Source organism: Scyliorhinus canicula, chromosome 16 (genome assembly GCF_902713615.1).
Source record: "Scyliorhinus canicula chromosome 16, sScyCan1.1, whole genome shotgun sequence".
NCBI classification, from domain to species: domain Eukaryota; kingdom Metazoa; phylum Chordata; class Chondrichthyes; order Carcharhiniformes; family Scyliorhinidae; genus Scyliorhinus; species Scyliorhinus canicula.
Window position 1 is genome coordinate 78,585,861 of NC_052161.1, and position 144,179 is coordinate 78,730,039.

The following is a 144,179-nucleotide window of genomic DNA, read 5'->3' on the forward strand; positions in this document are numbered from 1 at the left end:
TGCACTTTTCGCTTTACCACTCATCTTAGTGTCATCTGCAAACTTGGACACATTGTCCTTGGTCCCCAACTCCAAATCATCTATGTAAATTGTGAACAATTGTGGGCCCAACACGGATCCCTGAGGGACACCACTAGCTACTGATTGCCAACCAGAGAAACAGCCATTAATCCCCACTCATTGCTTTCTATTAATTAACCAATCCTCTATCCATGCTACTACTTTACCCTTAATGGCATGCATCTTTATCTTATGCAGCAACCTTTTGTGTGGCACCTTGTCAAAGGCTTTCTGGAAATCCAGATATACCACATCCATTGGCTCCCCGTTACCTACTGCACTGGTAATGTCCTCAAAAAATTCCACTAAATTAGTTAGGCATGACCTGCCCTTTATGAACCCATGCTGCGTCTGCCCAATGGGACAATTTCTATCCAGATGCTTCGCTATTTCTTCCTTGATGATAGATTCCAGCATCTTCTCTGCTACCGAAGTTAAGCTCACTGGCCTATAATTTCCTGCTCTCTGCCTACCTCCTTTTTTAAACAGTGGTGTCACGTTTGCTAATTTCTAATCCACCGGGACCACCCCAGAGTCTAGTGAATTTCGGTAAATTATCACTAGTGCATCTGCAATTTCCCTAGCCATCTCTTTTAGCACTCTGGGATGCATTCCATCAGGGCCAAGAGACCTGTCTACCTTTGACCCCATTAGCTTGCCCATCACTACCTCCTTAGTGATAACAATCCTCTCAAGGTCCTCGCCTGTCATAGCCTCATTTCTATCAGTCGCTGGCATGTTATTTGTGTCTTCCACTGTGAAGACCGACCCAAAAAACCTGTTCAGTTCCTCAGCCATTTCCTCATCTCCCATTATTAAAACTCCCTTCTCATCCCCTCTAAAGGACCAATATTTACCTTAGCCACTCTTTTTTGTTTTATATATTTGTAAAAACTTTTACTGTCTGTTTTTATATTCTGAGCAAGTTTACTCTCATACTCTACCTTATTCTTCTTTATAGCTTTTTTAGTAGCTTTCTGTTGCCCCTTAAAGATTTCCCAGTCCTCTAGTCTCCCACCAATCTTTGCCGCTTTATATGCGTTTTCCTTCAATTTGATACTCTCCCTTATTTCCTTAGATATCCACGGTCGATTTTTCCTCTGTCGACCGTCCTTCCTTTTTGCTGGTATAAACCTTTGCTGAGCACTGTGAAAAATCGCTTGGAAGGTTCTCCACTGTTCCTCAACTGTTCCACCATAAAGTCTTTGCTCCCAGTCTACCTTAGCTAGTTCTTCTCTCATCCCATTGTAATCTCCTTTGTTTAAACGCAAAACACTAGTATTTGATTTTACTTTCTCACCCTACATCTGTATTTTAAATTCCAGCATATTGTGATCGCTCCTTCCGAGAGGATCCCTAACTATGAGATCATGAATCAATCCTGTCTCATTACACAGGACAAGATATAGGACCGCTTGTTCCCTCGTAGGTTCCATTACATACTGTTCTAGGAAACTATCGCGGATACATTCTATAAACTCCTCCTCAAGGTTGCCTTGACCGACCTGGTTAAACCAATCGACATGTAGATTAAAATCCCCCATGATAACTGCTGTACCATTTCTACATGCATCAATTATTTCTTTGTTTATTGGCTGCCCCACCATAACGTTACTATTTGGTGGCCGATAGACTACTCCTATAAGTGACTTTTTCGCCTTACTATTCCTGATTTCCACCCAAATGGATTCAACCTTATCCTCCATAGCATCGATGTCATCCTTTACTATTGCCCGGTTGTCATCCTTAAATAACAGAGCAACACCACCTCCCTTACCATCCACTCTGTCCTTCCGAATAGTTTTATACCCTCGGATATTTAACTCCCAGTCGTGACCATCCTTTAACCATGTTTCAGTAATGGCCACTAAATCATAGTCATTCACAATGATTTGTGCCATCAACTCATTTACTTTATTCCGAATACTACGAGCATTCAGGTAAAGTACACTTATGTTGGTTTTTTTACCTCTGTTTTGAATCTTAACATCTCCAGTTTTATTCCTTTTAGTATTACTGGGCCTATTCACTGAGCTCCCCTCAGTCTCTGTACCTTGTACTGTCGCCCTTTTTGATTTTTGACTATGTTTTCTCTGCCTTGCACTTTCCCCCTTACTTCCTTTTGCTTCTGTCCCTGTTTTACTACCTTCCAACTTCCTGCATCGGTTCCCATCCCTCTGCCACATTAGTTTAAACCCTCCTCAACAGCTCTAGCAAACACCCCCCCATGGACATCGGTTCCTGTCCTGCCCAGGTGCAGGCCATCCAATTTGTACTGGTCCCACCTCCCCCAGAACCGGTCCCAATGCCCCAGGAATTTGAATTCCTCCCTCTTGCACCATCTCTCGAGCCACGCATTCATCCTATCTATCCTGACACTCCTACAGTGACTAGCTCGTGGCACTGGTAGCAATCCTGAGATTACTACCTTTGAGGTCCTACTTTTTAGTTTAAGTCCTAACTCCCTGAATTCCACTTGTAGTACCTCATCCCGTTTTTTACCTATATCGTTTTGATGGTTAGTAAGAGAGTGGCTTTTGCAGCGAGGAGTGTAATGGCCAACCCTGGGGGTAGGTATGTGATGGTAAGTGGGAGGCTGGAGGGGGTGTCCATTGTGCTGGTGAATATATGTGCCCCAAATTGGGATAAGTTAGAATTTATGAAGATGGTGTCGTGTTATGCTACTTCACGTTGCATAAGCTGCTTCTTTGATGTATTCTCTGAAAAAGGAAGGTTCAGACTTGGAGATAGGTTTAACACATTTATTGAACAGTTAACAATTCTCCTACTTGAGTTGACTCTCCTGCTAATCTTGCTATAGTAACTCAGTCTAACTAACCAGTCTGCTCTAAGCCTTGCGGTGGGTGTGACGCTTCTGATCTGCCCCTGTTCTTCTCTCTGAGTGTTGCCTGTGGAAAGAGAAAGAGCATGTGTAACCTGTCCTTTTATATGGGTTGCCCCCTTGTGGTAGTGTCACCTCTGGGTGTCTTGACTGCCCATTGGTCGTGTCCTATTCCATATGTTCATTAGCTGTATGTCTGCATGTCATGATGTCTCTGGTGCTCCCTCTAGTGTTTACTTAGTTGTAGTGTATTTACATTAACCCCTTGTGTATTTACAGTGATGCATATCACCACATCCCCCCTTTTTTCGTGTTACATATTTTCTGTACAATGTTAAAGAAAATTGAACAAAATAGGTAGATAAGTGATGACATGTACAAGTCATGATGATGATTATACAATACCAAATAATATGTATGAGACCAAAGTTCATGAATTAATATGGTCGAGTGGCTTTCTTGTTTTGTTATTGAAGTGTCGATGTTGATGCTGTCATTCCCTTGTGAACGCCATCAGTGTCCCTGTGCTTAAGGAACCAAGAAGTCATCAGGAGGTGTGTAAATGGTCACATCACTTTGTTCTCTGATTTGGACTCTTTTTTTCTATGCCTGTGGTAGCGATGCAGTATGTCATCTGTGTTGTCCCACCTGGACTGTTTCTTGTGATTGCGATATTGATGCAGTATTTCATCTGCCTTGAAAGATGGTTTGCTTGATTGTAGAGGAGCAAACTTGAATCAGTGAGATTTGCTGTCATGCCATGGTATGTCTCTACTCTTGCTAGTGTTAGGTGCTGTGCTGTTACATTGTCCTGCATGGGCAGAGTTGTACCATGTTGTACCAGTTGTTGTTCTATCATCGTAGTCATTGTTGTTATTGACGTGTTTGTTGTTTACGTTGGTGCCTGTGGTATGCTTCTTGTTGGTGTCAGTGTTGTTGATTTTGTAGGTTTTGTTGTTGTGTTTGTTGCGCTCAATGACCACAATGAGTGGAGAATTCGAGCCCTTCACAAAGTTATTGTGTCCTTTGTGGCATCTGCTGTTTCATTGAGAGTGCCGTCCCTGATTCCTCAGCGCTCTCCATCTGAAATCATGTCCGGTTCACTAGAATCATCTTTGGCTTGTCGATGCTCCCCGTCCCGAGTCATTTCAGGTTCACTTGAATCATCTGAGGTTTCTTGATGCTCCCCGTCCGAAGTCAAAACGTTCAGGAATGCATTTTCTTGTGGAGAGGCTTGAGTGGATGAGGTTTGAATTAACGTGGTATCACTGGAGTCACTAGTACCTCACTTTGATCATCGAATGCCTTTGTACATACTAGCTGAGGTCTGTTAGTCTCGCTGAGATGTCGCACATCTTGTATAGGAGTTGTGAAGCCTTTGTCACTTGTCGCACATACAGTGGGTAGACTTTCAGTGTCTTCTTGTCAGTTAGATGAGCTGGGTAGACTGTCATAGTCTTTTTGTTGTTCACCTGAGAGCGGTAGACTGTCATAGTCGTCTTGCTGTGCACTTGAGCATGGCAAACTTGCATTGTCTGCTGCTGGTTGCTCAGATAAGGTTTAGAATTTAGAATTTAGAACAGTACAGCACAGAACAGGCCCTTCAGCCCTCGATGTTGTGCCGAGCAATGGTCACCCTACTCAAACTCACGTATCCACCCTATACCCGTAACCCAACAACTCCCCCTTAACCTTACTTTTTAGGACACTACGGGCAATTTAGCATGGCCAATCCACCTAACCCCGCACATCTTTGGACTGTGGGAGGAAACCGGAGCACCCGGAGGAAACCCACGCACACACGGGGAGGACGTGCAGACTCCGCACAGACAGTGACCCAGCCGGGAACCGAACCTGGGACCCTGGAGCTGTGAAGCATTGATGCTAACCACTATGCTACCATGCTGCCCTTTGCTACCAGGTTGTTAGACCTTCATGGTCTTGTTCATGCAAGCACTGCGCTCTGGAGTCTTGCATTGCTTCCATCGTGGAGTCTGTCAACGAGCTCGCTGTGGAGGCTTGTACCGCTCTCTTTGTGGAGTCTGGCAACATTCCCTGTGTGGAGTCATGCAGTGGTCTCACTGTGGAGTCGATCTGTGCGCTCTCAACAGAGTCGTGCAGTGGTCTCTCTGTGGAGTCTTTCTGTGTTCTCTTTATGGAGACGTGCAGTGGTCTCGCTGTGGAGTCTTTCATCGCTCTCTGTGTGGAGTCAGGGACTCTTTGTGCTGCGTGGACCACTCTCTGTGTGGAGTCGGGGACCCTTCGTGGTGCGTGGACCACTCTCTGTGTGGAGTCGGGGACCCTTCGTGGTGCGTGGACCACTGGTTTGGCGTCAGGCCGCTCTCTGTTGGCTTGTACCGCTCTCTGTCTCTTGGCGTCAGTCCGCAGCAGAATCCTGTACTCACGGGTCGGGATGTCGTCTATGCTGGGCTGAGGATCCTCAAATCCGGAGAACTCATCCATGTCTGTGTCGGATTTTGTAATGTATAACACATCTCATTGCGGTTCGGATTTGGTACTGAGGTCGCCACGTCCAATGATGAAATCATGTTCTGAGTCGTAGTCTTCAAGGACTATACAGTAGTCCCCCTTTATAATGCGGGTGTTGGGGTCTAAGACAGCCATCCGCGTTGCATCCGAGCCGCGGATATCCACGATGGGGGTTTTAAATTTATTTTAAAATCTATGCATGCGCTTCCCATTGTGAGTCTACGGGGGGCGGGGGGAGAGGTCAGACCCCCGTAGACTCACAATGGGAAGCGCATGCATAGATTTTTAAATAAATTTAAAACCCCCATCGTGGATCTAATTAAAACAAGCACTGCTGCATTTTTAACAACTTAAAAGTTGGATTGGAGGGAGAGAGCAGCGGGCAGTGTCAATTTCAGCGGCCGGCTGATTGTTTCAGTGAGAGAGCAGCTTCCCTCTCCGGATCAAAGTGAGCCGGCTGCTGAAATTGACACTGCCAGCTGATTGGAGGGAGAGAGCAGCTGGCAGTGTCAATTTCAGCGGCCGCCTCACTTTGATCCGGAGAGGGAAGCTGACAGTTGGGGTCCATAAGCCCCCCCCCCCCCCCCCGCCGTATATCGCGAACCGCGGTATTGCGGAGCGCGGTATAACGGGGGACTACTGTATCATCACTTTTTGTGTCGGAGCTGTCATGGTGCTTGCTATGTCCAAGGAAGAAATCAACTTCTGAGTCATAGTCTTCAAGGACTAAATCATCTCTTAGGGCGGTACTAACTGCTTGTTGCAGGGTTCTGTGGAGGTTACTTTCAGCTACTGGTCGAAGTTCAGGCAGCGTGCTGTTGTTCCAGGTGAAAGAATTGTGTTTTCTGGCTTTAAATTTTTTTTCACCCCTTTAAGTGGGTGTGGTCCGGGGATTCTGACGTCATGACGCCTGTGATGTAGAGCGTAGGAATGGATTGCGCATGCGCAAATCGCTTTTCCTTACTTTGCGCAACTGCACATGCGCGGCTTCTCGCGCCTGCACAAAACACTGTTTTGCTGGTTCACGTCTTCTAGGGAACTGCGCATGTGTGGCTCCTTTCTCCAGGTGGCTGTCAATCAAAACTGCTGTTTTCCTCTGCTGCAAGCCTACCTGTGCCTCGTGGTGAGTTTAGGCGGCGGTTTTACCGATTTCTTTTGTGTTCACCTCGGAGTAGTTTTCAAACTTGTCCAGGACTATCTGGAAGTCTCTCTTGTCTTGCTCTTTGGAGTACCTGAAGGAGTTGAAGATTTTTGTTGCACTTTCACCCGCAATGGGGAGTAGAAGCTCTATCTTGTCAGCATTGGCCATGCCATCTTGGTCGGATGCTACCATGCAAATCTCAAATCTCTGTTTGAATGCACGCCAGTTGGCACTGAGATTGCCATGATACCTGAGCTGCTGAGGAACCGGAATCTCGATCATCTTGCCTGGGTGCTGTTGCTGGTAGTCTCGGATATGTTGAGTTGAACTATATAGATTCAACAGGCACTCACTGGTACCATGTTGTGTTATGCTTCTTCATGTAGCATAAGCTGCTTCCTTGATGTATGCTCTGACAAAGGAATGTTCAGACTTGGAAGTAGGTTTAACACATTTATTGAACAGTTAACAATTCTCCTACTTGAGTTTGACTCTCCTGCTAATCTTGCTATAGTAACTCAGTCTAACTAACCAGTCTGCTCTAAGCCATGCGGAGGGTGTGACGCTTCTGATCTGCCCCCGTCCTTCTCTCTGACTGTCGCCTGTGGAAAGAGAAACAGCATGTGTGCCCTGTCCTTTTACATGGGTTGCCCCCTTGTGGTCGTGTCACCTCTGGGTGTCTTGACTGCCCATTGGCCGTGTCCTATTCTATGTTTTCATTAGCTGTATGCCTGCATGTCATGATGTCTCTGTTGCTCCCTCTAGTGTTTACTTAGTTGTAGTGTATTTGCATTAACCCCTTGTGTATTTACAGTGATGCATATCACCACATCCCCCCTTTTTTCACCACAGAGGGTGCTGGCTAAGAGACCGGACTTGGACACACAATGGCTGATGATCGGGTGGGGGGGGGGGGGGACTGCTGTGATTTATGGATGGGTGAGAGGGGTGGACCTATGGCAGTTTGGGAGGCCAAGAGCGAAGGAATTCAAGGATGTCTCTGAACGAATGGCAGTAATCCTGAATGGGGAGGGTGAACAGCCAGAGGTCTCAGTACACATAGGTACTAACGGTCTCGGCAGGAAGAGCGATGATGTCCTGCAGAAGGAGTTCAGGTAGTTAGGCAGTAAGCTAAAAAGCAGGGCCTCTAGGATTGTAATCTCAGGATTACTCCCTGTGCCACGTGCCAGTTAGGCTAGAAATAGGAGGATAGTACAGCTAAATATGTGGTAGGAGGGAGGGTTTCAGATTTCTGGACCATTGGGATCTCTTCTGGGGCAGGTGGGATCTGTATAAGAAGAACGGGTTACATCTAAACTGGAGGGGCACCGATATCCTGGCTGGGAGGTTTGCTGGAGTCACTCGGGAGGATTTAAACTAGTATGGCAGGGGGGTGGAACCAGAATGTGAGCTCAGAAGGTGTAACAACTGACGGGGAAATAGAGAACAAAAATAAGAAACAACATCACCCTCAGGCAGAGCAAAAAAGGTAACAAGTGTGAGAAGGTCAATGCAGGACTGAATGTGTTGTACCTAAATGCATGCAGTATATGGAACAAGAGCTTGTTGTACACATTGAAATTGGCCGGTACGATGTTGTGGGCATCACAGAGACGTGGCTGCGAGGAGATCAGGGCTGAGATCTAAATATCCAAGGATATATGTCCTATTGAAAGGACAGACAGTTTTGCATTGTTAGTAAGGAATGAAGTTAAATCGATAGCAAGGAGTGATATAGGATCAGAAGGCATAGAATCTCGGTGGGTAGAGTTGAGGAATCGCAAAGGTAAAAAGATCCTGATGGGAGTTATGTACAGGGCGCGATCAGTAGTCAGGATGTGGGGCAGAAAATAAATCAGGAGATGGAAATGGCATGTAAAAAAGGCAATATTACAATAATCATGGGGGACTTCAATATGCAGCTGGACTGGGAAAATCAGGTTCGTAATGAATGGATCCCAAGAAAAGGAATTTGTGGCATGTCTAAGAGATGGCTTTTTGGAGACGTTTATAATAATAATAATCTTTATTGTCTCAAGTAGGCTTACATTAACACTGCAATGAAGTTACTGTGAAAAGCCCCTAGCCGACTCATTCCGGTACACAGAGGGAGTATTCAGGGAATGTCCAAATTATCTAATAGCACGTCTTTCAGGACTTGTGGGAGGAAACCAGAGCACCTGGAGGAAAGTCACTCAGACACAGGGAGAACGTGACCCAAGCCGGGAATTGAACCTGAGGCTGTGAAGCCATAGTTCTAACCACTATGCTACCATGCTGCTCACTTGTGACAGAGCCAACTAGGGAACAGGCAATTGTGGATTTAGTAATGTGTAATTAGACAGACTTGATTAGGGAACTTAAGGTGAGGGAACCCTTATGGAGCAGTGACCACAATACGATAGAATTTACCCTGCAGTTTGGGAGGGAGAAGCTGCAATCAGATGTAACGATATCACAATTAAATAATTGTAACTACAAAGACATGAGGGAGGGGCTGGCCAAAGTTGATTGTAAAAGGAGACGAGCAGGGAAGACAGTGGCACAGCAATGGTAGGAATTTTTGGGGGCTATTGGGAGGCACAACAGAAATTCATCCCCAGGAGGAGAAAACATGATGAGGAGAGGACAAGGCATCCATGGCTGACGTGGGATGTCAAGGATGGCATAAAAGCAAAAGAAAAAGCATACAAAGTGGCGAGGATTAGTGGGAAGCCAGAGGATTGGGAAGCCTTTAAAAGTGAGCAGAAGACAACCAAAAAAGCAATAAGGGGAGAGAAGATGAAATATGAGTGCAAGCTAGCTAGTAATATAATAGAAGATAGGAAGAGTTTTTTTCAATATATAAAAGGTAAGAGAGAGGCAAATATAGACATTGGACCACTGGGAAACATGGCTGGAGAAGTAATAATAAGAAACAAAGAAATGGCAGATGAACTGACTAGTTACTTTGCATCAGTCTTCACAGTGGAAGACACCAGTTGGATGCCAGAGCTCCAGGAGAATCAGGGGGCAGAGGTGAGTGCAGTGGCCATCACTAAGGAGAAGGTTCTGGGGAAACTGAAAGGTCTGAAGGTGGATAAGTCACCTGGACTGGATAGACGACACCCCAGGGTTCTAAAAGAGATAGCTGAGGAGATTGTGGAGGCATTGGTGATGATCTTTCGGGAATCACTGGAGGCAGGGAGGGTCCCAGCGGACTGGAAAGTGGTGAATGTAACACCACTGTTTAAGAAGGGAGGGAGGCAGAAGACGGGAAATTATAGGCCGGTTAGCTTGACTTCGGTTATTGGTAAGATTTTAGAGTCTGCTATTAAAGATTAAATCGCGGAGTACTTGGAAGTGCACGATAAAATAGGGCTGAGTCAGCACGGCTTCGTCAAGGGAGGTCATGTCTGACAAATCTGTCAGAGTACTTTGAGGAAGTAACATGGAAGTTAGAGAAAGGAGAACCAGTGGACATGATTTATTTAGATTTCCAGAAGGCCTGTGACAAGGTGCCGCATTGGAGACTGTTCAATAAGTTAAGAGCCCATGGTGTTCAGGGTAAGATCCTGGCATGGATAGAGGATTGGCTGACTGGCAGAAGGCAGAGAGCGGGGATAAAGGGGTCTTTTTTAGGTTGGTAACCGGTGACTAGTGGTGTGCCTCAGGGGTTGGTGCTGGGACCACAACTTTTCACAATATACATTAATGATCTGGAAGAAGGAACTAAAGGCACTGTTGCTAAGTTTGCAGATGATAAAAAATCTGTAGAGGGACAGGTAGTATTGAGGAAGCAAGGGGACTGCTGAAGGACTTGCACAGGCTAGGAGAGTAGGCAAAAAAATGGCAGATGGAATACAATGTGGAAAAGTGTGAGGTTATGCATTTTAAAAGATGGAATGGAGGCACAGACTATTTTCTAAATGGGAAAATTGTTCTTGAGTCGGTGGAAGTAAATCGAGTATTTGACGCCTATAACTGGAAATTCTGATACCTGGGAATATAAGTGGCACATGGTTAGTCTGTTACACAAGTTAAATCTGGCAAATCTGGTGGAAGGGATGATTTTAAGAGTAGGGACGTTCTGCTGTTATTGTTAGCTGGGAGGGCCCAGGCGGTAAAGATGACGGTGTTGCCGAAGTTTCTGTTTGTCTCCCAGAACCTCCCGATCTTTGTGCCCAAGTCTTTTTTCAGTGGAGTCAATAAAATGTTTTCAGAGTTCATATGGGGGGGTGAGGTACCTCAGACCAGGAGAGTGTTCCTGGAAAGCAATAGACGGGGGGGGGGGGGGTTAACTTTGCCGAGTCTGCTGAATTATTACTGGGCAGCGAAAGTCACAAAAGTCAGGAGGTGTGCAGTGGAGGAGAGGTTGGTGTCGGGTCGGATGGAGGAGGCCTCAGACAGAGGGTCGAATTTGAGGGCATTGTTGCTGGCATTCGTCCGTTCTCGACGACTAAGCACTCAACGAGGTCTGTAGTGGTGTCCGCACTGAGGTTGTGGAACCAATACTGACAGCATTTCAAGATGGAAGACGTGTTGCTGTGGGTGTCGATTTGTGACAATCAGAGGTGGAAACCCGTCGGATTAGCGTCTACAGCCGTGATTCTCCCTTCAGGGGACTAAGTCCCTACTCCGGTGTCAACAGCCCTGAAAGTAAGGAATTCTCCGGCTGAAGGGACGGCGCATGCGCGGAACGGCCGGCGTGTTCCCACGCATGCCTCCTCTTCTCCGTGCCGGTCAACGGGCAATATGGCGGAACCCTACAGGGGCCCGGCGCAGAGGAAAGAAGTCCCCCCACGGAACAGGCCCGCCCGCAGATCGGTGGGCCTTGATCGCGGGCCAGGCCACCGTGCCCCCCCCCCCCCCCCCCCCCCCCCGCATACTCAACTGCCAGGTCCCGCCATGCGTGACGTGAGTAATTCACGGCAGCAGGACTGACCAAAAATGGACGGCCACTCGCCCCATCGGGGCCTGCCGTCAATGGCCCCCAACTGGCGTGGCGGAAATCCCACCACCGCCCATAAAATGTCGCCGGAGAATCGGGCAGCCAGCGAGGGGGTCAGAAAATCCCGGCCTACATTTAGGGTGTGAGATTGGGTTGGAATAGAATGCTTCAGAGACCTGTTCATAGTTAGGGGAGTTGGAGGCTGGAGTACCAGCTGCCAAAGGAGAATGGGTTTCTGTTGAATCCACGAGAAGCAGGATGCTTAGGCAATAGTAGAAATTACGAAAAGGTTTATTTCAATACAATTCAAATACTCCGCCACTCCCCCATGGGTCTCCTTCCCTGACCTGCACCTAGGCCGGGGGTTTATACAGCGATGGCTCTCCTTGTTGAGGGGAAGCCCTGCCCCTTAATTGGGAAGTCATGCCAACAGCCCCTCCCCCGCTAACCCCCCCCCTCCCCCCCACCACCCCATTAAAGCGGAAGTTCATATTTTGGGGAGGTCAAGGGAAATCATATTGTCGTGATCCCGGGACCTCCATTGGGGTTACAACAGTTTTGATACCGACTTCCGGTTGCGGCTATGCGGAGCTAAGCCGCACGTTCGTCAGCTCCCGCTTTAAAAGGACTTGTGGGCTCTTTTAAGGGCCCCAAACGGCGCTGATTCGACGATTCCCGGTGGATAAAGGGGTCTGGAGCAAAACCCCCGGGATTTATGGTACGGACTCGAAGTGGGGCGAGGAGAAAAACGGCAGCAGCTCCCCTGGAAAAGCGAGGGAAGGTGGACAAAATGGCGGCCGGTGGAGCCCCTGAGGAGTGGAGGCAGTGGGCTGAGGAGCAGCAGGCGGCCCTACTGCGCTATTTCACGGAGCTGGAAGAAGAATTGTTGGAATCCCTGAAGGTAACGACAGGTAAGCTGCTGGAGAACCAGACAACCCAGGGTGCAGCGATACTCGAGTTGCAGCAGCAGGCCTCTGAGCGCGAGGAGGAGGTTTCGGCCCTTGTGGGGAAGGTGGAGATACACGAGGCACTTCATAAAAAGTGGCAAGATCGGTTTGAGGAGATGGAGCTTCGGTCACGGAGGAAGAACCTGCGGATCCTGGGCCTTGAGGAGGGGCTGGAGGGGTCGGACCTGCCGGCCTATGTGGCCGTGATGCTGAACTCCCTGGTGGGGGCAGGATCCTTCCATCTGCCCCTGGAGCTGGAGGGGGCCCATAGAGTACTGGCCAGGCGGCCGAAGGCGAATGAACCCCCGCGGGCGGTGCTGGTGCGGTTCCATCGGTTCAGCGACCGGGAGTGTATTCTCCGATGGGCCAAGAAGGTGAGGAGCAGTAAGTGGGAGAATTCGGTAGTGCGTATCTACCAGGACTGGAGTGCAGAGGTGGCCAAGCGGAGAGCCGGGTTTAACCGGAAGAAGGCGTCGCTCCATGGAAAGTAGGTGAAGTTCGGCATGTTGCCGCCTGCGCACCTGTGGGTCAACTACAAGGACCGACATTACTACTTTGAGTCCCCGGAGGAAGCGTGGGCCTTTGTGCAGGCTGAAAAGCTGGACTTGAACTAGAGATTGGGGGCTGTGGGAGTTTTTCTACTCTATTCATGTATCATTGTTTGTGCTGTAGCGGGTTATTCTGTTTATTTTTGTTTTTTCTCTCGCTTTCGGACGATATGGGTTATGGTTTCGTGTTCTAAGGGGGGTACTGGGGTTTGTGGTTGATCTGTGTCTTTGCTGGCATGAAGTTGGTGGTTGTGTTGGGACTGCGGTTTGGGAGCTGCGTTGGTAGGGTGGGGCAGTGTGAAAGCGCGGGTTTTCTCTGGTTTCCCGGGCTGCGGTCCGAGGGGGTGGAGCTGGTGGCGAGGGGCGTGGCTATTAGACCGGGTTTCCCGCGCTGAAGCGGTGCCCAGGAGCTGATGCAGGGGGGGAGGGGGGACCTCATATCGGGAGGGGTCGGAGTTAGAGCGGGAGCTGCTGGGGTCAGCAGACGTCAGCTGGCTCATGGGAGTACAGTGGAGGGAGAGTCGTGGCTAGAAGGGGTCCTAGCCTGGGGGGGAGGGGGGGGGGGGGTGCCCCCTGATCCGGCTGATTACGTGGAACGTAAGGGGGTTGAATGGGCCGGTTAAGCAGGCCCGGGTGTTTTCGCATCTGAAGGGGCGGAAGGCGGACGTGGCCATGCTCCAGGAGACCCACCTGAAGGTGGTGGACCAGGTCCGTCTGAGGAAGGGGTGGGTGGGGCAGGTTTTCCACTCAGGGCTCGACTCGAAGAACCAGGGGGGTGGCGATCCTGGTGGGGAAGAGGGTGGCGTTTGAGGCGTCTGAGGTTGTGGCTGATAGTGGTGGCAGATATGTGATGGTGAGCGGTAAGCTGCAGGGGGAGAGGGTGGTGTTGGTTAATGTGTACGCCCCAAATTGGGATGATGCTGGTTTCATGAGGCATATGTTGGGCTGCATTCCTGGCCTGGAGGTGGGGGGCTTGATCATGGGGGGGGACTTCAATACGGTGCTGGATCCCCTACTGGATCGTTCTAGTTCAAGGACAGGCAGGAGGCCAGCGGCGGCCAAGGTATTGAGGGGGTTTATGGACCAGATGGGAGGAGTGGATCCCTGGAGGTTCGGGAGGCCGAGGGCTCGGGAGTACTCCTTTTTCTCCCATGTGCACCGGGTTTATTCCCGCATCGATTTCTTTGTTCTGAGCAGGGGACTGGTCCCAAGGGTGGAGGAGGCCGAATATTCGGCTATCGCGATTTCGGACCATGCTTCGTATTGGGTGGATCTGGAGATGGGGGAGGCGCGGGACCAGCGCCCGCTTTGGCGTCTGGACGTGGGGTAGTTGGCTGATGAGGAGGTGTGTAGGAGAGTTCGGGGATGTATCGAGAGGTACCTCGAGGTCAATGATACTGGGGAGGTCCAGGTGGGGATGGTGTGTGAGGCTCTGAAGGCAGTGATTAGGGGGGAGCTGATCTCCATCCGAGCCCATAGGGAGAGGGGGGAGAGGAGGGAGAGGGAGAGACTGGTGGAGGTGCTGTTGAGTGTGGATAGGAGGTACGCGGAGGCCCCGGAGGAGGGATTGCTGGGGGAACGGCGTAGCTTGCAGGCCAAGTTTGATTTATTGACCACCAGAAAGGTGGAGACACAGTGGAGAAAGGCGCAGGGAGCGGTCTATGAGTATGGAGAGAAGGCGAGCAGGATGCTGGCGCATCAGCTTCGTAAGCGGGATGTGGCTAGAGAGATTGGTGGAGTGAAGGATAGAGATGGGAATGTGGTGCGGCAGGGGGGCAGAGGTCAATGAGGTCTTTAGGGACTTCTATAGGGAACTGTACCGGTTGGAGCCGCCGGTGGTGGTAGGGGGAATGGAGAATTTTTTGGACAGGCTCCGATTTCCAAGGGTGCAGGAGGAGCAGGTGGAGGGACTGGGGGCGCCGATCGAGCTGGAGGAGCTGGTCAGTGGGATTGGCCACATGCAGTCGGGGAAGGCACCGGGACCAGATGGGTTCCCGGTTGAATTTTATAAGAAATATGCGGACCTGCTGGGCCCCCTGTTGGTCAGGACCTTTAACGAGGCATGGGAGGGGGGTGTTCTGCCCACGACGATGTCTCGGGCACTAATCTCCCTGATCCTGAAGCGTGATAAGGACCCCTTGCAGTGCGGTTCATACAGGCCGATTTCACTGCTGAATGTAGACGCCAAGTTGCTGGCGAAGATCTTGGCCACTAGAATAGAGGACTGTGTGCCGGGGGTGATACATGAAGATCAGACGGGTTTTGTGAAGGGGAGGCAGCTGAACACTAACGTGCGAAGGCTGCTAAATGTGATAATGATGCCGGCAGCTGAAGGAGAGGCGGAGATTGTGGTGGCATTGGATGCGGAGAAGGCCTTTGACAGGGTTGAGTGGGGGTACTTGTGGGAGGTGTTGGAAAGGTTCGGGTTTGGGGTGGGGTTTATTAAATGGGTGAGGTTGCTGTACGAGGCCCCGATGGCGAGTGTAGCGACAAATGGGAGGAGGTCCGAGTACTTCAGGCTCCACCGTGGGATGAGGTAGGGGTGCCCCCTGTCCCCCTTGCTTTTTGCGATGACAATAGAGCCTCTTGCCATAGCTCTTAGGGAGTCGAGGAGGTGGAGGGGTTTGGTGCGAGGTGGGGAGGAGCACCGAGTGTCGCTGTATGCAGATGACTTGCTGCTGTATGTAGCAGACCCGGTGGGGGGAATGCCAGAGGTGATGGAGATTCTTGCTGAGTTCGGGAGTTTCTCGGGCTATAAATTGAACCTGGGCAAGAGTGAGCTGTTTGTTGTACACCCAGGAGATCAGGAGGAGGGGATTGGTAGGCTCCCGCTAAGGAGGGCAGTGAGGAGTTTTAGGTACCTGGGGGTTCAGGTGGCTAGGAGCTGGGGGACTCTGCACAAGCTCAATTTTACTAGGTTGGTGGAGCAGATGGAGAAGGAATTTAAAAGGTGGGACATGCTGCCGTTGTCGTTGGCGGGTAGAGTACAGTCCGTTAAAATGATGGTGCTCCCGAGGTTTTTGTTTTTGTTTCAGTGCCTCCCCATTTTTGTTCCGAGGGCCTTTTTTAGGAGGGTGAACAGCAGCATTCTGGGATTTGTTTGGGCGCACGGGACTCCGAGGTTAAGGAGGGTCTTTTCGGAGCGGGGCAGAGATAGAGGGGGGCTGGCGCTGCCCAACCTCTCTGGGTACTGTTGGGCAGCTAATGTTTCGATGGTACGCAAGTGGGTAATGGAGGGGGAGGGGGCAGCATGGAAAAGGATGGAGATGGCGTCCTGCGGAGGCACGAGCCTGAAGGCACTGGTAACAGCTCCGTTGCCGCTCCCTCCAACGAGGTACACCACGAGCTTGGTGGTGGCGGCTACCCTCAAAATTTGGGGGCAGTGGAGGTGACACGGGGGGGAAGTGGGGGGCTCGGTGGAGGCCCCGCTGTGGGGAACCACCGGTTTGTCCCGGGGAACAGGAATGGGGGATTTAGGGGGTGGCAAACGGTGGGCATCAGTAAATTGAGGGACCTGTTTATTGGCGGGAGGTTCACGAGCGTTGGTGAACTGGAGGAGAAGTTTGAGCTCCCCCCGGTACCTTCAGGTCAAGGCGTTTGCTAGGCGACAGGTGGAGGGGTTCCCTTCGCTGCCCCCACGGGGGGTAAGGTATAGGGTGCTTTCGGGGGTGTGGGTCGCGGATGGGAAGGTGTCTGACATCTACCAGGTAATGCAGGAGGTGGGGGAGGTGTCGGTAGAGGAGCTGAAGGCTAAGTGGGAGGTGGAGCTGGGGGAGCAGATTGAGGAGGGGACATGGGCGGACGCCCTGGAGAGGGTGAACTCCTCCTCTTCATGTGCGAGGCTTAGTCTCATCCAGTTCAAGGTGCTGCACCGGGCCCACATGTCCGGATCTAGGATGAGTAGGTTCTTTGGGGGCGAAGACAGGTGTGTCAGGTGCTCGGGGAGTCCAGCGAATCATGCCCATATGTTCTGGGCATGCCCGGCACTGGAGGAGTTCTGGAAGGGGGTGGCGGGGAACGGTGTCGAGGGTGGTGGGATCCAGGGTCAAACCAGGGTGGGGACTCGCAATTTTCGGAGTTGCGGTGGAGCAGGAGGCGAAAGAGGCCGGTGTTCTGGCCTTTGCGTCCCTAGTAGCCCGGCGGAGAATCTTGCTACAATGGAAGGATGCGAGGCCCCCAAGCGTGGAGACCTGGGTCAATGACATGGCGGGATTTATAAAGTTGGAAAGGGTTAAATTTGCCCTGAGAGGATCAATACAAGGGTTCTATGAACGATGGCAGCCTTTTCTGGACTTCCTGGCTCAAAGATAGGTATCTTGGTCAATAGCAGCAGCAACCCGGGGGGGGTTCCTAACTATAGTTTCTATATATTTTTTTTTCCCGCTAAGGTTATGTAACTTAACACTGGGTTAACTTAAGTTGTTGTTAATATGTTGGGTTGTTCATTGAGGAGGGGCGAAGATTTATAATTGTTGTTATTACTGTTATCGTTGGTATTTTAGTATGGTTTGATGTTGTTGTGTAAATTTAAAATTTTTCAATAAAAATTATTTTTTAAAAAAAGGAAGTTGACTTGGTTCCTGAAATTGCCACCTCCGCGCTACAAAATATGTTTGTGTCTGAGGGCGAGATAGGAGGGGGCAAGACCTCGGACATATATGGGGAACTGATGGAGAGAGAGAGAGATCCCCGGTGGAGGAAGTCAAGCAGAAATGGGAAGAGGAGCTGGAGGGGGGTGCAGTTGAAGCTGGGATCTGGAGTGAGGCTCTGGGAAGGGTTAACTCCAGGGTCACAAGTTCAATTCCAGGCTGGGTCACTGTCTGTGTGGAGTCTGCACGTTCTCCCCGTGTCTGGGGCAGCAGGGTAGCATGGTGGTTAGCATAAATGCTTCACAGCTCCAGGGTCCCAGGTTCGATTCCCAGCTGGGTCACTGTCTGTGTGGAGTCTGCACATCCTCCCCCTGTGTGCGTGGGTTTCCTCCGGGTGCTCCGGTTTCCTCCCACAGTCCAAAGATGTGCGGGTTAGGTGGATTGGCCATGCTAAATTGCCCGTAGTGTCCTACAAAAAGTAAGGTTAAGGGGGGGTTGTTGGGTTACGGGTATAGGGTGGATACGTGGTTTGAGTAGGGTGGTCATGGCTCGGCACAACATTGAGGGCTGAAGGGCCTGTTCTGTGCTGTACTGTTCTATGTTCTATGTTCTATGTCTGCGTATGTTTCCTCCGGGTGCTCTGGATTCTTCTCACAGTCCCAAGCTGTGCAGGTTAGGTGGATTGGCCACGCTAAATTGCCCTTTGTGTCCTAAGTGTCCTGAGGGGCTGGTTTAGCTCACTGGGCTAAATCGCTGGCTTTTAAAGAACACCAAGCAGGATAGCAGCACGGTTCGATTCCCCTACCAGCCTCCCCGAACAGGCGCCGGAAGGTGGCGACTAGGGGCTTTTCACAGTAACTTCATTGAAGCCTACTTGTGACAATAAAGCAATTCGAAAACATGTTAAGTGGGGGTTACTGGCATAGAGTAGATGCGTGGGCTTCAGTAGGGTGCTCTTTGTAAGGGCCGGTGCAGACTCGATGGGCCGAATGGCCTCCTTCTGCACTGTAAATTCTACAGTGGGGGGGGGGGGGCGGCGTGAATCCCGTCCTGCCACTCCGACACCACATGCCGTATTCTCCAGCCGCCGAAAAATCCTGCCGACGGGAATCGCAAGAATCGGCTCAACGTGATGGACCCTGCGGTCAGGCTGGCGTAAATTAAAGATGCTTTTTAACGGCGTCAACCAGTCGTGCTAGCTGACGTGGAGGCAGGTGTTGGCGTGGGGCGGTCACCGGAGAGGAGATGGCACCCCATGGCGAGGGGGCGGGATTTGCTGCTGCTGGTGGAGGATGCTACCCAGGGCTGGGGTTGCGTGCCGGTGATCCGAGTCGGTGCCAGGGGGGTGGGAGTGCCGGGGATGGGGTTGCCGGGATGGGGGTGCTGGAGGTGGAGTGGGGGTGCCGGGGATGGGGTGGGGAGTGCCGGGGATGGGGTTGGGGTGCCAGGGATTGGGGGGGTGCCGGGATTGGGGGGGGGGGGAATGCCGGGGATGGGGTGGGGGTGCCGGGGATGGGGGGGGGGAGTGCCGGGGATGGGGTGGGGGTGCCGGGGAAGGGGTGGGGGTGCCGGGGATGGGGTGGGGAGTGCCGGGGGCTGGGGTGCCAGGGATGGGGGTGCCGGGGATGGGGAGGGGCGTACCGGGCGTGGGGGTTGGAGTGCCGGGGGTGGGGTAGAGAATGCCGGGGATGGGCTGGGGAGTGCCGGGGATGAGGTGGGAATGCCGGGGATGAGGTGGGAGTGCCGGGATGGGGAGGGGAGTGCCGGGGATGGGGAGGGGAGTGCCAGGGATGGGGTGGGGAGTGCCGGGGATGGGGGGGGAGTGCCGGGGATGGGGAGGGGAGTGCCAGGGATGGGGAGGGGAGTGCCGGGGATGAGGTGGGAGTGCCGGGGATGGGGTGGGGAGTGCCGGGGATGGGGAGGGGAGTGCCGGGGATGGGGAGGGGAGTGCCGGGGATGGGGTGGGAGTGCCGGGGATGAGGTGGGAGTGCCGGGGATGGGGAGGGGAGTGCCGGGGATGGGGTGTGGTGGGGAGTGCCAGGGATGGGGAGGGGCGTGCCGGGGATGGGGAGGGGAATGCCTGGGATGGGGAGGGGAGTGCCGGGGATGGGGTGGGGAATGCCGGGGATGAGGTGGGAGTGCCGGGGATGGGGTGGGGAGTGCCGGGAATGGGGAGGGGAGTGCCGGGGATGGGGAGGGGAGTGCCAGGGATGGGGAGGGGAGTGCCGGGGATGGGGAGGGGTGTGCCAGGGATGGGGATGGGAGTGCCGGGGATGGGGAGGGATGTGCCGGGGATGGAGAGGGGAGTGCCGGGGTTGGTGGGGGGAAGTGCCGATAATGGGGATGGGAGTGCCGGGGATGGGAGTGCCGGGGATGGGAGTGCCGGGGATGGGGTGGGGAGTGCCAGGGGGGGTGGGGGGATGTGCCGAGGGTAGTGGGGGGGGAGTGCCGGGGGTGGGGTGGGAGTGCCGGGGATGGGGATGGGAGTGCCGGGGATATGGTGGGAGTGCCGGGGATGGGGAGGGGAGTGCCGGGCATGGGGTTGGAGTGCCGGTGATGGGGCGGGGAGTGCCGGGGATGGGGATGGGAGTGATGGGGATAGGAGTGCCGGGGGTGGGGAGGGGAGTGCCGGGGATGGGAGTACCGGGGATGGAGAGGGGAGTGCCGGGGATGGGGAGGGGAGTGCCGGGGATGGGGAGGGGAGTGCCGGGGATGGGGTGGGGAGTGCCGGGGATGGAGAGGGGAGTGCCGGGGTTGGGGAGGGGAGTGCCGGGGATGGGGAGGGGTGTGCCGGGGATGGAGAGCGGAGTGCCGGGGTTGGTGGGGGGAAGTGCCGAGGGTGGTGGGGGGGGAGTGCCGGGGATGGGGTGGGAGTGCCGGGGATGGGGATGGGAGTGCCAGGGATGGGTTGGGAGTGCCGGGGATGGGGTGGGAGTGCCGGTGATGGGGTGGGAGTGCCGGGGATGGGGAGGGGAGTGCCGGGGATGGGGAGGGGAGTGCCGGGGATGGGGAGGGGAGTGCCGGGGATGGGGAGGGGAGTGCCGGGGATGGGAGTGCCGGGGATGGAGAGGGGAGTGCCAGGGATGGGGTGGGAGTGCCGGGGATGGGGTGGGAGTGCCGGTGATGGGGTGGGAGTGCCGGGGATGGGGAGGGGAGTGCTGGGGATGGGGAGGGGAGTGCCGGGGATGGGGAGGGGAGTGCCAGGGATGGGAGTGCCGGGGATGGGGAGGGGAGTGCCGGGGATGGAGAGGGGAGTGCCAGGGATGGGGTGGGAGTGCCGGGGATGGGGTGGGAGTGCCGGTGATGGGGTGGGAGTGCCGGGGATGGGGAGGGGAGTGCCGATGATGGGGAGGGGAGTGCCGGGGATGGGGAGGGGCGTGCCGGGGATGGGGAGGGGAGTGCCGGGGGTGGTGGGGGGGAAGTGCCGAGGGTGGTTGGGGGGTGGGGGGGGGATGTGTCGGGGATGGAGAGGGGAGTGTCGGGGATGGAGAGGGGAGTGCCGGGGATTGGGTAGGAATGCCGTGGAATGGGGTGGGGGCAGTGCCGGGGATGGGGTTGGGAGTGCCGGGGATATGGTGGGAGTGCCGGGGATGAGGAGGGGAGTGCCGGGCATGGGGTGGGAGTGCCGGGGATGGGGTGGGAGTGCCGGGGATGGGGAGGGGAGTGCCGGTGATGGGGTGGGAGTGCCGGGGATGGGATGGGGAGTGCCGGGGATGGGGTGGGAGTGCCAGGGATGGGGTGGGAGTGCCGGGGGATGGGGAGGGGAGTGCCGGTGATGGGGTGGGAGTGCCGGGGATGGGGAGGGGAGTGCCGGGGATGGGGAGGGGAGTGCCGGGGATGGGGAGGGGAGTGCCGGGATGGGGAGGGGAGTGCTGGGGATGGGGAGGGGCGTGCCGGGGATGGGGATGGGTGTGCCGGGGATGGGGAGGGGCGTGTCGGGGATGGGGAGGGGAGTGCCAGGGGTGGTGGGGGGAGTGCCGGGGATGGGGAGGGGAGTGCCGGGGATGGGGAGGGGAGTGCTGGGGATGGGGAGTGGAGTGCCGGGGATGGGGAGGGGAGTGCCGGGGATGGGGAGGGGAGTGCCGGGGATGGGGAGGGGCGTGCCGGGGATGGGGAGGGGAGTGTCGGGGGTGGTGGGGGGAAGTGCCGGGGATGGGGTGGGAGTGCCGGGGATGGGGAGGGGTGTGCCAGGGATGGAGAGGGGAGCGCCGGGGATGGGGTGGGAGTGTCGGGGATGCGGTGGGAATGCCGTGGGATGGGGGGGGAGGAGTGCCGGGGATGGAGAGGGGAGTACCGAGGGATGGAGAATGCCAAGTAATGGGAGTTCCGGGGATGGGGTGGGGATTGGGCAGCACCCAGCAATGTTGGCCGCTGTAGCGTGAGCCGCCCTTCTATAAGTTGCCCTTTGTGCAGGGCCGGCTCAAGGCACCGGCAACTCGGGCAGTCGCCCAGGGCGCCATGTGCTAGGGGGCGCCAGACTCGGGTCCCGCGCATGCGCAGTTGGGCAGGTGCCAACCAGCGCATGCGCGGTGGCCGCCCTCCCCCAGGGCGGCCCCCCCTCGGCCGCCCCCCCCCCCCCCCGGCTCGGTCCACCCCCCCCCCCCCCCCCCCCCCCCCTCGGGTCCGCCCCCCCCCCTCGGGTCCGCCCCCCCCGCCCCCCCCCTCGGGTCCGCCCCCCCGCCCCCCCCCCCCCAGGTCCGCCCCCGCCCCCCCCCGCCCCCCCCCCTCCCCCCCCCCAAGGGCGCCGAAGTTCAGCTTGCCCGGGGCGCCAGCAACCCTAGGGCCGGCGCTGCCTTTGTGAGCCTGAGCAGGGACGTGCCAGGGAGGTGGCGGAGGTGCCCGATGGGGCCCCGTGTGTACCGGCGCCGCTCATTGTTCCAGGACGTCATGGACTGGGCATGCAGGTGGAGACTCCGGATGAGCCAGGAAACCAGCCATATCTGCCGCCTGATGTCACACTGGCATCTGGGACTGGGGGTGGACACCCTCTCCCCGTGGCCGTCAAGATGACGGTGGGCTTGAATATCTACACCGGGGTCGTTCCAGTCGCCAAGTGGGGACCTGTCCAGAGTCTCCCAGACATCGGTGCACAGGTGAATCGTGTAACGACCGACACCCTGTATGACATCGCGGACCAGTACATCCAGTTCCCTGTGGACCGCGCCCACCAGCATGCGCGGGTAGTGGGATTCGCAGCCGTGGCCAGGATGCCCATGGTCCAGGGGGCGATTGATGGGATGCAGGTCGCCGTGCGGCCACCAGTGGATAACAGGGCCGTGTTCACAAATAGGAAGGGGACCTACTCCATGAACATTCAGGTGGTCTGTGACCACTGGATGAAGATCCTGCACGTCTGCGTCGGGCAGCGTGCATGACTCGTTCATATTGGTGCAATCGTTCATCTCTGCCATGTTCGAGGGACACCCCCCCCCCCCCCCCGGCTGCGGGGCTTGTTGCTGGGCGACAAGGGTTACCCGTTGCAGTCATGACTGAGGTCGCCATAATAGAGGCCACAGACTGACACGAAGAACCACTACAATGATGTCCGTGCAGTCGAGAACTGCTGCGTGCTGCTAAAGATGCACTTCAGGTGCCTGGACCGCTCTGGAGGGACCCTCCAGTACCATTTGGAGAGGGTCGGCCGCATCGTTGTTGTCTGCTGCGTCTTCCACAATATAGCCCAGCAGAGGGGCGATGTGCTGGAGGCAGAGGAGGGAAAGGGGGACAGGAAGGAGCAACACGGCGAAGGGCAGAACCTCCCCAGATGAGGAGGATGGGGGCAATGTACGGGACAGACGGGCTGAACAGGAACGGGAGGCTGTCAACCGTCACCGGCTGGGCCAGCGGGCACGGGACGGGCTGATAGCCGCACCGTGCGCAGACTGGGGGGGTGGGAACCACAGTGTATCAGCACGGACAGCACAGTACGCTACCTCACCCACCACCCAGTACCCTCACCCCACCCACCACTGCATCACCCGCACGCACACCACCCCTCCATTGCACATCCACCTGCGGCACAATGGGCAGGGCTCACATGGTCGCCAGTGGAAGCGGGTCTATTGCAGGTCATGGAGGATGATGACAACCCGATCTGCGATGAACTCCGGGCTTTACATAGTTCGACACTGTCTGACTCATGACCATAGTAAGACCCTCCACCTGTCCCTGCATGCAGCCTGGACACTGCAGCGCACAAACCCCCGTCTGCCCGGGGGCAGGATGGCATGGGAGGCCCGGGGGTGGGGGGGGGGGGGGCTGCACACTCACCAGAGCTCAACATCCTATCGCCCCTCACACACACACTGGTGCCACCTCACACCCCACCTCGGGGTGCATCGGACAGAGCACAGAGGTAGCTTCTGTAGGTGTGAAAGTGATTTTAATAACAAACAGTCCATACACGTGCCCGGGCCCCTATGACTAATCTGTGCCCTGCACCCGTGCCAACTTACTCAGTGTCTATTGTTTGGCCTTATGGGCCCTTTGACGACGTCTCGGTGGTTCCCCAGACGGTACAGCAGCACTGGAGGTGGACGACTGTGATTCCTGCCCTGTGACTAGTGTTCTCTTTGGCGGCCGTTTCCTCGGGCGATCCAGCCTGGGTGGGCCAGGCTGTGGCTCGGGCGAGCGGGATGGCGTGGTGCCAGCCTGTTCTGCCCGTTGCCCACCTGATGCACCTGGGACGGAAGCGGGGGGAGTCCGAGGTGTCGCGGTGTTCTGGGACCTCCCCTGCAGGGGGACCACGGAACAGGCCTCAGCACCTCCTCCTCCCACGGGGTGTCCGATGGCCCCCCGGCTCTCCATGCAGCGGGGAGGCGAACGGGTCCAGCACCTGACACACCCCCGACACCTGGCACTTCCAGTCCTGGAGGCCCATCAACAAGGGTCTGCAGGTTTGCATCCATGGAGCACAGGGAGTTGGCCATCCCTGTCTGTGTCTGAGCGACGTTGGCCAGCACATGGGCAATGGCGCCGATGCCCTCAGCGATGGCCTGCTGAGACTGGGCCATGGCCTGCTGAGACTGGGCCATGGCCTGCTGGGACTGGGCCATGGCCTGCTGGGACTGGGCCATGGCCTGCTGAGACTGGGCCATGGCCTGCTGGGACTGGGCCACTGCCTGCTGAGACTGGGGCACTGCCTGCTGAGACTGGGCCATGGCCTGCAGAGACTGGGCCATGGCCTGCTGAGACTGGGCCACTGCCTGCTGAGACTGGGCCATGGCCTGCAGAGACTGGGCCACTGCCTGCTGAGACTGGGCCACTGCCTGCTGAGACTGGGCCACTGCCTGCTGAGACTGGGCCATGGCCTGCAGAGACTGGGCCATGGCCTGCAGAGACTGGGCCATGGCCTGCTGGGACTGGGCCATGGCCTGCTGAGACTGGGCCATGGCCTGCTGGGACTGGGCCATGGCCTGCTGAGACTGGGCCGTGGCCTGCTGGGACTGGGCCATGGCCTGCTGAGACTGGGCCATGGCCTGCTGGGACTGGGCCATGGCCTGCTGAGACTGGGCCATGGCCTGCTGAGACTGGGCCACTGCCTGCTGGGACTGGGCCACTGCCTGCTGGGACTGCGCCATGGCCTGCAGAGAGTGGGCCATTGCCTGCTGGGACTGGGCCATGTCCTGCTGGGACTGCGCCATGGCCTGCTGGGACTGCGCCATGGCCTGCTGAGACTGGGCCATGGCCTGCTGGGACTGCGCCATGGCCTGCAGAGAGTGGGCCATTGCCTGCTGGGACTGGGCCATGGCCTGCTGGGACTGCGCCATGGCCTGCAGACAGTGGGCCATTGCCTGCTGGGACTGGGCCATGGCCTGCTGGGACTGCGCCATGGCCTGCAGAGAGTGGGCCATTGCCTGCTGGGACTGGGCCATGGCCTGCTGGGACTGCGCCATGGCATTGTGTGTCTCTGCGATCTGCAGCGGCTTTGGCTCATGGCTTCCTGTGAGAGGGCAGCCATGTCCCGGGCCACGGACGCCGCCTTCACGGAAAGCCCCCGGTCTTGCATACTGCGACCCATATATGACACCTTCGCACCCATTGCCACATTGGTGTCGGCCTGGGTGGCACGCATGACCGGCACCACTTCCTGCTCCTGGACGCGGGTGGACTCCTGCACTTGCGTCTGCAGCTACTGCAAGCCGACCGTCACCCCCTTCGATCATCCCTTGGTCCGTGACTGTATTGGGTCTATGGGTGGGTGTGGTAACTGCAGGAACCCGGGACCTGTCTGGGTGGCAGCTGGTTGCTGGGGCCGGGCTACGCTCCGACCGTCCGGCCCCTCAGTTGCTCCTGCCAACACCTGCTATACCGGGAGCGCACAAGTTAGTGTACCAGAAGCCTCATCGCTAAAGTGCCCAACTGAGGTGAGTGCCTTTGCGATGGTGGAGGGTGTAAGTGATAGCAGTGGTATAATGTCAAGGTCCTCATCGGACCCGAAGTCCGGGGTCCCCTGTGGTGGCGTTTCCTGTCTGTCGTTGGGTGTCTTGTGTGGTTGAGTCCTGTGAGTAACTGTCCTGGGTGGGTGTGTCCTGGGTGGGTGTGTCCTGGGTGGGTGTGTCCTGGGTGGGTGTGTCCTGGGTGGGTGTGTCCTGGGTGGGTGTGCCCTGGGTGGGTGTGCCCTGGGTGGGTGTGTCCTGGGTGGGTGTGTCTTGTGAGTCACTGTCCTGGGTGGGTGTGTCCTGGGTGGGTGTGCCCTGGGTGGGTGTGTCCTGGGTGGGAGTGCCCTGGGTGGGTGTGCCATGGGTGGGAGTGCCCTGGGTGGGAGTGTCCTGGGTGGGAGTGTCCTGGGTGGGTGTGTCCTGGGTGGGAGTGCCCTGGGTGGGAGTGCCCTGGGTGGGTGTGCCATGGGTGGGAGTGCCCAGGGCGGGTGTGTCCTGGGTGGGAGTGCCCTGGGTGGGTGTGCCCTGGATGGGTGTGTCCTGGGTGGGTGTGTCCTGGGTGGGCGTGTCTTGTGAGTCACTGTCCTGGGTGGGTGTGTCCTGGGTGGGAGTGCCCTGGGTGGGTGTGTCCTGGGTGGGAGTGCCCTGGGTGGCACTGCCCTGGGTTGACTGGGACGGGGGCCTGTTGGTGTGGCTGCCCTCCCCGCTCCTGGGTGTGGCCCTACAGCATCGCCTCACTGGCACCAGATGGGGGCGGCGGACGCCTGACGGTCCGGGTCTATCTCTGTACCGTGGGTGCCCTGGCACTGGGTGGGGGGCGTCGTATTCCCGAGGGCCCAGGTCGGTCCCTGTCCCGTGGGCACCCCGGCACTGGGTGGGGGCATCGTATTCCTGACGGCCCTGGTCGTTCCCTGTCCTATGGTCACCCTGGCACATCCTGGGGACGGGCGGCATCCGCAGGGACGGGTGGGTCGACGTTTGGTCCTACAATACACAATACAGCGTGCATAGTTAGACATGCGGATGGGGGGCCAAAGGGGGGATGGGGGAATGGGGGGCATGGGGGGAATGGGGGACAGGGGAAGTGAGGAGAGAGGAGATGGGGGGAAGGGGGCAAGGGGAGATGGGAGGAAGGAGGAGATGGTGGAAGGGGGATGGGTAAGGGGACAAGGGGAGATGGGAGGAGGGAGGAGATGGGGGAAGAGGGGAGGGGAGGAGAGAGGAAATTGGGGAAGGGGGCGACGGGGAAGTGAGGAGAGGGGGGGAAGGGGGGATGGGAGGAGGGAGCAGATGGTGGAAGGGGGATGGGGGAAAGGGGGCAAGGGGAGACGGGAGGAGGGAGGAGATAAAAAATGAAATGAAATGAAATGAAAATCACGAGTAGGCTTCAATTACGTTACTGTGAAAAACCCCTAGTCGCCACATTCCGGTGCCTGTTCGGGGAGGCTGGTACAGGAATTGAACCCGCGCTGCTGGCCTGCCTTGGTCTGCTTTAAAAGCCAGCTATCTGGCCCAGTGTGCTAAACCAGCCCCTGACAGATGGGGGAAGGGGGAGGGGAGGAGAGAGGAGATGGGGGAAGGGTAGAGAGAGATGGGGGGGGGGGCAGGGGGAAGGTAGGAGAGAGGAGATGGGGAATGGGAGAGAGAGATGGGGAGGGGGACAGGGAGAAGGGAGGAGAGTGGAGATGGGGGAAGGGGAGAGAGGGATGGGGTGACAGGAAGAAGGGAGGAGAGAGGAGATGGGGAATGGGGGGAAGGGGACGGGGAATGGGGTAATGGGAGGAGGGAGGAGATGGGGAAGGGAGAAGGGACGGAGGAGGGAGGAGATGGGGAAGGGGAGATGGGGGAAAGGGGGACGGGAGAAGGGAGGAGATAGGGGAAGGGGGAGGAGAGAGGAGGTGGGGAAGGGGGGATGGGGAAGGGAGGAGGAAGGAGATGGGGAAAGGGGGATGGGGGAAAGGGGGACGAGAGAAGGGGGGAGATGGGGGAAGGGGGAGGGGATAGAGAGGAGGTGGGGAAGGGGGATGGGGACGGGAGGAGAGAGATGGGGAAGGGGGGATGGGAAGAGGGAGGAGATGGGGAAGGGGGATGTGGGGAAGGCAGTGGGGGGTCACACTTGGTGCTGCGCCCCCTGTTGTGTTATGTAATTTGGAATACCACAAGCTGCCACTTGATGCTGTTTTGAGTAAAAGATGCTCCAAACTTTGAAGTGAGTTCAACGTGTTCATTGAACTATTATCACAGTTCTCAATGAGTTCCACTCTCTGCTAATCTAAATTTAAGTCTAACTGAACCAGCCTTGCTCTAAGCCACATGCTGGGTGTGATGCTGAGGATACTGCCTGTCTCACTCGGTAGATGTTGGTCTGTGGAAAGAGGCGGGGTGTGAGTGCCTCATCCCTTTTATAGTGAGATACCACACCTGAGTGAACTGACTCCTCATTGGTCTTGTCCTATTCTGTGTATTCATTAGCTGCATGTTTGCATATCATGACACCCTCGACCTCGGCTTCTGCAACCTCCCGGTCCTCGGGTCCACCTGCAAGGTCCAGGGCCCTCTCCTCATGAATGGTGAGGGGGCGCAATTCAGGTGGACCCCCTCAGGTCCTCTCACGCTCCAAGTTGTTATGAGCGCACTCCTTCGGAGGGTGGGGGTAGAGTGGAGAGAGGTAACAGAGATAAAGAGCAATTGTGTTGGGCGGGCATATACTGGATGCAGCGTGTTGGTTTCAGCTAGGGCTGTGCCGCCCATCCTTGGGGGGGGGGGGGGTGTACTCACACTGGCTGCCCTGACTAGATCATTGACCTTCTTGTGGCACTGGTTGCCTGTCCTGGCTGACGGCCTCTGCCACCTCCCTCCACAGGCGCTGGTTGATGTGTGGTGCGACCCTGCGGCCGTATCCGGGGTACAGAGCTCTGTCCTCTGCCCCACTGCGCTCCTGGAACCTTTTTCTGAGTCTCTGGCGGTGGCGTCTTTTGTGCTGCGACACCGCGTGGCGTCAATGACAGCACGGGCATCTGTGACGGGTGATGCCGTAGCGAATGGCATCATGCCGCAGCTAGCACCTTCTAGGTCAGAGGTTTCCGGTACTTCCGGAACTTCCTGGCGCCGGCGTCAGGCCATCCCGGCGATTGCGGGAGAATCCCGCCCTATGATTCTATGAACTCAACTTCACCATGGACTGACCTCATTAACACTACACCCTGTATGCTTCATCCGATGCCAGTGCTTATGTAGTTACATTGTATACCTGGTGTCGCCCTATTATGTATTTTATTTTATTCCCTTTTCTTCCCATGTACTTAATGATCTGTTGAGCTGCTCGCAGAAAAATACTTTTCACTGTACCTTGGTACACGTGACAATAAACAAATCCAATCCAACCCATGATCGAGACTAAGTCTCATTCAGTTCAAAGTGGTGCAAAGGATACTGCCAGTTTTGAGGATGAGTTAGTTCTTTCCTGGGGGTAGAGGATCATAAGAACATAAGAACTAGGAGCAGGAGTAGATCATCTGGCCCCCCGAGCCTGCTCCGCCATTCAATGAGATCATGGCTTATCTTTTGTGGACTCAGCTCCACTTTCCGGCCCGAACACCATAACCCTTAATCCCTTTATTTTTCAAAAAACTATCTATCTTTACCTTAAAAACATTTAATGAAGGAGCCTCAACTGCTTCACTGGGCAAGGAATTCCATAGATTCACAACCCTTTGGGTGAAGAAGTTCCTCCTAAACTCAGTCCTAAATCTACTTCCCCTTATTTTGAGGCTATGTCCCCTAGTTCTGCTTTCACCCGCCAGTGGAAACAACCTGCCCGCATCTATCCTATCTATTCCCTTCATAATTTTATATGTTTCTATAAGATCCCCCCATATCCTTCTAAATTCCAACGAGTGCAGTCCCAGTCTATTCAACCTCTCCTCATAATCCAACCCCTTCAGATCTGGGATTAACCTAGTGAATCTCCTCTGCACACCCTCCAGTGCCAGTATGTCCTTTCTCAAGTAAGGAGACCAAAACGAAACACAATACTCCAGGTGTGGCCTCACTAACACCTTATACAAATGCAGCATAACCTCCCTAGTCTTAAACTCCATCCTTCTAGCAATGAAGGACAAAATTCCATTTGCCTTCTTAATCACCTGTTGCACCTGTAAACCAACTTTCTGTGACTCATACACTAGCACACCCAGGTCTCTCTGCACAACAGCATGCTTTAATATTTTATTGTTTAAATAGTAATCCCCTATCCATGCTACTACTTTACCCTTAATGCCATGCATCTTTATGTTATTCAGCAACCTTTTGTGTGGCACCTTGTCAAAGGCTTTCTGGAAATCCAGATATACCACATCCATTGGCTCCCCGTTATCTACTGCACTGGTAATGTCCTCAAAAAATTCCACTAAATTAGTTAGGCACGACCTGCCCTTTATGAACCCATGCTGCGTCTGCCCAATGGGACAATTTCTATCCAGATGCCTCGCTATTTCTTCCTTGATGATAGATTCCAGTATCTTCCCTACTACCGAAGTTAAGCTCACTGGCCTATAATTTCCTACTCTCTGCCTACCTCCTTTTTTAAACAGTGGTGTCACGTTTGCTCATTTCCAATCCACCGGGACCACCCCAGAGTCTAGTGAATTTTGGTAAATCATCATTAGTGCATCTGCAATTTCCCTAGCCATCTCTTTTAGCACTCTGGGGTGCATTCCATCAGGGTCAGGAGACTTGTCTACCTTTAACCCCATTAGCTTGCCCATCCTTAGTGATAACAATCCTCTCAAGGTCCTCACCTGTCATAGCCTCATTTCTATCAGTCGCTGGCATGTTATTTGTGTCTTCTACTGTGAAGACCGACCCAAAAAACCTGTTCAGTTCCTCAGCCATTTCCTCATCTCCCATTATTAAAACTCCCTTCTCATCCTTTAAAGCAGTGCTTCTCAAACTATCTGATGTGGGGAAACGGCAGTTTTTTTTCCAATGTGCCAGGGACCGGTGAGCTGCTATCTCTCATTCAGCTGTTATCATGTCTGAAACCAAAGGGAATCAATGTTTTCACTCTAAATATTCATTATCAAGATAGTGGAAAGTTGTGTGTGGAATCAGAGGAGATAGGGGAAGCGTTAAATGGATATTTTTCATCAGTGTTTACACTGGAGAAAGACAATGTTGTCGAGGAGAACACTCAGGTTCAGTCAACCAGGCTAGATGGAATTGAGGTTCAAAAGGAGGAGGTGTTAGCAATTTTGGAAAATGTCAAAATAGATAAGTCCCCTGGGCCAGATGGGATTTATCCTAGGATTCTCTGGGAAGCCAGGGAGGAGATTGCAGAGCTTTTGTCCTTGATCTTTATGTCGTCTTTGTCGACAGGAATAGTGCCGGAAGACTGGAGGATAGCAAATGTTGTCCCCTTGTTCAAGAAGGGGAGTAGAGACAACCCTGGTAATTATAGACCTGTGAGCCTTACTTCGGTTGTGGGTAAAATGTTGGAAAAGGTTATAAGAGATAGGGTTTATAATCATCTTGAAAAGAACAAGTTGATTAGCAATACTCAACACGGTTTTGTGAAGGGTAGGTCATGCCTCACAAACCTTATTGAGTTTTTTGAGAAGGTGACCAAACAGTTGGATCAGGGTAAAGCTGTTGATGTGGTGTATATGAATTTCAGTAAGGCGTTTGATAAGGTTCCCCACGGTAGGCTATTGCAGAAAATAAGGAAGTATGGAATTGAAGGTGATTTAGCGGTTTGGATCAGTAATTGGCTAGCTGAAAGAAGACAGAGGGTGGTGGTTGATGGCAAATGTTCATCCTGGAGTTCAGTTACTAGTGGTGTACCGCAAGGATCTGTTTTGGGGCCACTGCTGTTTGTCATTTTTATAAATGACCTGGAAGAGGGTGTAGAAGGATGGGTTAGTAAATTTGCAGATGACACGAAGGTCGGTGGAGTTGTGGATAGTGCTGAAGGATGTTATAGGATACAGAGGGACATAGATAAGCTGCAGAGCTGGGCTGAGAGGTGGCAGATGGAGTTTAATGCGGAAAAGTGTGAGGTGGTTCACTTTGGAAGGAGTAACAGGAATGCAGAGTACTGGGCTAATGGCAAGATTCTTGGTAGTGTAGATGAACAGAGAGATCTCGCCATCCAGGTACATAAATCCCTGAAAGTTGCCAAGTTGTTAAGAAGGTATATGGTGTGCTAGCCTTTATAAGCAGGGGGATTGAGTTTCGGAACCACAAGGTCATGCTGCAGCTGTACATAACTCTGGTGCGGCCGCACCTGGAGTACTGCGTGCAGTTCTGATCACCACATTATAGGAAGGATGTGGAAGCTTTGGAAAGGGTTCAGAGGAGATTTACTAGGATGTTGCCTGGTATGGAGGGAAGGTCTTACGAGGAAAGGCTCAGGGAATTGAGGTTGTTTTCGTTAGAGAGGAGAAGGCTGAGAGGTGACTTAATAGAGACATATAAGATAGTCAGAGGGTTAGATAGGGTGGACAGTGAGAGTCTTTTTCCTCGGATGGTGATGACCAACACGAGGGGACATAGCTTTAAATTGAGGGGTGATAGATATAGGACAGATGTCAGAGGCAGTTTCTTTACTCAGAGAGTAGTAGGGGTGTGGAACGCCCTGCCTGCAACAGTAGTAGACTCGCCAACTTTAAGGGCATTTAAGTGGTCACTGGATAGACATATGGATGAAAATGGAATAGTGTAGGTCAGATAGGCTTTAGATGGTTTCACAGGTCGGCGCAACATCGAGGGCCGAAGGGCCCGTACTGCGCTGTAGTGTTCTATGTTCTACGTTCTATAAACAAGTCACATTGTCAGTGCAGTTTTACCAGCTGAGATAATGTAATATTTCTTTCATTTTTATAGCTGTACATTTTCCAGTGGAAGAGGGATGGGTCAGTGAATTGAGATCACCCCCCCCCCCCCCGCTCAGCACGGCACGAGGAGGACGCAACCCCCCCCCCCCCCCCCCACTCAGCACGGCCCGAGGACGCAACCCCCCCTCAGCACGGCCTGAGGACGCAAACCCCCCTCAGCACGGCCCGAGGACGCAAACCCCCCTCAGCACGGCCCGAGGACGCAACCCCCCCTCAGCACGGCCCGAGCCCCCCTCAGCACGGCCCGAGGACGCAAACCCCCCTCAGCACGGCCCGAGGACGCAACCCCCCCTCAGCCCGGCCCGAGGACGCAACCCCCCCTCAGCACGGCCTGAGGAGGCAACCCCCCCATCAGCTCGGCCCGAGGACGCAACCCCCCCCTCAGCACGGCCCGAGGACGCAACCCCCCCTCAGCACGGCCCGAGAACGGAACCCCCCCCCCCCTCAGCACGGCCCGAGGACGCAACCCCCCCTCAGCACGGCCCGAGGACGCAAACCCCCCCCCAAGCACGGCCCGAGGACGCAACCCCCCTCAGCACGGCCCGAGGACGGAACCCCCCCCCCCAGCATGGCCTGAGGATGCAACCCCCCCTCAGCACGGCCCGAGGACTCAACCCCCCCCCTCAGCACGGCCCAAGGACGCAACCCCCCCTCAGCACGGCCCGAGAACGGAACCCCCCCCCCCCCTCAGCACGGCCCGAGGACGCAAACCGCCCCCCCCCCCCCCCTGCTCAGCACGAGGACGGAACCTTGGAACCCCCCCGCCCCAGCTCAGCACTCACCTTTGCGCTGTATCAAGTGTGAAAGTGTTTCTTTTCTGGGAGTACTCCACGTACCGGCAGACGACGGCTCGCGTACCGGCACCGGTACGCGTACCACACTTTGAGAAGCACTGCTCTAAAGGACCAATATTTACCTTAGCCACTCTTTTTTGTTTTATATATTTGTAAAAGCTTTTACTGTCCATTTTTATGTTCTGAGCAAGTTTACTCTCATACTCTATCTTACTCTTCTTTACAGCTTTTTAGCAGCTTTCTGTTGCCCCCTAAAGATTTCCCAGTCCTCTAGTCTCCCACCAATCTTTGCCACTTTATATGCTTTTTCCTTCAATTTGATACTCTCCTTTATATCCTTAGATATCCACAGTCGATTTTCCCTCTTGAAATGAAAAATGAAAAATCACTTATTGTCACGAGTAGGCTTCAATGAAGTTACTGTGAAAAGCCCCTAGTCGCCACATTCCGGCGCCTGTCCGGGGAGGCTGGTACGGGAATCGAACCGTGCTGCTGGCCTGCTTGGTCTGCTTTAAAAGCCAGCAATTTAGCCGAGTGAGCTAAACCATCCCCTTTCGACAGTCCTTCCTTTTTGTTGGTATAAACCTTTGCTGAGCACTGTGAAAAATCGCTTGGAAGGTTCTCCACTGTTCCTCAACTGTTCCACCAGAAAGTCTTGCTCCCAGCCTACCTTAGCTAGTTCTTCTCTCATTGTAATCTTCTTTGTTTAAACACAAAACACTAGTATTTGATTTTACTTTCTCACCACCATCTGTATTTTAAATTCCACCATATTGTGATCGCTCCTTCCGAGAGGATCCCTAACTCTGAGATCATGAATCAATCCTGTCTCATTACACAGGACAAGATCTAGGACCACTTGTTCCCTCATAGGTTCCATTACATACTGTTCTAGGAAACTATCGCGGATACATTCTATAAACTCCTCCTCAAACTCCTGCCTAAAATCCCCCATGATAACTGCTGTACCATTTCTACATGCATCAGTTATTTCTTTGTTTATTGCCTGCCCCACCATAATGTTACTATTTGGTGGCCGATAGACTACTTCTATCAGTGACTTTTTCGCCTTACTATTCCTGAATTCCACCCAAATGGATTCAACCTTATCCTCCGTAGCACCGATGGCATCCCTTACTATTGCCCAGATGTCATCCTTAAATAACAGAGCAACACCACCTCCCTTACCATCCACTCTGTCCTTCCGAATAGTTTGATACCCTCGGATATTTAACTCCCAGTCGTGACCATCCTTTAACCATGTTTCAGTAATGGCCACTAAATCATAGTCATTCACGATGATTTGTGCCATCAAGTCATTTACTTTATTCCGAATACTACGAGCATTCAGGTAAAGTACACTTATGTTGGTTTTTTTACCTCTGTTTTGAATTTTAACATCTCCAGTTTTATTCCTTTTAGTATTACTGGGCCTATTCACTGAGCTCCCCTCAGTCACTGTATCTTGTACTGTCGCCCTTTTTGATTTTTGACTATGTCTTCTCTGCCTTGCACTTTTCCCCTTACTTCCTTTTGCTTCTGTCCCTGTTTTACTACCTTCCAACTTCCTGCATCGGTTCCCATCCCCCTGCCATATTAGTTTAAACCCTCCCCAACAGCTCTAGCAAACACCCCCCTAGGACATCGGTTCCAGTCCTGCCCAGGTGCAGACCGTCCGGTTTGTACTGGTCCCACCTCCCCCAGAACCGATCCCAATGCCCCAGGAATTTGAATCCCTCCCTCTTGCACCATCTCTCAAGCCACGCATTCATCCTATCTATCCTGACATTCCTACTCTGACTAGCTCATGGCACTGGTAGCAATCCTGAGACTACTACCTTTGGGGTCCTACTTTTTAGTTTAACTCCTAACTCCCTGAATTCCGCTTGGGAATTTTTAACCTATATCGTTGGTGCCTATGTGGACCACGGCAGCTGGCTGATCACCCCCCCCCCCCCCCCCGAATGTCCTACAGCCGCTCCGAGACATCCTTGACCCTTGCACCAGGGAGGCAACATACCATCAGTGTGGGCAGAGTGCAAGGGGCTAGCGAACCCTGTCCACATGTTCTGGGAATGTCCAAAGTTGGAGGGCTTCTGGAAAGCTTTTGCAGAGACAATGGGTGCGATCTACCTGAATGGAGACAGGGTCCTGTTGTGTGCGATTGCACCGGCATTTCCTGCAACTCGGAGCACCAAGAAACACCTCGCTATCTATCACCTATCCAGGTAGATCGGGGGCTTCAGCAGGGAACGCACGGCCGAGGCCACATTCAGCCCCGTTCCCTGCACTGAGGAGCTCTGCTTGCCAGGTATACCTGAGCAACCTGGTGGAGTCTCTGCAACTAGAACAGATAACGTTTTCCATCAGAGGTGTGGACGAGGGGCTCGTCTCGAGGGGGAGGCTGTTCATCAACTTCTTTGAGGAGTGGTGAAACGTCTGTAGGGGGAGGGTGGGAGGGATTTATTATTATAATTAAAAGGGGGAGGGGATGAGGGCAGCATGGCTGCACAGTGGTTATCACTGCTGCCTCATTGCACCTGAGGAAGGAGCAGTGCTCCGAAAGCTAGTGTTTGAAACAAACATGTTGGACTTTAACTTGGTGTCGTAAGACTTCTTACTGGCCTCATTGCACTGAGAGCCCGGGTTCGATCCTAGCCCTGGGTCCGATCCTGGCTCACTGTCCGTGTGGAGTTTGCACATTCTCCCTGTGTCTGCGTGGGTCTCACCCCCACAACCCAAAGATGTGCAGGTTAGATGGATTGGTCACACTAAATTGCCCCTTAATTGGAAAAGGGGGGTGGGGGGAATGTGTGTTGGGAGTGGGCTAGGATGAAGAGATGGGCTAGGATGAAGAGATTGAGGTAGTCAGGGTGTGGTTACTGATGGATGATTGTTGCTTTCTCCTTTTTTTCTGTATATACTTGAAAATGCCTCTAATAAAAATATTTTTAAAAGGATATTGAAGCAGTTTTAATGGGCTGAATGGCCTCCTCATATTCCCATATTCCCTGTTTAAAAGAAGATTGAAACAAGACCCGGGAGCATCTGCATTTAAACCCTTGCCAGGGAGCTTTGGTGATGATTAATTAGCAGGACAACATGATCTATCGGATCAACAAGAATAAATGAATTTTGCAGGATACCTACTTGGAAGAGCTGACTTAACAATCCAGCTCTTGCACAAGGCTGTCATAAAAGCATTTGAGGAAATATTTAACTAACATCACATACCAGCCGCCTTGCCCTGATAGGAGTGCATTCCTGCCCAACTCTCTCAACGCTTGTTGCGTGTCCACTGGAGACAGTGCAATGGTTGAGAAGTTACTCATTATCTGAAATATTAAAAGATACAAGAAAGAGCTTTTAGTGTTTGCCAAGAATCTGGAGAGAGCCAGGGGCCTGAGTGGGAGAATTCCAGGACTGTTTCTCAATGCACCTGTTTGTGACAAAAGAGGAAAGCAAAAGATTGCGGGCTGACGAGTGGTTTTCAAACTTCCTCGCTCTTGAGTTCAGCGGTTTGCCACAATGAAAGAAGGAGCATTAATTTCTTTTGAAATTTACTAAATGACCACAAGTCTTCACCTTTCAACCCTCCCTCCCAGGCAGGGTTGTGAGTGGCTGCTCGATTCTGCCCAGTCCTGTTCCAGGATTGAGTTCTGATTAGCTGAGGTATTAGTAATCCCCTCCCTCCTCCCCACCCTTTCATATTATCAGCCAGGGAGCTCGTCTCTTCTTAAAGTGGTTGCTGGATGACTGCCTGTGGCAAGCTGCAGCCGGTGTTCCAGCTTTACTCACACCCAGTTTCCTTCCTTCCTTCGCTACAAACTTAATCCAGCCAGTCCATGATTGGAATATCTACTTCCAAAAATCCAAGGATATTTTTGGCAATCGTGGATTGCAGCCGAGGGGAGAACTGGAATCTGAGGCAATAGGCTCCCTGGGAGATGATGTTTGGAAAAAATGGCATCTTCGGAATAGGAAGTTCCTGGAAAAAAGGTAAGGATTGACAGAGATCCGCATTGTGAGGAACTGACTGTAACTGATCCAATCCGTTAGTTAAACAGGACTGCACTCTATTGCCTTTTAAACCTGCCATGACCAGCTGGTGGACTTCCCCTTTCCAATACCCCGACTGTGGGGCAGCACAGTGGTTAGCACTGCTGCCTCACAGTGCCAGGGACACAGGTTCAATTCCGAACGTGGGTCACTGTCTGTGTCACTGTGGAGTTTCCACGTTCTCCCCGTATCTGCGTAGGTTTCCTCCGGGTGCTCCGGTTTCCTCCCACAGTCGAAAGGTGTCCAGGTTAGGTGGATAGGCCATGATAAAATTGCCCCTTAGTGTCCAGGGATGTGTAAGTTAGGTTGTGGGGATAAGGGGGGGGAGGGGGGCCTGGGTACGGTGTTCTTTTGGACGGCTGGTACAGACTCAATGGGCTGAATGGCCTCATTCTGCACTGTAGCGATTCTATGATTCTACTCTGTGAAACTTTGGTGACAAGGGTCTGGGTCTGAAATCTGTTGACCTGTTTCATTGACACCTCTTTGTAAATGAGTCCAACAGCCCCTGCTCGGCAATAGAGATCCCGGCCTCGTTCTAAAGCACCAGTCAGCCAGGGGTCTGCTGAAGCCTGAACAGACTTTACTGGCTCTCTGGACACGGGCTGGGAAGTAGAAGGGGGTCAAATGATAGTGGAAGACTTCAGGAGGGAAGCCAGCTGTCTTCCTGCCCACCACCACACAATACTTCTAGAGGCAGAAAGGGCAGCGGACCGAGTGTGTGTCAACCAGAGACTGGCAGCCAATTTAACAGCCATTTTACTCCTATTTCGGCCTGGTCCTGCTGTGTGGGGTGACTACCAGCTACATTGATGTGGCTTCCCAGCAGCTTCCTGGCGAGGGGGAACTTTCCTTCTCTGAGGCTGCAGGGTTGCAGAGTGGTTAGCACTGCTGCCTCACAGAGCCAGGGACCTGGGCTAAATTGCAGCTTGGGTCACTGTGTGAAGTTTGCACTTTCTCCCCTTATCAGCGTGGGTTTCCTCCGGGTGCTCCGGTTTCCTCCCACCGTCCAAAGATGTGCAATTAGGTGGATTGGCCATGCTAAATTGCCCCTTGGTTTCCAAAAGATGGGCAGGTTAGATGGGGTTATGGGGATAGGGTGGGGGTGTGGGCCTGGGTAGAGCGTTCTTTCAGAGGGTTGGTGCAGATTCAATGGGCCAAATGTCTTCCTTCTGCACTGAAGAGACTCTATGGTTATATGATTTCCCTCAGAGGGACCCTCAGCAGCAATGGCCTGGCCACCCCTCACAGCTTCAACACCATCGTTGGAGGTTCACCCCATCTGATCAGTTGGGCCTGCCTGGTCTTGAAGTAATTCTCCTCAGTTCTTTGAGGATGCCTCAAAATGGAAGCATCCTCCGTGTCTCCTTCTCTCTCTCCAGGCTCATCTGCAGCTATTGTACACCCGGTGGCACCGCTGAGCCAACCAGAGTGCCGACCATCGGACTGGGTTGGCAACTGTCCTTAATGGGATCCCTCCACAACCCTGCATTTTGCTCAGCTCTCGGGTTTGATCCCAGTGGCAGCATGGTGTGCCAGTAAATATTATTCCGGCCCCTCATCTCAGGCCCTGAATCCACTGGTGCGTAAAGAAAGTGTGAATAAACAAAATGGTGAAATGAAAAGCAGTCCAGGAACAGAGACCCAAGGGCATCACGGTGGCGCAGTGGTTAGCATTGCTGTCGCATGGCACTTATGTCCCAGGTTCGATCCCGGCGCTGGATCATGGTCTGTGTGGAATTTGCACAATCTCCCCGCGTTTGTGTGGGTTTCACCCACACAACCCAAAGATGTGCAGGGTAGGTGGATTGGCCATGCTAAATTGCCCCTTAATTGGGAAAAAAAGAATTGGCTACTCTATATAAATTTTAAACACAAAAAACAAAAGGAACAGAGACCAGGAGTTTTGATAAAGGAATGATTTAAAAAGAGGAGGACAAGTAAATAACACTTAGTAGAATACGAGACCCTGGGTTCTGGGAAGCATGCGGAGTATTAAAGCAGAGAATTAATGCTTGCATGCAGTTAGATCACTGCATAAGCTGCAGTTCGAACATTGCATCCATGTTTTGATCAATTCCGTGTGCTTCTATTCAGGTTTGGCATGAATCTTGGCATTAAGTTAGCCGTTAGCCATTCCTGATTTCACCTCGCTTGCAAGAAACACTTGTAATCTGTGGGGTTATCAATCTGATCATGCACTCTTTTTAGATCATATGTAAGCATGAAATTGAAACGTGTTTTTCTTATAATTATATTTGTCTTTGGGTGGCATGGTGGCGCAGTGGTTAACACTGCTGCCTCATGGCACTGAGGACCTGGGTTCGATCCCGGTCCCAGGTCACTGCCCGCCTGGAGTTTGCACATTCTCCCCGTGTCTGCGTGGGTCTCATCCCCACAACCCAAAAATATGCTGGGTAGGTGGATTAACCATGCTAAATTGGCCCTTAATTGGGGGGGAAAAAAAGAATTGGGTACTCTAAATGTGTCTTTTAAGGGGTTTAAGGGGTTTCTCCCCTTCGCTTCCAGTGCACTCCTCTCCATCATAAAGTTTTATAAGAAAAATGTCACACCTGAGATTTTTGACCCCAAACATGTTTGTTGATCACACCCTCCATAGTAGAGGACAGGTCAAACCTTTCCCATTTGTAGCACTGGAGCCTTGTTGGTAGAAAAAGTCTTGCTGGTACCTGGCGTCAGAGTGAACGGTTAACAGTGATTGACATTAAGATCAGATTTTGAGCACCTTAGGCTTTCCAATCGCTGGGCCTTACCTGCTCTGACTCTCACTGTCTTGCCCCAGTAGAAGCAGTTAATTTACGGACAGGGCAGGGATTTTAAAATGTACGCACTGTGTTGGATCTGCCAGGTTAGATTGAGGAGGATTCCTGAGCCCCAATAAGAGGGCAGCGTGGGTTGGGAGTTGCAGAATGACCCAATGTGCTCCTGTCCAGAGAGTTGGTCTCCCTGCCTTTGATACTTTGACATTTCAACAAACTGATCATAGATAATGTTTCTGATTGGGAGGGTTTCAGAGTTGAACTGTCGAAGGGTTACTTTCATATATTTCACATTCCCCACTCTTTTGAGATTATTAAATAACTACAAATTATTTTTTTTGTTCGAAATTTATTGTCCACAATTCTTTTTTCCGATTAAGGGACAATTTAGTGTGTTCAATCCACCTACCCTGCACATCTTTGGTTGTGGGGGCGAAACCCCTGCAAACACGGGAAGAATGTGCAAACTCCACACGGTCGGTGACCCAGAGCCGGGATCGGACCTGGGATCTCGGCGCCGTGAGGCAGCAGTGCTAACCAACTGTGCCACCATGCTGCCCAATAACTACAAATTATACAGCAGGTCACTTGTGGGTAGAAATTCACTTTCTATAAAAATTCTGCAACAAAGGATTGCTTTCAAAATCCTGAAAAAATATGCAATCTCCTCGTATTCAGAACTTTCTTCGGGGCTAATTTTATTTCTGGTTCTTAAAAGGGACCATAAGACAAAGAAGCAGAATTAGGCCACTCGGCCCATTCAGTATGCTCCGCCATACAATCATAGAACATAGAACAGTACAGCACAGAACAGGCCCTTTGGCCCTCAATGTTGTGCCGAGCAATGATCACCCTACTCAAACCCACGCATCCACCCTATACCCGTAACCCAACAACCCCCCCCAACCTTACTTTTTAGGACACTACGGGCAATTTAGCATGGCCAATCCACCTAACCAGCACATCTTTGGACTGTGGGAGGAAACTGGAGCACCCGGAGGAAACCCACGCACACACGGGGAGGACGTGCAAACTCCGCACAGACAGTGACCCAGCCGGGAACCGACCCTGGAGCTGTGAAGCATTTATGCTGCCCACCATGCTACCGTGCTGCCCACCATGCTACCGTGCTGCCCACCATGCTACCGTGCTGCCCATGGTTGATATTTTTCTCATCCCCATTCTCCTGCTTTCTCCCCATAACAACTGATCCCCTTATTAATCAAGAACCTATCTATCTCTGTCTTAAAAAGGCACTCAGTGATTTGACCTCCATAGCCTTCTGCGGCAAAGTGTTCCACAGATTCACCACCCTCTAGCTGAAGAAAGTCCTGCTCATCTCTGTTTTAAAGGATAGTCCCCTTAGTCTGAGATTGTGTCCTCTCGTTCTAGTTTTTACCTCCCAAGTGGAAACATCCTCTCCATGTCCACTCTATTCAGGCCTCTCCGTATCCTGTAGGTTTCAATAAGATCCCCCTTTTATTCTTTTATTGTACTGTGAACAGAACTGGTACAACAGGAATATACATTATACTTTACTCTGTCCTCAAGTGTGTCAAACTTTGATACGGTTTCATATAAAAGGCCATTAGCAAAAAGTAAAAATGCACAGAAGTGGCGACATGGTGGCACAGTGGTTAGCGCTGCTGCCTCCCAGCACCAGGGGCCCGGGTTCAATTCCAGCCTTGGGTGACTGTCTGTCTGTAATGAGTTTGCACTTTCTCCCCGTGTCTGCGTGGGTTTCCTCCGAGTGCTCCGGTTTCCTCCCACAGTCCAAGATGTGCAGGTTAGGTGGATTGGCCATGCTAAATTGCCCCTTAGTGTCCAAAGATGTGCAAATAGGTGGGGTTACAGGGACAGAGTAGGGGAGTGGGCCTGGATCGGGTCACTCTTTCAGAGACTTGATGGGCCGAATGGCCTCCTTCTGCACTGTAGGAATTCTATGGTTCTAATTGGAGATAGTGAGTTGGAAATGGATTGTGAGGAAGAAGATGGGGATGGGGGTCTGCTCCCTGAGTGGCAGGATGTGATGAGTGGATGTTTCTGGGAGATTGCCACTCTCTCAGCTGTTAATCATGTATATTACTGTCTTGAATGAAGGAGAAGTAGAATTTGGCTCAATATTGCTGGTGATAGTACTGGGGAAACCAGTTGTGGTAAAACATGGAGTGGCTGCTCTGTCACCATCTTCCAGCGCAGCCCACGCGGTTCACTGTTGTGAAGGGCACTTCCTCAGAATCCCTGATATGTACCCTGGAATGAGAGCAGAGATCATCATGTCAGGCAGTGTACTAACATTGATCATTTTGGACCTTTCTGTTCTTCTTAACTCTCTCTTAAACCAGAGAGTAGTGGGGGCATGGAATGCACTGCCTGTGGAAGTAGTTGAGTCGGAAACATTAGGGACCTTCAAGCGGTTATTGGATAGATACATGGATTACGGTAGAATGATGTGGTGTAGATTAATTTGTTCTTAATCTAGGACAAAAGTTCGGCCGAAGGGCCTGTTCTGTGCTGTATTTTTCTATGTTCTAAACACTCACAGGTGAACATGATTGTCCAGGGGCCCCTCCTCCACCACCCTGCCCCTCAAAGCATTAATTAAAAATATAACTGGTGAACCGGGGAGGTGTTTTAGACTATTTGATGTTTCAGGAGTTAGTGGAAGTGCTGTACTGGAGGAGTTGGGAGAAATTGATAATGTCTGAAGGGAGGGGTGCTGGATATTTGGAAGGGGTTGTGTGTTTCTGTAAGATCTCTTTGACGGATCCCTTCCTCTCAATCAGGGTGTGTTTAGTAACAGTAAGAAATCTTAGACCAGGTTAAAGTCCAACGGGTTTGTTTCAAACACTAGCTTTCGGAGCACTGCTCCTTCCACATGTGGAGTTTGCACATTCGCCCTGTGTCTGCGTGGGTCTCACCCCACAACACAAAGATGTGCAGGTTAGGTGGATTGCTAAACGCTAAATTGCCCTTTAAGTAGAACAAAATAATTGGATCCTCTAAATTTATATTAAAAAATCAAAACAAATTGTGATTAAACGGGCTGATAAAGCACTCCAGCCCCCGACAGTGCCCGCATGGAACTGAATGCCTCGACCGTGCTGGCACCAGAGTGTGTGTGTGTGCGTACGTGTATGCTTTAAAGGTTGTATGAGTGGGCGGGGCAGTTGAAGGCTGGATAACCTGGCATCCCTACTCCACAGCTCAGTCAGCATCTGTGGAGAGAACAGAGAAGGTACCTTTTGTCAAAACAGTTCTGTTAAAGTGTTCATTCCCTGAAAAAGAGCTAATCTGCCCTCCCCACAGGTGCAGATTGAACATCCATCTCCTGGAACATTCAGACAAGTTAATTGCCCCCTGAGGTGTTAGAGATCGGAGTGCCAGGTGCGAGTCAGGTCAGCATTTCGGTCAAGTCTGAGTTGATACAAAGAACTTCTCAGATAATTGGTGACGATGTACTGAGGAACGGTACTAAGAAACATTTCTTTTAATTTTGCACATTGCAGATTTTTTCCAGTTTTAGCTGTGCCCTGAATGATCTGATATGTTACAGTGATGTCTCTTGTAAGATTGAGCTCACAGATTTAACAAGCATGTGTCTTTTCAAAGCTCATGATCCCTACATCAAACCATTTAAGATGCCCATCTAGCCTTATAATCCTGACCATGTGACTGAGGCTGAATGGTCAACACTGGCCTTTCTCTTGATAGCAAAACCTTTGACTTTTGAGTAATTACAAACTTAATGATATGTGGCTTTTTGCTTATAGTGGTGAGACAGGAATCATCCAAGAGGAAAGTGGTTCTGACCAAAGTGACCCTCCTGCAAAATGACTCGCAGTGTGAGGACATCCTGTCCGATCCAGCTAACAGCGATAACGGTATAGCCAAGACAGGAATTCCTGAGGACAACCCAGCACAGCAAACTAATAATTATACGGCACTAGCCAAGTCTGGATTCCGGAGCTCATTCTCTGAGTATGCTGCAGTTAATGAGCCACCAAACTGCATGCTGAAACTATATAAATCTGAATCGGAGGACTCTGGAGTTGAACTACCGAGTGGAGCAAACTCTCCCTCTACCCCTTCAGGATCCGAACAGAGTTTTGTTGTACATCGGAGAGAATCATCTTGCGACTCTGGGATGGCTATGAGCATTTTGTCTTCGTTTCCTGCTATCCAGCACTGCCCTTTTCCAGCCGACAGTCGAAACTTGGACAAGTGTTCAAAAATAGATGAAAAGGCTGAGGGGAATCGAGAGGCCCCGGTAAAGGTCAAGAAGTTACACTCGGCCTCTGCCAATTGGAAAAAGAACAGTAGCGCAAACAGAAATATTAATCAAAATCCTACCATTATAGACGAGGAAGTGACACAGCCCAGACGTGTATCACTTGTTGAAATAGTGATTGCTGACACCAATTCACAATTATTTGAGAGCGATACAGTGGATCATGGAAATGAAACTCAATTAGACCAAGAGACATTGAAAAGACGACCATCGAGTGACAGTCTAAACGACTACATGGAGGAATGTTGCAGATTAAGTCAGGTAAGAGACAGCTAAGTTTTTTTTTTTTTTTTTTTTTTTTTTTTTTTTTTTTTTTTTTTTTTTTTTTTTTTTTTTTTTTTTTTTTTTTTTTTTTTTTCATATACACCTTCCCCAAAGTTCACAAAGATTAGTTTCAGTAATGACTGAACAAGATGCACAAGGAGCAAGAACGTTGAAATGAATTGTTTTCACCATTTGAACCACCTGGGAAATTTAGGAAATCATGAGGCAATGAAATTGTAAAAGACGTAGAACTCAATGGTCGGAGGAGGGTGGGGGTGGAGTTGGGTGTAACAAATGAGGGGGTATAACCGGGGAGGGGGGTATAACAGGACGGTGGTATAACGGGGGTGGGGGGGGGGAAAGAGTATAACTGGTGAGGGGGGTGTATAACCGGCTAGGAAATATTAGATGGTGGATTACAGGGCAGCGTGGTAGCACAAGTGATGAGCAACGTGGTTTCACAGCACCAGGGTCCCAGGTTCGATTCCCTGCTGGGTCACTGTCTGTGCGGAGTCTGCACATTCTCCCTGTGTCTGCGTGGGTTTCCTCCTGGGTGCTCCGGTTCCCTCCCACAGTCCAAAGACGTGTAGGTTAGGTGGATTGGCCATGATAAATTGCCCTTTGTGACCAAAAAAGGTTATGAAGGGTTATTGGGTTACGGGGATGGGGTGGAAGTGAGGTCTTAAGTGGGTTGGTGCAGACTCGATGGGCTGAATGGCCTCCTTCTGCACTGTATGTTCTATGTAACGGGTGGTGGGTATAAAACACTTTGCACTGCAGTCTGAGATTTATTTCGACTCTGGTATATGGATGTTCCTTTGGGTCCTAATGGGTTGTTTTTCAATAACTCAGTTGGCTAACACAATGCAGGGACAGCTGGGACTTAATCTAGCTGTTCTGAGGTGAACATCAGGGCCCTCTGAGCACCCACCGGGAGGAGGGGGCACAGGGTGCCAACCCAGGAAACGCCTAGTCTCGCAGTCAGCAGCCCCATAGCCCCAGAGGACATCCGCCAGTGGTATCCAAGGCAACTGGACGTGGTAAACAACAGGCTGCCTCCACCTTGATGTGCATCCTGAGGCCACTCCTAGAGGCAGCGGTAGAGCAAGGAAAGCTAAGCACTTTGAGTATCACTGAGAGGGCACTGGGGGGGCAGGTGGGGGGGGAGGTACGTAGGGAGTATGGAGGGGAGTGTGCAATATGGGGGAGGGAGGGGAGAGTGGAGCAGTGGTATAGACTTGTTTTTTAGTATGCCACCTCTGGCTCTTTGCTCTTTGTTCTGTGAAGCGGACCAACCACCAATCCCATCCCCTGGACATGGGGTCCTGCCCCCCCGCCCCACCAAGGCACCCCCCTCCGTCCCCAGCACGCCCTTCCCATGCACATCCGGCTGCTAACCGGACCCTGCACCCCAGACACCCTGAACAGAATGTCGGCAAAACCCGGCCGCGGATTTATGCCCGTGGCTGGGACCCATCTCCTGTGTGTTTGGATGTTGGCTGCTGTGTTTGTGGTGCTGCCTCGCACAGTGTCCAGGCATCAAGGTGTGATTGGGATGCTAGGCAATAAGTCCCACATGCTACATGGCACGCCCACCCACGTGGATCCACTTGGGATGTGTGAAGTGCACACTCCACTACGATTGCCAATTCCCTATTCACAATAGCCTTCAGCTGCATTGCCAGAGCCTTCTGTGGTCAGTGGGAGTTACGGGTGGCCGGTAGAGCAGACAGGCAGGGACTAGGGTTGACCCCAGAATGGGTACACATGATCCAGGCCTTAACATGGAGGACCTGTGTATGGTACCCCCCCCCCCCCCCCCCCCCCCCCCCCACAAACCACCAGCTCCGGCACCATCCCCAGCCATGGCAGCTCATACCCCGGTTGCCCCCCACCCCACTCCAAGCAAAGTGACAGCGAGCCCAGTGCACCCGGTTTCATTGCATGTGAACGAAGATGGCTACTCTCCTCCTCGGATCCACGCAGCAGCCCGTCCGCCAGGTTCACATTTTTCAAAAGGAGTACTAATCAGCGCCTGTGTGCCCACTTGCTTGGGGGGCTGCTGGATCATAGGAGGGTGTTGGATATGGGGTGGTTTCCGTTAATTGTACAGTAATGGGGCTTAAGTGGTGATTATTGGTTTCTTGCTACGCTACAGCGGGATCCTGATTTCACCTACGAGAACGGGCCAGTTGCAACAAAAATGGTTTGGCGCTCGGCACGGTTCTCGTTTTTTGGCGCCTCCCATTATTCACCAGCTTCATCGCGCTCCTGATCGAGGCCACTGAATCTGAGTCCTATGATTCAGCTAATAAAGGCAAGTATACCATATGCCTTCATAACCACTGCATTTACCTGCTCTGCTACCTTAAGGGACCAATTACATACACATCAAGGTCCCTCTGATCCTTGGTGCTTCCCAGAGTCCTGCCGTTTATCATGTATTCCCTTGCCTTGTTTGTCCTGCCCAAGTGCATCACCTCACATGTATCCGGATTGAATTCCGTTTGCCACTCATCAGCCCACCTACATCCTCCTGTAATGTAATGCCGTTCTCGCTATTTACCACCCCACCAGTTTTCGTATCATCCATGAACTTACTGATCAATCCTCCCACATTCATGTCTAAATCTATTAAATAAACGACAAACAGCAAAGGCCCCCTAACTGATCCCTGCGGGTACTCACTGGACACAGGCTTTCAGTCAGAAAAACACCCCTCAACCATCACCCCTCTGCTTCCTGTCACTCATCCATGTTGGATCCAAATTTCCTTGGATCCCGAGGGCCTCGCTATCAGTCTCCCACGTGGGACCTTATCAAAAGCCTTACTGACGTCCAAGTAGATTGCTTCAAATGCATCTCCCCTCATCTACACAACTGGTCCCTGTGTCTGCATGAATCCCACCACCCAAAGATGTGCAGGGTAGGTGGATTGGCCACGCTAAATTGCCCCTTAATTGAAAAAATAAGAATTGGATACTCAAATTTATTTTTTTAAATCTACATACCTCTACAAAAAATTTAATCAAGTTGGTCAGACAGGATCTCCTCTTAACAAATGCCTGCCTCTCCAGATGCAGATTAATTCTGTCTCTCAGAATTGCTTCCAATAGTTTCCCCACCACTGACGTTAGACTGACTGGCCTGTAATTTCCTGGTTCATCCCTTTGTCCCTTCTTGAATAAAGGCACCTGCACCTCTCCTGAGGCCTGAGAGGAATTGAAAATTATTGCCAGCGTCCCTGCTATTTCCTCCCTTGCCTCACTCAACAGCCTCGGATTCATTTCATCTGGAGATGTTGTTGTCCGGGGAAGAGACAAAGCAGAACACAATCAGCAGTGATCAGCGATGCTCACTTGACACTCGCAACACAATCTACAGCTCAACAAATTTGTTCCTAAGTCTGTCATTTTTATGTCATGAGTTTACTAGATTTGATATCCATGGCAATGACTTGATTTGTTCAATGATACTATCTGCTTCAAATTTTTCCGCTCCTGTGATACTTTGATATGGATTGCGAACAGCAACTGTCTCAAATTTTGTGAAAATGATGCGTCATGCAAGGAATATAACAGTACCCCTTAATTTCCCCAAATCCAGTAAATAAGGAAGGATATTGCTGTGTATCGTCAGCATCATCGATCACAGTAATATGGGATCTTCCAGTCTGAACCCCAACCTATCAAAGGTTTACTCGCCTTTTGATGTGAATCTGTTTAGGGTGATGTTTTGTAGAGTGCTGGTACTGTGATCATTCCCTAAACTGGAATCGAGAGTTGCTGTAATCTTGGGTCACTGTCCGTGTGGAGTTTGCACATTCTCCCCGTGTTTGCGTGTTTCACACCCCCACAACCCAAAGATGTGCACGGTAGGTGGATTGAACACGCTAAGTTGCCCCTTAATTTGGAAAAAATGAATTAGGTACTCTAAAATTATATAACAATATAAGAGTTGCTATAGTCTTGAAGAGTGCCAGTCGCAGGAGTGAGCGAAAAGATGCAAAACCGACCAATAGTAAAGCTGTCCTATAGTGAGCAAATAGGTCTTGAACTCTGAAATCCATCGGCCCCACCTCACGGGTGGATGTTCCAGCGAATCGATGTTCCAGCGAATCAAGGAAAGGATGGGGAGACGGTAGATTTAAACTTTTTCTTCATCATCCTTATTGCCAAGTAGTTGTATATTTTCGATCAGGGATCTATGCAGAAATGACACTAAGTTTTACATGTGTAACAGGTTCCATTCACTGTTTTAAAATGTCTGCTCCATGCATCTAAAAGCTTTCAGCTTTCTATGGTTCACATCCAGACTTAACCATTCATGCACAGTGAGCATAGTAAACAGACTTTCCTGAATATCCCCAATACCTTTTTGACTGTCTTGTCAATCAAGTATTTGTCTAGTTCTGCCTTATGATTTTCAATGACCCTGACTCTCTGGAGAAGAGTTCCATAGACTCTCAACCTTATAAGAGAGAAAAACCTCTCCTCATCTGTCTTAAATGGGTGACTCTATGGGGGTGATTCTCCGAGCGCCGGGCCAGAGAATCGCCGCAACCGCGCCCTGACACCGGCGAGCGATTCTCCAAGGTGCAGAGAATCATCGCCATTTACGTTGGCACGGTGCGAGCCGTGGGCCACTGGAATCGGCGGGCCACCAATTCTCCGGCCAGGATGGCGAGCAGCTGCGCAGATATGACCAGAGTCCCGCCGGCGCCGTTCACCCCTGGTTGCTGCCGGCGGGAACTCTGCGCTAACGGTCGGAGGGCAACCTGTAAGGGAAGGGGGGCCTCTGATGGGGGCCCACAAATCAGCGCAGCCGGCCCCTGAACACTGACGCCATGTTGAGTTGGGGCTGGCGCGCTGAAGAAGTCCCCCGTGCATGCGCAGGTTGGCGCGGCGCCCATTTGCCGCCGGGAAGGGAGGCTGGAGCGGCGTGAACCGCTTCAGCGCCGTACTGGCCCTGTGAGCGCCAGAATTCGTCGTCCTGTGCCCGTTTCGCGTCGTCGTGAAACGCGACGGCGTTCACAACACGCGAACACTTCGGCTCCATTTGGGAGAATCACCCCTTTTAACATGTGTTCTCTAGTCCTATTGTCCCCATAGCATCCACACTGTAGATTTCCCCTCGGGATCTTTTTATGGTTCAATAAGACCGTCTCTCGTTCTTCTAAACTCTAATGGATACAAACCCAACCTGTCCAACCTTTTCTCAAAGGTAGCACCTTCATCCCAGTATAGAATTCAACCACCAGTGGCCAGGTGTGGGCCGAGGCTGGATTTAAGGACCCACTGTCGCTGGGTCAAAATCCTGGAACTCACTCGCACTGCAGTGAATGGTAGAACCCTTATACAGTGAATGGTAGAACCCTTTAAGAGTATTGAAAGTCAGAGAAATCTAGGTGTACAGGTTACTGAAAGGGGCAACACAGGTGGAGAAGGTAGTCAAGAAGGCATACAGCACGCTTGCCTTCATCGGCCAGGGCATTGAGTATAAGAATTGGCAAGTCATGATGCAGCTGTCTAGAACCTTAGTTAGGCCACACTTGGGGAGTACAGTGTTCAATTCTGGTCGCCACACTACCAGAAAGATGTGGAGGCTTTAGAGAGGGTGCAGAAGAGATTTACCAGGATGTTGCCTGGTATGGAGGGTATTAGCTATGAGGAGCGGTTGAATAAGCTCGGTTTGTTCTCACTAGAACGACGGAAGTGGAGGGGTGACCTGATAGAGGTCTACAAAATTATGAGGGGCATAGACAGAGTGAATAGTCAAAGGTTTTTCCACAAGGTAGAGGGGTCAATTACTAGGGGGCCTAGGTTTCCAGTGCGAGGGGCAAGGTTTACAGGAGATGTATGAGGCAAGTTTTTTTTTACACAGAGGGTAGTGGGGCCTGGAACTCGCTGCTGGAGGATGTGGTGGAAGCAGGAACAAAAGTGACGTTTAAGGGGCGTCTTGACAAATACATGAATAGGATGGGAATAGAGGGATACGGATCCAGGTGTAGAAGATTGTAGTTTAGTCGGGCAGCATGGTCGGCACAGGCTTGGTGGGCCAAAGGGCCTGTTCCTGTGCTGTACTTTTCTTTGTTCTTTGCGCGTGTACCTACAACAAATAGATGGCAGCGGTTCAAGAAGGCAGCTCACCATCACCTTCTCGAGAGCTTTTAGGGATGGGCAATAAATGCTGGCCTAGTGAGTAAAGCCAACATCCCATGAAAGAAAAAGGACATAATTTAGAATTGAGGAGGGAGAGGGGAGGCTGCTTCTCCTAGCTCCACATTCCGCATCTTTCATAAACTTATTTGTTCTGACCTGCAGAGTTCGCTCTGTTAGGATCTCCCGTTAGACTGCACATAGATCGAATTTTCCTGAAACCGGCATTCCATGGAATTCACAGGAGCCGGAAACAGACGTTGGGCCTAATGCTTCAGGCATGAACCCTGGCGCTGAATTCTTTCATAAATTAATTCTTGGAATGTGGCTGTCGCTGACTAATGTTTGTTGCCCATCCCTAATTGGCCTTGTTCGCAATGTCTCGCTAGGCCATTGGGGCTGGTTTAGCACAGGGCTAAATCGCTGGCTTTGAAAGCAGACCAAGGCAGGCCAGCAGCACGATTCCATTCCCGTACCAGCCTCCCCGAACAGGTGCCGGAATGTGGCAACTAGGGGCTTTTCACAGTAACTTCATTTGAAGCCTACTTGTGACAATAAGCGATTTTCATTTCACAGAAGTCATTTAAGAGTCAACCACATTGCTGTGGATCTGGAGTCGCATGTAGGCCAGACCAGGTAAGGACGACAGATTTCCTTCCCTAAAGGGCATTCGTGAACCAGTTGGGTTTTTATGACAATTGACAATGGTTTCATGGTCATAATTTGACTTTTATTTCCAGATGTTTATTGAATTCAAATTTCCCCATCTGCCAGGGAGGGATTTGAACCCAGGTCCCCAGGGCATTATCCTGGGTCTCTGGATTACTCGTCAGTTGCCAATATCACCACTCCACTGCCTCCTCAATCTTTTACTGCACCAATATGGCAGCTGGTGGATTTCCAGATTGTAATGAGCGTGTGCTTCCTGTACAAGATTTAGGAGGCTGGCTCTGCACAGTCGAATACCTAATCTGCACAGTTTGAGAGTTCAATATCTCTGCATGAGTGCAGGCTGGAGATGGCAAGTAGAGGAACTTTGGCAGGTTTTGCAAATTTGCAGGATTGGGTTTTTAAGACTCCAAAATCAAAGCCATGGCAGCAAGGTGGAAGAATGCGAAAGATAAGATAAGGAGGAATGTTAGTGTTCTCCGAGCTTGGCTTTTATTAAGTGTGGGAGGATGGTGAGGAGATCCAGCTTTTACTTTCTGGGAAGGAATGACTCAGACACCGCAGAGATTTCCAGTTTTAACATGAGGCAGAGAAAAAAAATGTGCAGGATTGCTGATATAAGAATTGAGAGAACACAGCATTTGCTGTTGGGCCAGCAAAGTTAAGGTCCTGAGAGCTCTGCAGCATTTGAAACAAACCCTTGAGTTAGGAGTGAGTAAATGCGTGTCCCAGCCTTACATTTAGCCTGACTGTGGCAGAGTGCGACAGTAAAATGGCCTTTCATCATTAGCGCTTTTTGTAATCACCAGGTTTAAAGTAAATCTATCACGAGCCGTCCTAGAGCAGTACGTCAAAGCCAAGCATTCGGAGGAGATGAGCAGTTTCCTTCATCACTAAATAGTTCACATTCCTGTCATTTTGGCTGAAAAGGGGAATGTCTTTTTGCAGAGGGTGTTGGCATTGTTTCTGTGGCAACACACCCACCTGACTCCATGGCTTGCTGTGGAGGATTGACCTGTTTCAGTGGATTTTGTCAGATTGTGGTAAAGCCTGTTTGGGTGGGCCCATTCAAACAGCTGTGATAATTAAAATGAAATCCACTTTAAATGTAAGATGAGTCTCGTGGATGAAATTTCCAACTACTGTGAGACAAAGTCACTCAACGACTAATGATTGCTGAGGTGTGTCTGTTAGTTGGAGCTGTACTAGAATCATATATTGAAAACAAACAGAATTTTACATTGAGGGCAATTTAGGTGCAAACTGAGTCCATAATACCCTGAGGAGAGGCAGCGTATTGCAGAGATCTGATGACTGCCATTATAGTGCCAAAGGCCAGAGGGTTTTAACCAAATTCTATGTTTAAAATTTGTAGATTAAATTTGACCTTCCAGAAAGTACAGTAGAGATTAGTGTTTTTGTGTACAATAAATGAGGTGCCTCTATATACTTGCCATTATACTTGCAATGTATGTATATGATGCACTGTCAATTACAACGAGACAAGAGTAGAGTGTAATCGAGGCTTTATTACGCAGAGATGTGTAGCCTCCCACAGCAGCTGCCAAAATGGCTGCAGCTCGGTGAGCCCACACATTTATACTCTGCCTACTGGGTGGAGCCAGCAGGCAGGGATCTACGCCCGTACCTGTAGTACAAGAACCTTACCGTAATACACCTCGTATGCAATATATATACAACAGTGGTGACTACCACATTCACCCCCTGTTTAAAAAACATTTTAAAAAGCCCAGCGAGGGCGGTGGAAGACTAGTTACAGGTATAGGTTAACATTTTTAGAAAAGTTTACAAATTCAGACGATCGGGCGCCTTGATCCTCCGTTGTGAGCGCCGCAGTCCTGGTAGCGATGCAGGCGTCGGCTCGGGCGCCGGTGACTCCGGGAGCGTGTCTACCTCCTCTTCATCCCCGGGTGGGACCAAGGGGAGAATGAATCGTCCTGGAGTGGGGGCTGTGGTGAGGTGCGCTGGGGGGAGGAAGGGTGGTGCCGGGGTGGGGTGGGGACCCAGCTGGCGCCAGGTCCCTGAGGGAGACTTGTGTCTTGGTAGCCGTCGGGGGGCTCGTTGAGCTTACCAGGGTGATACAAAAACTCGTAATTGTAGGTGGAGAGCTTCATCCTCCACCTCAAGATCTTATCATTTTTGATCTTGCCCGGCTGTGTGTTGTTGAACATAAAAGCGTTGGTCAGTGAGGAGAGTGACTCTCCTGCCGGCCGGCTAATGCCTCCAATGTTGCACAGCTTCTAAGGTGGCTTGGGCCTCCTCCTCAACGGAGGAGTGCCGAATTTTGGAGGCATGGAGGGTGCGTGAAAAGAATGCCAGGGGCCTGCCTGCCTGGTTCAGGGTGGCGGCTAGAGCGACGTCTGATGCATCGCTCTCGACTTGGCAATGTGCATCGCGGCCTTGGCAATGTCGGCCTTGATATGGTTGAAGGCCTGGTGAGCCTAGGCTGTCAGTGGGAAAACAGTGGAGTGAATGAGTGGGCGGGCCTTGTCCGCAAAGTTAGGGACCCACTGGTCGTAGTACAAGAAGAACCCCAGGCATCGTTTGAGGGCCTTGGGGCAGTGGGGAAGGGGGAGTTCCATGAGGGGGCACATGCGATCGGGGTCGGGCCCTCGAACTCCATTTTGAACCACCATAGCCGAGGATTGCCAATGGATTAGTGCTGAACACGCACTTCTCCTTGTATGTTAGGTTGAGGAGTTTGGCGGTGTGGAGGAATTTGGAAAGGTTAGTGTCGTGGTTCTGCTAGTCATGTCCGCAGATGGGTGATGTTATCCAGGTACGGGAAGGTGGGCCACAGTCCGTACCGGTCAACCATTCGGTCCATCTCCCGTTGGAAGACAGAGACCCTGTTGGTGGCGCCGAAGGGAACGCTAAGGAAGTGGTAAAGGCGGCCGTCTGCTTCAAACGCGGTGTACGTGCGGTCTGCCTTGCGAATGGGGAGCTGGTGGTAGGCAGATTTCAGTTCCACTTTTGAGAAGACCCGGTACTGTGCAGTCTGATTGACCATATCAGATACGCGTGGAGGGAGGGGGTACGCGTCGAGCTGTGTGCGCCGATTGATGGTCTGACTGTAGTAAACGACCATCCTGTTTCTCTCCCCAGTTTTCACAACTACCACTTGGGCTCCCGAGGGGCTGTTGCTGGCCTCGATGATACCTTCCCGTAGCAGCCGCTGGACCTCAGACCTGATTGAAGGTCCTGTCCTGGGCTCTGTACCATCTGCTCCTGGTGGCGATGGGTTTGCAATCCGGGGTGAGGTTTACAAACGGAGAAGGCGAGTCGACCTCCAGTGTCGTGAGACTGCAGACAGTAAGGGGTGGTAGGGGCCCGCCAAATTTCAGGGTTAGACTCTGGAGGTTGCACTGAAGTCCAGGCCGAGTAGCAAGGCAGCGCAGAGATTGGGGAGGACGTAGAGCCGGAAGCCGCTGAACTCCATGCCCTGGATGGTGAGGGTGGTGGTGCAGTACCCCCGGATCGCCAAGCCAGAAATATCTCACCGGGGAGTTGATGCCGCGTGGACAGGAGGTGCCTGGCGTAGATTTTGTCTGCTGAGTGTAGTTCTCCTTCAGAAGCACCATGGCCTCGGCATAGGTAGGCGCGTACCGGATGAGGGGAAAGATATCGGAGCTCGGCCGCATTATACAGGAGCTTCTGTGCCTCTGAGGGTGGTTCTATCACAGATCCGGTGTATGCTTCAAAGCAAGCTAGCCAATGTGCGAAGGCCGACTTGGCATTGTCTGCTTGAGGGTGCAGCTGCAAGCGATCAGGCTTGATGCGGAGATCCATCGTTGTAAAATCTCTGCGTAATAAATTGCACTATCAATTATGACGAGAGTAGAGAGTAATCGAGGTTTTATTACACAGAGATGTGTAGCCTCCCGAAGCTGCTACCGAAATGGCTGAAGCTCGGAGAGCCCACACATTTATACTCCGCCTACTGGGCGGAGCCAGCAGGCAGGGATCTACCCCCCGTACCTGTAGTACAGGAGCCTTACCGCAAAACACCTCGTATGCGATATATATGCAACCGTGGTGACTACCACAGTATACATTTAGCCAAATATTCTCTGGTGCTCACAGTCTGAGGGTCTGCCCAGTTTTCAGCACCTCTGGTTCACTGACAGAAAGGTCTTAGACAGCGACCTTCCCCCATTGCAGCCTCCGTGGAGGCTGTCCCAAGCCTTAGTGCGTAGTCCTGGACTTCAGAACGTGCCCACGTGTGCAACACTCTGACAAGGACATCTTTGCACCGGAAGACCAACAAGTTTCGGGCAGATCAATGAGCATTATTGACTGAGTTGATAATCCTCCAGTAGTTGATGTTTGTCTCGGTGTGCATCCCTGGGAAGAGCACATAGAGTGCAGAAGGAGACAAGCTGAGGAGTGACAACACTATTTTTAATCATTTACACTGTGCTTTCTCCAGTTTGCCCTTATTTGCTGGGTTGAATGATTTTTTTTTTCTTCCCCCCCCCCCCCCCCCCCCCCCCCCCCCCCTGCAAGCTCCTGGAAAGTGTCTACTTTCTGATACCTCGTCCACTATGTATGAATACAGTATCCAGACTGAGCATTCCTGATCTCGTGCTGCATCGTATAGTGGTTGATTCCAGCCCCACAGACCTTGGAGCTCCAACACAAGTCAATTAACCAATAACTTGTATAAAATATACATAACCTTAGGCCCCTTGAATAGTCTCTCCTTGAATACTCTTAAGTTCTATCCACCAGGTTGTAAGTTGATCACAATAACTACTTATTTATAATGGGAACAAAGTTGAAATATGCAGTAATTATAACAGAATAATGGCTGTCTAATCTACTACTCCCTTTTACTGTCTCGCCTTTTACCCAAACACACATAAGACAGACAGAGGAGGGGGAAGGGTGGGTGATAAAGGTTTAAAGGTAAAAAATAATGATGAGAATGCTTGCTTCCGATGTTGAAGTCTTTGCTGCAGGCTCTCCTCCTAGGGTGCTGAGTGAAGGAAACCCCCAATGTAGGGTTAGTGATGATCTTCTGGCAGCAACATTCAGTCAGTACGCCCAAACAATAGGATTTCCTCTGTAGAGTCACTAACTTTTATTAACCTGGGCCCTCATTCAAAAGGAACAGCCTCGGGCCTGTTTTCCGCAAGACTTTATTTTTGCTTCAGCCCAACTCCAGTCTGGGTTTTAAACATATTTGGTGTCTAGTGTCACCAGAATGACCTGAGGAAAGAATAGTGTTCCCATCCAGGTGTTTCAAAGAGGTTTTAACATTTCAGGGAGAGAAACCCAAAGTCTTCCTCCAGCTGAGTTCAAAACAAAATTAAAACTGGAAACATAGTCTCACAGAGGAAGGTACATTCCAGAGATAACCCTGGCCAAGCAGAAGGGGCTATTGGCAAGGTCCAGCAATCTGAGCCAGCTTATTGACCACCAGCCAAGTCCATCAATCTGAGTCAGCACTGGTGTCAATTAAATTCTTCTGGAATCTGCTGGTTTGAAATGCAGACAACTTTACCTGGAGGTCACAGGTTAGTCTTCAGCCACTCAAATTACAGGCAAACCACTTTGCCTTAAAGTCATTAATCAGGGCAGCACGGTGGCGCAGCAACCCAAAAAGCGGTGGGGGAGAAAAAGAACCAGGACAGTCACCTGGAACGTTACGGGACTTAACGGTCCAGTGAAAAGATCCAGAGTCTTCATCCACCTAAAAAAAAAAAACATGAGAGCCGACCATAGTCTTGCTCTAAGAGACACCTGAGACCAGGACCCACTGCGGGTAAGGAAGGGCTGGGTGAGACAGAATTATCATTCCTGCTACGGGACGATGGCCAGGGGGGTAGCTATTCTATAATAGGACAATGTTCCAAGACGACAAAGACAACATCAGACCCAGGGGCACGGTACGTCATGGCCAGTGGGGCCCTAGATGGGCACTGGTAGTCCTCGTTAATGTATACTCTGCCAACTGGGACGACATGAAATTCATTAAAAAGACCATGGCGGAAATCCCCGACATAGCGATGCACTGACTGATCATGGGGGGAATTTAACTCTGTACAGGATTCACGGAAAAACAGGTCGAACCCCAAAATGGGGAAGACATCTAACATGGCGAAGGATCTTTATGGAGCAGATAGGTGCGCTGGACCCTTGGAGGTTCACCCACCCAGGGGAGAAGGAGTTCCCTTCTTCTCCCCAGTGCACAATGTATGCTCGAGGATTGACGACTTTGTGGTAGGGAAATCAGTGGCTTCCAGGCTGGTCAAGGCGGAATACTCCGCAATCGTAATCTCCGACCATGCTCCCCATTACATGGATGTGAGGTTGGAGACGGGCAGTGCCAATGCCCCACATGGAGGTTGGACACTGCACTACTGGCCGACGAGGCTTTCATCGAGAGGGTATCACAGGCCATAGTGGAGTATACAATCAAAACAGGGAGATCTCACCCTCCATGTTCTGGGAGGTGCTAAAGGCCGTGAGGGGAAATTATCACCTTCAAAGAGACGGGGAGGAGAGCGCGGCTAGGCAGCAATTGGTTGACTCCAGACTGGAGGTAGACTGGAAATACTCGAGGCCCTGACCGTAGAGCTCCTGGCGAAGAAGAAAAAGTTACAAATGGACTTTGACCTGCTTCCATGAGGAAAGCCGTGCATCAACTCCACCAGGCACAGGGGACCCTGAACGAACACTGAGACAAAGCCTGCTGGCGTACAGCAAGAAAGCGGGCAGGCACTAGAGAAATTGCACAAATCAGAGATACCAGAGGCAACAGACATGCTAGAAACAGACCCCGACAAGGTTAACAAAACCTTTTACCATGACTGTACACCTCAGAGCCCCCAACGGGGGACTCTGGGATGAAACAGTTCCTTGATGGACTGGACATGCCAGTCATGGGGGACAGCAGAAAATGCAGCCGCTAGAATTGGGAGAGAGTATTTGCTCCATGCAGGTGGGGAAGGCTCCGGGACCAGCCGGGTTTCCAGCGGACTTCTACCAAAAACACTTGCTACAACACTGGCCCCTCGCCTGCGGGAGATGTTCACAGACACTCTGGTGAGGGGCACACTGCCACCTACACTAGCACAAGCCTCAATCTCGCTAATACCTAAGAAAGACAAAGACCCGACGGAGAACTGTTCATACAGACCCATCTCGCTATTAAACATAGACACCAAAATATTGGCTAAGATCCGAGCCAAAAGACTGGGGAACTGCGTACCAGAGGTGGTCGCAGAGGATCAAATGGGCGTTGTCGAAGGTGGACCGCTAACATCGAACATCAGGCGCCTGCTGATCGTGATCATGACCCCATCCGGGAGAGAACATCTGAGGTGATCATCTCCTGGATGCAGAAAAGACTTTTGGCAGAGTCGAATGGAAGTACCTCATTGAGGTACTTGAGCAGTTCGGGCTTGGAACAGGGTTCATCTCCTGGGTGAAGCTCCTGTACAATACTCCTTTGGTGAGCATGTGGGCAAACAACACCAGCTCCCAGTACTTCCAGCTGCACAGGGGCACCAGGCAGAGATGCCCACTGTCCCCGCTGCTGTTCGCCCTAGTGATCGAGCCATTGGCGATTTCACACACAACAACAAAGAATTGGAGGGGGATCCTCAGAGGAGGCAAACAGCACAGAGTCTCGCTTTATGCGGATGACCTGCCCCTCTACATCTCGGATTTACAAAGCAGCATGGAAGGAATCATCGCGCTCCTTAAAGAGTTTGATGCCTTCTCGGGCTACAAACTCAACATGAGCAAAAGTGGGATCTTCCTGGTGAATCCGCAAGGGAGAGGGGCAGCACTGTTGGGACTGCTGTTTAAACAAGCCAGGCACAAATTCCATTACCTGGAGATCCAAATCACTCTTGACTAGACAGGGGTCCACAAATGGAATCACCTGACCAGTCAGACAGAGGAAGTCAAAAAGGACCTGCAGAGATGGAGCACACACCACTCTCACACTCCAATCTCCCAAAGAAGCTCCGACAGAAAACAAAGTCCAGGCGAGGGCGAGCCCTCCCAAACCTATAGTACTACCACTGGGCAGTGACGGCGGAATGAGTGAAGGGATAGATAAAGGAGCCAGAAGCCAAGTGATTGTGCGTGGAGGAGGCTTCCTGCAAGGGGACCTTGCTCCGGGACTACGCCCGGCGGCACTACCATCGCCACCCAAGAAATATTCCAGCAGCCCAGTGGTGGTTGCCACCCTCCAGTCCTGGAACAAACTACGGCAGCAATTCGGACAGTCCGAAATTGCCGACAAAGCCCCATCTGCAATAACCGCAGGTTCACGCCAGCACTCACTGACGCACCTTTAAAAGGTGGAGACCGGACTGGGTGGGACACTGACAGTCAGGGACCTATATAATGACGATAGGCTCACAACACTGGACGAACTGACAGAGATTCCAGCTTGCAAAGAGCAATGAACTCGGGTACCTGCAGCTGAAAAACTTTCTATGGAAGGAGACAAAGACATATCCGCGACCACCATGACTGACACTATCAGAAGAGCTACTGGACTCCGACAAATGGGAAATTATCCACCTTTATATTTTTCAAGATGCCCAACACCTCTTCTTTTTGGATCTCGATGTGACCCAGGCAATCTACACACCTTTCTCCAGACTCAACATCCACCAATTCATTCTAGAACAAAGAACAGCACAGGCCCTTCAGCCCACAATATGCCGACCATTTATCCTAATCTAAGATCAACCTACACCCCTTCAATTTACTGCTGTCCTTGTGCCTGTCTTAGAGTCGCTTAAATGTCCCTAATGACTTTGACTCCACCATGCAGTGCATTCCACACACCCACCACTCTGTGTAAAGAACCTACCTCTGACATCTCCCCTATACCTTCCTCCAATCACCTTAAAATTATGTCCCCTTGTGACAGCCATTTCTACCCTGGGGAAAAATCTCTGGCTATCCACACTATCCATGCCTCTCATCACCTTGAACACCTCTTATCAAGTCACCTCTCTTCCTTCTTCCCTCCATTAAGAAAAGCCCCATCTCCCTCAACCTTTCTTCATAAGACATGCCCTCCAGTCCAGGCAGCATCCTGGTAAATCTCATCTGTACCCTCGCCAAAGCATCCACATCCTTCCTATAATGAGGCGACCAGAACTGGACACAATATTCCAAGTGTGGTCTAACTAGGGTTTTATAAAGCTGCAGCAAAACCTTGTGGCTCTTAAACTCAATCCCCCGTTAATGAAAGCCAACACACCATACGTCTTCTTAACAACCCTATCACCCTGGGTGACAACTTTGAGGGATTTATGTACGTGGGCCCCAAGATCCCTTTGTTCCTCCACACTTCCAAGAATCCTGCCTTTAACCCTGTATTCAGCATTCAAATTCAACCTTCTAAAATGCATCACTTCACATTCATCTCGGTTGAACTCCATCTGCCACTTCTCAGCCCAGCTCTGCATCCTGTCAATGTCCTGTTGTAACCTGCAACAACCCTCCACATTATCTACAACTCCCCCAACCCTTTGTGTCATCGGCAAACTTACTAACCCACCCTTCCACTTCCTCATCCAAGTCATTTATAAAAACCACAAAGAGCAGAGGTCCCAGAACAGATCCTTGCAGGACATCGCTAGTCACTGACCTCCAGGTGGAATACTTTCCGTCCACTACCACTCGCTGTCTTCTTTCGGCCAGCCAATTCTGTATCCAGACAGCCAAATTTTCCTGTATCCCATGCCCCCTAACTTTCTGAATGAGCCTACCATGGGGAACCTTATCAAATGCCCTGAAATCCATATACACCACATCCACTGCCCGACCTTCATCAATGTGTCTCGTCAAATCCTCAAAGAATTCAATGAGGCTTGTGCGGCATAACCTGCCCCTCCCAAAGCCATACTGACTATCTTTAATCAAACTATGTTTTTCTAAATAATAATAAATCCTATCTCTCAAAATCCTTTCCAATATTTTGCTCACCACAGATGTAATTCCCAGGGATTTCCCTATTCCCTTTCTTGAATAGGGGAACAACATTCGCCTCCCTCCAATCATCTGGTGGTACTCCAGTGGAGAGTGAGGGCGCAAAGATCATCGCCAACGGCGCAGCAATCTCCTCCCTCGCTTTCCATAGTAACCTTGGGTATATCCCGTCAGGTCCAGGGGACTTATCCTGATGCTTTTCAAAATTTCCAGCACATCCTCCTTCATATCAACCTGTTTGAGTCTATTAACCTGGATCACACTGTTATCATGAGCAACAAGGTCCCTCTCTCTAGTGAATACTGAAGCAAAATATTCATTTAGGGCCTCCCCCATCTCCTCAGACCCATTCCCTCCACTATCCCTGATCGGCCCTACTCTCACTCTGATCATCCTCTTATTTCTCACAAGTGTAGAATGCCTTGGGGTTTTCCCTAATCCTTCCTGCCAGGGCTTTTTCGTGTCCCCATCTAGCACTCCTCAGTCCATTTTTGAGTTCCTTCCTGGCTACCTTGTAACCCTCTAGAGCCGAGTCAGATCCTTGCTTCCTCAACCTTACGTAAGCTTCCTTCTTCCTCTTGACTAGAAGCTCCACTTCTCTTGTCATCCAAGGCTCCTTAACCTTACCATTTCATGGGAGGAAGACTTGGGGTTCGAAATAGGGTGGGAATTCTGGAGCGAAGTACTGCACAGGGTCAACTCCACCCCTCACGTGCGCAAGGCTAAAAGAGGTACACAGCCCACTTAAAAAGAACCTGAATGAGTAGGTTCTTCCTGGAGGCGGAGGATAGATGTGACGGTGCCAAGGAGGCCTGGCCAACCACACCCACATGTTCTGGACTTGCCACAGACTTGCTGGGTACTGGACAGCCTTCTTTGAGGCAATGTCCAAAGTGGTGGGGATGAGGGTGGAGTCATGCACAAAGCTGCTAGTCTTCGGGGTATCAGACTAGCCAGACCTATTCCTGGGGAGGAGGGCAACACCCTTGCCTTTGCCTCCCTGATCGCCTGCCATAGAATCCTGCTCGGCTGGAGGTCAGCAGCACCGCCTAAAGTGGCAGACTGGCTGTCCGACCTGTCAGAGTGGGGAAAATCAAATTCGCCATCTGTGGGTTGGAAGATGGTTTCCACAAAACATGTGAGCCACTCACCCAACAGTTCCGAGACCTGTTTGTGACCAACACATCAATAAATAAGTAGCCAGAAGCCAGGGATAAATAGCCAGGACAAGATAGAAGTGAGGGTGGACCAGGGGGGGAAGGGAAGCAAGATGAGATAGCCAAACCCAACAGGAAAGAAAGATAGGGAGGGAAGGGGGTGCGGGGCGGGGAAGGGGGCAGAGAGCATAAAAGGAGACCCAGAAGGGGAAGAGCACGGGGAACACAACTGCTGGAACAACCACAGCATGGCAAAAGAAAGTAACGAAGAGCGGGAAGGAGAAACGAGCAATGGCTGAAGCCGAGGCAACTGCACCGAGGAATGTAAATAGCATTAGCCTCCACCCTAGTTTGATGTTTTGTAAAAGAAAAAGAAAAGGGGGGAAAGACCCTCTTTCCTGTTAAGTATTTCCTAGATCATTTTGTGTTTTGTTTACTATGTATATACCTGTATTTATATAATGTAAAAAAAAATGAAAAATTACTTTTGTAAAAAAAACAATGTCCTGTACAAAAAAACCAGGAGAAATCCAACCCAGCCAATTACTGCCCTATCACTCTATTCTCAATCATCAAAGTGATGGAAGGAGTCATCAACAGTGTTATCAAGCAGCGCTTACTCAGCAGTGACCTGCTTATGAACACTCCGTTTGGGTTCCGCAAGGGTCATTCAGTTCCTGACCTCATGACAGTCTTGGTTCAAACATGGACAAAAGAGCTGAATTGCAGAAGTGAGGTGAGAGTGACTGCCCTTGATATCAATGCAGCATTTGACTGAGTATGGCATCAAGGAGCCCTAGCTAAACTGGGGTCAATGGGAATCAGGGGGAAAACATCACTAGTTGGAGTCATACCTGGCACAAAGGAAGATGGTTGTGGTTGTTGGAGGTCAATCATCTTAGTCGCAGGGCTCTCTTCCTCAGGGACCAGTAGAGGTAGGGTCATTGAATATTTTTAATGCAGAGGTAGATGAATCTTGACTAACGAGAGGGTCAAAGGTTATCGGGGACTGCAGGAATTGAGATTACAATTTGTTCAGCCATGATCGTGTTGAATGGCGGAGAGGGCTCAAGTGGTCAAGTCCTGCTCCTAGTTTATGTGTTCCTTTGTCAAGCCCCCTCTGAATTTTATAAGATTGAATGAGTTCACCTCTCATCCTTCAAATGAGTATATGCTCCACCTGCTCAAAGTTTCCTCCTAAGACAAGCCCCCTCATCCCAGGGATCAGCCGAATGAACTTTCCCTGAATTGCTGCTGATGTAAGTAATGCCCTGATTAACCAGGGAAACTACTCAAAGTACTCCACATACTGGCTCATCAATGCCCTTTACAATTCGGCCTCTGTCCATCCCCCTTATAATAAAGGCCAACATTCCATTTGCCGTCCCCGAGTATGGACTTTGTGATTCCTGTATCAAGACACCCAGATTCCTCTGTTGCACAGCACCATGTATTTAGATATATGTGGTCTGCTGTTACAAAGTGAGTGCCAGATGTTTGACCCAGTGATGGTGAAGAAATAGCGATACAGCCCAAGCCAGGGTGGTGTGCAGCTGATAGCCCCCTTCCAATAGAATACACAAGCTTAGTTTTCTTACAAGAGGGAATCTTATTGGGGGATCTAGGATTCTTCTGGGTTTGACCAGTTAAAACTGTAACCATGGCCTGGAGGTTGACACTGGGGAGTAAAGGACGGATTCAGAAGAGGGAAAGGAATGGGCAGAACGAGTAGGACTGCTGTATACAGAGGCTGTGAGAACTTCCTGGGGAAGAAGTCCTGGGACTGAGATGATTGACCTCCAACCACCACAACCATCTTCCTTTGTGCCAGGCAAGACGCAAACCAATGGAGTGATTTTTCCCTGATTCTCATTGACTCCAGTCTTTTTAAGGGCTCCTTGATGCCATACTCAGTCAGATGCTGCCTTGATGTCAAGGGCAGTCACTCTCACCTCGCCTCTGGAGTTCAGCTCTTTTGTCTATGTTTGAACCAAGGCTGTAATGAGGTCAGGAGCTGAGTGACCCTGGCAGAACCCAAACTGAGCATCAGTGAGCAGGTAAGGTATTTATTTTTCTTAATTGTTCATGGGATGTGGACATCATTGGCCGAGCCAGCATTTGTTGCCCATCCCTGAGGGATGGATCTGGCCAGATCAGGTTAGGAAGACAGACAGATGGAACATAGATAGAACAGTACAGCACAGAACAGGCCCTTCGGCCCTCGATGTTGTGCCGAGCAATGATCACCCTACTCAAACCCACGTATCCACCCTATACCCGTAACCCAACAACCCCCCCACCCCCCTTAACCTTACTTTTTTTAGGACACTACGGGCAATTAAGCATGGCCAATCCACCTAACCCGCACATCTTTGGACTGTGGGAGGAAACCGGAGCACCCGCAGGAAACCCACGCACACACGGGGAGGACGTGCAGACTCCGCACAGACAGTGACCCAGCCGGGAACCGAACCTGGGACCCTGGAGCTGTGAAGCATTTATGCTAACCACCATGCTACCGTGCTGCCCCATCTCCCCTAAAGGGCATTAGTGAAGCAGATGGGTTTTTACAGCAATCAACAATGGTTTCATGGTCATCATTAGACTTTTAATTCCAGATTTTTACTGATTTCGAATTCCTCCATCTGCCCTGACGGGATTCGAACCCATGCCTCCAGAGCATGATTACCTTGGGTCTCTGGATTACTAGAAGGATAATGTCTATAATAAACTGTCCAAGGCAATAAATAAGGCCAATAACATTATTGAGAGAGTTGGACAAGGACCTGTTGGGAAAGGCAAAAGGGTACAGGTATCATACAAAATTCTGTGTACTCTGTGTGAACTCTGATGTCAATGAGTTCAATTCAATGGCCTTCCTCCTCTTGTATCACATTCCTAACTCGCCCATTAGACAGGTCTTCTAATACAGTCCTTTGTAACATTTTTTTAAAATTTAGAGTACCCAATTCATTTTTTCCAATTAAGGGGCAATTTAATGTGTTCAATTCACCTACTTTGCACATCTTTGGGTTGTGGGGGCGAAACCCATGCAAACACTGGGAGAATGTGCAAACTCCACATGGACAGTGACCCAGAGCCGGGATCGAACCTGGGACCTCGGTGCCGTAAGACTGCAGTGCTACCACTGCGCCACCGTGCTGCCTCTGTCCTTTGTAGCATGACCAGTGTCTGCTTTCACACTCTTTCCAATCTCTGCCCAATGACTCGAGGGAGACAGAAATCTCTGTAGGATCCAGGATCATGCCTGCAACACAAGCCCTCTGTGCAACATCAACTTGGCTTCTGTAACTTCCCCCTGCAACCCCTGTACACCCTTCTTCATCACCCGACTGCGCAGCTGATGGGTGAGGGGCGGGAGGGATGTCTCTCTTCCCCTGTCTCTCATTCCTGTTTAGCATCTCATCATGATCCAAACCACGGAATGATTGCCAATTTCCTGAAGGATGCTGTGGCTTCTCTTGCTCCCCTGCCAACTATCATCCATTTGTGTCGCAAGAAACATCCCCTGGTACCTGATTGAAGCAGAAAATACCTCCTGGCTCCCCACATCTTACATCCTACATGCAGCTAATCCGCCATCCTGGGGTGGTCCTCGAAGAGGTCCAGGATATAGCTGTCGTGCACACTCCCTGGGAAGCCTGCGCACAAGTGCATGATCTTCAGGTGCTCGCAGCTCATGAGCTGAACGTTCAGGGAGTGGAACATTCCCTCCCTGTTAATGAAGGGAACTCCCTCATGGCCCGGTGTGCGCAATGCGACATGCGTGCTATTTATTACCTCCTGAACCTGGGACATCCCGTCGATGGCGGAGAATCCTGCTGCCCAGTCATCTGGTTGAGCCTGGTCCATGTTAAAGTTTATATCGTTTGCTGCCCGGGCAAACAGGGCATCGATGATCTCACGGATGCGCTTGTGGACTGTAGTATGTGAGATTCCACCCACTCGAGCCCTGGAATGATCCTGAGGTGTAGACGTTCAGGGCTGCAGTGACCTTGACGGCCACCAGAGCGGGTATCTTCCTTCTCCCGTGGTGCCATGTCCACGAGGATATGGCACAGATGCTGCACTGTCTACTTGATGACATGGAGCCTCCTGAGGCCTCTACATCTTGGGCCACCGCCAACCTCCCTCTCTGGGTGCCTCCCTGGCCTGGCTGGTGATGGGGTCATCAGGGAAGGCTCTGCACATGGGCTGCCGCCTTGAGTCTCTGTCGACGCTGCTGCTGCCACCTTCTCCGGCGTCTGGCATGCCAACATTGTAGTGATCCTCGCCTGAGTGTGTACAGAAGGGGCTGATGGGAAATGGAAGTACCACCAGGGGGCAGCACGGGGACATATAAGAGTGACGCCGAAGGCCCGCCCTCGCTCACTTTGGCTGGAGAGGCAGGGGAGCAGGACAGGACGGAAGTCGAGCTCAGGGCTGCAAGTGGCTAGGCCTAGTTGCAGAGCATAGAAAAGCAGTATCTTTACAAGTGCCATTCTGTAAGGAAAAGCTAACGAAGTAATTTATTGTGGAGCACAATAAACCATCCTTCAACTGCTGAACGACTTCTAGCATTCTTTTAAGAAACATAACAAACATCACCGCGAGGCCGGCTTCCATGGGTTCAAGATATCATCCATCCCGTGTGAAATCTGTAAGGAATTGGAGAGGGTGAGAGACTTACAACCAATCCTGTCTTCCACTCCAGGAACCTCCACTCCCCATTTCCCCCCCCCCCCCCCCCCCCCCAAATCTCCTGCCATATGACACGTCCACCCCATGCACCCCTGGTGACTGAACCCTAGATCCTGTACCCTGGGCAGCCGCATGTAATGTTGCCTGGACCAGGCGCAGTCCCTTCCTTGGTGCACTCACCCACCCTCTGGTCATGGAAATGTCCCCGGGGCTGGGGCCTATCTGCTGGGTGTTCGGATGTCGGCTGCTGCGTCTGTGGTGCTGCCTCCTGCAGTGCTCAGGCACAGGGTCCAGGCATCACGGTCTGATTGGGATGCACAGCAACAACCCCCACATGCTACATGGCCCGCCCACCCACGGGAATCCACTATGGGAGGTGTGAAGTGCTCACTTACTATGACAGCCAATTTCCTGTTAGCAATAGCCTTAAGCCACGTGGCCTGAAGCCTTCACGGTCAGTGGGAGTTACAGGTGGTCAGTGGATCAGACAGGCAGGGGCTGGGGTTGCCCCCGTTATGGGTACACTAGATCCAGGGGGTGGCATGGGGGACCCATGTGTGCTGAGAGTCCCACCCAGCCCAGGAGCCCGCGTGACCACTTGCTGGGGAGGCGGTTAGATCACGGGAGGCCATTAGGTAGAGGGCCGTTCCCATTAATTACATGGCCTTAAGTAGTGATCATTGGTTTCTCGCAGGATCCTGATTTCATGCGGGCCAGTTAGATCACAAACTAGTCGTTGCCAGCGCCGTTCTCTATTTTGGTGTCTCCCGCAATTTACCGGCCGTGTCGCGCACTCGCTCAAGCGCGACACTGCCTTAAAATCGCACCCATGGAATAGGCACACTTTTATGATTTGATGAAATAAAGAATATTTTCAATGGATTTTTTGGTGAAATTAGTTCACATCTTTTTGAATAACATTTGCTTCTAATCTCTGTCTTTGCAGCTGGATACATGTAAATTAATATGTAGAAGGTAGTGGAGCTGCTAACTCTACACCAGCCCTTCCTGTTCCAGTTCAGGGCTGCTGAGGTCACACATTGTTCCCTTAAAAGTTTCCTGGCCGTGACCTGCTAACTTTGGAATAATATTTGAGGAAACAGCCCATCCCCTGAGAATGGCACACATCAGAGATGGGAACGGGATGAGGAACAGGGATGATGTCCGAAAATGTCTGGAATGTGCAGCATGGAATTTTTAGAGTTTTTCAATACAATGAGCACGGCAAAGGCCAGTGTGGGAAAGGCCAGGAAGAAGGGAAGTAGCCTGCCAGCTTCCTGTTCTGACTGAACAATCAAACAGAACAGGAAGTGACTGTGTGAATGCTCAGTGGGTGAAGATGCAGGAGAGACATCTGGAGTGCTATTATTAAATTATAATCCTGTGTGGGAAGCCCCAGGGAATTCTGTCATCCTTTACTAAGTAACTTTATCCATAGAGCAGTTTACCTGTGGGCGGGACGGGCTCTGCAGTTTGGGGTCGTTCTGATTCCAACGCTGACAATTGGCAGCAATTGACTGAACTAATTTCAAGAAATTCATCAAAGACCAGGGAGCAAATCTACTGCAGTCCTGGTGGATGTGCCTCGGTCACACACTGTCCTTACCAACACCCACATTCATGTGACCTATTCCAGTGTTTATTTTACTCAACTCCAGTCAATGAGGAACATAGCTCCTGCTGATGCATGGTCATTATTTAAGATTGCAATAACAGTGTTTGTTCCATGGGCACAATGCAATTTAGAAACTTGCATCAAATATCCCAGTGCAGATGGAAATTACACAGAACATACAAAATGGCAGCAGAAGTTGGCCATTCGTCCCCTCAAGTCTGCTCCGCCATTCAATAAGATCACAGCTGATCTGTTTGTGTTTCAAGTTTCACATTTCCACCTACCTCGATAACTTTTGACTCCCTTGCTTGACAAGAATCTATCTACCGCTACCTTAAAAATATTCAGTGACTCCGCCTTCATCCCGTTCTGAGGCAGAAAAGTCACACAATCCACTGAGAGAAAAATATTCGCTTCATTTCTGTCCTAAAAGGGTGATCCCTAATTTTAATACAGTGCCTCCTCGTTCTGGACTCACCCACAAGAGGAAACATCCTTTCCGCATCCACCTTGTCGAGACCTTTCAGGATCTTCAATCAAGTCACTCCTCACTCTTCTAAACTCCAGTGGAAACAAACCCAGTCTGACTAACCTTTCTTCACTAGGCAACCTGCTCATTCCAGGTCTCAATCTAGGAAATTTCTGAACCGCCTCCAACTCATTTACATTCTTCTTTAAATAAGGAGACCAAAATTATGCACATTATTCAAGATGAAGTCTCACCAATGCCCTGTATAACTGAAGCATGACATCCTTACTTTGATGTTCAATTCCTCTCGTAATAAAGGATAGCGTTCTATTAGCCTTCTTAATTACATGCTGTACCTGCATACTTACTTTTTGTTACTCATGCATGAGAACACCTATATCCCTCTGCACCTCGGAATTCTTTATTATATTTATAAATTTAGAGTACCCAATTATTTTTTTCCAATTAAGGGGCAATTTAGTGTGGCCAATTCACCTACCCTGTACATCTTTAGGTTGTGGGGGCGAAACCCATGCAAACACAGGGAGAATGTGCAAAATCCACACAGACAGTGACCCAGAGCCAGGATCGAACCTGGGACCTCGGCGCCGTGAGACAGCAATGCTAACCTACTGTGCTGCCCTTCACCTCAGAATTCTGCAATTGTTGTCCATTTAAGGAATACTCTGCTTATTTATTCTTCCTGCCAAAGTGAACATCGTCGCATTGTCACACATTATACACTATCTGCCAAGATTTTTTCCCACTCACTCAACCTATCTGTATTCGTCTGCAAATTCCTTCCATCTTCTTCACAACATACTTTTCCTATCTATCTTTATGTCATCTGAAAATTTAGCTATCATGCCTTTGCTCCCATCATCTAAGTCATTGATGTACATTGTAAAAGGTGAGGGCCCTGCGGGACTCCACTCGCCAGATCCTACCAACCAGAGAAAGGCCCATTATGCCTACTCTGTTTCCATCCAGCCAGCCAATTTTCTACCAGGCTGATATGTTATACTCTATACCATCAGCTTTTATTTCCCACAATAACCTTTGATGTGGCGCTTTACCAAATGCCTTCTGGAAGTCTTAAGTCTAGCATGTCTACAGGCTCAGTGCGTGTTATTCCTGGAGTCATTTATTTACTTCTCCAAATATGCACCAGAGGCCATCTGTGTGTGACTCACGCCACACAGATTGTATCCCTCCCGCACACGTGCACCATTCTACTGAAGCTAACCTGTGCTGTACCTGTCCTGGGAGTGTTTAATGGGGACAGTGTGGAAGAAGCTTTGCTCTGAATCTAACCCCATGCTGTACCTGTCCTGGGAGTGTTTAATGGGGACAGTGTAGAAGAAGCCTTACTCTATGGGCGGTATTCTCCGTTCCCGGGACTAAGTGCCCGCTCAATCGTGAACGGCGTCGCGTTTCGCGACTGCGCGAACATGTCCCAGGCACGACCTATTCTGGCCCTGGAGTGGTTCACGCCGCGCATGCGCAGTTGGGGCAGCTCATTCCTGCGCATGTGCAATTGGGCCGCGCCATTCTGCGCATGCGCGGGAAACTTCTTACGCGCGCCGGCCCCTCACCAACATGGCGTTCAGGGGCCGGCCGCGGAAGGAGGTAGGCCCGGGGGGGAGAGGTCAGCACGCCGATCGGTGGGCCCCGATCGCGGGCCAGACCCCATCGGAGGCCCCCCCCGTGAAGGAGCCCCCCCCCGACAGGCCGCCCCCCCAGCATTCCCGCCAGCAGCAACCAGGGGTGGACGGTGCCGGCTGGAATCTGTCGTGTCGGAGCGGCCGCTCGGCCCATCTGGACCGGAGAATCGCCGCTCGCCGTTTGCAGCGATTCTCTGAGCGGCCCGGCGTGATTCACGCGGCGTTGGTTTCGGGGGGGGGAGAGAATCGCGTGCGGGGGTCGGGGCGGCGTGGTGCGATTCGCGCGGCGCCCCGGCGATTCTCCCACCCGGCGTAGGGGAGGAGAATACCACCCAATATCTAACCCTGCGCTGTACCTGTCTTGGGAGTGTTTAATGGGGACAGTGTACAGGGAGCTTTACTCCGTACCTAACCCCATGTTGTCTGTACCTGTCCTGGGAGTGTTTGATGGGGACAGTGTAGAGGGAGCTTTACTCTGTATCTAACCCTGTGCTGTACCTGTCTGGAAGTGTTTGATGGGGTCAGTAAAGGGAGTTTTATTCTTTATCTAACCCTGTGCTGTACCTGTCCTGGGAGTGTTTGATGGGGACAGTGTAGAGGGAGATTTACCCTTTATCCAGCCCCGTGCTGTACCTATTCTGAGAGTGTTTGATGGGATTTACACTGTCTCTAACCTTGTGTGGTACCTGCCCTGCGGGTGAGGTACAGGTAATGAAAATAGCTATTGGAACGTTGACCTTTATCTTCAGTTGCCCGGAATGCTTGCTGGATGCAGGCTGTGCAGTTGAACCAACTGTACATGACAGTCCAAAATGCCCCCTGACCTTGACTGGGACATCCAGCCTTGGCCCTTAAACTGTTCGAATTGGACAGGCCTTATTATTGCAGAGACAGATGCTGACAGTCATCATCGGGGAGAGGGGTTTTCTTCAGCTTCACACCATTGTCTTGGTCTGAAAGCAGATTAATGGAGTGAGTTCCTAAGTACCCGTTTCCCAAAGAGGTTTTCCAAATAACTATTAATTCTTCATCATGATGGGACAGAAGCAAAATTTCTGAGTCCCAATTCTCCAGGTCCCTCCAGGGTCTCTGAGCAATCCGTCATGTGACTGATGGGACATCTTAATAGGGGCCAGTCACAGCCCATGCCAATTGTGAGCCAGGATCAGATGGTCAGTGTCACTCCCACATCCTGGGGTCAGTGTCACTCCCACATCCTGGGGTCAGTGTCACTCTCACATCCTGGGGTCAGTGTCACTCTCACATCCTGGGGTCTGTGTCACTCCCACATCCTGGGGTCAGTGTCACTCCCACATCCTGGGGCCAGTGTCACTCCCACATCCTGGGGTCAGTGTCACTCCCACATCCTGGGGTCAGTGTCACTCCCACATCCTGGGGTCAGTGTCACTCCCACATCCTGGGGTCAGTGTCACTCCCACATCCTGGGGTCAGTGTCACTCCCACATCCTGCGGTCAGTGTCACTCCCACATCCTGGGGTCAGTGTCACTCCCACATCCTGGGGTCAGTGTCACCCCCATATCCTGGGGTCAATGTCACCCCCACATCCTGGGGTCGTGTCACCCCCACATCCTGGGGCCAGTGTCACTCTCACATCCTGGGGCCAGTGTCACTCCCACATCCTGGGGTCTGTGTCACTCCCACATCCTGGGGTCTGTGTCACTCCCACATCCTGGGGCCAGTGTCACTCCCTTATCCTGGGGTCTCTGTCACTCCCACATCCTGGGGCCAGTGTCACTTCCATATCCTGGGGCCAGTGTCACTCCCACATCCTGGGGCCAGTGTCACTCCCACATCCTGGGGTCTGTGTCACTCCCACATCCTGGGGTCTGTGTCACTCCCACATCCTGGGGTCTCTGTCACTCCCACATCCTGGGGCCAGTGTCACTTCCATATCCTGGGGCCAGTGTCACCCCCACATCCTGGAATCTGTGTCACTCCCACATCCTGGGGTCAGTGTCACTCCCACATCCTAGGGCCAGTGTCACCCCCACATCCTGGAATCTGTGTCACTCCCACATCCTGGGGCCAGTGTCACCCCCACATCCTTTGAGGAAGTGACAGAGTTAATTGATGAGGGAAGGGCTGTAGATGTCATATGCATGGACTTCAGTAAGACATTTGATAAAGTTTCCCATGGCAGGTTGATGGAAAAAGTGAAGTCGCAGGGGGTTCAGGGTGTACTAGCTAGATGGATAAAGAACTGGCTGGGCAACAGGACACTGAGATAGACAAGCTGCAGAGCTGGGCTGACAGGTGGCAAATGGAGTTTAATGCAGAAAAGCGTGAGGTGATACATTTTGGAAGGAATAACAGGAAGACAGAGTACTGGGCTCATGGTAAGATTCTTGGTAATGTGGACGAGCAGAGAGATCTCGATGTCTATGTACATAGATCCCTGAAAGTTGCCACCCAGGTTGAGAGGGATGTTAAGAAGGCGTATGGTGTGTTAGCTTTTATTGGTCGAGGAATTGAGTTTCGGTGCCATGAGGTCATGTTGCAGTTGTACAAAACTCTGGTGCGGCCACATTTGGAGTATTGCGTGCAGTTCTGGTCACCGCATTACAGGAAGGATGTGGAAGCATTGGAAAGGATGCAGAGGAGATTTACCAGGATATTGCCTGGTATGGAGAGAAGATCTTATGAGGAAAGGCTGAGGGACTTGAGGCTGTTTTCATTAGAGAGAAGAAGGTTAAGAAGTGACTTAATTGAGGCATACAAGATGATCAGAGGATTAGATAGGGTGGACAGTGAGAGCCTTTTTCCTCGGATGGGGATGTCTAGCACGAGGGGACATAGCTTTAAATTGAGGGGAGATAGATATAGGACAGATGTCAGAGGTAGGTTCTTTACTCAGAGAGTAGTAAGGGCGTGGAATGCCCTGCCTGCAACAGTAGTGGACTCGCCAACACTAAACGCATTCAAATGGTCATTGGATAGACATATGGACGATAAGGGAATAGTGTAGATGGGCTTTAGAGGGGTTTCACGGTTGGCGCAACATCAAGGGCCGAAGGGCCTGTACTGCGCTGTAATGTTCTATGTTCTATAGAGAGTAGTGATGGAAGGGAGTATCTCAAAATGGAGAAAGGTGACTAGTGGTGTTCCACAGGGATCCGTGCTCGGACCACCGTTGTTTGTGATATACATAAATGATCTGGACGAAGGTATAGGTGGTCTGATTAGCAAGTTTGCAGATGGTACTAAGATTGGTGGAGGTGCAGATAGCGAGGAGGACTGTCAGAGAATACAGCAAAATATAGATAGATTGAAGAGTTGGGCAGAGAAATGGCAGATGGTATTCAATCCAGGCATATACGAGATGATGCATTTTGGAAGATCCAATTCAAGAGCGGACTATACGGTCAATGGGAGAGTCCTGGGGAAAATTGATGTACAGAGAGATCTGGGAGTACAGATCCATTGTACCCTGAAGGTGGCAACGCAGGTCGATAGAGTGGTCAAGAAGGCATACAGCATGCTTGCCTTCATCAGACGGGGTATTGAGTACAAGAGTCGGCAGGTCATGTTACAGTTGTATAGGACTTTGGTTAGGTCACATTTGGAATACTGCGTGCAATTCTGGTCACCACTAATAACATGCCAGCAATTGACCGAGAGAAGAAGGTAGGTGGGGACCTGGAAGCCATTACTATCATGAAAGAGCAAGTGTTGGGAAAGCTAATGGAGCTCAGGATAGGTAAGTCTCCTGGCCCTGATGGAATGCATCCCAGGGTACTGAAAGAGATGGCTGGAGTAATAGCAGATGCACTGGCGGTAATTTTCCAAAATTCGCTGAACACTGGGGCAGTCCCAGAGGATTGGAAAACAGCAAATGTGACGCCACCGTTTAAAAAGGGAAGTAGACAAAAGATGGGGAATTATAGACTGGTTAGCTTAACCTCTGTCGTGGGGAAGATGCTTGAGTCTATTATCAAGAAAGAGATAGGAAAGCACCTCGATAGAAATTGTCCCATTGAACGGACGCAAGTATGGATTCATGAAGGGCAGGTCATGCTTGACGAATCTCTTGGAATTCTATGAAGACATTTCGAGCAAGGTAGACAAAGGGGACCCAGTGGATGTGGTGTACTTAGATTTCCAAAAGGCCTTTGACAAGGTACCGCACAAGAGGCTGCTGCATAAGATAAGGATGCATGGTGTTAAGGGTAGAGTACTAGCATGGATAGAGGATTGGTTGTCTAACAGGAAACAAAGAGTGGGAATAAATGAGTGCTATTCTGGCTGGCAATCAGTGACGAGTGGTGTGCCTCAGGGATCGGTGTTGGGACCACAATTATTTACAATTTATATGGACGATTTGGAGTTGGGAACTACGTGTAAGGTATCCAAGTTTGCAGATGACACGAAGGTGTGTGGCAGAGCAAAGTGTACTGAGGACTGTAAAACCTTACAGAGGAACATTGATACATTGAGTGAGTGGGCAAAGGTCTGGCAGATGGAGTATAATGTCAATAAGTGTGAAGTCATGCATTTTGGTAGGAGTAACAATAGAACGGATTATTACTTAAATGGTAAAAAGCGGCAGCATGCTGCTATGCAGAGGGACCTGGGTGTACTTGTACATGAGTCACAGAAGGTTGGTCTGCAGGTGCAACAAGTAATTAAGAAGGCAAATGGAATTTTGTCCTTCGTTGCGAAGGGGATTGAGTTTAAAAGTAGAGAGGTAATGTTGCAGTTGTACAAGGTGCTGGTGAGGCCACACCTGGAGTACTCAGTGCAGTTTTGGTCTCCACACTTGAGAAAGGATGTGCTAGCACTAGAGGGGGTGCAGAGGAGGTTCACTAGGCTGATTCCGGAGTTTAGGGGGTTATCGTATGAGGAGAGGCTGAGTAGATTGGGATTATATTCACTGGAATTCAGAAGGTTGAGGGGGGATCTAATAGAAACATATAACATTTTGAAGGGAATGGATAAGATAGAAGTAGAAAGGATGTTTTCACTGGTAGGTGAAAGTAGGACAAGAGGGCATAGCCTCAAGATTAGGGGAAGCAGATTTAGGACTGAATCAAGGAGGAACTTCTTCACTCGGAGGGTGGTTAAAGTATGGAATTCCCTACCGAAAGGAATAGTAGACGCTACTTCATTGAATATATTTAAAGATAGGGTAGATGTTTTTTTGAAAAATAAAGGAATTACGGGATATGGCGAGAATGCGGGTAAGTGGTTCTGAGACCACGAATAGATCAGCCATGATCTTATAGAATGGCGGAGCAGGCTCGAAGGGCCGGACGGTCTACTTCTGCTCCTAGTTCTGATTTTCTTATGTTCTTATGAGAGGCTGGGTTTTGCTTCTTCTGTGCACAGGGGGCCTGGGGTTGAGCCGAGTCCTGTGCTTTGGTTGATATCCCGTTGCCCACCTAATGGCCGGAACGCTTTCTTGTTTCAATGAGCAGCTGGTTCTCTTCTTCATTGATGGGTGTGTGCCGGAGGAACACGGACACATGTGGGACCCAGATCCTGTGTATTCCTATGATCCACTCCTTTCCACTTACAGTTCTTCATCCTTTCCGTTTTTCTTGGGAGGTGTCGATGGCACTGACCATAATCTGGCACTGATCATAAGCTGGTCCTCTGTGTAACTGTGTGGAATGATGTTGGTTCTGTACTGCGTCTGATGTTGCGTGTGTGATAAATATGTCACACCCTTTTAGAACGGTGTTCTTGTGTACTTTTCTGGTATGTTCCAGTTTATTTCAGGGTGGGTATAAATAATCCGTGATTGAATCCTGAGGTGGGCTGACGAGTCTGGTATCCAAGGAGAGGAGGTTGAGGTGGGTTATTTGTGCCTCTAGCTTTGCTGGAATGGAGGGAGATATATATTGGTGCGTCCCTGAAAATGGTGGGAAAAGTTTATCCTGAAATCTCGTGACAATTCCAAGCAATCGCCGTGTGGGAAGTTGGGCGCCAGTTTACCACGTTTCCATGGTTTTATCGTGTTTCTCCCTTCTTCTCTCATGAGGCTTTTAGAGATATCAAGTTATATCTAATGATAGTACTTTTTTAAAAATGTTTTTATTGCGTTTTCACATTTTGTATTTCGCAACTCATCTGTTATATGCTACACTTTACATAACATAGAAACATAGAAATTAGAAGCAGGAGGAGGCCATTCAGCCCTTCGAACGATCTGATCATCAAGTTCAATACCCTGATCCCCCTTCCCTCCATATCCCTTGATCTCTTTAGCCCCAAGAGCTATAGCTAATTCCTTCTTGAAATTACACAACGTTTTGGCCTCAACTACTTTCTCTGGTAGCGAATTCCACAGATTCACCACTCTTTGGGTGAAGAAATTTTTTCTCACCTCAGTCCTAAAAGGTTTGCCCCTTATCCTCAAACTATGACCCCTAGTTCTGGACTCCCCACCATCGAGAACATTCTTTCTGAATCTACCCTGTCTAATCCTGTTAGAATTTTGTAAGTTTCTATGAGATCCCCTCTCGCTCTTCTAAATTCCAATGAATATAATCCTAACCAACTTAGTCTGTCCTCATATGACAGTCCCACCATCCCAGGAATCAGCCTGGTAAACCTTTGCTGCATTCCCTCCATAGCAAGAACATCCTTCCTCAGATAAGGACACCAAAACTGCACACAGTACTCCAGGTGTGGCCTCACCAATGCCCTATACAATTGCAGTAAAACATCCCTTTTCCTATACTCAAAATCCTCTCGCTGTGAAGACCAACATACCATTTGCCTTCTTTACAACCTGTTGTACCTAGGCGCTTACTTTCCCGACTGATGCACGAAGACACCAAGGTCTCGTTGAGTATCCACCTCTCTCAATTTACACCCATTCAAATCATAATCTGCTTTCCTATTTTTGCTACTGAAGTGGATAACATCACATTTATCCACATTATACTGCATCTGCCATGCATATGGTCATTCACCTAGCCTATCCATATTCCTGCTGAAGCATCTCTGCATCCTCCTCTCAGCTCACCTCATACCCAACTTTGTATCATCTGCAAATTCGGAGATAATACGACCCTCTGCAGGGATGGGCCACCATGGGAGGGAGGGTGAGAGGGGGGTGCTGAGGGGCAACCGGAGAGGGCTGGGACTAACTGTGCCAACCCTGGGATCGTGTGTAGCAGTTCCTGGAATAACCCTTGTCCCTGTCTGTCTGCCCCACCGACCACCCATAACCCCCACCGATAGCCGAGGCCTCTGGCCATGCGGCTGAAGACTATCACTAACAGGGAATTGGCAATCATGGTTAAGTGAGCACCTCACACGACTCAAGTGGAACCCCATGGGTGGCAGGCTATGTAGCATGTGGGAGTCATTGCTGAGCATCCCAAACGCACCTTGGTGCATGGAGGTTGCTTGGACATTTCAGGAGGCAACACCACACACGGAACATCCGAACACCCAGAGGTGGGACACAGCTCCGGGGACATGTCCACGGCCGGAGGGTGGGTGAGTGCCACGGCACGTGGGAGGGGACCGGGGGGGGGGTGCCTGCAGAGAAGGGCCAAGGGTTCATACAGCAGCCCACATTGCGGAAGAAAGTGACAGAAGCACCATAAGCGTTGTGCACAAAGGGCAGCACGGTGGCACAGTGGGTTAGCCCAAAAGATGTCCAGGGTAGGTGGATTGGCCACACTAAATTGCCCTTTAATTGGAAAAAATGAATTGGGTACACTAAAAGTTTTCTTTAAAAACATACTGGTTGTGCACAAAAGTGTTTATTGTCTTTGACAAATCCCCACCCTCCTGATGGTGCTGCCCCCTCCCCAACCCCCCTTGTTGGCTCACTTGTTGGCAGCACGTGCACGGCCATGCCGGCTTGTCCTGTATGCTGGCTGTGAGTTGTGGTCTCGGCAGAGGAGTGAAACATGGGAGAGCTGAAGGTCACAGTCGCCACTCCATGGGACGGGTCCGGGTTGCTTCTTTTGTGAAGACGGTGGCTGAATAGACTCGGACTGTTTTCATTAGAAAGACGGAGGTTGAGGGGTGACCTGATAGAGGACTACAAGATTATGAGGGGCATGGATAGAGTGGATGGGCAGGCACCCTTTCCCAGGGTGGAGGAATCAGCCACCAGGGGGCATAGGTTTAAGGTCCATGGGGCAAAGTTTAGGGGAGATGTGTGAGGCAGGCTTTTTTACGCAGAAGGTGTTGAGTGCCCGGATCGCGTTGCCAGGGGAGGTTATGGAAGCAGATACATTAACGGCGTTTAAAAGGCATCTTGACAAACACATGGATAGGATGGGTATAGAGGGATACGGCATAAGGACATGCTGAGGGTTTTGACAAAGGTTGGTATCATGACCGGTACAGGCTTGGAGGGCCGAAGGGCTTGGTTCTGTGCTGTATTGTTTTTTGTTCTTTGTTCAAAGTACAAATTTAGTTCCTCAATCATTCCTTTGTTGTCCATCATGAATTCCCCTGTTTCTGACTGTAAGGGGTGCAGTGATCTGTAAATATGCTGGTATGTTAAGGGTTAACAACTGTATCATCGTGCTAGACAACCACTAGATGGCTTTGTATATAAACTGAACTCAGAGGATCTTCCCGCCTCTTTGTATCAGGAGTGACTAGACAGCAGAATGTTAGAGAGAGATAGCTCAGTTGGCATGTGTAGTTAAACATTATACTTCTTCTTATGTACTTAATCGTCAGTAGTGTTAAAAAATAATTTAGAGTACCCAATTCATTTTTTTTCCAATTAAGGGGCAATTTAGCGTGGCCAATCCACCTACCCTGCACATCGTTTGGGTTGTGGGGGTGAAACCCACGCAAACACTGGGGGAATGTGCAAACTCCACACGGACAGTGAACCAGAGCCGGGATCGAACCTGGGACCTCGGAGCCGTGAGGCAGCAATGCTAACCACTGTGCCACCGTGCTGCCCCATCATCAGTTATAGTTGTGGAAGAGTGAACAAACTCATTGATATTTAGATTTGTTATTCATTAAATGTTATTTGCTTAATTTGAAGATTGATAGTTTCATTGAACTACAACCATCAGACCATTCTGGAAGTAAGCAAAAGAGTAGCGATGTATTACAATCACGTCATATAACAAGGGGTCTGCATTGTTTTGTATCAATCTTTTTCTCTTTACATACCTATAGAAAGTCAGTTTTATGTTCCCCGCTAGCTTACTTTCATATTGTATTTTCCCCTTCTGAATCAATCCCTTGAATCCGCCTTTGCTGAATTTTAAACTGTTCCCAAATTCAGGCTTTTATTGCCAATTTGTATGCCTCTTCTTTGACTCTAATACTGGGCGCGATGTAACCAAGAGGTTTCTAAGTGTGGTAGCAAGCGAGAGGTGCAGCGAGCTTCCCGACGTTTGGACCAGCAAGGCCGTCACCGTTATAAATTGGTCGACTTAACAAGGCCCCACAGGCTTCACACCTCAAATGCAGATCCTCTAAGGGCTCGTCCTCCAGCCCTTTTTGGTCAGCACGTCCTCCTCCTCAGAGGTGGCTACACGTTCCTCCTCCTCTACTTCTAGCACATTGCCTCAAAGCTCTGCCAGGTTATGGAGGACATGGCAGACCACCACAAAGTGGGAGACCCTCCCGGGGTGGGGGCTGTACCGCAGCGTAGCACCAGAGCGGTCGTGCCATCAGAACTGCATCTTGAGGAGTCCGATGCATCGCTCAATGACAGCCCGGTTGGCCACATGGCCTCGTTGTATCGGACCTCTGCATCAGTCACTGGCCTCCGTATTTGTGTCAACAGCCAGGTCCTCAGCCCTTATCTCCTTAGAGCCAACTGGCCATCCTGGGGTGATCCTTGAAGAGGCCATGGATGTTCGACTGCCCTAGGATGTAGCTGTCATGCATACTCCCTGGGAAGCGTGCACACACGTGCATGATCCTCATGTGGTGGTCTCATGGGAGCTGGACGTTCGGAGCATGCAACCCCTTCCTATTGGTGTAGAGCACTCCTTGACGGCCCAATGGGCACAAGGCGACATGCCTGCCATCTACGACCCTTTGGACCTGGGACATCCCATCGATGGTGGAGAATCCTGCTGCCCCAGGTATCCCGTTGGGCCTGGTCCAGGTTAAAGTTGATACAGTTTTCTGCCGGGGCAAACAGGGCATCCGTAAGTTTGCGGATGCATTTGTGGGCCATAGCTTGTGAGATGCCACCCAAGTCCTCGCTCGAGCCCTGGAATGATCCTGAGAGGTTCAGGGCAGCAGTGTCCTTGATGGCCATTAGGAGTGGGTATCCTACTCCTCCACTTGATGCCAAGTGCACAAGGACATGGCACAGTAGTCACACTGTTCCCTCTTGAGCTGGAACCTCCTGCGGCACACGCTGTCTGTCATCTGTTCAAAAGACCAGCGATCAGCCTGTTCACCTTGAGTTGTCATCGGCCTCCCCCTCTGGGTCCCTCCCTGGCCTAATGGGTGGTCGAATCCTAAGGGTGTGGGGCGGGGTCCTGCACATGTCCACCGCCACTGACTCCTCAGGTGGTGCAACGGATTTGGCCGGTGCTGCTTTCCTGAGAAAGCGGTATATCCGTTTCGCAGGGGATTCCTGCCTAATCCTCTTGCTCTGCCTGATGGTCAGTCATTCCCTTCCTGCCTGTGGAGTCTGAGCCTGCGGTGTGAGAAATATATTGAACACGCTGCCTGGGGAGGTAGTGGGAGCAGGTACGATATCGACATTTAAGGGTCATCTAGACAAATATATGAATAGGGTGGGAATGGAAGGATACTTACTCCGTAAGTGCAAACGGTTTTAGTTTAGGCAGGTACCATGGTCGGCACAGGCTTGAAGGGCCGAAGGGCCTGTTCCTGTGCTATATTGGTTCTTTCTTCTTTGTTCTCTTTACGTGTTAGCCACAATACTCTTTGCCTTGTGGATGATCCACAGTGTCCCAGCCCTGAAACACGGGCTTCCAGGAGCTGCAGCTGGAGACACTTCCTGCACACATGATGGTCTTGGGAACTGGAAACGTTCCTGGCCTCCCACATGAAGCAAGAAGAGCACACCACGGCTTGGAGTTCTGCTGCCATATCTTACCCTTTGAATTAAATTTATCATTTTAATATCAAATCATTTTAACTTATATTAACTAATATTAACCAGGGCCCTTCTTCTCTGCTCCTTGTTGTTATAGAATATGTAAATGTACTCACCCAGTCAGCTCATTTATCCTTTATCCTCCAAGTTTGGTTCCCTAACTTATCTTATCAGTTATTTAAGTTTCAGCTATTTAGACACAGTTCCTAATATCAGTTACTCACCAAACTAATCAACTTACCACGTTCTGGTAGCACAAGTGTATAGCACTGTGGCTTCACAGCGCCAAGGGTCCCAGGTTCGATTCCCCGCTGGGTCACTATCTGTGCGGAGTCCACGTTCTCCCCGTATCTTCGTTGGTTTCCTCCGGGTGCTCCGGTTTCCTCCCACAGTCCAAAGTGCAGTTCAGGTGGATTGGCCATGTTAAATTGCCCTTATTGTCCAAAAAGGTTAGGCGGGGTTAAGGAGATAGGGTGAAAGTGAGGGTTTAAGTGGATCGGTGCAGACTCGATGGGCCGAATGGCCTCCTGCTGCCCTATATGTTCTATGTTCCTGTGACCAGCAAAACCAGCACACTGCTTAAACAGCAAAAAGGCTCCGAACCTCGCGTTGCCTTTATCCTCCGACAGCACCAGTGTCCCTCATAGCTCCGGTACGCTCTACTGCTCGAGGATGAGTGAAGGTCTCGATCCTCGTGTTCCCCCTATCCTCCGCCAGCAGTACAGTGTCCCTTGCAGGTCCAGTGCTCTCTTCTGCGCCCCCCCCCCCCCCCCCCCCCAATCCCACCACTCAGTTTAAAAGCCGCTCTGCTTCCCTAGTCATGTGGCTCAAAGAACGGCGGACTCAGCACGGTTCAGGTTTTTACCGCCCCAATGGTGCAGATCTCTCCCCGGTGCCCTATGAATCAGAACCCACTTCTCCCACGCATTCCTCTCCCTAATCTCTAACCATGAACTGCTCCTTTCAGGTCAACCAGGATAAGACGGGTGATCGAAGCTCAGGCCTGGGATATCTGGAGCACATCTGTCAGCTCATCGAGACTATTGGCCAGTTACAGGATCAGAATAAACAGCTTCAGAAACAGGTGTGGATTGCGGAGAGAGTCCTGAAAGTGTGCAGGATGAAAGAGGTAAGAGGTCCATGTGAGTGTTCGGAGTGTGGCTGGGGTTCGGTACATTCCCTGAATGGTCTCATGTCACTAAGCCCTTTCCCTGCAGGCAATATTCAAGCTAATGAACAGAAACTGAGGGAAAACATCCTCCTGTAATTTTAAATGAGTAGAAGTGATGTGAGGAACATGTTTTCGCTCAAACGGTGGTGGAGTCCAGAACAATAATAATAATCTTTATTAGTGTCACAAATAAGCTTACATTACAATGGTGTTATTGTGAAAAGTCCCTATTCGCCATATTCTGGCACCTGTTCAGGTACACAGAGGGAGAATTTAGAATGTCCAATTCACCTATCAGCACGTCTTTCGGGACTTGTGGGAGGAAACCGGAGCACCCGGAGGAAACCCACTCAGACGCTGGGAAAACGTGCAGAGTCCATACAGACAGTGACCCAGCCGGGAATCAAACCTGGGACCCTTGTGCTGTGAAGCCGTTGAAGTCTGGTGTGTGTGTTTTCGATGAGATAGTCAAAAGGGAATTGGATTGTTAACTGAAAATAACAAATCTGCAAGGATACAGGGATAAGGCAGAGAAGTGGCATTAGGTACTGTGTGCTTTCAGCAAGCCGGTCCAGACTTGATGGGCCGAATGGCCTCCTTTCTGCACTGTACAGATTCTGTGATTTACAATTGGTGCATTCAAAGGATAAAGAAACTCATAAGGGTTGGGCATATTTATTAATGATCAGTAGGTTTAATTATTACACTGATCTAGAGATACATGGCAGTGGTGTTGGCACACCGAGGGTTAACAGGTGGGGCTCAATATTACTGGAATGAACTGTGGTCCCGTCACTGAGGATGAAAGTGAGAGATGAGCCCGAGCAGCAACAAGTGAGTCCTGAGCTTCATTGAGACAGTGACTTCTGAGGCTGCTGTATCGCACTGCCACCAACTGCTGAGAGTCCAATCACAGGGCCAGAGGCTCAGCAGCGCCACCAGGAATGGTGGTAATGCTGGGGTAGCTGCTGCGAGGCAGGAGCAACCTCATTGGGTGTGAACCCTGAAAGAAAGCGGAATGGGACTCGGGAAAGCCAGGGCCCAGGAGGGCAGACCCAGGCAACTGGGTAAGTGAGGGAGGATTTCTTGTCAGACAGAGAGTGTCACTGCCACAGGGAGCCCCCTCCATGAGCCAAAGGGACTCCAAAAGGGAGGTCACGCCTCGGAAACCCACTAAGAGACCACCAGGTTTCAGCCAGCGCTGATTCATTGTTTGTTTAAGGACATCATGCACAAGATCATTCAGACTGTGCTGACACAGGAGATCTGTTCACATCCAGATCATGGCTCGGATATTAACGATCGAGTGTGGGAATGGGAGGGTGAATAGGGATGAGTGTGAACCTGGGAAATGGGGAACAGGCTGAGTGTCTCCAACTATCCTTACTAAGAAATGAAATGGGTTTGGAGGAGGATCAGCTGTAGGTTACCTGGTTTAGAGTAGGAGTGCAATATGTATGTTTCCCTGTGTTTCTGTTTGTGTGTGTGTTTCTGTGAGTGTGTGCTTCTGTGTGTGGGTGTTTCTGTCTATGTGTGTTTCTGTCTGTGTTTCCATGTATCTGTGTTTCCGTGTGTTGCTGTCTCTGTGTATTTCTGTACTTCTGTGTGTGTGTTTCTGTCTGTGTATGTTTCTGTGTGTGCGTATCCGTGTGTGTGTGTTGATGTGTGTTGTGTGTGTTGCTGCTGTGTGTCAGTGGTTCTGAGTGCGTGTGTGTTTCTGTCTGTGTGTATTGCTATCTCTATGTGTTTGCCTGTTGCTGTCTGTGTGTTTCTGTGCTTTGGTGTATACTTTTGTGTGTGTTTCTGCGTGTGCACATGGACACGCACACACAGAAACACTGTATGTGTTTCAGTATGTGTGCATTTCAGTGAGTGCATTTCTGTGTGTGTTTCAGTGTGTGTGTTTCAGCGTGTGTGCATTTCTGTCTATGTGTTTCAGTGTGTGTGCATTTCAGTGAGTGCGTTTCAGTGTGTGTTTCCGTGTGTGTATTTAAGTGTGTGTGCGTTTCAGTGTGTGTTTCAGTGTGTGTTTCAGTGTGTGTGTGTTTCAGTGTGTGTGTGTTTCAGTGTGTGTGTGTGTTTCAGTGTGTGTGTGTGTTTCAGTGTGTGTGTGTTTCAGTGTGTGTGTGTGTTTCAGTGTGTGTGTGTTTCAGTGTGTGTGTGTTTCAGTGTGTGTGTGTTTCAGTGTGTGTGTGTTTCAGTGTGTGTGTGTTTCAGTGTGTGTGTGTTTCAGTGTGTGTGTGTTTCAGTGTGTGTGTGTTTCAGTGTGTGTGTGTTTCAGTGTGTGTATTTAAGTGTGTGTGCGTTTCTGTGTGCGTTTCAGTGTGTATGTGTTTCAGTGTGTGTGTGTTTCAGTGTGTGTGTGTTTCAGTGTGTGTGTGTTTCAGTGTGTGTGTGTTTCAGTGTGTGTATTTCAGTGTGTGTGCATTTCTGTGTGTGCTCCAGTGTGTGTGCATTTGAAAAATGAAATGAAAAATGAAAATCGCTTATTGTCACGAGTAGGCTTCAATGAAGTTACTGTGAAAAGTCCCTAGTCACCACGTTCCGGCACCTGTCCGGGGAGGCTGGTACGGGAATCGAACCGTGCTGCTGCCCTGCCTGGGTCTGCTTTAAAAGCCAGCGATTTAGCCCAGTGAGCTAAATCAGCCCCCCGAAAACTGAATTGGGTATGCAGCTGGGGGCCTCTGATCCCGTGGGGGTCCCCCATGATTGCCATTCCTTCTGGTCACAATTTATGGAGACCAGTGCTGGACGGCGCTCACCCGCATTTCTGTATGTGTTTCAGTGTGTGTGTTTCAGTGTGTGTGTTTCAGTGTGTGTGTTTCAGTGTGTGTGTATTTCTGTGTGTGTTTTTCAGTGGGTGTGTGTTTCAGTGTGTGTTTCAGTGTGCTCACTCCGTCATTCTGTTGTTCACTATTTCACTCCCTCTCTCTGTAGTTCACTTCCTCTCTGTGGTTCACTCCATCACTCCCTCATCTGTAGTTTACTCCCTCATTCACTCTGCAGTTCACTCCCTCTCTCTGTAGTTCACTCCCTCTCTGTAGTTCACTCCATCACTCCCTCATCTGTAGTTTACTCCCTCATTCACTCACTCTGCAGTTCACTCCCTCACTCTGCAGTTCACTCCCTCATCTGTAGTTCACTCCATCACTCCCTCATCTGTAGTTTACTCCCTCATTCACTCACTCTGTAGTTCACTCCCTCATCTGTAGTTCACTCCATCACTCCCTCATCTGTAGTTTACTCCCTCACTCTGCAGTTCACTCCCTCACTCTGCAGTTCACTCCCTCGCTCTGCAGTTCACTCCCTCACTCTACAGTTCACTCACTCGCTCTGCAGTTCACTCACTCGCTCTGCAGTTCACTCACTCGCTCTGCAGTTCACTCACTCGCTCTGCAGTTCACTCCTTCGCTCTGCAGTTCACTCACTCACTCTGCAGTTCACTCACTCACTCTGCAGTTCACTCACTCACTCTGTAGTTCACTCACTCACTCTGCAGTTCACTCCCTCGCTCTGTAGTTCACTTGCTCACTCCCTCATCTGTCATTCACACCCTCATTCCCTCACTCTGTAGTTCACTTCCTCTCTCGGTAGTTCAATCCATCACTCCCTCAACTCTTTAGTTCACTCCCTCAATCGCTGCAGAAACCTATTCTGAAGAATAGAACCCTCTCTGCCCCCAGTTCATCTCTTCTGCTTCTCAGCTGCTATTTGTAAAATGTTTGGTTTTTATTTAGGAAATTGAATGCTCTTTGACCTGAACTGACATTGTGATTATTACTTGGGGGTTTGCAACAATGGCTTTGCAGTACGTATGGGGACGGGCATAGGGGCAATTTTGCTGGTTCATTATCACACCAATCCTTTCCTAGAAATTGCTATCTAACACCGTCACTTTCTTCCTTCCCTAACCAGGATTTTTTCTTGAATCACTGTTCCTGTGGAGCTGTTGGGATCTATCAGAGCCTTGCCACTCTCCCTGATCAGCAGAATGGAATATCCACCAACTTCACCAGCCTCGGCAATTCCTTCAAGCGGGAGAACTCGTCGCAGAGCATTGGCCGATTGGACAGTATCAGAAGCCAAGGTCTGTGTCTAACTGCTATCTTTGCAACTTTGTTTCCAGGGTGTTCACAGCTCCATTTCAAAGTTGGAAACTCAATTTGGAACTCAGTTTGGAACTCAGTTTTAGTTCAATCTCACAATATATGATCCTATTAGGGACAAAATTCGTCAGGATGGAGGTGTAGTGGCTAGTAATGCAAAGGCCCAGGCTAATGCACTGGGAACACGGGTTCAAATCTCACCATGGGACTGGTGTCATTTAAATTTAATAAAAGATAAATCTGGAATTATAAAGCTAGTCTCAGTAATGATAACCATGAAACTATCACTGATTGTTGTAAAAACCCATCTGGTTCACTAATATCCTTTAGGGAAGGAAATCTGCCGTCCTTATCTAGTCTGGCCTAATGTCATGCCAGAACAGCAATACCTGACTCATCTCTCCTCTGTAATCGTGGTGCAAAGCCACTCTGTTGTGCTAACCTGGTACAGAAACCACATCGTCTTCTCGAGGGCAATTAGAGATGGTCAATAAATATTGGCCTGACCAGTGACGCCCACATCCCATGAAAGAATAAACAAGTTACACTGGCATCATAACCTCCAGGGTATTGATTAGCACGGGTCCGGGAATTCCCACATATCCCAGGCAGCTGGAGATTGGGACTCCTGCCTTCTGTACATGTGATGCTTATGGCCTCCTCTTGGTATCCCATATTCCTTATCCTCTGTGTAAAGGGGATAATGGAAAGATTTAAGGATAGAAACTTTGCCCATCTTTGGGGGTACAGGCTGCTTTCATGGCTCAGACCTTCTCTTAGCCCCATTTACCCTGTTGAAAGCCGCAATGCAGTAATTCAGTGGGCATCACAAGGTTGGCATCCTGCCCACTTTGCACCCAATGGGCGCGAGGTACATCACAAACCACGCACCAGTTTTTGGGGAGCTTTTAAATTTATTGCCCCCACTTATGTTCCTTCAATCTGGTACTCAAGAATCAGGGGAACGTGGCAGCATGGTGGTGCAGTGGTTAGCACTGCAGTCTCACGGCGCTGAGGTTCCAGGTTCGATCACTGCTCTGGGTCACTGTCAGTGTGGAGTTTGCCCATTCTGTGTTTGCCTGGGTTTCGCCCTGTTGCCATTTCTTTACCTGCTATAAATATGGCAATCAATAAGGTTGCCCTTTCTTTCTTTGGATGTCGATATTATATTGCTCAGAGTTGCCAGGTATCAAACGATACCACCACAAGGTTCAAACGGATATCGATCAAAGAGCCAGACACCAGTTAGTTAGTTCAAGATCAAGATCTTTATTTACACACACAATTAATCATGTAACATAAACACTACTAGTTAAACTACACCTATCAACTATGACAACCTGTACTTAACTTCAGACACCCGGCTTAGGTCAGAGGAACAGTGGCCTTTGTTCGAATCTGGATCTATCGGGTCTGGAGAAGTAACTGCTACCCAGCTGGGCTCATCCATCTGGTAGCGAGCGTTGAACTTGAACTTGCTTCTGGTGGTGCTGCAATTGGAAGTTGACGTTGCCGGAGCGCCAGGTCCAAGAGAGGCCGAACACATGGTGGTCTCTCTCTTTATCCTTGGGGGTTTTTGCGCTCTTTTTGGCGATCCTTCAGTTTGTACCCCACTCATTGGGTAATTCTTGATCACTGTATTCGATTTGAACCAATAAAGGGGCGGGTGCCTTGATGGCTGGGCGTGTCCTAAGCGGCTCGTATGCCACTGTTGTTTATACTTCGCGAGTACAGGGAGTGGCGCCGAAATGTCTGGGGTTGTATCGGTTGCTCAAGTATCAGTCCTTTGTCTGAACGGAGATGGGGCCATCAAAATTGGTTGGGGGTTTCGATACCGTCTGGATTCTTCACTTACAAATATATCCAAGCTCTGAGCCTGCCTGAACCTTGCATTGTGTGGTAGTCACCACTCGTGATATATTGTGTGTATTACGGCACTGCCCACATATTACTGGTACGACGGTAAATCCCTGCCTTCTGGCTCCGCCGAGCAGGCTGAAGTATAAAAGTGTGTACTCTCCTGCGCTGCAGCTATTCTGGTTCCAGCTACAGGAAGCACAACATCTTGTTCAATAATGCCTCGATTGTTCCACCATTCTCGTCTCGTGGTAATTGACGGTACATCACATTGTCCATTTTTCCCGTTATGCTTTGCGACCGTCCATGTTCCTAATTGTAAGTGGCCATCCCAGATGGCTACAACCCCACAACCCAAAGATGTGCAGGCTGGTGGATTAAACATGCTAAATTGCCATTTCATTGGAAAAATTGAATTGGGTGTTCTAAAATTTTTTTAAAAGAATCAGGGGGACAAGGTGTGTCCAGCTTTTAAAATGTTAAATAGAAAGAGCGTGGAATGTCTTATTGGCGATGCTTCTTATGTAACTGTGGATGTATTAAAGGTTTGGGACAGAGACGACTGGAAGACAGTTTGCAGAAACCCAGTGCGGAGAAAGACAAATCATCGTGAGGTTGATCTGATGCACTGTCATGAGGAGCCCAGCTACCTGAACTCCCGACACCAGGATCACCAAAAGGTGAGTGTCTCCGATTTTTAACTTAAAGATTTGAAGAGGTTCAAATGATTAAAAAACCTATCAACAGATTTAAGATAGCTAAGAGTATCATTGTGTGACAATTAGTTGAACCCTAGGTGGATTGACATGTTATAAAACAGAAAATGCTGAACATTATAGGTCAGTCAGCAAGTGGTCAGAAAAGCAGCCAAGTTAATATTCAGGTGGCATTGCTGCCTCATGGCACCGAGGACGTGGGTTCGATCCTGGCCCTGGGTCACTGTCCGTGTGGAGTTTGCACATTCTCCCCGTGTCTGCATGGGTCTCACCCCCACAACCCAAAAATGTGCACGGTAGATGGATTGGCCACGCTAATTGTCCCTTAATTAGAATTTGTTTTAAAAACGTTAAGGGGCTGGATTCTCTGATTTCCAGGCTATGTCCTGACGTCGGTGTGGGAACGATGGCATTTTATGACCGCAAATTCGGCGCAAAATGGCCACCGATCCTCCATCTGGGGAGCTAGCAGGCAGGCAGCGTAGAGCACCCGGCTCTAGCTGCCGATACAGTCGGAGAATTGCCGGGTCCTTGGCCATGCAGGCGCACGGCGGCGGCCTACAGCGTGTGGACCCGGCCTGCCAAATAGTTCCCCCTTTGGCTGGCTCCCAACTCCCAGACCACCTCTCAACAGTGCCATCCCGCCCCTGCCAAAGTCCCCCCTGCCTGCGGATCGGCTTTCCCCCCGACTGAGTCCACATCCGCCAAGCCGAGTTCCCGACAAATATGCATGAAAGACCCACGCCGTCGGGAACTCGCCGTTGGGGCGGAGCCTTCAGGCAACGTCCAGAGGCGTCAGTATGGTGTGCAGCACACTCCTAGAGTACGGCGCTTTGGATGGGCAAGCATTTGGCAAAAGCGGTGCCGACTCTGATTTTTGGCGCGAACATTGATTCTCTGGCCGTTCGCCGAACACAATTTTGGCGCGGCAACCGGAGAATCTGCCCAAAATTTCATAGAACATAGAACATTACAGCGCAGTATGGGCCCTTCGGCCCTCGATGTTGCGCCGACCTGTGAAACCATCTGAAGCCTATCTGACCTACACTATTCCATTTTCATCCATATGTCTATCCAGCGACCACTTAAATGCCCTTAAAGTTGGCGAGTCTACTACTGTTGCAGCAGGGCGTTCCACACCCCTACTACTCTCTGAGTAAGAAACTGCCTCTGACATCTGTCCTATATCTACACCCCTCAATTTAAAGCTATGTCCCCTCGTGTTGGTCATCACCATCCGAGGAAAGAGACTCTCACTGTCCACCCTATCTAACCCTCTGACTATCTATATGTCTCTACAGTAGTCCCCCTTTATAACGCGTGTGTTGGGGTCCAAGACCCCAACCCGCGTTGTATCCGAGCCGCGTATATCCATGATGGGGGTTTTAAATTTATTTAAAAATCTATGCTAGCGCTTCCCATTGTGAGTCTACGGGGGGCGGGGGGAGAGGTCAGACCCCCGTAGATTCATAATGGGAAAGCGCTAGCATAGATTTTTAAATAAATTTAAAACCCCCATCATGGATCCAATTAAAATTTCAGCGGCCGGCTCACTTTGATCCGGAGAGGGAAAGCTGCTCTCAGTGAAATAATCAGCCGGCCGCTGAAATTGACACTGCCGGCTGCTCTCTCCCTCCATCCAACTTTTAAGTTTTAATGTTTCTGATTGGAGGGAGAGAGCAGCCGGCAGTGTCAATTTCTTTTTTTTTTCCTCCGGCTCGCCCCCTCTCCCCCCACATCCTCCAACTAGACCCCTCTCCCCCACAACCCTCCGGCTCGCCCCCTCTTCCCCCCCCCCAACACCCTCCGGCTCGCCCCCTCTCTCCCCACACCCTCCGGTTCCGCCCCGTCTCCCCCCACATCCTCCAACTCGTGTCGCGTCTTTTCGTCCGACGTCACTTTCGTCCACGTCTTTTGGTCCAACGTCTTTTTGTCCACCCGTCTTTTGGTCCAACGTCACTTCGTCCAATTATCCAATTACAAATTAACTCCGTATAAAACTGAACATAGCCTTCTTTTCTCACATCTCCAGTATTCTTTTCCTAGGTTTGGACTGCTCGAATGAAAATCGTAGATATAGTTATTCCATCAGCTACTTTCCTTTACTCTTCGTTGACACAATGAACTTTGCCATTTCGGGATGGGCGAATTAAGAAAGAGAACGATAATATCTATCCTTTAACGAGGCTCGTTAAGGAAAGAGACCGGTAATAAAAAATCCTTTATGCATAAAAAGTTAATGTGGGGAGTGGAGTCGAGTGCTACAAGTTACAAAAAAGTCAAGTTACAAAAAGTCTTAGACAAAAAAATTATTAGTAAACTTTTAGATTTTTAACTGCATTTTTAGATTTTTAAACTGCATTTTTAAACTTGCATTTTACTTGCATTTATCAATTACTGTGCATTTTAGCAACTAAATTCACTTGCTGTATTGTACTTACATTTATCAATTGAATGGTTTTATACGGAGTTAATTTGTAATTGATAATTGGACGAAGTGACGTTGGACCAAAAGACGGGCGGACAAAAAGACGTTGGACAAAAAGACGTGGACGAAGTGGCGTTGGACGAAATGACGTCGGACGAAAAGACATGAGCACCCCTCCAACTAGACCCCTCTCCCCCCACACCCTCCGGCTCGCCACCTCTCCCCCAACACCCACTGGCTCTGTCTCCTCCTCTCCCCCAACACCCACTGGCTCTGTCCTCCTCTCCCCTCTCCCCCCCCACCCCACCCACCTCACACCCTCCGCTAGCCCCTCTCCCCCCACAATCTCCAACTAGCCCCCTCTCTCCCCCCACACCCTCCTGCTCGCCCCCTCTCCCCCCCCCCCCACACCCTCCGCTCGCCCCCTCTCCCCCACACCCTCCTGCACTCCCCACAGCGTCCAGCTCGCCCCCTCTCCCCCCACACCCTCCGGCTCACCCCCTCCCCACCCCTCCGGCTCGCCCGCTTCCCCCCCCTCTCCTCCCCCGTCCCCCAACACCCGCAGGGCCCTCCTCTCTCCCCCAACACCCGCAGGGCCCTCCTCTCTCCCCAACACCCGCAGGGGGGTCTCCCCCACACCCGCAGGGGGGTCTCCCCCACACCCGCAGGGGGGTCTCCCCACACCCGCAGGGGGGTCCCCCCCACACCCGCCCCCCCTCCACTCCCCCCCCCCACACCCGCCCCCCCTCTTCTCCCCCCCCAACACCCGCCCCCCTCTTCTCCCCCCCCAACACCCGCCCCCCTCTTCTCCCCCCAACACCCGCCCCCCCTCTTCTCCCCCCAACACCCGCCCCCCCTCTTCTCCCCCCACACACCCGCCCCCCCTCTTCTCCCCCCACAACACCCGCCCCCCCTCTTCTCCCCCCACAACACCCGCCCCCCTTCTTCTTCTCCCCCCCAACACCCGCCCCCCCTTCTCCCCCCCAACACCCGCCCCCCCAACACCCGCCCCCCCTCTTCTCCCCCCCTCTTCTCCCCCCCCTCTTCTTCCCCCCTCTTCTCCCCCCAACACACCGCCCCCCCCTCTTCTCCCCCCCAACACCCGCCCCCCTCTTCTCCCCCCCAACACCCGCCCCCCCTCTTCTCCCCCCACAACACCCGCCCCCCCTCTTCTCCCCCCACAACACCCGCCCCCCCTCTTCTCCCCCCACAACACCCGCCCCCCCCCTCTTCTCCCCCCACAACACCCGCCCCCCCCTCTTCTCCCCCCCAACAACCCGCCCCCCCTTCTCCCCCCAACACCCGCCCCCCCAACACCCGCCCCCCCTCTTCTCCCCCCTCTCTCCCCCCTCTTCTCCCCCCCCAACACCCGCCCCCCTCTTCTCCCCCCCAACACCCGCCCCCCTCTTCTCCCCCCCCCAACACCCCTCCCCCCCTCTTCTCTCCCCCCAACACCCGCCCCCCTCTTTCTCCCCCCCCAACTACCCGCACCCCCTCTTCTCCCCCCCTCTTCTCCCCCCCACCCCAACACCCACCCCCCCTCTTCTCCCCCCCCCCAACACCCGCCCCCCCTCTTCTCCCCCCCCAACACCCGCCCCCCCCTCGGCAGTGTCAATTTCAGCGGCCAGCTGATTGTTTCAGTGAGAGAGCAGCTTCCCTCTCCGGATCAAAGTGAGCCGGCCGCTGAAATTGACACTGCCGGCTGCTCTCTCCCTCCAATCCAACTTTTAAGTTTTAATGTTTCTGATTGGAGGGAGAGAGCAGCGGCAGATTCAATTTCAGCGGCCGGCTCACTTTGATCCGGAGAGGGAAGCTGCTCTCTCACTGAAACAATCAGCTGGCCGCTGAAATTGACACTGCCGGCTGCTCTCTCCCTCCAATCAGAAACATTAAAACTTAAAAGTTGGATTGGAGGGAGAGAGCAGCCGGCAGTGTCAATTTCAGCGGCCGGCTGATTATTTCAGTGAGAGCAGCTTCCTTCTCCGGATCAAAGTGAGCCGGCCGCTGAAATTGACACAACTGACAGTTGGGGTCCATAAACCCCCCCCGCGGTATATCGCGAACCGCGGTATTGCGGAGCGTGGTATAACGGGGGACTACTGTATTAAGTCACCTCTCAGCCTTCTCCTCTCTAACGAAAACAACCTCAAGTCCCTGAGCCTTTCCTCGTAAGACCTTCCCTCCATACCAGGCAACATCCTAGTAAATCTCCTCTGAACCCTTTCCAAAGCTTCCACATCCTTCCTATAATGTGGTGACCAGAACTGCACGCAGTACTCCAGGAGCGGCTGCACCAGAGTTATGTACAGCTGCAGCATGACCTTGTGGCTCCGAAACTCAATCCCCCTACTGATAAAGGCTAGCACACCATATGCCTTCTTAACAGCCCTATTAACCTGGGTGGCAACTTTCAGGGATTTATGTACCTGGATGCCGAGATCTCTCTGTTCATCTACACTACCAAGAATCTTGCCATTAGCCCAGTACTCTGCATTCCTGTTACTCCTTCCAAAGTGAACCACCTCACACTTTTCCGCATTAAACCCCATCTGCCACCTCTCTGGCTGTTCTGGCATTGGGAACATTTCTGGTATTTTGTGCCTGTAGCTTTACTCTCCGATTATCCCTTTGAGTTCCAAGTTAAAGTGTGTTCCTGTACTCAACCCAATGGTGCCCCTTCCTCAGCTCCACAGAGACATTCAGAAGCTGTCATTAGTTCTGATTCACTGTCACTTTCAGTTAGTTTTTTGAGTGCAGATTTATTGATCTTAGTTACCTAACTTTGGTGGGTATCTCTCTCAGGAAACCAAGGGCAGTCTCTGATTGAACAAGTTGCAGCTACTCTGTGGGGTTCGCCGGCCTTTTCTGCCTCCCATTTTCCCTTTTGATCTTTCGGAACCCTTTTATGTTTTATTCTGTCATGGGACATGAGCATCAGCATTTATTGCCCATCCTTAGTTGCCCCGAGAGAAGTGGTGGTGAATTGCCTTTTCGAGCCTCTGTAGCCCATGAGGTGTAGGTATACCCACAGTGCTGTTAAGGAGGGAGTTCCAGGATTTTGACCCAGCGACAGTGAAGGAATGATGATGTATTTCCATTCAGGAAGATGTGTGACTTGGAGGGGAACGGCCAGGTGGTGGCGTTCCCATGTATCTGCTGTGCTTGTCCTTCTAGATGGCAGTGGACGTGGGTTTGGAAGGTGCTGTTGAAGGAACCTTGGTGAGTTGCTGTATTGCACATGAAAATTAAAAAATGAAAATCGCTTATTAAGAACATAAGAACTAGGAGCAGGAGTAGGCCATCTGGCCCCTCGAGCCTGCTCCGCCATTCAATTAGATCATGGCTGATCTTTTGTGGACTCAGCTCCACTTTCCGGCCCGAACACCATAACCCTTAATCCCTTTATTCTTCAAAAAACTATCTATCTTTACCTTAAAAACATGTAATGAAGGAGCCTCAACTGCTTCACTGGGCAAGGAATTCCATAGATTCACAACCCTTTGGGTGAAGAAGTTCCTCCTAAACTCAGTCCTAAATCTACTTCCCCTTATTTTGAGGCTATGCCCCCTAGTTCTGCTGTCACCCGTCAGTGGAAACAATCTGCCCGCATCTATCCTATCTATTCCCTTCATAATTTTAAATGTTTCTATAAGATCCCCCCTCATCCTTCTAAATTCCAACGAGTACAGTCCCAGTCTACTCAGCCTCATTGTCACGAGTAGGCTTCAATGAAGTTACTGTGAAACGCCCCTAGTCGCCACATTCCGGCGCCTGTCCGGGGAGGCTGGTACGGGAATCGAACCGTGCTGCTGGCCTGCTTGGTCTGCTTTAAAAGCCAGCGATTTAGCCGAGTGAGCTAAACCAGCCCCTTGGTACACATGGCTGCCACACGGTACACATGGCTGCCACATGGTACACATGGCTGCCACATGGTACACATGGCTGCCACATGGTACACATGGCTGCCGCTGTGTGTCAGTGCTGGAGGAACTGAATATTTAAGGTAGTGTACAGGGTGCCAGGCAAGCGGGCTGCTTTGTGCTAGATGGTGTTGAGTTTCTGCAGTGTTGATGGAGCCACGTTCATCCAGGTAAGCTAGACTATTCCATCACACTCCTGACTATGCAGTATTGCTACTAGAAGCAGTGATAAAGTGAGTGTGTAGATAAGTTGAGTTGTAGCCATTGCTACTCATTTATGCAGATCACCAATCAATGCAGACACGGTACCAGGTCACAACTTACTAACCTAGCACTCGAGTATAAAGCCGTGGCTACATTAACAATGAAAGAAATGCTGCAGTTCCTCCAGTTAATGGAGACTGCCTATATTTTCTGTAACAGACATCAGTCTTGGATTGGTCCCCAACACAAACTCTGTTCCCAAACTGCACACTGTCCCTTTCTCTGGCAACTGTCTGTGGTATGATCATTAAGTTTGCAGAAGACAAAAATAACTGGTGGTGTGGTAAATAGCGAGGAAAGCGAGGAAATAGCGAGGATTTCAGGATGATACAGTCTGGTCAAATGGACAAAACAGTGGTAAATAGAATTTAACCCTGACAAGTGTGAGGTGATACATTTTGGGAGGATTAACAAGACAAGGGAGGAATTTTACGCTCCCCCAAAGGTATGTACTGAGGCAGAGCAAAAGCATAAAATTGAATGTCAACGATACCACCCTGGACCCGGACCCGCCAAACCGAGACACAATTTCATGCTTGGAAACCCATTAATTAGACCCCCAGCCTCATTTTGCAAACCTCTATTAAGTCGCCTCTCAACATCCTTCATTCCAGTGAAAACAATCCGAGTTTATCCAACCTCTCCTCATAGCTAATACCCTCCAGACCAGGCAACCTCCTGGTAAACCTCTTCTTTACCCTCTTCAAAGCATCCACATCCATCTGGTAGTGTGGCGACCAGAATTACATGCAATATTCCTAATGTGGCCTAACTAAGGTTCTGTACAGCTGCAGCATGACTTTCCAATTTTTATACTCCGTGCCCCGACCGATGAAGGCAAGCATGCCGTATGCCTTCTTGACTACCTTCTCCACCTGTGTTGCCCGTTTCAGTGATCGGTGAACCTGTACACCCAGATCCCTCTACCTGTCAATATTCCTAAGGGTTCTACCAATTACTGTATAATTCCCACTTGTATTGGTCTTTACAAAATGCATTACCTCAAGTGGACACAATTTTCCAGTTTCGGCCAGCCAATGTTTATACAGAATTATTATAACTTCCTTGCTTTAATATTATCTCCTGGTTCCCACACCCCTGCCTAGTTAGTTCAAATCCTCCCAATAGAACTAGCAAATCAGCCCGCAAGAAAATTGGTCCTGGCTCTGTTCAGGTGCAACCTGTCCGGCTTGTACAGGTGCCATCTTCCCCAAGCTAGCCACAAAGCCCCAGGAATCTAAAAGCCTCTCTCTTAGAACTTAGAACAGTACAGCACAGAACAGGCCCTTCGGCCCTCGATGTTGTGCCGAGCAATGATCACCCTACTCAAGCCAACGTATCAACCCTATACCCGTAACCCAACAACCCCCCCATTAACCTTATTTTTTAGGACACTAAGGGCAATTTAGCATGGCCAATCCACCTAACCCGCACATCTTTGGACTGTGGGAGGAAACCGGAGCACCCGGAGGAAACCCACGCACACACGGGGAGGACGTGCAGACTCCGCACAGACAGTGACCCAGCCGGGAATCGAACCTGGGACCCTGGAGCTGTGAAGCATTTATGCTAACCACCATGCTACCGTGCTCTCCTGCTCCATCTTTCCAGCCAAACAGTCATTGGCCTTATCTTCATTTTCCTGAACTCACTTGCACGTGCTACTGGGAGTAATCCAGAGATGACTAACTTTGAGATCATGCTGGTTCATTTTCTTCCTGATCTCTGACTGCAAAACCACGTCCCTCTTTCTGCCTGTGTCGTTTGGACCAATGTGCCCCACGACTTCTGGCTGTTCACCCTCCCCCGCCTCAGGGTACTCTGCAGTCGTCCAGCAGCATCCTTGGCCCTGGCACTAAGGAGGCATATCTGGGGCAAAAACGTCTGTCTTAACTATCAAACCCCTCTTTACTCTTCTGAACTGTGTAACTGAGCCGCTCGTGGTGCCATGGACTTGACTCTGGCTGCACCCACATAGAAACAAACCATCAATCTCATGAGGATTCGGAACTGAATACTGGTTGCAGAGTGAAATAGACTCAGAAATCCTTCACTAAATTCCTGTTATAACCTAGGTTCACACATGAAGAAAGGATATTTGATAAGATAGTGAAGATTGCTGGAATCTGTGGAACTGTAACCTGCCACAGGAATAATGATCAGAAAGACGTTCGCTCTTCTGGCTTTTCGATACATGTGAACCTCGACTGTTGGCCCCAGCGGCTATTGAATTGTAGAGTTATCGCAGCAAAGCCTATTTCTGTCCATGACCAGCACATCTTTCAGCAACATGAGACTTTCTCCATATCCACCCATCCCTCAATGCATCACAGCAGCTTGGGAGCGCTGCTGTCTGATTGGACAGAATGGCCTCCAGAGAGAGCAGGGGAATATTGATACTGAGGCAGAGCGGGTGAAACTTTTTCTCCCATGTACAGGTCCCTCATGATTTTGAGTGCTTCCATTAAATCTCTTTGTTGAGATTTGGTACTTCACATTCAGCAGGGAACGTCCTAACTCATCTATAAGGGGGTCCTCAAGAACCCCCCGCACCCTGCCTCATATGGGCAGGGCACCCCCCCCCCCCCCCCCCCCCCCCCAGGCCCGATCCCCAGTGCGGGCAAAATGCCATCTGGGCACATTGGCACTGCTTGGCAGTTCCATCCGGACAGTGCCACGGTGGCACTACCAGGATGACCATATGACATTGTCAGGGTGCCAGGCTGGAAGTGCAATGTTCCCAGGTGGCATCAGCCATGCCAGGATGCCATCTTGCCCAGAGGCCGACCACCCGGGGACCTCCAATCGCATGGGAGAACCCCTCCCAAGTGCCGTTCCACATAGTCCCTATTCGTGGGGACCAGTGCTAAATGGCACCTGGCTGGGGTTTCTTTGGCGAGGCTGGTAGATCCCAGGTGCTTGTTAAATCTGGCATTGCAGAGGCAAGTGAGTTTTTAAGCTCACTGAACTATGTAAGTCTGGATCCCACCCATTGCGGGCGGGATCCAGATCACGGTATCGCGTGAGATCTCAAGAACAAAGAACAAAGAAAAGTACAGCCCCTCAATCTCCGTCGTTCCAGTGCGCACAAGCCAAGTTTATTCAACATCTCCTCATAGCTAATGCCCTCCATACCAGGCAACATCCTGGTAAAGCCCCAGATACAGGAACTGATGACTTTTATCAAGGAGGAATTCCATAAACAGAGGAAAGAAATGCATGAGGATCATGCAAAGGCCATTGCAGAAGCTGTGGCACCCCTGAAAAGTACTTTGGATGGAATGGAGAGGTGTTTGGAGGGGTCACAGATTCGGGAGATTGAAGGAGTGATCTCGGACCACAGCGATCGTGTGGTGGCTCTGGAGGCGGAGGTGAGGCTTCTAGGAGACCTTTGTAAAACGCTGAGGGCAAAGGTGGAGTTGCAGGAAAATGCCTCGAGAAGACAGAACCTGCGAATAGTGGGCCTGCCTGAAACAATGGAAGGTGTGAGTGCTACGAGGTACGTCTCGAGGATGCTGGCGGGACTGGTGGCAGAAGGGGTGCTAGATAAGGCACCTGAAGTGGACCGAGGGCATAGGTCTCTGAGGCAAAAGCCTAGAGCAGGGCAGCCGCCACGGGCGGTGATCGTGAGACTCCATAAATTTCTGGAGAAAGAGAAAACTCTACGGTGGGCCAGGGAGAAGCATAGCTGCGACTGCGAGGGAAATAACTTCCAGATTTATCAGGACATCGGAGCTGAGTTAGAACAAAGAACAAAGAACAGCACAGCACAGGAACAGGCCCTTCAGCCCTCCCTGGATTATCCTTGCTACCCTTCTTAAACAAAGGAACAACATTGGCTATTCTCCAGTCCTCCGGGACATCACCTGAAGACAGTGAGGATCCAAAGATTACCGACATGGCTGGGTTTCTCAGCCTCGAGAAAATAAAGTTTGCCTTAAGAGGGTCTACTCTAGGGTTCTCTCGGAGGTGGCAGCCGTTCGTCGACTTTCTCGGGGAAAATTCAATTGTCAGCAGCAGCAGCAATCTGTGAGTGGGGTGGGGGCTGGTGGGGGGGAGTGAGTGCTTCATTGGGATGGTGTGGGAAGACTGGGTCGCGTGGGGTAATGTCTATTTAATTGTTATTGTATATTCTCTTTTTGTACTATGTTAATGTTCACTCTAGTTTGTTTTGTTATTATGGTTTCTACTGTTTTATTATGAAAATTTCTGCAAAACCTTAATAAAAATACTTTTTTAAAAGAAAGTGAGGATCCAAAGATTTCCGTCAAGGCCTCAGCAATTTCCTCTCTAGCCTCCTTCAGTATTCTGGGGTAGATCCCATCAGGCCCTGGGGACTTATCCACCTTAAGATTTTTCAAGACGCTCAACACCTCGTCTTTTTGGATCTCAATGTGACCCAGACTATCTACACACCCTTCTCCAGACTCAACATCCACCAATTCCTTCTCTTTGGTGAATACTGATGCAAAGTATTCATTTAGTACCTCACCCATTTCTGTTGGCTCCACACATCCCTTGCCTATCCTTCAGTGGGCCAACCCTTTCCCTGGCTACCCTCTTGCTTTTTATGTACGTGTAAAAAGTCTTGGGATTTTCCTTAACCCAATTTGCCAATGACTTTTCATGACCCCTTTTAGCCCTCCTGACTCCTTGCTTAAGTTCCTTCCTCTTTTCCTTATATTCCACACAGGCTTTGTCTGTTCCCAGCCTTCTAGCCCTGACAAATGCCTCCTTTTTCTTTTTAACGAGACCCACAATATCTCTCGTTATCCAAGGTTCCCGAAATTTGCCGTATTTATGCTTATCCGCACAGGAACATGCCGGTCCTGAATTCCTTTCAACTGACATTTGAAAGCCTCCCACATGTCAGATGCTGATTTACCCTCAAACATCCGCCCCCAATCCAGGTTCTTCAGTTCCGGCCTAATATTGTTATAATTAGCTTTCCACCAATTTAGCTGATTCACCCTCGGATCACTCTTACCCTTGTCCACCAGCACTTTAAAACTTACTGAATTGTGGTCACTGTCCCCAAAATGCTCCCCTACTGAAACTTCTACCACCTGGCAGGGCTCATTCCCCAATACCAGGTCCAGTATAGCCCCTTCCCTAGTTGGACTAGGGAACAATATCTACATATTGTTTTAAGAAGTCCTCCTGGATGCTGCTTACAAACTCTGCCCCGTCCAAGCCCCTAGCACTAAGTGAGACCCAGTCAATATTGGGGAAGTTGAAGTCTCCCATCACAGCAACCCTACTCATTTCCAAAATCTGTCTACCTATCTGCTCCTCTATCTCCTGCTGGCTGTTGGGAGGCCTGTAGTAAATCCCCAATATTGTGACTGCACCCTTCTTATTCCTGATCTCTACCCATATAGCGTCGCTGCCCTCTGAGGTGTCCTCCCGTAGTACAGCTGTGATATTCTCCCTAACCAGCAGCGCAACTCTGCCACCCCTTTTACATCCCCCTCTATCCTGCCTGAAACATCTAAATCCTAGAATGTTTAGCTGCCAATGCTGTCCTTCCCTCAACCAGGTCTCTGTAGGTGGTGCCACTGCTCTGGCTGCTGCTGTTTTCCTCTGATAGGCTATCTCTCCCTCTCTCTCTCTCTCTCTCTCTCCTCTCTCTCTCTCTCTCTCTCTCTCTCTCTCTCTCTTCCCCCCCCCCCCCCCCCCCCCCCCCCCATGCTCCTAAGTGCATCCAACTGCTGCTCCAACCGAACCATGCGGTCTGTGAGGAGCTCCAGTTGGGTGCACTTTCTGCAGATGAAGCCATCCGGGACACTGGAAGCCTCCCAGACCTGCCGCATCTCACAGTCCGAGCACTGCACCCCTCTAATTGACATTGCGTCAATTAATTAGTAAATTAAATTTTAAAATGTTTTAAATAAAAGTTACTGTTAACTATATGTTTCTTAGCACTAGATTTCAACTATAAATGTGAAAGCTGAATACAGTACTCTCCGATCTCTGGCTTAGATACGCCTCAAAATTATAATTACGTAATTAATTAATGATGTTTAATTAGTTCAACAATGTTTAATTTTTGAATTTAGTGCAGATTCGCAACCAGCCAATCAGGTCACAGCTTTACTGTGATGTCACTTCAGTTCCCCCCCCACCCCAATTTGAAAAGGTAATAAAAATAAAAATAAAAATCACTTACCTCCCCAGGATGCTCTCTGGTTCTCTCCCTGCAGATGAACAGTCACAGGCCAGAAGAAAGAGAACAAAACAGTAGGGAAAAGGCACCTTCTCCCACTCTGCACCGAAGTACCTCCCTGCACCAAATTACCAAGTTCCTATTCCCACTCAGGAGTTGGAAAAAGGCCGGGCAGGTTTCAACAAGGCCAAGGCAGTGCTGTACCGCTGGCAGATCAGGTTTGGGGTGCTCTACCCGGCGACATTAAGGGTGACGTTTGGAGGCCGAGAGTATTATTTCAAGACCCCAGAAGCAGCCGAAGACTTCATTAAGGAGCATAAACTGGGGGAGAACTGAGTGGGCAATGCTTGGGAACCAGGGTGCTAGCAGTATGTAATGGTCGGGAGCATGTTTGAAGTGGATGTAGGGATTGGGGGATTTTCGCCTTTTATTGTGTGGGGGGGGGGGGGGGGGGGTTCTGTTCAATGTTGAGATTGTAAGGAGTTGTAGGGGTGAAAAGTTTATGTGGGGATGGATGTTCCCATTCCTCCCTCCTGTTTTATGGGTCTGTTTGTGTTTAACATCTGTTTGTTTGCTTTTGGAGAAAGCTACCTGGAGTTCAGAAGAAGTCCTTGTTTGGGTGGGGGAGGGAAAGGCCAGCAGGAGGCCGCCACCTTTGAGCTGAGGCGTGGGGGGGGGGGGGGGGGGGGGGGTCATTAGGATGTGCCTTTGGGCAGGGGCAGCCGCGCTAGCAGGTTATGCTGGTGAACGGAAGTGAGATGATGGGGGAGAAGGCCACGAGGGGTGGCCTGAGGGAGAGGGGAAATGGGGGAGGAAGAAGGGGAAAGGGAAAAGCGCCAGGGGGGCGGGTTCTGCGACGTGGCAGGGGGTGAGAGATGACATGGTCAAGGGCGAAGAAAGGGGCCATCTGGGATGGGCTAGGTACAGAGTGGAATTAAAGGGGCAGGAGTTATGTGGGGAAGATGACAGATGGTACAGGGGATTGGAGGCGCAAGCCTCCGGTAAGGTTGGTAACGTGGAACGTCCGTGGACTGAATGAGCCGGTTAAAAGGTCGCGGGTCTTCGCGCACCTCAGGAGCTTGAAAGCGGGGGTTGTCTTTTTGCAGGAGACACACCTCCGTCTGAAGCACCAGGTTAGGTTAAGGAAGGGGTGGGTCGGTCAGGTTTTTCACTCGGGGATTGATTTCAAATCAAGGGGTGTGGGAATTTTAATGAGCAAATAAATGGGATTCGTGAGTGCGAAGGAGGTGAGGGATCCAGGTGTGAGATATGTGATTGTGAGTGGGGTATTGGAAGGGGCACCGGTAGTGTTGGTAAATGTGTATGCCCCAAATTGGGATGATGTGGGTTTTATGAGGGGGTTGCTGGCAGCAATCCCGGATTTGGCCACGTACCAGTTGATTATGGGAGGAGATTTTAACTGTGTCCTGGAGCTGAGGGTGGATAGATCGAGCCCCAGGTCGATGGGTAGGGTACAAATGGCAAGGGTGCTGGGGGGGTTTATGAAGAGGATGGGTATGGTGGATCCATGGCGCTTTCAGAACCCGGGGGAAGGGAGTATTCCTTCTTTTCACACAACTATAAGGTGTATTCTAGGATTGATTACTTTATAGTGAGTCGGGAGATTTTGGTTTGGGTGGAGGGGGCATAGTATGCGGGGATAGTTATCTCGGTTCATTATGGGACGAGAGGAGAGGCCGGAGTGGAGGTTTGACTCGGGGTTGTTGACGGATGGAGGTTTTTGTGATAAGGTGCGGTTGGCGATTAGGGATAATGTGGAGTTCAATAGAATGGGGAGGTGTCGGTGGGCATTTTTTGGGAAGCACTTAAGGCAGTGGTCCGGGGAGAAATTATCTCATTACCGGTTCGTGTGAACAAGGAAAGGAGGGCGGAACATGACCGTCTAGTGAGCGAGATAGTGGAGGGTGCCCACCGTGGAGGGATTGGCGAGGAGGAAAAAGTTGCAGGGGCAACATGCGAGGCTGACAACGGGGAGGGCGGTAGGGCACCTGCATAGGGCAAGAGGGGTGCAATACGAGTATGGGGAGAAGGCGAGCCGCATGCTGGCGCACCAGCTGCAGGGGCAGGCTGCGTCCAGGGAAATATTGAAGATCTTGGGCTGGGGATGGGGTGTCAGAGCCAGGGAAGGTAAATGAGGCATTTAGAGAGTATTACCAGCGACTTTATGAGGCAGACCCAGGAGGAGAGGAGGGGGACATGGGGTGGTTTCTGGATGAGCCGGAATTTCCCCAGGTGGAGGAAGCAAAGAGGCAGGCGTTGGAGGAGCCCCTGGGGCTGAGGGAGGTGCTGGATAGTATCAGGGGTATGAAGTCGGGGAAGGCCCCTGGGCCAGATGGGTACCCGGCAGAATTTTATAAGGAATTTGCAGCGGACCTGACACCACATCTGTTAGGGGCATTTAATGAAGCGCTGGAGAAGGGGGAGTTGCCAGAGACGATGAAGCAGGCAGTAATCTCACAAATCCCAAAAAAGGGAAGGATCCGGTGGAATGTGGGTCGTATAGACCCAGATCACTATTGAACACGGATGTGAAAGTATTGGCGAAGTTGTTGACGGGGAGGATGGAGGATTGTGTCCCGGGGGTGGTTGCAGAACATCAAACAGGCTTCGTGAAGGGCAGGCAGCTCGCGAGTAATATAAGACGGCTGTTGAATGTGGTGATGAATCCGTCGAGAGCTCTGGTACCGGAGAGGGTGGTGTCCATGGACGCAGAGAAAGCATTTGATCGGGTGGAGTGGCGATACTTGTTCGACGTTTTGGGAAGGTTTGAGTTTGGGCTGAGATTTGTGGCATGGGTGCAGTTGCTGTATGTGGCGCCAAGAACGAGGGTGAGGATGAATGATAAGAGCTCACAAAGCTTTGACTTACACAGGGGTACGAAGCAGGGGTGCCCGTTGTCACCACTGCTGTTTGCGATGGCCAGTGAGCCATTGGCAATGGCTCTCAGGGGGTCGGCAGAGTGGCAGCGGATAATGAGGGGACAAAGGGAGCATCGGGTGTCGCTCTATGCTGATGACCTCTTGCTATATGTTTCGGATCCGTTGGAGAGTATGGGAAGGATTATGGGCCTGTTGGGGAGGTTTGGAGGGTTCTTGGGATACAAGTTGAATGTAGGGAAAAGCGAGGTATTCCCGGTGAATGAGCTGGCACAGTGGGCTTATTTATGTGGGATGCCATTTACGGTAGCGAGGGATAGGTTTAGGTACTTGGGGATTCAGGTACTGAGGGAATGGACGGCGCTCCATAAGTGTAACTTAACGAAGTTGGTGGAGGAGGCCAGGGAGGATCTTAAGAGGTGGGATACACTGCACTTAACGTTGGCGGGGAGGGTCCAAGTGGTGAAATTAATATTCTGCCGAGGTTCTTGTTTATCTTTCAGGCTCTCCCGATATTTATACCAAAGGCCTTTTTTCGGAAAGTGGACACAATCATCTCTGACTTTGTATGGGTGGGGAAGGTGCCGAGGGTGGGGAGGACCCTGCTACAGAGGCCGGGGGGGGGGGGGGGGGGGGGGGGGTTGGCGTTGCCAAACCTGCTTCATTATTATTGGGCGACGACTGTAGACAAGGTGCGGCGGTGGTGGGAAGGAGAAGGGGTAGAGTGGGTTAGGATGGAGGAGGAATCTTGTAAGGGGTCTAGTTTGAGGGCTATGGTGACGGCAGCATTGCCAATGGCTCAGAGTAGGTATTCAGGGAGCCCAGTGGTACAGTCCACGGTGAAGATATGGAATCAGCTGAGGAGGCATTTTAGGATGGAAAAGATGTCGGCTGTGCGAGAATCATGGGTTTGAGCCAGGGGGGGATGGATAGTGTATACGGAAGGTGGAGGGAAGTGGGGCTGGTCAAGGTGAGGGATTTGTATTTGGAGGAAGGGTTCGCCAGTCTGGAGGAGCTAAGGGAGAGGGTAGAGATGCCATGGGGTAGTGAGTTCAGGTATCTACAGGTTAGGGACTTTGCATGAAAGGTCTGGAAGCGGTTCCATAGATTGCCAGGATACACCCTGCTGGAGCGACTGCTGCTTCCGGATGTGGAAGGGGAGGGAAGAATTGGGGATATATATAAGTGGCTGGGGGAACAGGGAGGCGAGCGGGTTGTGAAGTTCAAGGAGAAATGGGAAGCGGAGTTGGGAATGGAGATCAATTGGGGAGTATGGAGTGAGGCACTGCAAAGGGTAAACGGGATTTCCTCTTGTGCAAGGATGAACCTGATACAGTTTAAGGTGGTGAACAGGGTGCATATGACTCGGGCGAGAATTAATGGGTTCTTTCCGGGGGTAGCAGATGAGTGTGAGAGATGTGGGTGGGGGCCAGAGAATCATGCGCACATGTTTTGGGGTTGTGAAAAATTGGAAAGATTCAGGGCGGGAGTGTTCGTAGTCTCAGCCAGGATAGTGGAGCCTTTGGTGGCGATATTTGGGGTTTCAGAGAAGCCGGAGCTCGTGGAGAGGAGGAAGGCCGATGTCTTGGCCTTCGCCTCTCTGATTGCACGGCGACAAATTTTGCTGGAGTGGCAGTCGGCATCGCCACCGGGGGTAGCAGCATGGTTGGGTGACCTGTATGACTTCCTGCGGTTAGAGAAGATAAAGTATGAGTTAAGGGGCTCAGCAGGGGAGTTTGAGAAAAGGTGGGGGATATTTGTGACCGTGTTTGAGGAGTTGTTTGTCGCAGGGGGGTGGGGGGGTGGGTGATTGGGAGGCAGCGTGAAAAAGGAGAAAAATCTGTACAAGTTGTATAGTTGATTGTTGGGAAGAATGTTTCCCGGGGTGTTTATTTGCTGTAACCTACTTTGATACAGGTTTGAATAAAATGCATTTGGAAAAAAAACATAGAACATACAGTGCAGAAGGAGGCCATTCGGCCCATCGAGTCTGCACCGACCCACTTAAGCCCACACTTCCACCCTATCCCCGTAACCCAATAACCCCTCCTAACCTTTTTTGGACACCAAGGGCAATTTATCATGGCCAATCCTCCTAACCTGCACATCTTTGGACTGTGGACTGTGGGAGGAAACCAGAGCACCCGGAGGAAACCCACGCACACACGGGGAGGACATGCAGACTCCGCACAGACAGTGACCCAAGTCTTTGGACTGTGGGAGGAAACCGGAGTACCCGAAGGAAACCCATGCAGATACAGGGAAAACGTGCAGACTCTGCACCAGACTGTGACCCAGCGGGGAATTGAACCTGGGATCCTGGTGCTGTGAAGTCACAGTGCTATCCACTTGTGTTACCATGCTGCCCTTAAGACAGAGAGTGGATAGTCAGAGACTTTTTTCCAGGGTAGAGGGGTCAATTACTAGGGGGCATAGGTTTAAGGTGCGAGGGGCAAAGTTTAGAGGAGATATACGAGGCAAATGTTTTATACAGAGGGTAGTGGGTACCTGGAACTCGCTGCCGGAGGAGGTGGTGGAAGCACGGGCGATAGTGAAGTTTAAGGGGCACCTTGACAAATACATGAATAGGATGGGAATAGAGGGGTACGGAGCCCAGAAGTGTAGAAGATTTTAGTTTCGACGGGCAGCATGGTCGGCACAGGCTTGAAGGGCCAAAGGGCCTGTTCCTGTGCTTTTCTTTGTTGTTTGATGAAATTACCAATGAGACTCACTTTTGTAGATTTTACTTTATCACAGATTGGAACAAACATAAATTAAACATAAGTTAATTAGCAAATGATACTTCAAATAAAAAAGATAAAATTCACTTTAAATAGCCGATACAACAAAGATATGTCTTGCACAATCACAAGCATTTCTCTTCAGTATTTTTGGCATTACATAGCTACACAGTTCTCCAATATCCTCTTCGTTATTCATTCAGGGTAGATCAGGAGATCTATCCAACAACAGCTTTCACCTTCGAGTTTCATAGCAATGGTTATCATCAGCAATGCACATAAGTACAAGCCCTCTTGTACACACCCAAACCTTTCCAAACCCTCTCTTCCTATGATCATGACATCCTGATTGTGTGGCTTTCCAGAATTCCTTTTAAACAAACCAACAACACCTTGGTTTATGGTTTGGCTACTTGTGGGGAAATAGTCAGTTCTTTAGCATCTCCAAGCTATTGATCATAGATCATAGAATTTATAGTGCAGAAGGAGGCCATTCGGCCCATCGAGTCTGCACCGGCTCCTGGAAAGAGCACCCTACCCAAGGTTAACACCTCCACCCTATCCCCATAACCCAGTAACCCCACCCAACACTAAGGGCAATTTATCATGGCCAATCCACCTAACCTGCACATTTTTGGACTGTGGGAGGAAACCGGAGCACCCGGAGGAAACCCACGCACACACGGGGAGGATGTGCAGACTCCGCACAGACAGTGACCCAAGCCGGAATCGAACCTGGGACCCTGGAGCTGTGAAGTGATTGTGCTATCCACAATGCTACCGTGCTGCCCCACAGCTTTCCAAGTTTTAATACTCTTTAGCCAGCTTACATGGCACCTCCAAGAACTCCTGTCTTTTTTGTTTCTGCCAAACAGAATGATTTACTTCTTCTCCTCACAAGAATACCCCATGTTGCTCTTTCTGTCTCTCTTTAAGTCATATCTGTGCTTTCTTCCAGTTCCTCTGCTTGTACCTCTCCTTTGTGTCTGGTCACATGGCATCTGTGCATTAATTTTCTTGCTCTTGATACTGCTTCCAGGTCAGGAGTGCCCCAGGTCACATGGACCAGTGTTTATTATCCAATAAAATTATAATTGATTGTTTTACAACTGCTGCAAACTATTAAAAATAATTTTTCAAACATTCTTAAAAACAATTACAGATTCCATGAACATTTTAAAGGAATTATACATTTTCCTTAGTGTACTCTTTCTAGGTCAAGACCATGCACACCCTTCTCTCATAGAATCCCTACAGTGCAGAAGGAGGCCGATCAGTCCATTGAGTCTGCACCAGCCCTTGGAAAGAGCACCCTACTTAAACCCACTCTCCGACCCTATCCTTGTAACCCTACTTAACATCTTGGACACTATGGGGCAATTTAGCATGGCCAATCCACCTAACCTGCACACCTTTGGATTGTGGGAGGAAACCGGAGCACCCGGAGGAAGCCCATGCAGACACAGGGAGAACTTGCAAACTCCACACAGACCGTCAGCCTGGGCCGGAATTGAACCTGGTTCCTAGGGGCTGCGAGGCAGCAGTGTTAACTGCCCATTGCTAACCACTGTGCCACCGTACCGTTCTCACAGCACGTCTTTTGCTTCATTCCCTTTGACCCTGCACTAACAACTCGTCCATTTAATCGCTCCTGCCTTCCAGCCTATCACAGGCCTTCCCTTTATATCATTTCCCCTCCCTCCTCCTTTTCACTTACTTAAAACCTATCACGTTTCCAATTAATTCCAGTTCTGGTGAAAGGTCATTTACCTGGCCGTTAACGCTGTTTCTCTCTCAACAGATGCTGCCAGACCTGCTGCGCATTTTGTGTTGTTTTTTAAAATGTCACTTGGAACATTGCCTAACCTTTTTTGGTGTTCATTTCAGGCAGAAGGCCAGGCCAGTGGGAAAGTCAAGGTCCTGCTTAAGAATTCTAAATTAAAGAATCGTCCAGTCCGAGAATCCTCCAGCATGTTAAAGAGATCCTGCCCGCAGCTTTATAGGTAAGGATAATGTCTTGCTTTGTGCCTTGCCCTGTATTCCCACAGCAATTCATAGAATTTACAGTGCAGAAGGAGGCCATTCGGCCCATCAAGTCTTCACCGGCTGTTGGAAAGAGCACCCTACCCAAGGTCAACACCTCCACCCTATCCCCACAACCCAGTAACCCCACCCAACTCTAAGGGCAATTTTGGACACTAAGGGCAATTTATCATGGCCAATCCACCTAACCTGCACATCTTTGGACTGTGGGAGGAAACCAGAGCACCCGGAGGAAACCCACGCACACACGGGGAGGGCATGCAGACTCCGCACAGACAGTGACCCAAGCTGGAATCGAATCTGGGACCCTGGAGCTGTGAAGCGATTGTGCTATCCACAATGCTACCGTGCTGCCCTCAATCAGGGGATAGCTCCGCTCGCACCCCCTTCCCATGGAGTAGCCCAGGGCCCATCAGGCACCCTGAGGGAGGAGGAGGTGATGGGGCCCGTGCCAGTGTCTCTCTCAGGGGAGGTGCCAGATCAATGCAGCACCTCGGATTCCCCACCCTCCTGTCCCTGGTGCATCTGGTTTGCAGCAGGCAAAACAGGGCAGCACCATGCCACTTGGGACACCCGAGCACCAAGGCCTACCCAGGCCTGGTCACCCCAGAAGACGCCCGCCAATGGGGCCCCTCGATGCAGGGCGGGAATCACAGCAGGCCACCTCCACTCCTGATGTACTGCCTGGGGATCATGTAAGGGCATGTAAGACCAGAAAAGTAGACACCGGTTAAGTCGGCAAGGATGCAAGGCACAGTTTAGTGATAGGGGCTAGGGTGCAAACCTGCATATATGCTTTCACATTAAATACCTGTGCACAATGTTAAAACCTGCCTCAGTGCTCTGTCAGGCGGGTGTGAGGGGTAGGCTGGTCTGGGCTGGCCAAACAGGGGGTGAAGTTGGAGGGGTGGAATGGGTGGACATTTTGGATGGGCATGTCTCATGGGCCTGCGGTTCAGCCAGCGCACACTGCTACTGTGCCCCCCCCCCTCATCGTTCCCACCTCCGCCACCCCAGGTATTCGATGAGACTGTGTGATGGAATGGCCAGTTCGCATGCAGGGATCATCAAGGTGAAAGGTGGAAAGACGAGGACTGGCGTTAAGGCAGTGTGTATATTTGTTGGAATGCTGTGTGTCATCGAGGTAGTGGGGATGGAGAGGGTGGAGGACGCCTTGTGTATCCAGGAGGAGGGGGCGGGAGGGATGATGCACTGTGAGGTCTCCAGTCAGAGGAGATCCTGCGCAATGTTCTGAAGTGGGGGTGACAGATACTGTGTGTGGATTATTCACAGCACCCTCCTGACATTGTTCGACCCCTTTCTCTGGACACTACTGCAGGAAGAGGAATTGCTGCATTCTACATCGTGGTGTCCAGTTCCAGGCTCTGTATGCCAGTGTCCTCTGGTGTTGGACACACCGAGGTTTCTGGGGTCAACGAAAGTTCACCCACATCCTGTTACCTGGTCACATTTCTTCATGAATATGAACTAAATCCAGTGTTAGACTCAGGCGTAATGAACAGCCTGAGAGACATCTCCACTCGCCAGCCCATACATGCTCACAGTGTGAGCTAAACATTGCCTACCTGGGCCATGGAGATGGATCGGAATTGCAGAGAGACCGTTCTGAACTAATCTCTTTCCATCTTTAGACCAGAAGATGGAAGCAGCAATTCTCTGATGATGGAGACAACCTCTGCCAGTGTATGGGGTCTGAACAGGAAATGTGACTGGAGCCATTCGCCCTGACCCATCCGGTAAAGTAAGCGTCATCTCTCAGCTGCCATCCATGCCAAGGTGTTTCAGAGACATTTGCAAGACAGGCCTTATGCCCATCGACTCATTATGACCATATGATGCCAAATTAGGACGGAGGGTGAATTGTGACGAGGATGCAGGGATCCTACAGCAAGATCTCAACAGTTTGGGCGAGTGGGCAAACCAATGGCAGATGCAGTATAATTTGGATAAGTGTGAGGTTATTCATTTTGGAAGCAAAAACAGGAAGGCAGATTACTACCTGAACGGTTGTAAATTGGGAGAGGGGAGTGTGCAGCGGGACCTGGGTGTCCTTGTGCACCATTCGCTGAAGGTAACCATGTAGGAGCAGCAGGCGGTAAAGAAGGCTAATGGTATGTTGGCCTTCATTGCAAGAGGTTTCAAGTATAGAAGCAGGGATGTGTTGCTGCAATTGTACAGGGCCTTGGTGAGGCCACACTTGGAGTATTGTGTGCAGTTTTGGTCTCCTCTGAGGAAGGATGTTCTTGCTCTCGAGGGAGTGCAGTGAAGGTTTACTAGACTAATTCCAGGAATGGCGGGATTGTCATATGAGAGATTGACTAGGTTGGGATTGTTCTCGCGGGAGTTCAGAAGAATGAGGGGGATCTCATAGAGATTTATAAAATTCTAACAAGACTAGACAGGGTAGATGCAGGGCAGGTGTTACCAATGATGGGTGTGTCCAGAACCAGGGGTCACAGTCTGAGGACTCAGGGTAAACCATTTCGGACAGAGATAAGGAGACATTTCTTCACACAAAGAATGGTGAGCCTGTGGAATTCATTACGACAGGAAGTAGTTGATGCTAAAACTTTGAATATATTCAAGAGGCGGCTGGATATAGCACTTGGGGAGAATGGGATCAAAGGCTATGGGGAGAAAGCAGGATTAGGCTACTGAGTTCAATGATCAGCCATGATTGTGATGAATGGCGGAGCAGGCTCGAAGGGCCAAAAGGCCTCCTCCTGCTCCTATCTTCTATGTAGCTGTGTATCGACTCCATGCTGTCTCCCTATGGAACAACTCAATCAATCCCACACTGCCGCTCGGGTCCTGTCGGTTTACAGGATAATTTTGTCCAAGCTCCTGAACAATTTCCTTTTGGAGTCACTCATCAGGCGTGAACCAATGGCCATGCTGCACCCGAAAAGCAGCTTGCTGATAAAATCCAGGAGACCTCGCTTCCGGGATCTATACGGCTCGCAACATCCAACGCAATCTCGCGAGATGTTACGATGTAAACGCACTTTTTGGCAAATCTGCTTATTCAAGCGAGACAGCTAATGTGCAGATTCTGAGGTACCTGATGCTTTGGAATTCACCCCCTTCACCTCAGAGACCTTGAGCGAGTGCTGTTCTGTACTGGACTCCAAAACGGGACCAGATGGAATGGCACGGCACTGCACTCCTGGGGGTCTCCCCAAATGGGACCAGATGGAATGGCAACTGTGGGGGTCTCCTAGGGGATCAGAGGCCCCCAGATGCATGCCCTTTGGGCAGGGTGGTACCCTGGTACTGCTGGTGCACTTGGGCACCCTGGCAATGCCAGCCTGGCACTACCAAGGTGCTCACCCAGGTGGCACTGCTGGCTGGCATGAGCAATGTCAGGTTGGCACCACTAAGCAGGCATCTTCTGCATGTACAAGAGTTGGGAGGGGGGGTTTGAGGAGTGGGGAGGGGTTGAGAGGGGGGGTTGAGGAGTGGGGTGTGGTATGGGGGGGTTTGAGGAGTGGGGAGGGGTTGAGGAATGGGGGTGGTTGAAGAGTGGGGGGGGTTGAGAAGTGGGGAGGGGTTGAGGAGTAGGGGTGGTCGGGGGGGTTTAAGGAGTAGGGAGGGGTTGAAGAGTGGGGGGTGCGGTCGGGAACCCTCCCATAGCGTGTTCGGACTGGAAGGGGCAAGTTTGCTTCAGTTACATCCTTATCTCTCACTACAGTGGGGAGTTCGGCGAGCAGAGCTCCCCAGTGTATAAAATGGGGCTATGTGAAGCCACTGCTCGCTCGCTTTGGGACTTAGTTCCCAATTAGTTGAATCACGCCTATCATCTCTTCTTCCACCACCCTCCCAGTCAGCAAACTCCAAGTTCCTCACTTCCCCCTCCATCTCATGCACTAAACCTGAAATCTGTGTCTAACAGCCCTTCAATGACCATCAGCCAATGGGATGGGTTTATCCCCATCTACCTTATCTCATTTATTCATTCTTCCCAGAAGATTAGCTGCCATGGATCTCCACATTCCACAATGGTCAACTGTACCCAGTCCATTATGTCTGGCATTCACTTTCTCCTCTATTTTCTGTGGACCATCATCTCCCTGTGGATCATACCTTGCGTTGCCCAATTATGTATTTTCTTTTATTCCCTTTTCTTTCCATGTACTTAATGATCTGTTGAGCTGCTCGCAAAAAAATACTTTTCACTGTACCTCAGTGCATGTGACAATGAACAAATCCAATCCAGTAACTGTCCATCTGCCTTCTGCTCTAATAATTAGATTAAAGGTCCCGCCACACCCATTTTCTGGCACGCCCCCCCCCCCCCCCCCCCCCCCCCCCCCCCCAACCAGCAGTGGGATCCTCCGTCCGGCAGCTGGCCAATGGGGATTCATATTGTGGCCATCCCGTCGAGAAATTGGTGAGCGTAGGTGCTCTGCCGGCAAAATGGAGGATCCCGACAGAGAATCCAGCCCTGTATATTTCTCTGTTTGATATTGTGCACGAATTTTCTCTTTTCTCCAGCCATTTCCAGCTCTTGCTCATTAACCTTTCTGTGTGGAAGATGAGGAATGTCTTCCTCATCCACATCTCAAATATATTAATTGATATTAATAAAATTGTCTCTTTGTTTGCTGTCCAGGCATATGTTCGAGGCATATAACATTCCAAACTCTCACCAGCCTTCTTTCTCTTTTAAAAAAAGTAATTGATTTGCACCCCCCTTCCCATTTACACTGTTCCCTTCAAAGATCATCCCCATAATCTACCCAATCGCCTTAATAACCTTTGTGCCAATTCTTCCTCGCACCCCTTCCGATATCTAATGTAGCTCTGGGTGTTCAAACTTTTGACCCCATTGAACAGCTAGCCTCGTTATCATTGTTGATTCTCTTCACAGTCTTGGAAAAGGTCAAGAAGGTCAACAAAGAAATTAGATAGACTTTAATCCAATCTATGTACTGGTTAAAGTGAAACAGCAAAGGCAGACGAGACAAAGGAGAAGAGATTTCCATTGACTTCAGTTTTGTTAAGGTCTTTCATTTATAAAAAATTGGGACATGCTAAAATCTTCAAGTAAACAGTTGGAATGGCAAAACAAAAATTGATACATTTAGACTGGTATCTAAGAGCAGGCTCGAGGGGCCGAATGGCCTATTCCAGTTCCTATTTTACATGTTTGTACAGATGTGTCAAAATGCTTTACTAAAAGCATTGAGAGTGATTTGAATGGTTCATTAAGAAGACAAATGTTGACACATTAAGATAGGATTTTGTTGTGATAAATTTGATAAGGAAGTCTAAATAGTGAAATAGGAATGCACGCTCTATGCAAGATATTCAATCATGTCAGCACAGTCAATCTGTTGGCTCTTTTTTTTCTTCCCCTTGCTAAGCTTTTTTTTAAATATTTTTATCGGCTCTTTCAAAATTTTTCTTATAAATTACATTACACATATTTAATAAAAATTTTACAATCTTTTCCTCAACCTGAAAACAATTAACTAACTATTGTTATTGTTATCCCATTGTAACTGCCGACTGAGGTTAGTTCCTTAAAGTGAGATATAAACAAACACCATATTTTATGAAACCCCTCCTCATTTCTCTTAAACTAAGTTTAACCTTCTTTAGACTTACAAACTCCATTAAATCTCCCAGCCATATTGAGGCACAGGGCAGAGAAAGCTTTCTATGTAAAGGTGTTTCATCAAGGCCACATTCATGTGGAGCTAGCTGTTACACTGATCTCAAGATGGCGCTGGAGCGTGGCGACTCTCTGTGAGCTCTCTCATACAAATCCTCTTCCTACATCTCTTATAACCGTAATATTTTAATATTTAACTTATTACCAAACACATCTTCCCTTCACTCCCTCTGTCAACATTCCGCAGAGACCGTTCCCTCCATGATAATCTAGTCCACTCCACCATACCCAACACCTCTCCCATCACCCATGGGATCTTCCCATGCAATCGCAGAAGTTGTAACACCTGCCCCTTTACCTCTTCCATGCTTAACATCCCAGGCCCAAAACACGCATTCCAGATTAAGCAGTGTTTCACTTGCACCTCTTCCAATTTGGTCTACTGCATTCGCTGCTCCCAATGTGGTCTCCTCCATATCGGAGAGACCAAACGCAGACTGGGTGATCGCTTTGCTGAGCATCTTCGGTCTGTGCGCATTCAGGACCCTGACCTTCCCGTTGCTTGCCATTTCAACACAAGACCATGCTCCCATACCCACATGTTCTTGGCCTGTTGCGTGCAATGTTCTAGAGAAGCTCAACCCAAACTAGAGGAATAAGATCTCAACTTTTGGTTAGGCACACTACAGCCTTCTGGTCTCCATGTCGAATTCAACAACTTCAGATGATTAGCTCTCGCCCACCTTGACCCCTTTGTTTTCATCCCATTTCATTTTAACTGCCTTTTACCATTTCTTTCTTTGTCTTTCTTTATATATTTTTAACTCCCCCCCCCCCCCCCCATCTTATCCCCCTTTCTTTAACTTTTCTCCCCTTCCCTTCCCCTCCCCCCACATCTACATCTGTCACAGTTTACCCTCTGATATTAGTTCCTCTGCTGTTTGGCCTTTCACACCTTTTGTTCTCTCTGGGGACTGCCATTAGCACTTTGTTCCCTTGGTTTCTGTGGCTATTAGCATCCGGTTCCCCTGGGTTTCTGTGGCTATGACTCATCTTTCATTCTCTCACTCCACAGTATAAATATTTCCCGCTTTCTCTGTCATTTAGCTTTGACAGAGGGTCACCTGGACTCGAAACATTAGCTTTTTTCTCTCCCTACAGATGCTGCCAGACCTGCTGAGATTTTCCAGCATTTTCTCTTTGGTTTCTTATAACCGTCATGTATAGAATGACTGTCTGGACTGTACACAGAACAATACTTTTCACTGTACCTCGGCACAGTGGCAATAAATCTAATTCAATTAAATTCAATAGACAGCTGCTGTCTTGATCACTCAATTTGAATATAGGGGCCAGGGGACATTGACTTTGTAAATCGCTATTGAATGATGTTTCTGCTGATCTCATATTTCTCCATATCCTTCCAGATAATCCTGCCCAAAGAGCTGACAACGTCTAACCATCAGTGACTGGTTGATCCGGAAGCAGCCTCTGGGACAGCGCTATGAATTTATCACCGTTGACATTACTGCACGAGTGCTTTGACCTCACGTCCAGGAGTCTCTGGAACTTTATTTTCATTGCAGTCCAGCCCAGCTTGTTGGAAGGCAGCACAGCAACACTGGAGATTGAGTTTGTTTACCTTTTCTGTGATTGCACAGGGCGACTCGACAAGTTATTCTATATTACCACTAACTGACAAAGAGCAGAATTTGTGTTATTCCAACAGGATTGTCTAAGTGCTTGTTTTATCTCCTTATGCTTGTGAATTTTGTTGTTCGATTCCGGTTTCCATCACAAATACCCATCTTGACCTCGGAAAAATGTAGAGAATTCCTGATAAGCTAGAGTTCCATTCACATTGAACAGCAAACCTCTACAGATTTAGCCCTTTGGCAGAGATACAACTTTTCCACCATATTATCACCTCCCCTTGCCCAAACCACATCCACTCCAGCCACCACCTCCTCCTGCCCACTGTAGGAGGCAGTGGTGCTTGCTGATGAAGTATTCTACAAATCTACCACGCTCTCCCCCCCCCCCCCCCCCCCCCCCCCAGTCCCCTCTGCCCAGCTCAATCATCAAAAATGGCTGCTCATAAAGTCATGGAAGCAGGCCCTTTGGCCCAGCTTGTCCATGCCGCCCAGTTTCTATCACTAAGCTAGTTCTGCAATGTAAGGTTGTTTTCTGTACTGGGGTGTCATGGTTGACATAAACACACCCAAAGTGCCTGATCGTCCCTCCTGAGCTCAGTCTGCTGCCTTAAATGAGGAAGGAGCTCAGATTCCAAGCATGATACGATTCTGAATATATTGATTTCTCACCTGGAATAGGGGTCGGTTTAGCTCAGTTGGCTGGACGGCTGGTTCACGATGCAGAGCAATGCAAACAGCGTGGGTTCAATTCCCATGCCGGCTGAGGGTATCCAGTACGGCCTTCTCAACCTTCCCCCTCGCCTGAGGTATAGTGACCCTCAGGTTAAATCACCACCAGTCAGCTCTCCCCCCTCAAAGTGCAAAGCTGTGGCGACTTTGATTTAGCCTTGGAATCCTCGCAGGGCTCTATGAGATGACCAGCAAAACCGCCAGAGAAATATTGGCAATAGCCAATGGGGGGGGGGGGGGAGGATGACACCAATCTCCCACTGAAATTAAGAAAGAACACGGCAGAAACGCAAGGCTGACTAATAGTATTTGACGAAGGGCAGCAAAAAATATACTGTGCCTGAATACAACAATTTTAACTGATCCTGTGAATTAAACAGGCCTTCTTAAGAAAATTTTAAGAAGCTGTTTTGCTTTTGAACAATGTGAATACTGGATGAAACTTTTAACACTCCATTATATTTCATATTTAGATCAATTTATAAGATCCATCTATAACTGTAATTTTGCATGCAGTAATAGATTTCTATATTTTATGACTCAACATAAAGTTATGTAATGGCTGTGGGTACTAATAAAAAGGCAGATATGAACAAGTTAAACATTCAAAAATGATGGCTTACGTGACGTTATTGAAGAATGAAGAGTTCCAGCTCCAGAGTGAATTAGGGCAGTACTGAGCCATGGCTTTATTTGTGCTCTCTGTCCTCCAGGAAAGTCGACTCTCACAGAGAGAGAGTCTGGATAAGGGGAAGTATTTTTTTTAAAAAATAATTTTTATTAAGATTTTCACAAAATATAAACAAAACAATATTAACAAAACAACCATGGTAAAAACCCAAGAACAACACCCCCCCCCCCCCCCCCCCCCCCCAACTACAAAAGCAACTGCAATCAAAGAAAGAGAAAAAAAAGAAGAAAAAAAAGCAAACAACAAAAGGGAAAGAGATAACACCCGCCACATCCCACAAACCCATGTACACAGTTCTCCCTCCCACCGAACCAAAGCCCCCCCCCACCCCGGGTTGCTGCTGCTGCTGGCCTATTTCCCTACTGTTCCACCAGGAAGTCCAGGAAAGGCTGCCACTGCCTAAAGAACCCTTGTACTGATCCCCTCAGGGCAAATTTCACCCTCTCCAATTTAATAAACCCCGCCATATCGTTGACCCAGGCCTCCACGCTTGGGGGCCTAGCATCCTTCCACTGAAGAAGCATCCTCCGCCGGGCTACTAGGGACGCAAAGGCCAGAACACCGGCCTCTTTCGCCTCCTGCACTCCCGGCTCCAATGCAACCCCAGAAATTGCGAGTCCCCAGCCTGGCTTGACCCTGGATCCCACCACCCTCGACACCGTCCTTGCTACCCCCTTCCAAACTCCCCCAGCGCTGGGCACGCCCAAAACATATGGGCGTGGTTCGCTGGGCTCCCCGAGCATCCAGCACACCTGTCTTCGCCCCCGATAAACCTACTCATCCTCGTCCCAGTCATGTGGGCCCTATGCAGTACCTTGAACTGTATGAGGCTAAGCCTCGCACAGGAAGAGGAGGAATTCACTCTCTTCAGGGCATCCGCCCACGTCCCCTCCTCAATCTTCTCACCCAGCTCCTCTTCCCATTTACCCTTCAGTTCCTCCACCGAGGCCTCGTCTACCTCCTGCATCACCCGGTATATGTCCGAAATCCTCCCTCCTCCAACCCACACCCCCGAGAGCAACCGATCCCGCACCCCTCGTGGGGGCAGCAAGGGGAACCCCTCCACCTGCTGCCTGGCAAACGCCCTCACCTGCATGTACCTAAACATGTTCCCCGGGGGGAGCCCAAACTTCCCCTCTAACTCCCCCAAGCTCGCGAACCTCCCCTCCACAAACAGGTCCCTCAACCTCCTAACCCCTGCCCTGTGCCAGCCCAGAAATCCGCCATCAATGCTCCCTGGAACAAACCGATGGTTCCCCGTATCGGGGCCTCCATCGAGCACCCCACTTCTCCCCTATGCCGTCTCCATTGCCCCCAAATTGTGAGGGTAGCCGCCACCACCGGGCCCGTAGTATACCTCGTTAGAGGGAGCGGCAATGGCGCCATTACCAGCGCCTCCAGGCTCGTGCCCACACGACGCCACCTCCATCCTCTTCCATGCTGTCCCTTCCCCGTCCATTAACCACTTACACACCATCGCTGCGTTGGCAGCCCAATAGTACCCACATAGGTTGGGCAGCGCCAGCCCCCCCCCTATCCCTGCCTCGTTCCAAGAACACTCTTCTCACCCTCGGAGTCCCATGCGCCCACACAAATCCCGTAATACTCCTGTTGACCCTCCTAAAAAAGGCCTTCGGGATAAGGATGGGGAGGCACTGGAACAGGAACAAAAACCTCGGGAGCACCGTCATCTTAACGGACTGCACCCTCCCCGCCAGTGACAGCGGTAACATATCCCACCTTTTGAACTCCTCCTCCATCTGCTCCACCAACCTTGTGAGGTTGAGCTTGTGCAGGGCCCCCCAGCTCCCAGCCACCTGGACTCCTAGGTACCTGAAGCTCTTCCCTGCCTGCTTCAGTGGGAGCCTACCAATCCCCTCCTCCTGATCCCCCGGGTGCACCACGAACAACTCGCTCTTGCCCAGGTTCAGCTTATACCCAGAGAAGCCCCCAAATTCACTAAGAATCCTCATCACCTCCGGCATCCCCCCCACCGGGTCCGCCACATACAGCAACAGGTCGTCCGCATAAAGCGACACTCGATGCTCCTCCCCACCCCGCACCAGGCCCCTCCAGTTCCCTGACTCCCTCAACGCCCTGGCCAGGGGCTCAATTGCCAATGCAAAGAGCAAGGGGGACAGGGGACACCCCTGTCTCGTCCCCCGGTACAGCCGAAAGTACTCCGACCTCCTCCTATTCGTGGCTACACTCGCCATCGGGGCCTCATAGAGCAACCTCACCCAACGGACAAACCCCAAACCCAAACCTCTCCAATACCTCCCACAGATACCCCCACTCAACCCTATCAAAGGCTTTCTCCGCATCTAATGCCACCACTATCTCCACCTCCCCTTCCACAGCCGGCATCATAATAACATTGAGGAGCCTTCGTACGTTTGTATTCAACTGCCTTCCCTTCACAAACCCCGTCTGGTCCTCGTGAATGAGCCCCGGCACACAATCCTCTATTCTTGTGGCTAAGATCTTTGCCAGCAGCTTGGTAAGGGGAAGTATAGCAGACAGGTCAGAGACAAACATGGGGCAGGGAAAAGCAAGAATAATATAACGAGGGAACAGTAGTGGGATATTGCGGGTTTAAAATGCGGGTTATAATGGTGGTTTACAATGGGAAGGTTATAATGGGAGTTTTACAATGGGTGATGTAATGGAGGGTTTACACTGGGGCATTAATGGAGGGGTTATAATGGGACATTATAAGGTGGGTTATAATGAGGGGGTTACAATGGGAGGTTATAAAGGGGTCTACAATGGGGTATAATGAGGCTCGTAATGGAGGTTGTAATGGGGATTTACAATGGGGGCTTTTAATGGCGGTTTATATTAGGGGGTTATAATGGGGGTGATAATGGCGGCTTTCAATGGGGATGTTATAATGGAGTTTTCAATGGGGGGGTTAGAATTTGCAGTTTATAATGGTGGACTTTAGAATGGGAGTTTGTAATGGTGGTTTACAGTGTGTGGTTATTATTTTTAGAGTGCCCAATTTTTTTTTCCAATTAAGGGCCAATCCACCTAGCCTACACATCTTTGGGTTGTGGGTGCAAAACCCACTCAAACACGGGGAGAATGTGCAAACTCCACACGGACAGTGACCCAGAGCCGGGATCGAACCTGGGACCTTGGCGCCGTGAGGCAACAATGTTAATCACTGCTCCACCGTGTTGCCCTTTACAGTGTGGGGTTATAATGTGGGTTTAAAATGGGGAGTTTATAACGGTGGTTTGCAATGGGGGGGCTATAATGGGGTTTACAGTGGGGGTTTACAAATCACATTCAATGGGGGTTCACATTCAGAAACAAAGAAAAGTACAGCACAGGAACAGGCCCTTGGGCCCTCCAATCATGCGCCGACCATGCTGCCTTCTAACCTAAAACCTTCTATACTTCCGGGGTCCGTATCCCTCTATTCCCATCCTACTCATGTAATCGTCAAAACATCCTTTAAACGTCGCTATCGTACCTGCTTCCACCATCTCATCCGGCAGTGAGTTCCAGGCACCCACTACCCTCTGCGTAAATAACAATGCTTGCCCCTCATACCTTAAACCTACGTCCTCTAGTAATTCACTCTTCCATCATGGGAAAAATCTTCTGAATATCCACTCTGTCCATGCCTCTCATAATTTTGTAGACTTCTATCAGGTCGCCCCTCAACTTCTGTCATTCCAGTGAGGACAAATTGAGTTCATTCAACCTCTTCTCATAGCTAATGCCCTCCAGACCGGGGGGGGGGGGAATTAGACTCCGGGGGGGGGCTTCCAGGGGGGCCTCCATTACGGCCAGGCCTGCGATCGGGGGCCACCGATCGGCGGCCGTGTGCAATCCGGGGGGGGGCTACCTTCTTCCGCGCCGACCCGCTGTGCGGCTCCGCCATGTTGCACATGTCCGGCGCGGAAGCGGCCGCCGCGTGCATGCGCTGACCCGCGGCCGGTAGCCGAACCCACGGCGGGCAGCGCTGAGCCACATATCAGCACTGCGTGGAGCACTCCGGCATCATGCTGGCCCCCTGTGGGCCTCGGATTCACTGACTTGTTGACACCGGCGTGAACCACTCTAGTGTTTACACCGCTGTCAACACTTTGCCACCGTATTACAGAATCCCGGCCTGTATTCCAATTGTGGCCTAACTAAGGTTCTATACAGCTGCAATATGACTTGCCAATTTTTGTACTCAGTGCTCCAGCTGATGAAGGCAAATGTGCCATATACCATCTTGACTGCATTGCCACTTTCAATGACCTGTGCACCCAGTTCCCCTTGTCAATACTCTCATGAGTTCTGCCATTTACTGTATATTTCCTGCCTGTAGTAGACCTTCCAAAATGCATTACTTCACATTTGTCCTGATTAAACTTCATCTGCCATCTCCCTGCCCAAGTCTCCAACCGATCTATATCATAAGACCATAAGACCATAAGACATAGGAGTGGAAGTAAGGCCATTCGGCCCATCGAGTCCACTCCGCCATTCAATCATGGCTGATGGGCATTTCAACTCCACCTCCCAGCATTCTCCCCATAGCCCTTAATTCCTCGCGACATCAAGAATTTATCTATCTCTGCCTTGAAGCCATTTAGCGTCCCGGCCTCCACTGCACTCTGCGGCAATGAATTCCACAGGCCCACCACTCTCTGGCTGAAGAAATGTCTCCGCATTTCTGTTTTGAATTTACCCCCTCTAATTCTAAGGCTGTGCCCACGGGTCCTCGACTCCTCGCCTAACGGAAACAGTTTCTTTGCGTCCATCCTTTCTAAGCCATGTATTATCTTGTAAGTTTCTATTAGATCTCCCCTTAACCTTCTGAACTCCAATGAATACAATCCCAGGAACGCCAGCCGTTCCTCATATGCTAGACCCGCCATTCCAGGGATCATCCGTGTGAATCTCCGCTGGACACGCTCCAGTGCCAGTATGTCCTTCCTGAGATGTGGGGCCCAAAACTGGACACAGTACTCCAAATGGGGCCTAACCAGAGCCTTATAAAGGCTCAGTAGTACATCGCTGCTTTTATATTCCAACCCTCTTGAGATAAATGACAACATAGCATTCGCTTTCTTAATCACGGATTCAACCTGCATGTTTACCTTTAGGGAATCCTCGACTAGCACTCCCAGATCCCTTTGTACTTTGGCATTATGAATTTTCTCACCGTTTAGAAAGTAGTCTATGCTTGGATTCTTTTTTCCAAAGTGCAAGACCTCACATTTTCTCACGTTGAAATGCATCAGCCATTTCCTGCACCACTCTCCCAAACTGTCTAGATCCTTCTGCAGCCTCCCCACTTCCTCAGCACTACCTGCCTGACCACCTAACTTCGTATCATCAGCAAACTTCGCTAGAATGCCCCCAGTCCCTTCATCCAGATCATTAATATATATGGTGAACAGCTGCGGCCCCAACACTGAACCCTGTGGGACACCGCTGGTCACCGGCTGCCATTCCGAAAAAGAACCTTTTATCCCAACTCTCTGCCTTCTGTCAGACAGCCAATCCTCAACCCATGCCAGTAGCTCACCTCGAACACCATGGGCCCTCACCTTACTCAGCAGCCTCCTGTGTGGCACCTTATCAAAGGCCTTTTGGAAATCCAGATAGACCACATCCACTGGGTTTCCCTGGTCTAACCTACTTGTCACCTCCTCAAAGAATTCTAACAGGTTCGTCAGGCACGACCTCCCCTTACTAAATCCATGTTGACTTGTTCTAATCCGACCCTGCTCTTCCAAGAAATTAGAAATCTCATCCTTAACGATCGATTCTAGAATTTTACCAACAACCGAGGTTAGGCTAATTGGCCTATAATTTTCCATCTTTTGTCTTGATCCTTTCTTGAACAAGGGGGTTACAACAGCGATCTTCCAATCGTCCGGGACTTTCCCTGACTCCAGTGATTTTTGAAAGATCTCAACCAACGCTTCCGCTATTTCTTCAGCCACCTCCCTCAGAACTCTAGGATGTAGCCCATCGGGGCCAGGAGATTTGTCAATTTTAAGACCTTTTAGCTTTTTTAGCACCATCTCTTTTGTAATGGCAACCATACTCAACTCAGCCCCCTGACCCTTTATAATTTTTGGGATATTACTAACGTCTTCCACTGTGAAGACAGACGCAAAGTACTTATTAAGTTCTCCAGCCATTTCCTCATCTCCCATCACTAGCCTTCCAGAATCAGTTTGAATTGGCCCAATGTCTACTTTGGCCTGACGTTTGTTTCTTATGTATTGAAAGAAACTTTTACTATCATTTCTTATATTACTGGCTAGCCTGCCTTCATATTTGATCCTCTCCTTCCTTATTTGTCTCTTTGTTAACCTCTGTTTGTTTTTGTAGCCTTCCCAATCTTCTGATTTCCCGGTGCTTTTGGCCACTTTATAGGATCTCTCTTTTTCTTTGATACATTTCCTGACCTCCTTTGTCAGCCATGGCTGTCTAATCCCTCCCTGGATAATCTTTCTTTTCTTGGGGATGAACCTCTGTACAGTGTCCTCAATTATGCATACAAACTCCTGCCATTTTTGCTCTACTGTCTTCCCTGCTAGGGTCTGCTTCCAGTTGATTTTCACCAGTTCCTCTCTCATGCCCTCGTAATTACCTTTATTTAACTGTAACACCATTACATCCGATTTTGCCTTCTCTCTTTCAAACTGCAGACTGAACTCAACCATATTATGATCGCTGCTTCCTAAGTGTTCCCTTACTTTAAGATCTTTAATAAAGTCTGGTTCATTACATAGCACTAGGTCCAGAATAGCCTGCTCCCTTGTGGGCTCCATGACAAGCTGTTCCAAAAAGCCATCTTGTAAGCATTCCATGAATTCCTTTTCTTTGGATCCACTGGCTACATTATTTACCCAATCCACCTGCATATTGAAGTCCCCCATGATCACTGTGACCTTGCCTTTCTGACATGCCTTTTCTATTTCCCGGTACATGTTGCGCCCCTGGTCCTGACCACTGTTAGGCGGTCTGTACATAACTCCCATTATGGTTTTTTTGCCTTTGTGGTTCCTCAATTCTACCCACACAGACTCCACATCATCCGACCCTATGTCGTTTAGTGCCATAGATTTAATTTTGTTCTTAACTAACAAGGCAACCCCACCCCCTCGGCCCACCTCCCTGTCTTTTCGATAGGTTGTATATCCTTGGATGTTTAACTGCCAGTCCTGAACCCCCTGCAGCCATGTCTCTGTGATGCCTACCACATCATAATCATTCACGATGATCTGTGCCATTAGTTCATCTACTTTGTTACAAATGCTACGAGCATTCAGGTAAAGTGCCTTAATGTTAACTTTCTTATCAGTACAGATATTGGAAGTCCTAAGATGTCCAAAGTTATCCTTCCTTTTTGTTGCATTCCTAGTCTGCCTCAAGCTTAAATCCACCTGCCTACATGTTATCCTCCTGCGTATCTTGCCATTTAACTCCCTGCTCCCTGTCGCTTTCACTTTCCCTTCCTGCTGTATAGAGTGGCAGTCCTAATTACTATCCATAATTCCACCAACCTTTGTGTTGTCTGCAAACTTATTAATCAGGCCACATTTGTCCTCCACATCATTTATATATACTACAAACAGCAAAGGTCCCAGCACTGATCTCAGTAGCTAGTCACAGCCTTCCATTCAGAAACGTACTCTTCCACTGCCACCCTCTGTCTTGTATAACCGAGCCACTTCAGTATCCATCTTGCCAGCTTACCTCTGATCCCATGTGACTTCACCTTCTGTACCTCTGCCAAGGGGACATTGTCAAAGGCCTTTCTGAAGCCTATGTAGACAACATCCACAGCCTTACCTTCATCAATCACCTTCTTCAACTCCTCAAAAACCCAATCAAGTTAGTGAGACACAACCTCCCCTTCACAAAACCATGCTACCTCACTTGCTTCCAAATAGGAGTAAATCCTGTCTCAAAGAATCCTCTCCAATAATTTCCCTACCACTGACATAAGGCTCACTGGCCTTAATTTCCTGGATTATCCTTGATACCCTTCTTAAACAAAGGAATAACATTAGCTATTCTCCAGTCCTCTGGGACCTCATCTGTAGCCAGTGAGGATACAAAGATTTCTGTCAAGGCCCCAGCAATTTCCTCCCTTGCCTCCCTCAGTATTCTGGAGTGGATCCCATCGGGCCCTGGGGACTTATCTACCTTGATGTTTTTCAAGAAGCTCAACACCTCTTTTTTGATCTCAACGTGACCCAGACTATCGCCACACCCTTCCCCAGACTCATCATCCACCAAGTCCTTGGGCGAGATTCTCCGCAAATGCGGAGAATCGTAAAGGCTGCCGTGGGACAGGCCGTTACCCACAGCAGCCTCCGCGCCCACTTCTGGGACCCGAATCTCTTTCCCCCCCCCCCCCCCGGGCGGGGCTAGGAGCGGGGCCCTGGGCGTCATGCCAAGTGTCACGCCGGCTGACACGCACGGTGATGTCAGCCGCGCATGCGCAGGTTGGACAACGCCAACCCGCGCATGCGCGGTTGCCGTCTTTTCCCTCAGCCGCCCCGCAAGACGTGGCAGCTTGATCTTGTGGGGCGGCGGAGGGAAAATAGTGCGTCCGTTACGGACGCAAGGCCCGCGTTCGGTGGGCACCGATCGCAGGCCTATGCCCCCCTTGGCACGGCTGTGGTACGACCGTGCCAATCGGGCCCCCAGATGCCCCAAATGGGGCCTGTTTCACGACGGCAGCGAGCAGGTGTGTTTGCTGCCGTGTTGAAACGGGCGTGAAGGCCCGGCCGCTTGGCCCATCGGCCTCTGAGAATCGGCGCTCGCCGTAAAAAATGGCGAGCAGCGATTCGTGGCATGGGGCAGGCGTGGGGGGGGGGGAGAATAGCGGGAGGGTGTGAAAAATGTCAGGTGGCCCTCCCGCTATTCTCCCACCCGGCGTGGGGGGCGGAGAATTGCGCCCCTTCTCTTTGGTGAATACTGATGCAAAGTATTCATTCAGTACCTTGCCCATTTCCTCTGGTTTCACACATGGATACCCTCCCCTGTCCTTGCGTGGTCCAACCCTTTCCCTGGATACCCTCTTGCTCTTTATTTACATGTAAAATGGTTTGGGATTTTCCTTAATCCTAGCCAATTACTTTTCGTGGCTCCTTTTAGCCCTCCTGACTCCATGCTTAAGTTCCTTCCTACTTTCCTTCTATTCCTCATGGGCTTTGTTTGTTTCCAGCCTTCCAGCCCTTACACGTGCTTCCCTTTTCTTTTGGACTAGGCTCACAATATCCCTCGTTATCCAAAGTTCTCAAAACTTGACATACTGATCCTTCTTCCCCACAGGATCATGCCAATCCTGAATTCCTATAAACTGACATTTGAAAGCCTACCACATGCCAGATATTGATTTACCCTAAAATATTTGCCCCCAATCTATGATCTTCAGTTCCTGCCGAATGTTGATATAATTAGCCTTCCCCCAAATTAGCACCTTTACCCGAGGACTACTCATATCTTTATCCAACAGTACCTGAAAACTTACTGAATTATGGTCACTATTCCCAAAATGTTCCCCTACTTCGACCTTTTAGCCAAGCTCATTCCCCAATACCAGATCCAGTACAACTCCTTCCCTAGTTGGACTATTTACATCCTGTTTCAAGAAGCCTTTCTGGACGCTCTTTACAAACTCTGCCCCATCCAAGCCTCTCGCATTAAGTGATTCCCCAGTCAATATAGGGGAAGTTAAAATCATCCATCATAACAATCCTGTTGCTTTTACACCTTTCCTAAATCTGCCTATCCGCTCCTCTATCTCCCACTGGCTGTTGGGAGGCTTGTGATAAACCCCCAACATTGTGACTACACCATTCCTATTCCCGGGCTTTACCCATATTGCTCGCTGCATGAACCTTCTGACGTGTCCTTCCGCAGTACAGCTGTGGCATTCTCCTTAGCCAGCAGTGCAACCCCGCCACCCCTTTTACATCCTCCTCTGTCCCACCTGAAACATCTAAATCCTGTAACTTTTAGCTGCCAATCCTGTCCCTCCCTCAACCAAGTCTCTGTAATGGCAACAACATCATAGTTCCAGGTACTAATCCAAGCATCTGCCTTACCTGTTAAAAGTCTCGCATTGAAACAAATGTACTTCAGACACTAATCCCATTGTGTTTTGCAACATCACCTTGCCTGCTCTTCCTCGGAGTATTACTGGCCATATTCTCTCGTTTCCCCTCAGTTATTTCACCTTCTGACCTATTACTCCGTTCCCACCCCCCCTGCCATAATAGTTTAAACCCTCCCGCGTGACACTAGCAAACCTCACGGCCAGGATATTTATGCCCCTCAAGTTTAAATGCAATCCGTCCTTCTTGTACAGGTCTATAGTGCCCCAGAAAAGATCCCAATGGTCTCGGTATCTGAAACCCTCCCTCCTACACCAGCTGTTTAGCCACTTGTTTAGCAGTGTGGGTTTCCTACAGGTGCACCGGTTTTCTCCCACAGTCCAAAGATGTGCAGATCAGGGGGATTGATTATGCTAAATTGCCCCTTAGTATCCATACGTTTATGTGGAGGTATTGAGTTACGGGTATAGGGTGGGGCCTGACCGTAGCATGCTCTTTCAGAGGGTGGTGCAGACTCAATGGGTCAAATGGCTTCCTTCTGCACTGTAGGGATTCTATAATACCCAGTCTTGCTGGAGAGAAAGTCAATGCTCATGGTGGCCTTATGGAGATGATTAGTTAGATCTTTTTGGAGAGAGTTAGTTAGATTCCTCCATCCAGGCTGCAGAATCAAAAGTGAAACCAAACTGGAACCTGTTACTTTAAAAACATTCCAGTGGGATCAAACCAAATCACTACCTGTTACTGGGCGGAGCACAGCCCTTCGGGCCAATTCATTGGCCACCAGCCAAATCAATCAAACCGAGTCATCACTGATGTTGACCTGTCTGCAATCACCAGCCAAAAGCAGTACAGCCTTCTGGATCCTTCTATTTGAATTAAAGGTATAGGCTGCTCCAGGCTGAGAGTATTCCATTAAACATCCATGGATTAAAAATGTAACGGCGAAAATAAAAGAAAGGGGAAATAAGGGAATAAACAGGAAGGACCCTCATAGTGGTGATGTTCCCGGGTATCTGCTGTCCTTGTCCTTCTGGATGATCGTGGCCATGGGTTTGGAAGGTACTGCCTAAGGAACCTTGGTGAGTTCCTGCAGTGCATCTTGCAGATGGTTCTCATGGTTGCCATTGTGACGGTGGTGGAGGGATTGACTGTTTACATAGGATATCATACATAGAACATACAGTGCAGAAGGAGGCCATTCGGCCCATCCAGTCTGCACCGACCCACTTAAGCCCTCACTTCCACCCCGTAACCCAATAACCCCTCCTAACCTTTTTAGTCACAAAGGGCAATTTATCATGGCCAATCCACCTAACCTGCACGTCTTTGGACTGTGGGAGGAAACCAGAGCACCCGGAGGAAACCCACGCAGACACGGGGAGAATGTGCAGACTCCGCACAGACAGTGACCCAGCGGGGAATCGAACCTGGAACCCTGGCGCTGTGAAGCCACAGGGCTATCCACTTGTGCAACCATACTGCCCTGTTTGTGGAAGGGTTGCCAATCAAACGAGCTGCAGTGTCCTGGATGGTGTTGTTGAGGTTCTTGAGTGTTGTTGGGGCTGCACTCATCCAGGCAAGGGGAGAGTATTCCACCACACGCCTGACTTGTGCCTTGTAGATAGTGGACAAGCTTTGGGGAGTCGGGGATGAGTTACCTGTTCATGTAGCCATAGTATTTGTAAGGCTAGTCCAGTTCTCTTTCTGGTCAATGGTAACCCTAGGGTGTTGATAGTGGGGGGAAATCAGCAATGGTAATGCTATTTAATGTCTGGGGTGATGGATAGATCCTCTCTTGTTGCCTGTCAAATGGCCAATCAGCTTTGAGGTAAATGGCATGACAGGAGTAGAAGATGTGCAGTGGCTGTCAGTGAATTGGGAAAGTTACTGACTTTGGGGGAGGAGGGGTGACAGTGGGGTCATTATTGTCATGTTGCACAGCCTCTGGGTAGTTAATAACTCGCTCAATTAACTCTCTCATCCTCCCGTGGCTTCCGCTGCTCAGTTCCTGGGTGGCAGTGGTGGGACTCCTCACATGTGACATTAACCACATCCTTCGAGTGTATCCCATATCTCCCCTGGGTTAACATGTAGCTGGGAAGAACTGCGGTATAATTGACGGGCGCAGAACAAAGTCATCATGGCAAATTTCTGGAAATCCTACACAGACACACACAAATATTTTCCGTTGGTTTGACGTGCAATGGGGGGGAATCTCGTTCAACTGATGAATAATTCCGGTTGATCCGAGAATCAATCTACCACTCACTGAACTTGTGACAATCCAACAGTTGTAACAGATCTGATGACCCTGACCCTCTCGGTCTGACTGTTCTCATCAACAGCAAAATGGGCATAATAATAATAACCTTTATTGTCACAAGTAGGCTTACATTAACACTGCAATGAAGTTACTGTGAAAAGCCCCTAGTCGCCACATTCCGCCACCTGTTCAGGTACACAGAGGGAGAATTCAGAATGTCCAATTCACCTAACAGCATGTCTTTCGGGACTTGCGGGAGGAAACCGGAGCACCCGGAGGAAACCCACGCAGACATGGGGAGAATGTGCAGACTCCGCACAGTCAGTGACCCAAGTTGGAATCGAATCTGGGACCCTGGCGCTGTGGAGCAACAGTGCTAACCACTGTGCTATTGTGCTGCCCAGTGCCACATCAGTGGCAACCTTGGCAGACATGGCATCAGTCAGCTTGTGAGCAGCAGACTGTGAAAACCTGCCCATGTTACCGGCAGGTCCCTGGAATGAGCTGGAGGTAAAGCAAGTCAGGGCTGTGGTCACCTCGATGCAGGTTCCCCTGGGTCACTAAGAAGGAAATCTAGTTCCAGGAGGCTGTGGATGTTATAAAGGGTTTGCTAAGAACCTCTGCTCCTCGGGCAGCACGGCAGCACAAGTGGATAGCACTGTGGCTTCACGGTGCCAGGGTACCAGGTTTGATTCCCTGCTGGGTCACTGTCTGTACAGAGTCTACATGTTCTCCCCATGTCTGCGTGGGTTTCCTCCAAGTGCCCCTGTTTCCTCCCACAGTCCAAAGATGTGCAGGTTAGGTGGATTGGCCATGATAAAAAGGTTAGATGAGGTTATTGGGTTATGGGAATAGGGTGGAAGTGAGGGGCTTAAGTGGGTCGGTGCAGACACGATGGGCCAAATGGCCTCCTCCACGAGATAAGCATGGTTGATCCCGGAGGCAGGGGGGAACAAAAGCCGCCCCATCAGGATAGTCACTTGGAATGTCAGGGGACTTAATGGCCCATTGAAAAGATCTAGAGTTTTTGCCACCTGAAAAGCATAAAAGCCGACAAAGTCTTCCTCCAGGAGGCACACCTGAGGGATAAGGGCCGACTGTGGGTAAGGAAGGGCTGGGTGGGACAGACGTAACATTCTAGGCTGGGGGAGTAGAGTAGCCATATTCTTAAGTAAGAGGATGGTGTTTATGGCGACAAGGATGGTTACAGTCCAAGGGGGATGGTACATCATAGTCAGCGGTGTCCTGGACGCTCATATTCCACAAGTCCCACGCGGAGATCAATCTGGGCATCCCATGGGCCTCGTGGGGGTTGTTACAGTACCTCCTGCTCCTCCAATTTCCACTTGTGCACTCTCTCTCTCTCTCTCTCTTTAAATAAAGCATTAGATTGTGTCATGTGTCCATTGCCATCTTTATCCCTGATCGTTTGTGATTCCCTGGACCTTGGACCTGCAGCAAGTGTGGGAATGTGTGTCAGGGAAGGCTCAGACTCCAGTGGAGCTTTCTGCCACCCCCTAGTGTCCAATGTCCTTCAGTGCAGCACTTTAATCCCCGGGAATCTCAAACCTTCTGACCATTCCGTCTATGCAGTGCCGGAGAGAGAAATCATGGGCCTGGTGCTTCTCCTGTTTCCGGGACCTCTTATGTCAAACCCTCCCCAACCTTTACTTCTCGCCCCCTCAGTCATACATGATATGAAATGAAAATTGCTTATTGTCACAAGTAGGCTTCAAATGAAGTTACTGTGAAAAGCCACATTCCTGGGAAGCCTGTTCGGGAAGGCTGTTATGGGAATCGAACCGTGCTGGCCTGCCTTGGTCTGGTTTCAAAGCCAGCGATTTAGCCCTGTGCTAAACAGCCCCCTGTGATATTCTTCCCCTTTCAAGATTCACCAATCAATTCACTGAACAACCACAGATAGGTCCTGGTAAAGGTGGCAAATGGTGACACCCATTGCTAGCATCTTGTTAGAAATAACGGCCGAGATTCAGTGTTGAGAGTCCACCTCACTACCGTTGCCAGTGAGAGCGGAGAATTTAGCGCTCAGCCAAATCTCCGTTCACTCCAACAGGAATGAAAAATCCCACCCATCGTCTGGCATCGGGATATTAATTTTTTTATATTTTTTTAAAATAATTTTTATTGAAATTTTTACAAAATACAAAATATAAACATCTTAACTCTGTTAACATACAACCGCGGTAACACCCCATGAACAATACCCCCCCCCCCCCCAGCTTCAAGTGCAACATCAAACAAAAGGAAAGAACAGAAACAAAGAAAAAACAAAAAAGAGAGAGATAGCACCCTCCACAAACCCATGTGCACAGTTCTCCCTCCCCCCATCCTTAACCCCCCCCCCCCCCCCCCCTGCTGCTGCTATCGGTCTATTTCCCCCCCCCCCCCCCCCCCTGCTGCTGCTATCGGTCTATTTCCCTACCTTTCCGCCAGGAAGTCCAGAAAAGGCTGCCACCGCCTGAAAAACCCTTGTACTGATCCCCTCAGGGCAAATTTCACCCTCTCCAATTTAATGAACCCCGCCATATCAGAGATCCAGGCCTCCACGCTTGGGGGCCTCGCATCCTTCCATTGGAGCAAGATCCTCCGCCAGGCTACTAGGGACGCAAAGGCCAGAACACCGGCCTCTATCGCCTCCTGCACTCCCGGCTCCACTGCAGCCCCAATAATTGCGAGTCCCCAGCCTGGCTCGACCCTGGATCCCACCACCCTCGACACCGTCCTTGCTACCCCCTTCCAAAACTCCCCAATGCTGGGCACGCCCAAAACATATGGGCGTGGTTCGCTGGGCTCCCCGAGCACCTAGCACACCTGTCCTCGCCCCCGAAAAACCTACTCATCCTCGACCCAGTCATGTGGGCCCTATGCAGCACCTTAAACTGTATGAGACTAAGCCTCGCACAGGAAGAGGAGGAATTCACTCTCTCCAGGGCGTCCGCCCATGTCCCCTCCTCAATCTCTTCACCCAGCTCCTCTTCCCATTTCCCCTTCAGTTCCTCCACCGAGGCCTCGTCTACCTCCTGCATCACCCGGTATATGTCTGAAATCCTCCCTCCTCCAACCCACACTCCCAAGAGGACCCTATCCCGCACCCCCTGTTGGGGCAGCAAGGGGAACTCCTCCACCTGCTGCCTGGCAAACGCCCTCACCTGCATGTACCTAAACATGTTCCCCGGGGGGAGCCCAAACTTCCCCTCTAACTCCGCCAAGCTCGCGAACCTCCCCTCCACAAACAGGTCCCTCAGCCTCCTAACCCCTGCCCTGTGCCAGCCCAGAAATCCGCCATCAATGCTCCCTGGGACAAACCGATGGTTCCCCCGTATCGGGGCCTCCATCGAGCCCCCCATTACTCCCCTGTGCCATCTCCATTGCCCCCAAATTTTGAGGGTAGCCGCCACTACCGGGCTCGTGGTATACCTCGTTGGAGGGAGCGGCAACGGCGCCGTGACTAGCGCCTCCAAGCTCGTGCCCACACAAGACGCCGCCTCCATCCTCTTCCATGCTTCCCCTTCCTCGTCCATTACCCACTTACGCACCATTGCTGCGTTGGCAGCCCAATAGTACCCACAGAGGTTGGGCAACGCCATCCCCCCCCTATCCCTGCCTCGTTCCAGGAACACTCTTCGAACCCTGGGAGTCCCATGCGCCCACACAAATCCCGTGATACTCCTGTTGATCCTCCTAAAAAAGGCCTTTGGGATAAGGCCTTCGGCACTGGAACAGAAACAAAAACCTCGGGAGCACCGTCATCTTAACGGACTGCACCCTCCCCGCCAGTGATAGCGGTAACATATCCCACCTCTTAAATTCTTCCTCCATCTGCTCCACCAATCTTGTGAGGTTGAGCTTGTGCAGGGCCCCCCAGCTCCCCACCACCTTGACCCCTAGGTACCTGAAGCTCTTCCCTGCCTGCTTCAATGGGAGCCTACCAATCCCCTCCTCTTGATCCCCCGGATGCACCACAAACACCTCACCCTTGCCCAGGTTCAACTTGTACCCCGAGAAACCCCCGAATTCCCGAAGAATCCTCATCACCTCCGGCATTCCCCCCACCGGGTCCGCCACATACAGCAACAGGTCGTCTGCGTACAGCGACACTCGATGCTCCTCCCCACCCCGCACCAGGCCCCTCCAGTTCCCTGACTCCCTCAGTGCCATGGCCAGGGGCTCAATCGCCAACGCAAAGAGCAAGGGGGACAGGGGGCACCCCTGTCTCGTCCCCCGGTACAGCCGAAAGTACTCCGACCTCCTCGTATTTGTGGCTACACTTGCCATCGGGGCCTCGTAGAGCAGCCTCACCCACCGGATAAACCCCTCCCCAAACCCAAACCTCTCCAACACTTCCCACAAGTACTCCCACTCAACCCTATCAAAGGCCTTCTCCGCATCTAATGCCACCACTGTCTCTGCCTCCCCTTCCACAGCCGGCATCATAATGACGTTCAGGAGCCGTCGTACATTTGTGTTCAGCTGCCTTCCCTTCACAAACCCCGTCTGGTCCTCATGTATGACCCCAGGCACACAATCCTCTATTCTAGTGGCCAGGATCTTTGCCAGCAACTTGGCATCGGCGTTCAGCAGCGAAATCGGCCTATATGATCCACACTGCAGAGGGTCCTTGTCCCGCTTCAGGATCAAGGAAATCAGCGCCCATGACATAGAAGCGGACGACCCCTTCCTCGCCTCGTTAAAGGTCCGGACCAACAGGGGGCCCAACAGGTCCAAATACTTTTTATAGAATTCAGCCGGAAACCCGTCCGGCCCTGGCGCCTTCCCCGACTGCATGCTCCCTATCCCTTTGACCATCTCCTCCAACTCGATCGGCGCCCCCAGCCCCTCCACCTGCTCCTCCTCCACCCTCGGGAATCGCAGCTTGTCCAAGAAGCGCCCAATTCCACCCCCCTCCCCCGGGTGTTCAGACCGGTACAGTTCCCCATAGAAGTCCCTGAAGACCCCATTGACATCTACCCCCCTCCGCACCACCTTCCCAGCCAGCATCCTGCTCGCCTTCTCCCCGTATTCATACACCGCCCCCTGTGCTTTCCTCCACTGAGCTTCCGCCTTTCTGGTCATCAGTAGGTCAAATCTGGCCTGAAGGCTGCGCCTCTCCCCCAGGAATCCCTCCTCTGGGGCCTCCGCATATCTCCTATCCACCTGCACCATCTCCCCTATCAGTCTTTCCCTTTCCCTCTGCTCTCCCCTCTCCCTATGGGTTCGGATGGAGATCAATTCCCCCCTCATCACCGTCTTCAATGCCTCCCAGACCGTCCCCACCCGAATCTCCCCGTTATCATTGGCCTCGAGGTACCTCTCAATACACCCCCGGACCCTCCTGGCCACCTCCTCATCTGCCAGCAGCCCCACCTCCATGCGCCAGAGCGGACGTTGGTCCCTCTATTCCCCCAGCCCGAGGTCCATCCAGTGCGAGGCATGGTCCGAAATGGCAATGGCGGAGTATTCCACTTCCTCCACCCTCGACACCAGTCCCCTGCTCAGGATAAAAAAATCAATCCTCGAGTAGGCCTTATGTACATGGGAGAAAAACGAGTATTCCCTGGCCCTTGGCCTCGCAAACCTCCAAGGGTCCACCCCCCCCATCTGGTCCATGAATCCCCTCAACACCTTAGCCGTCGCCGACCTCCTACCCGTCCGAGACTTGGATCGATCCAATGGGGGATCCAGTACTGTGTTAAAGTCCCCCCCCCCCCCCCCCATGATCAGGCCCCCCCGCCTCCAGGTCCGGAATACGGCCCAACATACGCCACATAAACCCCGCATCGTCCCAATTTGGGGCATAAACATTCACCAACACTACCCGCTCCCCTGCAGCTTACCACTCACCATCACGTACCTCCCGCCACTGTCAGCCACCACCTTCAACGCCTCAAACGACACCTTCTTCCCCACCAGGAAAGCCACCCCCTTACTCTTCTCATCCAGCCCTGAGTGGAATACTTGGCCCACCCACCCCTTCCTCAGCCGGACCTGGTCCACCGCTCTCAGGTGTGTCTCCTGGAGCATGGCCACATCCGCCTTCAGTCCCTTCAGGTGCGCAAATACTCGGGCCCTTTTGACCGGCCCATTCAGCCCCCTCACATTCCAAGTTATCAGCCGGATCCGAGGGCTTCCTGCCCCCTTCCCCTGCCGATTAGCCATACCCCCTCCCTTGCCCACCCCCGGCCAGCGTCCCACGCTCTGCCAGTTTCCAATGGCGGCAACTCCCCCCCTCCCTCCAGCACCCCTTGCGTCCTCCAGCTCCTTCCTGACCGTTTCAGCAGCAACCCGGTACCCCCCCTCCCCTCCCCCCCCAGACTAGGACCCCTCCTAGCCGCGCCCCCCCCCCCCCCCCCCCCCCCCCCCTCTACAGCACTCCCGTGAGCCAGCTAACTTCTGCTGACCCCGGCGGCTCCCGCCCTACTTTCGGCTCATCCCAACGTGGGACTGCCCCCCCTCCATTGTGCCCATCAACGAGCCCACCCTCTCTCCGCTCCTACGTGGGAAAAGAAAACACGCCCCCTCCCTCTCCCAGTGCGGGAACCCTGCAGAAAGCCCGCGCTTTCGCCCTGCCGGGCCCCGCCTCCTCCAGGGCCACTCCCATTGTCAGTCCCCCCCACCAGCTCCCCGAACACCCCGTTTACCCCTCTGCCCGAACCCGTCCACCCAACCCCTGCTTGAAAACCCATAAAGAAAAAACCCGTACGACATCACCCCACCCACCCTAAAACTACCCCACATCTTACCCTAAACCCAGCAAATACAAATACAGTATAAATAAATACAGTATTATACAGCATCCCCCATCAGGGGGACCCTCAGTTTGAGTCCAGTTTCTCGGCTTGCACAAAGGCCCACGCCTCCTCCGGGGACTCAAAATAGTGGTGCCGATCCTTATAGGTGACCCACAGACGCGCTGGCTGCAACATTCCAAACTTCACCTTCCGTCTGTGGAGCACCGCCTCCGTCCGGTTAAACCCGGCCCTCCGCCTCGCCACTTCTGCACTCCAGTTCTGGAAGATCCGCACCTCCGTGTTCTCCCATTTGCTGCTCCGCTCGTTCTTGGCCCACCGGAGCACACACTCACGATCCACGAACCGGTGGAACCTCACCAACACCGCCCGCGGCGGCTCGTTCGGCTTGGGCCTCCTAGCCAGAATTCTGTGGACCCCCTCCAACTCCAGGGGCCCCTGGAAGGACCCAGCCTCCATCAGCAAGTTTAGCATCATCACCACATAGGCCGCTAGGTCCGACCCCTCCAGCCCCTCCGTGAGGCCCCGGATCCGTAGATTCTTCCTCCTCGACCGGTTGTCCAGCTCCTCGAACCGCTCCTGCCATCTTTTATGGAGCGCCTCGTGCATCTCCACCTTCCCCGCCACGGCCACGACCTTGTCCTCCCTTTCGGCGGCCTGCTGCTGCAGCTCCCGGATCGCAGCCCCCTGGGCTGTCTGGGTCTCCATCAGCTCCCTATTGGTTACCTTCAGGGACTCCAGCAGCTCCAACTTCAGCTCCTGGAAGCAGCGCAGCAGAGTCGTCTGCTGCTCCTGGACCCACTTCCTCAGCTCCTCAAAGCTTTCGCCGGCCGCCATTTTGTTTTCCTGGCCCCGATTTTTCCTGGGTGTTTTTGTCGACTTTCTCACTGCCCCACTCCTGGTCCGGACCATGGGACCACTGGGGCGACTCCTGGCCTCTTCCCCCGTTGGGTTTTACCTCCTCAGCTCCGTTGGGGGCCCTTAAAAAAGCCCCGAAGTCCGTTGATCGCGGGAGCCGCCAAATGTGCGGCTCAACTGCGCATTGCCGCCACCGGAAGTCGGGGGGGATATTAATATTAAGAGCAGCAACAATATAACAGCATTAGTTTATGTGTGCCCTGTAGACAATCTACCCACAACCATTAAACCAGGTGCACAAATTTTACTTTAACAGCATTGTGCATATTGTTAATTTGGGGACGTCCGGTGGCGACATGTAGATGGAGGTGGCACGTTGGGTGGCTCCCGCGAGAGTTGTGGTTTTTTTGGCCCTTTTCGCCCAGTTTTGGGGGGAGGTTTTGTATGAGCTGAATTCAGTAAAGTTGTGGGATGTCAAAATCCCGATGGAAGAATACGGCACGAAGAGGAACCAGCGCTGGTCTGCCTGCGGGTCTGAATTTGATGCAGAGTTCTGTGGGAGGAAAGATGGCGGGAGCAGGCTCACCGGGTGGGGCTCCGGCCTTTACTGTGCACACGCTGACCGAGGTGATGCTGGTGGAGTTTGAGCCGCAGTTTGCCAAGCACTTTGAACAACATGGGAAGGAAATGATGGGAACTCTCAAACAGCTGGTGCAGGATATGGTAGACCCGATAAAGGAGGCTCTCGGAAAGACACCGGAGATGGAGACGCAGGAATATGGAGAGGTTTCGAAGCAGATGGAGGAGGCATTGCCGCGGCACAGTGACCAGCTCGCCTCACTGGAAGAGGAGCTGAGGAAGGTGGAGGAAAGTAATAAAGAGCTGAAAGCCAAATTGGAGGACCTGGTGAACAGGTCACAGTGTGTGGTGAATTCTAATCCTAGTAATTCACACTGTTGTATTATATGTATTGTGCCTTTGTGAGCTTATATACGTGCAGTTGCGTGGCTCTGCCCATAGGGGGAGATGTGGAGTTTGTACTGGGCTCCACCCTTGGCTCCGTCCATGGCTCCTCCCACTAACCGGAAGTATAATGATCAGCAGTTGTGAGCCTGCAGCCAGTTCATCTCGTCGCAGGCAGGCTCAGTTGCAAGACTATTAAAACCACTGTTCACTTCCAACCACATGTCCTGTGAATTGATGGTCACATCAATTTAATAGTCTTAGGAAACTTGAAGAAAACTACTATGGAATCAGCCCTCAAACCTGACCGACTAGAACTCGACCCACAGGCTGCAAAGGCAGAGTGCTAAAAGAGATGGCTAGGGAAATTGCAGATGCACTAGTGATAATTTACCGAAATTCACTAGACTCTGGGGTGGTCCCGGTGGATTGGAAATTAGCAAACGTGACACCACTGTTTAAAAAAGGAGGTAGGCAGAAAGCAGGAAATTTTAGGCCAGTGAGCTTAACTTCGGTAGTAGGGAAGATGCTGGAATCTATCATCAAGGAAGAAATTGCGAGGCATCTGGATAGAAATTGTCCCATTGGGCAGACGCAGCATGGGTTCGTAAAGGGCAGGTCATGCCTTACTAATTTAGTGGAATTTTTTGAGGACATTACCAGTGCAGTAGATAACGGGGAGCCGATGGATGTGGTATATCTGGATTTCCAGAAAGCCTTTGACAAGGTGCCACACAAAAGGTTGCTGCATAAGATAAAGATGCATGGCATTAAGGGTAAAGTAGTAGCATGGATAGAGGATTGGTTAATTAATAGAAAGCAAAGAGTGGGGATTAATGGGTGTTTCTCTGGTTGGCAATCAGTAGCTAGTGGTGTCCCTCAGGGATCCGTGTTGGGCCCACAATTGTTCACAATTTACATAGATGAGTTGGAGTTGGGGACCAAGGGCAATGTGTCCAAGTTTGCAGATGACACTAAGATGAGTGGTAAAGCGAAAAGTGCAGAGGATACTGGAAGTCTGCAGAGGGATTTGGATAGGTTACGTGAATGGGCTAGGGTCTGGCAGATGGAATACAATGTTGACAAATGTGAGGTTATCCATTTTGGTAGGAATAACAGCAAACGGGATTATTATTCAGACGATAAAATATTAAAGCATGCCGCTGTGCAGAGAGACTTGGGTGTGCTAGTGCATGAGTCACAGAAAGTTGGTTTACAGGTGTAACAGGTGATTAAGAAGGCAAATGGAATTTTGTCCTTCATTGCTAGAGGGATGGAGTTTAAGACTAGGGAGGTTATGTTGCAATTGTATAAGGTGTTAGTGAGGCCACACCTGGAGTATTGTGTTCAGTTTTGGTCTCCTTACTTGAGAAAGGACATACTGGCACTGGAGGGTGTGCAGAGGAGATTCACTAGGTTAATCCCAGAGCTGAAGGAGCTGAAGGCTCCTTCATTACATGTTTTTAAGGTAAAGATAGATAGTTTTTTGAAGAATAAAGGGATTAAGGGTTATGGTGTTCGGGCCGGAAAGTGGAGCTGAGTCCACAAAAGATAAGCCATGATCTAATTGAATGGCGCAGCAGGCTCGAGGGGCCAGATGGCCTACTCCTGCTCCTAGTTCTTATGTTCTTATGTTCTAAATCTTTAAGCACTGGCTCAGATGTTTCAAGGCCTGCCTGGCTGAATCAAGCACGGCAGAAACTACAGAGGAGCAGAAACTCAGCCTACTGCACGCAAAGGTGAGCCACCGTATCTCTACTCAACTTAACAGTACTACCTCATATACGGATGCCCTAGCCGTGCTAGATCGAATGTACGTGAGGCCCATCAACGAGGTCTACGCACGCCACATTTTTACGACCCGCTGCCAGCGTTCCGCGGAGTCGTTGGAGGAATTCCTGCGGGATTTCAAAGCCTTAGCTCAGGACTGCAATTATCAAGCTGTATCAGCCACCCAGCATATGGAGCTCGCTGTCCGATGTGTACATGGCTGGGCTCAGGTCAAACTATGTGAGCCAGCGGTTACTTGAAAAAGGGGCCCAGAACTTGGAGGACACTGTAGAATTGGCTACCACCAGGGAGGTCTCGTTTTGCAGCCTCACCTCGTTCCCCGCGGACCAAGCGACCCCATCCTGGGCCCCCGACCAGCGACTGCCCCAGGCCTGCGCCGAGCGGCCACCCACCCACTATTCAGCTCCAGTGTGCCATTTTTGTGGGCAGCCCCAACACCCACGGCAGCACTGCCCGGCCCGCAAAGGACACTATGCCCGGGTCTGCCTGGTGAAGAAATCCCCCTCTCCAAACTCTCCCGCAGCCCAGAGCACTCGTTTCCAAAACTCACAGGCCCGCAGGCCCCGAAATGCTGCAGCCTGTATGCCGACTCCGCCCCCACCCGACATGTGCGACTCATGGGGGCCGCCATCTTGGCAATCCTCCTCCATGCAGCCGGCTATGTGCGACTCATGGGGGCGGCCATATTGGGCTCCATCCTCTTCAACCTCTAATACTCGCCTCGAAGACTACGACCTCAGCGGACAGTCATCACGGGGCCACTCCAGCACAGCTGATCGAGCTGCCGACTACCCGCAACTCAACGCAGTCACGTTGGACCAGTCGCGTCCGAAGCGTGGACAGTCATCACGGGGCCACTCCAGCACAGCTGATCAACTGCCAACTACCCGCAACTCAACGCAGTCACGTTGAACCAGTCGCGCCCGAAGCAACTCCAGAGTTCGACGATGTCCATTAAAATCAATGGGTACAGTACACCGTGTCTCTTCGACTCCGGGAGCACCGAGAGCTTCGTACTTCCTGATCTGGTAAGACGCTGTTCGCTCCCTATCTTCCCTGCACGGCAAACTATCTCCCTCGCCTTGGGCTCACACTCAGCTTCGGCAGACCCTTACCTCCACTCCTTGCTAACCTCACTCGGCGTCCCTCCCATTCTCTCGGGCCTGCTCCCTCGCATTCGCGCCTTCGCACTCGCTCGCTCGGATCCGTGCTCTCGGAACCGCTCTCTTGGACCCGCTCTCTCGGACCCGCTCGCCCGGACCCGCTCGCTCGGACCCGCGCTCTCGCACTCGCTCGCCCGGACCCGCTCGCTCGGACCCACGCTCTCGGAACCGCTCTCTCGGACCCGCTTTCTCGGCCCCGCTCTCTCGGACCCGCGCTCTCGCACTCGCTCGCCCGGACCCGCTCGCTCGGACCCACGCTCTCGGACCCGCTCTCTTGGACCCGCTCCCTCGGACCCGCTCTCTCGGACTCGCTCCCTCGGACCCGCTCCCTCGGACCCGCTCGCTCGGACCCGCTCTGTTGGACCCGCTCCCTCGGACCCGCTCTCTCGGACCCGCTCGCTCGGACCCGCTCCCTCGGGCCCGCTCGCTCGGACCCACGCTCTCGGACCCGCTCTCTCGGACCCGCTCCCTCGGACCCGCTCTCTCGGACTCGCTCCCTCGGACTCGCTCCCTCGGACCCGCACCCTCGGGCCCGCTCGCTCGGACCCGCTCCCTCGGGCCAGCTCGCTCGGACTCGCTCGCTCGGACCCACTCGCTCGGACCCGCTCGCTCGGACCCGCTCCCTCGGGCCAGCTCCCTCGGACCCGCTCTCTCGGGCCCGCTCCCTCGGACCCGCTCGCTCGGACTCGCTCCCTCGAACCCGCTCCCTTGGACCCGCTCGCTCGGACCCGCTCCCTCGGGCCAGCTCTCTTGGACCCGCTCTGTCACGCTCGCGCTCTCG

The 144,179-nt window shown here is 51.0% G+C and overlaps 1 protein-coding gene and 1 long non-coding RNA gene across 2 annotated transcripts; both read left to right on the plus strand.

The window, feature by feature from the left end:
- The first annotated feature begins 37,309 nt into the window (after nucleotides 1-37,309).
- si:ch211-250c4.3 (uncharacterized protein LOC100535981 homolog) lies at nucleotides 37,310-87,881 on the plus strand. Its single transcript, XM_038773911.1, has 4 exons — nucleotides 37,310-37,614; nucleotides 44,228-45,006; nucleotides 83,442-83,603; nucleotides 87,561-87,881. Exons 1-4 carry the CDS (start codon nucleotides 37,563-37,565, stop codon nucleotides 87,855-87,857), a joined length of 1,290 nt encoding a protein of 429 aa, XP_038629839.1. The 5' UTR covers nucleotides 37,310-37,562; the 3' UTR covers nucleotides 87,858-87,881.
- Nucleotides 87,882-90,153: 2,272 nt separating this feature from the next.
- LOC119950840 lies at nucleotides 90,154-118,473 on the plus strand. The gene is made up of 4 exons (XR_005457442.1): nucleotides 90,154-90,288; nucleotides 110,628-110,743; nucleotides 112,436-112,545; nucleotides 117,849-118,473. It is a non-coding gene; the product is annotated as an uncharacterized LOC119950840 (long non-coding RNA).
- The last annotated feature ends 25,706 nt before the right edge of the window (nucleotides 118,474-144,179 follow it).

What these genes read in the sequence shown, in the direction of transcription:
- si:ch211-250c4.3 (XM_038773911.1), top strand. Translation starts at nt 37,563, where the DNA reads ATGATGTTTGGAAAAAATGGCATCTTCGGAATAGGAAGTTCCTGGAAA. An exon ending in AATGTTGCAGATTAAGTCAG is followed by an intron (nt 45,007 to 83,441) that starts GTAAGAGACAGC and finishes TGCTCCTTTCAG; the next exon opens with GTCAACCAGGATAAGACGGG. An exon ending in AAGTGTGCAGGATGAAAGAG is followed by an intron (nt 83,604 to 87,560) that starts GTAAGAGGTCCA and finishes TTCCCTAACCAG; the next exon opens with GATTTTTTCTTGAATCACTG.